Below are 143,463 nucleotides of genomic sequence, written 5' to 3' on the forward strand. Positions count from 1 at the left end.
GGAGACTAGATATCATGGTCCATTATGTGTTTTTCATGGCCATGAATTTGGTAGGACCCTAGTCATGGTGTAGTAATGTGGGGATACTTCCTAGCTGAACTCTCTTGATGTAATAATTGTGTATATTTCCCATATTGTTTTCTACGCTGCTCTGGTTGGTACATGCTTGATACCCACTTCAGTATTGCCAATCCCAAATGTTCAAAAATCATGAGTCAGGCTCACCAATATCATGAAATTGGCTTTAAAAATTATACGATTATGTAAAAATAATAGATTTGGTGGTCTTTTTATTTGCCTTCTATTTTTTGAGCCTTTAGGGTGTACTAGAGTCACATTTTGAAGCCTTCTCCACAGCCACAAGGGCTAGAATCTTACTTTTTCTTTAAGAATGAAGGCTGAAATCATCACATACCCACTTGACTCTAGGAGCTGGGGCTTTAAGGAAAACAATAATTATCATGAAACTCATGACAAAATCATGAGAGTTGGCAACACAGTGCCACCTGTCCTGTTTTTAACAGGATACCCCTTAATAGGTGCCTAGTATTCATAGAATCATAGAATATTAGGGTTGAAAGAGACCTCAGGAGGTCATCTAGTCCAATCCCCTGCTCAAAGCAAGACCAACACCAACTAAATCATCCCAGCCAAGGATTTGTCAAGCCGGGCCTTAAAAACCTCTAAGGTTGGAGATTCCACCACCTCCCTAGGTAACCCATTCCAGTGCTTCACCACCCTCCTAGTGAAATAGTGTTTCCTAATATCCAGCCTAGACCTCCCCCACTGCAACTTGAGACCATTGCTTCTTGTTCTGTCATCTGCTACCACTGAGAACAGCCTAGCTCCATCCTCTTTTGAACAGCCCTTCAGGTTGTTGAAGGCTGCTATCAAATCCCCCCTCACTTTTCTCTTCTGCAGACTAAATAACCCCAGTTCCCAAAGCCTCTCCTCGTAAGTCATGTGCGCCAGCCCCCTAATAATTTTCATTGCCCTCCGCTGGACTATCTCCAATTTGTCCACATCCCTTCTGTAGTGGGGGGACCAAAACTGGACACAATACTCCAGGTGTGGCCTCACCAGTGTTGAATAGAGGGGAATAATCACTTCCCTCGATCTGCTGGCAATGCTCCTACTAATGCAGCCCAATATGCCGTTGTCCTTCTTGGCAACAAGGGCACACTACTGACTCATATCCAGCTTCTCATCCTCTGTAATCCCCAGGTCCTTTTCTGCAGAACTGCTGCTTAGCCAGTCGGTCCCCACCCTGTAGTGGTGCATGGGATTCTTTCTTCCTGAGTGCAGGACTCTTCACTTGTCCTTGTTGAACCTCATCAGATTTCTTTCGGACCAATCCTCCAATTTGTCTAGGTCACTCTGGACCCTATCCCTACCCTCTAGCGCAGGGGTGGCCAACCTGAGCCTGAGAAGGAGCCAGAATTTACCAATGTACATTGCCAACGAGTCACAGTAATATGTTAGCAGCCCCGCATCAGCTCCCCCCTTAGTCCCCCAGGCTCCCAGCGCCTCCCACCCACGGGCAGCTCCACCAATCAACACCTCCCCCTCTCTCCCTTCCCTCCCCGTACCTCCCGATCAGCTGCTTTGTGGTGTGCAGAAGGCTCGGCGGGGGGGGGGGGGACTACGAAGGCATGGCAAACTCAGGGGAGGGGATGGGAAGGGGTGGAGTGGGGGCAGGGCCTGTGGCAGAGCCAGGGTTTGAGTAGTGAGCACACACACACACACACACGGCACATTGGAAAGTTGGCACCTGTAGCTCCATCCCCAGAGTCGATGCCTATACAAGGAGCTGCATATTAACTTCTGAAGAGCCGCATGTGGCTCCGGAGCCACAGGTTGGCCACCCCTGCTCTAGCGTATCTACCTCTCCTCCAAGCTTAGTGTCATCTGCGAACTTGCTAAGGGTGCAATTAATCCCATCATCCAGATCATTAATAAAGATGATGAACAAAACCAGCCCCAGGACCAACCCCTGGAGCACTCCGCTTGATACTGGCTGCCAACTAGACATCGAGCAGTTGATCACTACCCGTTGAGACCGACAATCTAGCCTGCTTTCTATCCACCTTATAGTCCATTCATCCCATCCATACTTTTTTAACTTGCTGGCAAGAATACTGTGGGAGACCGTATCAAAAGCTTTGCTAAAGTCAAGATATATCACATCCGCCACTTTCCCCGTATCCACAGAGCCAGTTATCTCATCATAGAAGGCAATCAGGTTGGTCAGACATGATTTGCCCTTGGTGAATCCATGTTGACTGTTCCTGATCACCTTCCTCTCCTCCAAGTGCTTCAAAATGGATTCCTTGAGTACCTGCTCCATGATTTTGCCGGGTACTGAAGAGAGGCTGACCAGTCTGTAGTTCCCTGGGTTCTCTTTCTTCCCTTTTTAAAATATGGGCACTATATTTGCCTTTTTCCAATCGTCTGGGGCCTTCCCCAATCACCACGAATTTTCAAAGATAATGGCCAATGGCTCTGCAATCACATCAGCCAACTCCCTCAGCACGCTTGGATACATTAGATCTGGACCCATGGACTTGTGCACGTCCAGCTTTTCTAAATAGTCCTAAACCTGTTCTTTCACTACTGAGGGCTGCTCATCTCCTCCCCATACTGTGTTGCCCAGTGCAGTGGTCTTGGAGCTGACCTTGTCTGTGAAGACCGAGGCAAAAAAAGCATTGAGTACTTCAACTTTTTCCACATCATCTGTCACTATGTTGCCTCCCCCATTCAGTAAGGGTCCCACACTTTCCCTGACCTTCTTCTTGTTGCTAACATACCTGTAGAAACCCTTCTTGTTACCCTTCACATCCCTTGCTAGCTGCAACTCCAATTGTGCCTTGGCCTTCCTGATTACACCCCTGCATGCTCTAGCAATATTTTTATACTCCTCCTTAGTCATCTGTCCAAATTTCCACTTCTTGTAAGCTTCCTTTTTGAGTTTAAGCTCACCGAAGATTTCACTGTTAAGCCAAGCTGGTCGCCTGCCATATTTGCTATTCTTTCTGCACTTTGGGATGGTTTGTTCCTGCACCCTCAATAAGGCTTCTTTAAAATACAGCCAGCTCTCCTGGACTCCTTGCCCCCCTCATATTAGCTTCCCAGGGGATCCTGCCCATCAGTTCCCTAAGGGAGTCAATGTCTGCTTTTCTGAAGTCCAGGGTCCGTATTTTGCTACTCTTCTTTCTTCCTTTTGTCAGGATCCTGAACTCAACCATCTCATGGTCACTGCTGCCTAGGTTGCCACCATAGGCGCCAACTTTCTCCGGCCCTATCCCCATTCCATCCCATCCCCAAAGTCCCTGCCTTAACTCCGCCCCCTCCCTGCCCCTATCGGATCCCTTCCTCAAATCCCCGCCCTGGCCCCGCCTCTTCCCCCAGCGCACCACGTTCCCCCTCCCTCCCTGCCCCGTGAATCAGCTGTTTCGCAGCGCAAATGCAGGGAAGGAGGGGGGAGAAGCAGGACCCGGCAGCACCCTCATGGAGGAGGCAGAGGCGGAGGGGGAGGTGAGCTGGAGCAGGGGGGCGGGGCCAATTTTTTTCCATGGGTGCTCCAGCCCCGGAGCACCCACAGAGTCGGTGCCTATGGTTGCCACCCACTTCTACTTCCCCTACCAATTCTTCCCTGTTTGTAAGCAGCAGGTCAAGAGGAGCACAGCCCTAGTCGGTTCCTCCAGCACTTGTACCAGGAAGTTGTCCCCAACACTCTCCAAAAACTTCCTGGATTGTCTGTGCATTGCTGTATTGCTCTCCCAGCAGATGTCAGGTTGGTATGTCAAGTATTGTCATGTCAAGTATTCCAAGACTTGAGTCTAATAAGCAGTAGTAGTAAGGAAAGTGGAAGGAGGGAAGATACTGTTGTGGTTGGTTGAGGCAATAGACTGTAGTTTTGGGTTTCATTTTCTGTATGCCTTCAGGCAAGTCACTTTATCCCTCAGTTTCATGTATGTAAATAGGGATAATAATACTACCTCGTATATCTTGTTTATTTAGAGAATAAGCTCTTCAGAGTGCCCTTTTAAACAAGCTTTATGCTTGTATTTTGCATATACTTGCCCTTTATTTTCTTTGCTTGTAGATGGTCATCCTGCTGCTTCTCATGGTGCAGTAATTTGTGGATGATCCCTACCTCTGTGTCCCACTTCCCCCTCCCTCCAGCCAGCTCATATACTGCAGTGGATCGTGCTGTCCACACTAATAAGCAGCCTTTCTTCTCTTAAAGGGCCAGCTTCACCTTTCTTGTTCCACAAAGATCCGTCAGGATGACAAGAGTTGTGCGGGGGGGGGGGGGGGTGTGTGACATAATCTCTCTGAGAACGCAGTGTATCTCCAGATATTCCCACCCCCCAAAGGGATTGTCACTCACAACTTCCCTGTCTGGGAGTCGCTGTCTCCTAGGTTGAGGCTGCTGCAGGTTCATTTTAGTCCCTTCTAGCGCTCACAGAATGAAACAATCTCCCTTCAAGCTCCCGCATCTCAGGCCAGAGGGGAATTTGCTGGGGAAGTTAGTAGGGAGTCACTGGAGCCAGATCCAATTTAAATGGATGTGGAGACATTAATGGAATTTTTTTTTACTTCTAACCCACCCTCTGTCTGAACCCCTCCACCCCCCCCCCCCAAGGAACTAACTCTCCTGATTCCCCTCCTGCCTAAAACTGACCCAAACTCACTCTCTGCTCTCACCATGAGCTCTTCCACCACTTTCCTGAAATCCCCCTTCCCATCTCCCACTCTGCCCACTCTGCCCAATATGCACTCCCACATCCTCCTGCCTCCTCACAGTCCTCTTGCTTGCTTGGAAACTTCCAAGTAGCCTAAAGAGCATATGTTTGGAGGCAGTGTACTTAGGAGAGCAAGGGAGTCTCTACACAGGTAACCTAGGTTTAAGTCCTTGCTTCAAATCAGACTAGAGTTAGGACTAGAACTGGGGTTTCCCACATTCTAGATGAGTACCCTAACCATTAGGCTCTTCTGGAAAGGGATTAGATAGCTCTCATTTTTCACAAAAAAAGTATGAAAGGTTTCAGTTTTGTCCCAGTGCAGAATGGGGAAAAAATTGAATCTCACAGGACAAGAAAAAAGTTTCCCACCCAGCTCTACTGGCTCTGCCCTTGACTCATTGGGTGATCCTGAGTGGGTTGATTAACCTCTCTGTGCCAGTTTTCCCATCTGTAGAATGGGGATAATAACAGAGACCAACCTCAGTAAAAAATGTTGATGTTTTTAGTTGAAAAGTGCCAAGTAAGTATATAATGCATTATAATCGATATAGTACCAAATGTGTGCCAGAGTCTTTACAGACAGATATGAAGACAAGGGCCCTGCCCTAATGAGTTTATGGTCTAAACAGATGATACAAAGATCTAAAATGAAGGATAGGAGCAATGATTTTATTATACAGGTTATGATTAATACAAGATATCAAATCATTCACAGGATATATGCTGTATGGGTCTCATTTTCAGACTTGGATGCCTAAAGTTAGGCACCTACATCTGTATTTAGGCACATGATGGAGTCTCCCATTGAGTTCAATGGAGGAGCTACAGTCACTTATGTGGGTCCTGAGATGAGACCAAAAAACAATTTCTGACCTGCAGCCCTGTCTGCATGTATGACAGGTGATGACAATTGTAGATGAATGTGAACTGCTTTTAGCTTTACATCTCGCACGACTCTCCTTGATTGCAGGAATCCTCAAACTCTCACAACCTTTCAGCCTGAGGTAGCAGAGGTGCCGCTATCTGATTTTGTCACTCACGGCTAAGAGATCCCAGGTGTTGAGGTCAACATTGCAAATTTGGAGGTAAGCTTTGAGAGTGTCCTTTGGTTTGTCCCAAAAACAACTTCCAGTCTGAAATTCTCAGTAAAAGACCGCCTTTGATATTCTACTGTCAGACCTTCAGACCACATAATCGCACCATCTTGCCTGTGCTGTCATTGTAAAAGCGTCAATGCCTGTGATGTTGCAGCACTCATGGACCCTTGGTGTTTGGAACCAAACCTTGCCATTTATTTCCCATTATCTACGGTATCAAATTCCAAATAAATTTACATTCCCAATAACACATTTGAAAAATTAGCTCCTGTTTAATTAACTTCCTTGTCCAGACTACAATGGCTGGTGACATCCAAAGCTGCACACAGGAAGTCCAGAGCCAAGCCAGGGTGGAGTAGAAAGTAATCTGCACCAGATGTGGGATTGGCACACACATTACTTCTTCCTTGGAGCAAGGAGGAAACCAGGAACTAGACTGTGGCTCAGAGTCACACGTTGGTCCGTCCTCTGTTCCTGGGGCACTGCCACAACTATACATTGCCCCAAATATGCATCCAGAGCGATGTGTCCCCTCTCCAAGAGTTTAGGCAGCCCAGAATGCTCCAAGACAAATGAACTGTGGCAGTAACAAGAGTATCTCTCCTCAATAGCTACGAAGACCAGTTTGGGATCATGTACCATGGGAGCATCATATGTGTTCAGTAGGTATGTTCTCTGTTTCTGGATGCCCACACAGGATGCCAAGCACCAAAAGAAATGGTGCTACGGCATACAATTCCTGCACCATTTCAAGCTGAGTTGGCTTGTCCATGCAGTAGCTGACACACTGTGTTACACTGCTGTACATAGCAGTAAGAATTCTTCAAGTCACATAGAGGCCACTGTTTGGTTGATGCCAAATATATCATCAACGGAGTACTTAAAAGAATCCAGTGGCTAAAGAGCCTAATGCAATGGTGACTCTGAGTGCCACAAAGAGGGCCTTGCTCCTGTGAGTAGGCCTCTCCATCTTATCACAGAGATGCTGGATAGTTCAGAGGTGAGCTTGTTCCTCTGGGTAACTCCGTGACTCACAGATCAGGTGTCTCCACTTCTGATTCTAAGGCTCACTTGTCCAATTGCCTCTTCCTTTCTCTGAGCTGAATCAAGTCGCAAGCCCAGCATGGTTGCTTTTCAACCCAGTATCTGAAAACTTGCATTGCCAGCTCTCATGATTTTATTGTGAGTCTCACCAAAATCAGGGTTTTCTTAAAGCCTCAGCTCCTGGAGTCATGTGATTATGTGAGACTTTCTTTCTTTCTGTGAGTTTCTAGCTCTCATAGTTGTGAAGAAAATCTTGAAAATTTGACCCCCTAAAGGCTCAAAAAAGAGAAATCAAATAAAAAGAGTTATAATGTATTTTTTTTAAATCTCATGAATTTTTTGGGCCTGACTCCTGATTTGTACTTAGCCCTGGTCTACACTACGAGTTTAGGTCGAATTTAGCGGCATTATATCGATTTAACCCTGCACCCGTCCACACGGCGAAGCCATTTTTGTCGACTTAAAGGGCTCTTAAAATCGACTTCTGTACTCCTCCCCGATGAGGGGATTACTGCTGAAATCGACATCGCCAGGTCGAATTTGGGGTCGTGTGGACGCATTTCGATGGTATTGGCCTCCGGGAGCTATCCCAGAGTGCTCCATTGTGAACGCTCTGGACAGCACTTTCAACTCAGATGCACTAGCCAAGTACACAGCAAAAGCCCCGGGAATTTTTGCATTGCATTTCCTGTTTGGCCAGCGTAGCAACCTCATCAGCACAGGTGACCATGCAGTCCCAGAATCGCAAAAGAGCTCCAGCATGGACCGAATGGGAGGTACTGGATCTGATCGTTGTTTGGCGAGACGAATCCATGCTATCAGAACTCCATTCCAAGAGACAAAATGCCAAAATATTTGAAAAAATCTCCAAGGGCATGATGGACAGAGGCTACAACAGGGACCCACAGCACTGCTGTGTGAAAATTAAGGAGCTCAGGCAAGGCTACCAAAAAATCAAAGAGGCAAACGGCCGCTCCGGGTCACAGCCCCAGACATGCCGCTTCTATGATGAGCTGCATGCAATTCTAGGGGGGACCCTACCACTACCCCACCCCTGTCCGTGGAGACTTGCAAGCGGGGAGTCTCATGCAACAGGGATGGGGATTTTGGGGACGAGGAAGATGAGGAGGAGGAGGAGGAGGAGGAGGAGGATAGTGCACAGCATGCAAGCGGAGAAACCATTCTCCCCGACAGCCAGGAACTGTTTATCACCCTGAAGCCAATACCCTCCCAAGGCGGGCTCACGGAACATGAAGGCACCTCTGGTGAGTGTACCTTTGTAAATATAATGCATGGTTTAAAAGTAAGCGTGTTTAATGATTAATTTGCCCTGAAGACTTGGGATGCATTCACAGCCAGTACAGCCCCTCCTTTTAAATGGCCAACCCAACGGATGCTTGGTATGGGAAAGGAGGGCGCTGCTGTTTGAAACCCTTCCCACATGTTATGAAGGTTGAAGAAGCCGAAAGACTGTGGCTTACCATGGCTGCCTGCAAGCCGAATTCTGTTGCCCGGCCCTGCCTGTGTGATCTCTCACACCAAACCAGCAGGCCTTCAATATAAGAGGCAAAATGCGACCTTGTACCAAAAGCACATGTGCTATGTAATGTTAACAGCTTGGTTCACCGTGAAAGAGTCTACCCATTGTTCTCTAAAATGTGTCTTTTTAAATACTACTCTCCCTTTTTTTCCTCCCGCAGCTGCAAATGTTTCAACGCTCCCCCTATCATCTCCATCCCAGAGGCTAGCGCAGATAAGAAGGCCAAAAAAACGCACTCGCGATGAAATATTCTCTGAGCTCATGCAGTCCTCCCGCACTGAAAGAGCTCAGCAGAATGCATGGAGGCAAACAATGTCAGAGTCCAGGAAAGCAGAAAATGAACACGAGGACAGGAGGGACGAGCGAGATGAGAGGTGGAAGGAGCAAGATGAGAGGTGGCGGCAGCGCAATGAGAGGAGGCAGGATGCAGTGCTGAGGCTACTGGGGGATCAAGCTGATATGCTCCGGCATCTGGTGGAGCTGCAGGAAAGGCAGCAGGAGCACAGACCGCCGCTGCAGCCCCTGTGTAACCAACCGCTCTCCTCCCCAAGTTCCATAGCCTCCTCACCCAGACGCCCAAGAACATGGGGAGGGGAGCCCTCTGGGCACCCAACTACTCCACCCCAGAGGACTGCCCAAGCAACAGAAGGCTGGCATTCAATAAGTTTTGAAGTGCAGTGTGGCCTTGTCCTTCCCTCCTCACCTCATCCACCACCCCACCCGGTGCTTCCCTCCTCCCCAACCCCTCCCAGGCTACCTTGGCAGTTATCCCCCTATTTGTGTGATGAATTAATAAAGAATGCATGATTTTGAAACAATAATGACTTTATTGCGTCTGCAAGCGGTGATTGAAGGGGGAGGGCGGTTGGCTTACTTGGAAGTAAAGTGAAGCAAGGGGGAGGGTTTTCATCAAGGAGAAACAAACAGAACTGTCACACCTTAGCCTGGCCAGTCATGAAACTGGTTTTCAAAGCTTCTCTGATGCGCAGTGCACCCTGCTGCGCTCTTCTAACCGCCCTGGTATCTGGCTGCACGTAATCAGTGGCCAGATGATTTGCCTCAACCTCCCACAGATATTGTGGAGCACACAGCAAGCAGCAATAACAATTGGAATAATGGTTTCACTGAGGTCTAACTGAGTCAGTAAACTGCACCAGCGTGCTTTTAAACGTCCAAATGCACATTCTACCACCATTCTGCACTTGCTCAGCCTATAGTTGAACAGCTCCTTACTACTGTCCAGGGTGCCTGTATATGGCTTCATGAGCCAGGGCATTAAGGGGTAGGCTGGGTCCCCAAGGATAACTATAGGCATTTCAACATCCCCAGCAGTTTATTTTTTGGTCTGGGAAGTAAGTCCCTTCCTGCAGCCGTTCAAACAGACCAGAGTTCCTGAAGATGTGAGTGTCATGTACCTTTCCCAGCCATCCCACATTGATGTTGGTGAAATGTCCCTTGTGATCCACCAGTGCTTGCAGCACCATTGAAAAGTACCCCTTGCCGTTTATGTACTGGCTGCCAACGTGGTCCGGTCCCAAGATAGGGATATGTGTTCTGTCTATTGCCCCACCACAGTTAGGGAATCCCATTGCAGCAAAGCCATCCACTATGACCTGCACATTTCCCAGAGTCACTACCCTTGATAGCAGCAGCTCAGTGATCGCGTTGGCTACTTGGATCACAGCAGCCCCCACAGTAGATTTACTCACTCCAAATTGATTCCCAACTGAGCTGTCTGGCATTGCAAGCTTCCAGAGGGCTTATCACCACTCGCTTCTCAACTGTGAGGGCTGCTCTCATCTTGATATTCTTGTGCTTCAGGGCAGGGGAACGCAAGTCACAAAGTTCCATGAAAGTGCCCTTACACATATGAAAGTTTCACAGTCACTGGGAATCATCCCAGACCTGCAACATTATGCGGTCCCATCAGTCTGTGCTTGTTTCCCGGACCCAGAATCGGTGTTCCAAAGCATGAACCTGCTCTATTACCACCATGATGTCCAAATTGCCAGGGCCTGTGCTTTGAGAGAAGTCTGTGTCCGTGTCCTCATCACTATCGTGATCGAGCTGTCGTCACCTCCTCGCCTTCTTTTGCAGGTTCTGCACATACTGCAGGATAATGTGCGAGGTGTTTACAATGCTCACAACAGCAGCGGTGAGCTGAGCAGGCTCCATGCTTGCCGTGGTATGGCGCCTGCGGGAGAGCAGGAGAGCAGAGTTGCAGCGGAAGTAGTGGATGACGACAGATGCCACGAGAATAGATATTTATACCGAACAATGAAAGGACCTGCGAGGTGGATTCATGGCACCAGGAAAGCAGACTTGCAGTGGAAGCGGTAGATGACTGAGCTCATTTACTCTATTGAGCTCAAACATCATTTACTCAATTGAGACTGAGCTCATTTACAACAGCAGGAGAGCAGAGTTGCAGCGGAAGCAGTGGATGACAATGGTTTGCAGACCTACTGCACCATCTGCTGCCAGCAGCACCCAGGACACAACAGCAGCGGTGACAGTGAGCTGAGCTGGGCAGGCTCCATGCTTGCCATGGTATGGCGTCTGCATGGAAAAAAGGCACGAAACGATTGTCTGCTGTTGTTTTCATGGAGGGAGGGGCGACTGACGACATCTATCCAAAACCACCCGCAACAATGTTTTTGCCCCATCAGGCATTGGGAGCTTAACCCAGAATTCCAATGGGCGGCAGAGACTGCGGGAACTGTGGGATAGCTACTGTGACGTTATTGATATAATCTGGGACCATATAGATCATTGTTGCAACCAAGGTCCTGTAGTGGCACCCAAATCTTGTATAAAGGGGGTCAAATGGGGTGTCTAAGACAAGGTTATGGATTACTGGTTATAATTATGCTGTCTATATGTGTGTATCAGTGTTATAGTTGAAGTTATGAATATTGGCTCTATACTGTCTGTGTTGCAAACTTATGCTATGCTGCTGGGTGACATCCCAGACAAGCTGGTGTTAGCTCTGCCTAGCCTGCTTAATGGCCCATTAAGAACCATCACCTATACAATGGACTCATTGAGAGAAGGCAAATATGCCTTGAGACTCAGCAAAGTATGCAGGGACTGGCCCATGTGACTCCAGACTCCATTTTGCTGTAATTTTCCACAGTAAGAACAAAGGGGTGTTCTTACACCTGGAAAAGACTATATAAGGCTAATGCCTCATCTCCATTGGTTCTTCAATCCTGCTTCACACCTCTGGAGGAACTTTGCTACAAGCTGAAGCTTTGAACAAAGGACTGAGGACCCATCCCAGCGGGGGATGTACTCCAGAGACTTGATTGGAACCTGCAGTTTATTCTATCGCGGCTGCAAGCCTGAACCAAGAACTTTGCCATTACTGTATGTAATTGATTCCATTTAACCAATCCTAACTCCCATCCCTATCTTTTTCCTTTTATGAATAAAGCTTTAGATTTTAGATTCTAAAGGATTGGCAACAGCGTGATTTGTGGGTAAGATCTGATTTGTATATTGACCTGGGTCTGGGGCTTGGTCCTTTGGGATCAGGAGAACCTTTTTCTTTTACTGGGGTCTTGGTTTTCATAACCATTTGTCCCCATAACGAGTGGCACTGGTGGTAATCTGGGAAACTGGAGTGTCCAAGGAGATTGCTTATGAGACTTGCGATTAGCCAGTGGGGTGAGACCGAAGTCCTCTTAGTCTGGTTGGTTTGGTTTGCCTTAGAGGTGGGAAAACCCCAGCCTTGGGCTGTAACTGCCCTGTTTGAGCAATTTGTCCTGAGTTGGCACTCTCAGTTGGGTTCCGCCAGAACCGCATCGTCACAGTGGCGTAGTCGTGCTTGGATCCACAGAACCAGGTCAATTAAGCTTTGGGTCAGAACCCCACGCTATCCAAATTTGAATTTGGGGATTGAGAGTTTGGTTGGTTAAAGAGCTGCTGCAATGGCTGAGCAAAGAGCATATGAGGGACTTGGCAAAAAAGCCCTGGAAAATTTGTGTTCAGAAAAGAGGATAACCTTTAGAAAGAAAGCTACAAATCAAGAACTGAGAAATCTGTTAATAGCCAGTGATCAGGGGGCAAGAGCACAGCCCTTACCTGAGGCTACAGAAGATGCAGAAAAAATTAGAATGCAAAAGGTGACAAGTAAACTGCAATTTGAGCATGAACAGAAGCTAGCAGATCTTCGATTGCTGGAGAAGCAAAAAATAGCACAATTAGAGAAGGAGGCAGATGAGAGAGAAGAGAGAGCTCGTAAGGGGCGTCTAGAGCTGCTCGCTGCTGAACAGGAGACTCACAAGATGGAACAGGAGACGGCCAGACTTCAGCTCCAAGTAATGGAAGAGCGGAGAAAGTCATCCCCACCTGGTACTCCACTTCCCCCCCGCCATGAGAAAAACTGGGAAAGGATGTGTCCCATTTACAACGATACTGAGGATATAGAGGAGTTTTTATCTACCTTTGAACGCCTCTGCAATCTGTACCAGATCCCCGAGGGTCAGCGAATGCCTGTCCTGCTGACCAGACTGACTGGAAAAGCCAGGGAGGTATTTAATGACTTGGGGGAACAAGAAGCCTTAGATTATGAGCGGTTTAAGGATTCTGTGTTAAGGCGGTTCAAGGTTACTCCTGAATCTTACAGAGTTAAGTTTAGAGAGTTTAAAATGTCTAAGGATTGTACTTTTGTAGAATGTGCTCATAAGCTGATGGGTTTTGTTAAAAAGTGGGTTGTGGGAGCCAAGGCGCATGGGAGTTTTGAAAAACTGCTGGATTTAATAACTTTGGAACAGTTCTTAGACATTGTGCCTGACAATGTGAGAGCAGCTGTGTGTGATAGGGACCCTGAGTCAGTCCTACGGGCAGCAGAGATTGCGGATGCCCATACCCAAAACAGGGCTCGAGAAGGGTGTAAAACCCCGGGGAAAACTAATCACCATTCTCCCCAGTTCAAGAGGAGGGAAGGATTTAAAAGTAAACCTGACTCTTCTAAAGGAGTTCAAGGGGGCCCGGAGGGTAGGAACTCACATCCCAGGATGGAACAGGTTACATGCTATCACTGTGGTATGCTGGGCCACGTGAGACCAGACTGCCCAACACTGAAGGGCAGCCCAAAACCAGCAACCCCAAATGCCACGGCAAATGCTAACCCTGTTGTTATAAACTCACAGGCAAGCTACACAGAGCCCAGCATTGGTGCCCTGTGTGCAAATGCTGTTTCTGTGGTCTCTGAAGAATTTGAGCTTAAAACTCACATTAAAGCTAAATATGGGGGAAATAATGCAGAGTTTATTAGCAGTGCAGAAGTGAATGGAGTAAGGTGTATGGCATGGAGGGACACCGCAGCAGATATCACTTTGGTTAAAGCAAGTCTTGTCAGGAAGAAAGATTATTTGCCAGGTGAAGATGTGACTGTTGTAGCCTTTTCTGAGTATTTTGTCAGGGTGCCTTTGGCTAAAATACACCTGAAATGGAAGGGATTTGAGGGCACCATGGTTGTGGGAGTAAAAGACACACTCCCTAAGGATATTATGATTGGAAATGATATTAAAGCTATGGTCAGTCAAGTTAACACAAACCAGGCACAGGAGAGGATTGATCCTAAGGTTGTGCCTATGGAGGGTTTCTCTAAAAGTTTGTCTTTGGAAAGTAGCTGTTTGGCTGTGAATAAAGTTTCTGAATGTCTATCTAATGTCTCAAAAGTAAATCTGGAATTAGATCAAGCGAAGGGAGAGGAGATTTTGGATGAGCCTAGGCAGTCTTGTGAGCTGATGGCTTTATCTAGTCAGCAGTTTGGGAAGGCAAGGAGAGTGGAAGATGAGTGTCCCCATACCTTACCTGTTTCCTGTGTAAAGAATAGTGACAGTGAAGGAAATGTGCCTGTGTCTGTCAGGGGTATTGACTTGCCTATGGAGGAAGCTACCCCAGTCTCCAAGCAGTTGTCTGTGAACAGCCCGGTGTGCTGGGACAAGGGAAATGAAATCCCAAACTGTGTGTCTAGTAAAGGAAAATGTGTCTCCAACTCTTTTTTGTCTGTGGAGCAGACAGAAGGTGCCTTTCAGCCTGTGATGGTTGAGAGTAATTCAGTTGTCTCAGATTTGGTTCTGGATTCAACTAAAGCCCAGGAAGGGAATGGTCCTAAGTTTGTGTCTGCTGGGGAGAATGGCACTGTAACTAGGTTGCATCCAGTTAGTGTCTTAGCAAAATCTCAGAGACCAGACAATTCTAGTGCTTGTATCTTGCCTGTTGCTCATGTGTGGTTGGAGAAGGGGGTAACAACTCTGTCTAATCAGAGTGATACCCTAGCCAGGGCACAAGGAGAGCAGAAAGGTAATTTGGTTGTGGTACCTACGGACAGTTTAACAACTTGTAGCAAAAAGGACAAAATTCCTAAGCTTGTGTGTGGCAAAGGAAAGGAGAATGCTTCTGACCTTTCATCTAATGAGTCTATGGGTTTGCCTGAAAGGGGATTGTGTAGAAATCTGCCTGATGGGCCAAAGGTGATCCTAAATGTAAGTAAGACCCAGACAGAGTCTGTTGTTGCTCAGGAAAGTGTTCCTTTAGAGCAAGCCCTAGGTGAAGAGGGTAAGGGCAAAATTTCTGTGAGGGGAAATTTGCTGCTTAGAAAAGCTCCTGGGGAAAGGAATCCTCATGGTAATCTGTGCAAGCAGTTCACTGCAACTGAAGGGTGTGAGAGTGATTTAATCAAGGAAGTTTCAGTTCCTAACCGCCAGAAATTTTCTGTTGTGAATGGATCCCCTGACTTTCCTTTTGAAAGATCCAGTGTGGGTAGCTTTGAGAAGGTCTCAGATGAAGTAAGAGCTGTTAAGAAAGTTAAGCAGCCCTATAACCAGGTGGCTGTGTGTGGCCATCTTGTTGGGAAGACAATGGGGTTGGGACAGGACTGTCTCCATGCTAATTCGTTAAGTAAGCAGTTGGTGCTTCAGGGTCTGAGGACAGATTGGGTTACTGGTGTTTCAAAGCAGAACAGTTTTATGGCCAAATGCTTGAGGATGCAGGGGAGATCAAGCAAACTCTCACCCTCAGACTCTTTGGATTTGTGTGGTATCTCTTTAAGACAGAGTCCAGCCTTGGAAATGATAGCAGTTAAGAATATGAAAACTGGTGGACTGGCTCCTGTCTGTGGTAATGCAAATTACTTGCCTGGCTGGGAGAGGAAGGACTTGCTAATAGCTGTTAGCACAAAGAGCCCACCCCATTAGCCAGTGAATTCTGTTAAGCAAAAGAAATCAGGGTTTGATCCTGCAGGACAAGGAGGAAAGAGAAAACTAAATTTTGCAAAGGGAAGCCACAGGTTAACCCTAAATTGCCCAAACTCCAATGGTATTAAGCCAAAGGTGTGCCATGACAAACATGATTGTAAATGGACACTTGCAATGAATTTGTTATTATTGCTAATGGTAATTTTTGTAACAAATGTGTTGCTATTACCACAAACTGTAAAAATGTACAATGTGCCTAATCTTTTGGAAAATCCATTGAACAGGTTAAAAGGAATACATGAGAACACACTTTATGTTAAAAGGCCTTGTTATACTGGTGTTTCACAGTTAATGCCTGTAAACAGTATTGGAACTTTTTACAGGGGAAAAGACATTCCAGACCTAATGTGCTGTATAAAAAGGGAAACCGAGGCACACTACCATATTGCTTTCATGGCTAAAGGCCAAAATTCCTGTACTGTAAACAACCTTAATATCTACATTAACTTAATGTTAATTGGGTTCCAAATATTTTCCAAAGCTTGTATGAGTAAAGTAGCTGTTTTCTTTAGCTCGTGGCAAAATCACATGAGACATTCAGGAACCATGCTGCAAAAGCAGATCCAATCCACTATTGTTCTAACTAAGTTTTACCTTGAGTTTGTAAAGAGGTTCAATCATGTTATTGAACATGACTTTGATAAACCATTTCTGTTCTACATTGGTATAACTTCTAACCCAATGCTAGCTGTAGTGAGACAGACCCAAGGATGGGGAGCTCTTGGGATGCAGTCAGAGATGTTTGTGTCATCCCTTCCTGCATCAATTTTGCGTTGGGGGTGTGACGTTATTGATATAATCTGGGACCATATAGATCATTGTTGCAACCAAGGTCCTGTAGTGGCACCCAAATCTTGTATAAAGGGGGTCAAATGGGGTGTCTAAGACAAGGTTATGGATTACTGGTTATAATTATGCTGTCTATATGTGTGTATCAGTGTTATAGTTGAAGTTATGAATATTGGCTCTATACTGTCTGTGTTGCAAACTTATGCTATGCTGCTGGGTGACATCCCAGACAAGCTGGTGTTAGCTCTGCCTAGCCTGCTTAATGGCCCATTAAGAACCATCACCTATACAATGGACTCATTGAGAGAAGGCAAATATGCCTTGAGACTCAGCAAAGTATGCAGGGACTGGCCCATGTGACTCCAGACTCCATTTTGCTGTAATTTTCCACAGTAAGAACAAAGGGGTGTTCTTACACCTGGAAAAGACTATATAAGGCTAATGCCTCATCTCCATTGGTTCTTCAATCCTGCTTCACACCTCTGGAGGAACTTTGCTACAAGCTGAAGCTTTGAACAAAGGACTGAGGACCCATCCCAGCGGGGGATGTACTCCAGAGACTTGATTGGAACCTGCAGTTTATTCTATCGCGGCTGCAAGCCTGAACCAAGAACTTTGCCATTACTGTATGTAATTGATTCCATTTAACCAATCCTAACTCCCATCCCTATCTTTTTCCTTTTATGAATAAAGCTTTAGATTTTAGATTCTAAAGGATTGGCAACAGCGTGATTTGTGGGTAAGATCTGATTTGTATATTGACCTGGGTCTGGGGCTTGGTCCTTTGGGATCAGGAGAACCTTTTTCTTTTACTGGGGTCTTGGTTTTCATAACCATTTGTCCCCATAACGAGTGGCACTGGTGGTAATCTGGGAAACTGGAGTGTCCAAGGAGATTGCTTATGAGACTTGCGATTAGCCAGTGGGGTGAGACCGAAGTCCTCTTAGTCTGGTTGGTTTGGTTTGCCTTAGAGGTGGGAAAACCCCAGCCTTGGGCTGTAACTGCCCTGTTTGAGCAATTTGTCCTGAGTTGGCACTCTCAGTTGGGTTCCGCCAGAACCGCATCGTCACAGCTACCCACAGTGCACCACTCCATGAGTCGATGCTAGCCACGGTATTGAGGACGCACTCCGCTGACCTACTGCTTTTAGTGGGGACATACACGATCGACTTTCTAAAGATCGACTTCTATAAATTCGACCTAATTTCCTAGTGTAGACAGACATACCCTTAGGGTTGGCAATACTGAAAACCCCAATACTCTCTTCCTCTGCACCCTGTATGTGTGCCTGTGTCCTTGCCAACTTCCTGTCCCCTCCCCCAGCTCTCCCAAAACCAATTCCTAAATCTAACTAACTTATCTTTCCTAGTCTGATCATATCAAACTCTCTTTTTCTCTCTCCTGCTCATCCCCTATCAGTGAGTGTTGGTTGGGGCATAGGGGGATTATATGTTGCTGGGAGAATGGCTGCAGGAACCTAGTGCAGAGATGGTCCTTGAGTAACTGCAGTTCCTGGCTTAGTGACACCTCTGACCTGGCTGAATCTGGTGCTGCTATTGAACATCCCTGCTTGCCTGAAAAATCCTTACTGAGGACTCACCCAAAAATCACATCCTGACTTCACCCATCTGGAGCATAGGAGGCCCAGAACACTCAGAGCACATGGCCATGACCAAATCCAATCTTTAAAACCCCATGGAAACCTAACTCCAACTTGTATCCAGAGGTGAGCAATCAAATGGTGGTGTGCACATGCACAAGCTTTTGAAAAAGTTGACATTAATGAGATAGAAGGCCAGGGACTGGTCATCAGAGTCTTCTTTCTGACTCTGACTGTGCTTTACATTAGGCATAAAGTGCACCTTTCCTTTGAAAAGTGTCTCTCTATTAATTGCACTCTGGGGCTCCATGTTTATCATCTCTCAGCAATATGGGAACACATGTGCTGAGTTTACAAGTAAAAAGATGCTGTTTTCTAACTGCCAGTCCCACAATTCATCCTTGCCTATAAAATATGCAGGTGATACCAAACTGGGAGAGGTTGCAAGCAGTTTGGTGGACAAGATTAGAATTCAAAGTGGCCTTGACAAATTGGAGAATGGGTCTGAATTCGACAAGATGAAATTCAATAAAAATAAGTGCAAAATACTTCACTTAGGAAAGAAAAATCAAATGCACAAATACAAAATGGGGAATAACTGGCTACATGGTAATGCTGCTGACAAGGATCTGGGGATTACAGTGCATCATAAATTGAATATAAGTCAACAGTATGATGCAGCTGTGAAAAAAGCTAATATAATTGTGGAGTGTATTAACAAGAGCGTTGTATATAAGACTCTAAAGGTAATTGTCCTGCTCTACTCAGCATTGGTGAGGCCTCAGCTGGAGTACTATGTACAATTCTGGTCTCCATGCTTTAGGAAAGATGTGGACAAATTGGAGAGAGCCCAGAGGAGAACAATAAAGATGATAAAAGGTTTAGAAAACCTGATCTATGAGGAAAGGTTAAATTAACTGGGGATATTTAGTCTGGAGAAAAGAAGACTGAGGGGGAACCTGATAGGCTTAAAATATGTTAAGGGCTGTTATAAAGAGGATGGTGATCAGTTGTTTGCAGGGGCGGCTCTAGGCACCAGCAAAGCAAGCACGTGCTTGGGGCAGCCCATTTGCAGGGGCGGCAGGGATCCAGCATGGGAGCTGAGAACCAACAGGGGGCCCTGGGAGCTGTAGTTCCTTGGTTAGCTCCCTGTCTATAGAGCCAGCCCTGGAGCAGGGAAAGAACTACATTTCCCAGCATTCCCTTGGCCACTACCAACAGGAAAGGGGGAGGGAGTGAGGAAGCTGAGACCTCATGCTGCAGCCTGCTGTGAATGGAGAGCTGCGCTTTGAGTAGGGATTCCATATTTTAACATTCAAAAAATAGGACACTCCACAGGGAGGGAGGGTAGCCCCACCCTGCCCCCATCCACTCCCTCCGACTGCCCCCCACAGAAACCCCAACCCATCCAACCCCCTTGCTCCCTGTCCCCTGTGATGTCGTGGTCGGAGTCTGCTATAAACCACCAGACCAGGGGGATGAGGTGGACGAGGCTTTCTTCTGGCAACTAGCAGAAGTTGCTAGATCGCAGGCCCTGGTTCTCATGGGAGACTTTAATCACCCTGATATCTGCTGGGAGAGCAATACAGCGGTGCACAGACAATCCAGGAAGTTTTTGGAAAGTGTAGGGGACAATTTCCTGGTGCAAGTGCTGGAGGAACCAACTAGGGGCAGAGCTTTTCTTGACCTGCTGCTCACAAACAGGGAAAAATTAGTAGGGGAAGCAAAAGTGGATGGGAACCTGGGAGGCAGTGACCATGAGATGGTCGAGTTCAGGATCCTGACACAAGGAAGAAAGGAGAGCAGCAGAATATGGACCCTGGACTTCAGAAAAGCAGACTTTGAGTCCCTCAGGGAACAGATGGGCAGGATCCCCTGGGAGAATAACATGAAGGGCAAAGGGGTCCAGGAGAGCTGGGTGTATTTTAAAGAATCCTTATTGCAGTTGCAGGAACAAACCATCCTGATGTGTAGAAAGAATAGTAAATATGGCAGGTGACCAGCTTGGCTAAACAGTGAAATCCTTGCTGATCTTAAACGCAAAAAAGAAGCTTACAAGAAGTGGAAGATTGGACAAATGACCAGGGAGGAGTATAAAAATATTGCTCAGGCATGCAGGAGTGAAATCAGGAAGGCCAAATCACACTTGGAGTTGCAGCTAGCAAGAGATGTTAAGAGTAACAAGAAGGGTTTCTTCAGGTATGTTAGCAACAAGAAGAAAGTCAAGGAAAGTGTGGGCCCCTTACTGAATGAGGGAGGCAACCTTGTGACCGAGGATGTGGAAAAAGCTAATGTACTCAATGCTTTTTTTGCCTCTGTCTTCACGAACAAGGTCAGCTCCCAGACTGCTGCACTGGGCAGCACAGTATGGGGAGAAGGTGACCAGCCCTCTGTGGAGAAAGAAGTGGTTTGGGACTATTTAGAAAAACTGGACGTGCACAAGTCCATGGGGCCGGATGCGCTGCATCCGAGGGTGCTAAAGGAGTTGGCGGATGAGATTGCAGAGCCATTAGCCATTATTTTTTAAAACTCATGGCAATCGGGGGAGGTCCCGGATGACTAGAAAAAGGCTAATGTAGTGCCCATCTTTAAAAAAGGGAAGAAGGAGGATCCGGGGAACTACAGGCCAGTCAGCCTCACCTCAGTCCCTGGAAAAATCATGGAGCAGGTCCTCAAGGAATCAATTATGAAACACTTAGGGTATGTCTACACTACGAGGGTAGTTCGATTTCTCTTAAATCGAAAATGTAGAATCGATATTGCAAAGTCGAACGTGTGTGTCCACACTAAGGACAGTAATTCGACTTTGTGAGTCCACACTAACGGGGAAAGCGTCGACATTGGAAGCGGTGCACTGTGGGCAGCTATCCCACAGTTCCCGCAGTCCCCGCTGCCCATTGGAATTCTGGGTCGAGCCGCCAATGCCTTCTGGGTAAAAAAAAAAGGGTCGAGGGTGCTTTTGGGTAATTGTCGTCATCCGTCCGTCACTACCGCCCTCCCTCCCTCCCTGAAAGCGCCGGCGGGAAATCAGTTTGCGCACTTTTCCTGTCAGTGACAGCGCGGACGCCACAGCACTGCGAGCATGGATCCCGCTGCGACCATCGCTGCAGTTGTGGCCGTTGTCAACGCCTCGCAGGTTATCATCCACCTTTACCAGAGGCAGATGCAGATAAACCAGGCGAGGAGGCTACGGCACCGCGGTGAGGGCCTGAAGTCTGAGAGTAGGACAGGCCTGTCAGAAAGCACGGGACCCAGCGCCAAGGACATCACAGCGACAATGGGTCATGTGGATGTTGTGGAACAGCGATTCTGGGCACGGGAAACAAGCACGGACTGGTGGGACCGCATAGTGCTGCAGGTCTGGGATGAATCCCAGTGGCTGCGAAACTTTCGCATGCGGAAGGGGACTTTCCTTGAACTTTGTGAGTTGCTGTCCCCTGCCCTGAAGCGCAATGACACCCGGATGCGAGCAGCCCTGACTGTCCAGAAGCGAGTGGCCATAGCCCTCTGGAAGCTTGCAACGCCGGACAGCTACCGGTCTGTCGCGAACCAGTTTGGCGTGGGCAAATCTACCATGGGGGTTGTTGTGATGCAAGTAGCCAACGCAATCGTTAAGGTACTGCTCTCAAAGGTAGTGACCCTGGGAAACGTGGAGGTCATCATAGATGGCTTCGCCGCGATGGGATTCCCAAACTGCGGTGGGGCTATAGATGGAACTCACATCCCTATCCTGGGACCGGAGCACCAGGCCAGCCAGTACATTAACAGAAAGGGCTACTTTTCAATGGTGCTGCAAGCACTAGTGGACCATCGGGGACGTTTTACAAACATCAACGTCGGATGGCCGGGCAAGGTTCATGACGCTCACGTGTTCAGGAACTCTGGTCTATTTAGACGGCTGCAGGAAGGTATTTACTTCCCGGACCACAAAATAACTCTTGGGGATGTGGAGATGCCCACAGTGATCCTTGGGGACCCAGCCTACCCGCTAATGCCCTGGCTCATGAAGCCCTACACTGGCGCCCTGGACACTGAAAAAGAACTGTTCAACTACCGGCTGAGCAAGTGCAGAATGGTGGTGGAGTGTGCTTTTGGCCGTCTCAAGGGGAGATGGAGAAGCTTACTGACTCGCTGTGATCTCAGCGAAACCAATATCCCCATTGTTATAGCAGCTTGCTGTGTGCTCCACAATCTCTGTGAGAGCAAGGGGGAGACCTTTATGGCGGGGTGGGAAGTTGAGGCAAATAGCCTGGCATCTGATTACGCACAGCCAGACAGCCGGGCGATTAGAAGAGCCCAGCGGGACGCGCTGTGCATCCGGGAGGCTTTGAAAGCTAGGTTCCACAGTGAGCAGGGTAACCAGTGACTTTTAAGTTTCTGTAAAGAGAAGCTGAACCTGCGACCGTTTCTTTACCCAGTTAATGTTGACTATCCTCTCCAGTTACAGACCCCCTCCACCCCCTTCCAAAAAAATAAAATCAGTTTTATTTTGTTAATGATCACCGTTGTCTGTATTACTGTTTTCGCGGGAATGTTTGAAACCTGGGACGCAGACTGTGGTGGGGAGCGGGTGTAGTGTACTGATGCAAATGATCCTTCTAAACTCCAGGAATGACAGGATTCGCAGTGGCGGACTGGTTGTTTCAACGGAGCCTGCCAGCCCTCCTGAGCGGGACTGCGTGTATGTGGGGGCTATGTGACTTTATGGCAGGGGGAGGAGGGTTACAGATCCCCTGCTGCGTGGCTCTGTGATCCAGGACAAGGACCGCTGCATAAGATTTGTAACTGCCCTCCCCCGCAACAAAGTCACAGTGCAACACCCCCCCCCCCCCCCCGCACAGAACATGAAAACCACCTCCCAGACTGACCAGGGTAACTAGTCACTGCACTGTGTATGTGCCCTGCTGCTGGACCTGCCCCCGCCTCTGTACCCTGCTAAAGGTGACTGTCCTGTCCAATTACCAAGCCCCTTCCCCCCCTTCAGACAGACTCTCCCTCAAAAGAACATGACTGAAACAGTAATGAACAGAAACGTATTTTTTATTAACAACCACACATGAAACTGGGGGGTGAAACTTGGACGGGGGCTTGGGTGAGGCGGGCAGGAAAGGACTTTTCAAATTTTGGGGAATGACAGCCTTCTGGTGCTTGAGCAGTCTGCAGGGGTGGAGTGAGAGTTTTCACGGACTCTGCCGCCCCTCCTTTGGGCGAGGGGGGTATGGGACTTGGTGGCGGGGGAGTGCGGTTACTGATAGACTGCAGCGGGGCTCTGTCCTCCTGCCTCCGTTCCTGCAGAACATCAACAAGGCGCCGGAGCGTGTCCGTTTGCTCCCTCAGAAGTCCAAGCAGCGTTTGAGTCGCCTGCTGGTCTTCCTGCCGCCACCTCTCCTCACGTTCCATGTGTGTCCGGTGCATTTGGGACAAATTCTCCCTCCAATGGTTCTGCTGTGCTGCCTGGGCTCGGGAGCAGCCCATTAGTTCTGAGAACATGTCCTCTCGCATCTTCTTCTTCCTCCACCTAATGTGCGCTAGCCTCTGGGAGTGTGATGCCAGGCTGGGTTGGGAGACAGTCGCAGATGTGGCTGTGGGAATGAGAAAAAGGTAGTGAATTCCTCCGAAACACAAATGTAGTTGTGAACAAAGAACATAGTCTTTCTCTGTGAACAAGACCATGCACCGCACCTATCACATGCGCACTCAGGACAAGGTCGAATTTTCGGACCTCGCCTTCAGTGCCTGGGGTTTTGCACTGCCGATCTGGGAAGCGTGGCAGGACACCGTAATCTCTGTAGCAGGCAAACATGGTAAGCCGTAGACTTGTGGCTGCTTAAAACTTTAGTAGTACCACTGGCCTCCTTTCACATTGAAAGCAATGCCAGTCTCTGCTGCCAGCAATCGGCCAAGCATGAACTCTGGCCCCGTCCCACCCCCTCGCGGCTGTCCCAGGGAAAGATCCCTGTATGCTGCCCCTCTCCCGCCTCCACCGCGTGGCTGTAAACCAGCGGTTACAGTTCTGTAAAGGAACTTGCAAGCAGTCCCAATACTAACAGTCCCCTACCTAATTCAAAGCAGGTCATCATGAGCGACATAACTATCATGAGGATCTCGGACAGTGAGAAGGAAAGGATGCTTCGGGAAAGCCTGCAAAGACCAGGGCCCTATGCCGCCATGCTGTGCAAGGCAATGATCCCGGAGTACTTGCTTGTCTCCTGGCGCGGGAACGTCTCCTACTTCGGAGGACCCAGTAAGGCCGCTCTCCCCAGGAACCTGATGAACAGGCTTTCCCATTACCTGCAGGAGAGCTTCGTCGAGATGTCCGTGGAGGATTATTGCTCTATCCCCGGACATATAGACCGGATTTTCATATAGCTGCAGTGGCAGGGACTAAAGAGTGTAGTAGCTTGGGCAGCAGAATCATGCACAACCGGACACTGTTAGATTTTTTTTAAATAGTTGGAACTGAATACTTAAGCGCCCAGGGTAAAGAAATCATGAAGCACACATTGTTCTTATTCTTAATATTCCAGTTTTGTTAAAAATAAATGTTTAGATGTTTAAAGCACTTACCGCTTGATCCTTCCCCTGAATCTGTGTCCGGGTTACATGCTGGGGAGGGTTGGTAGGGGATCTCTGTAAGGGTGATGAAGAGCTCCTGGCTGTCGGGGAAATCAGCTTGGTAAGCGCTGTCGACTGCCTCGTCCTCCTCATCTCCTTCCTCATCTTCCCCGTCCGCTACCATGTCCGAGGAAGCGGCCGTGGACAATATCCCATCCTCAGAGTCCACGGTCAGTGGTGGGGTAGTGGTGGCGGCCGCACCTAGGATGGAATGCAGTGCCTCGTAGAAACGGGATGTGTGGGGCTGGGATCCGGATCGTCCGTTTGCCTCTTTGGTCTTCTGGTAGCCTTGTCTCAGCTCCTTGATTTTCACGCGGCACTGCGTTTCATCCCGGCTGTATCCTCTCTCTGCCATGGCTTTAGAGATCTTCTCATAGATCTTTGCGTTCCGTCTTTTGGAGCGCAGCTCGGAAAGCACGGACTCATCGCCCCACACAGCGATGAGATCCAAGACTTCCCGATCAGTCCATGCTGGGGCCCTCTTTCTATTCTGGGATTGCACGGCCATCTCTGCTGGAGAGCTCTGCATCGTTGCCAGTGCTGCTGAGCTCGCCACGATGTCCAAACAGGAAATGAGATTCAAACTGCCCAGACAGGAAAAGGAATTCAAATTTTCCCGGGGCTTTTCCTGTGTGGCTGGTCAGAGCATCCGAGCTCGGACTGCTGTCCAGAGCGTCAACAGAGTGGTGCACTGTGGGATAGCTCCCGGAGCTATTAGCGTCGATTTCCATCCACACCAAGCCTAATTCGATATGGCCATGTCGAATTTAGCGCTACTCCCCTCGTTGGGGAGGAGTACAGAAGTCGAATTTAAGAGACCTCTATGTCGAACTAAATAGCCTCGTGGTGTGGACGGGTGCAGGGTTAATTCGATGTAACGGCGCTAAATTCGACATAAACGCCTAGTGTAGACCAGGCCTTAGAGGAGAGGAAAGTGATCAGGAACAGTCAGCATGGATTCACCAAGGGGAAGTCGTGCCTGACTAACCTAATTGCCTTCTATGATGAGATAACTGGCTCTGTGGATGAGGGGAAAGCAGTGGATGTGTTATTCCTTGACTTTAGCAAAGCTTTTGATACGGTCTCCCACAGTATTCTTGCCGCCAAGTTAAAGAAGTATGGGCTGGATGAATGGACTGTAAGGTGGATAGAAAGCTGGCTAGATCGTCGGGCTCAACGGGTAATGATCAATGGCTCTAGACAGTTGGCAGCCGGTTTCAAGCGGAGTGCCCCAAGGGTCGGTCCTGGGGCCGGTTTTGTTTAATATCTTTATTAATGATCTGGAGGATGGTGTGGACTGCACTCTCAGCAAGTTTGCAGATGACACTAAACTGGGAGGCGTGGTAGATACACTAGAGGGTAGGGATCGGATACAGAGGGACCTAGACAAATCAGAGCATTGGGCCAAAAAAAACCTGATGAGGTTCAACAAGGACAAGTTCAGAGTCCTGCACTTAGGACAGAAGAATCCCATGCACTGCTACAGACTAGGTACCGAATGGCTAGGTAGCAGTTCTGCAGAAAAGGACCTAGGGGTCACAGTGGACGAGAAGCTGGATATGAGTCAACAGTGTGCTCTTGTTGCCAAGAGGGCTAACGGCATTTTGGGCTGTATAAGTAGGGGCATTGCCAGCAGATCGAGGAACGTGATCGTTCCCCTTTATTCGACATTGGTGAGGCCTCATCTGGAGTACTGTGTCCAGTTTTGGGCCCCACACTACAAGAAGGATGTGGAAAAATTGGAAAGAGTCCAGCGGAGGGCAACAAAAATGATTAGGGGTCTGGAGCACATGACTTATGAGGAGAGGCTGAGGGAACTGGGAATGTTTAGTCTGCAGAAGAGAAGAATGAGGGGGGATTTGATAGCTGCTTTCAACTACCTGAAGGGGGGTTCCAAAGACGATGGAGCTCGGCTGTTCTTAGTGGTGGCAGATGACAGAACAAGGAGCAATGGTCTCAAGTTGCAGTGGGGGAGGTCTAGGTTGGATATTAGGAAACACTATTTCACTAGGAGGGTGGTGAAGCACTGGAATGCGTTACCTAGGGAGGTGGTGGAGTCTCCTTCCTTGGAGGTTTTTAAGGCCCGACTTGACAAAGCCTTGGCTGGGATGATTTAGTTGGGAATTGGTCCTGCTTTGAGCAGGGGGTTGGACTAGATGACCTCCTGAGGTCCCTTCCAACCCTGATATTCTATGATTCTATGATCACCCCCTGCTGGGACCCCTGCCCCAACTGCCCCCCAGGATCCCACCCCCTATCTAAGCCCCAATGGTCCTTGTCCCCAATTGCCCCCTCCTGAGACCCCCCCAACTTCCCCCCTAGGACCCCACCCCCTACCTGTCCCCTGACAAACCCCTGGGACTCCCATGCCTATCCAACTGCTGCCTGTCCCCTGACTGCCCCCCTGAACCTCTGCCCCATCCAACCCCCCTTGCTCCCTGTCCCTTGACTGCCCCCCCCCCGGAACCTCCAACCCCTTCTCCAACCCCCCAGCCCCCTTACCGTGCTACTCAGACCAGCATGTCTGGCTTCGCGCAGCGCCAGACACGCTACTGCATACATGCTGCCGTGCTCCCCTGCGGAGCCACAGGCCCCCCGCCCCTCCCCCCCCCAGCACCTGCCTTCCAGATTTGAACACCTCAAAATTCAGGAGTGGTCAAGCTCAGTTTGGGCAGCTGTTACTTCATTTCTCCCAAATCAAATATACTGATCCACTGTAACTTGCTGTAGAAAAAGTAGGATAAAATTGAGCAAGAAATGCTTCCCAGTGGCTATTAGGACTGGAATTGCTATTTTCAACAGCCATTGCCTTTTTTGTTTGTTTGTTTGTTTAAAAGGAAGACAGTGATATTGCATTGGCAAATTCCCCATAGAAAGAAAGAGTGGAACAAAAGAATAATAAAGGCACCTCAACTTTTCCTCATTTATGTAGGACAGTCTTATAATATGCATCCAGATATCCTCCAATCACACAAGCTGAAAATTGTTCCACTTTACTGCAGTTCTGTAACCATATGGGAACCAATCCTGTCTGTGTTCTGTGCACATCTAAAATTCCTGCTGAATGACCTGCCCTGGGAGCGAGTTACCAGTGACCCAGGGCTGCGGCGGAAGGAGGGTGCAGGTGGGGGGGGTGAGCCCAGGGCTGGGGCGGCAGGAGGTGTGGGGGGGGGGCAATTGTGGGGGGGTAGGGGGAACCCAGAGCTGGGGCGGCAGGGGGTGTGTGTGTTTGTGGGGGAGAGCCCAGGGCTGGGGCGGCAGGGGGGTGTGGGTCAGGGGGTGAGAGCCCAGGGCTGGGGAGGCAGGGGGGTGCGGGTGGTGGAGAAGAGCCCAGGGCTGGGGCGGCAGGGGGGTGCGGCGAGGAGCCCAGGGCTGGGACAGGTGGCAGCCAACATTTTTTTTGCTTGGGGTGGCAAAAAACCTAGAGCCGGCCCTGGTTGTTCGCCATGTCCATTGAAGGAAGAACAAGAACTTAATGTGCTGCAAGGGAGATTTAGGTTAAATATTAGGAAAATTTTCTAACCATAAGGATAGTTAAGCTCTGGAACAGGCTTCCAAGGGAGGTTGTGAAATACCTGTCACTGGAGGTTTTTAAGAACAGTTGGGCAGACTGTCAGGGATGGTCTAGGTTTCCTTGGTCCTACCTCAGTGCAGGGGGCTGGACTTGAGGATCTCTTGTGGTCCCTGCCAGCCCTACATTTCTATGATTCTGGGCTTTGAGAATCAAGCTGGGCTCTTTGCTTCTCACACATAATCAACACCAGGAATAAAAGTTTTGCAGACTAATGCTGCCTTCATTAGATCCCTATATCTGAGTTCCAGATATTCTGTATCCTCTATTACAATGAACGATATCCCACTCACCATAAACACAGAGTCAACCCATCCCAGCTGACCCCCCTATTTTCGCTGCTTCATTAATGTTCTCCAAAATGGCCTTTTTGAGTCACATTTTCTCCAGCTTTTATCATAGCCCAAAAGGCAATTTGTATGGAAAGCTAAAATAAAATCACTTGAGTTGGGGTGTAAGAAGTATAATACACGTCTTTCCACATTCTGCTTCCTCTTCAATCTGCCTATATGCGTCTCAGCCCCCTGCTGCTGCCTGCCTCCATTCTACCCCTCATCCCCGATTTACTTTCTCCTGATCCAGTAATTGCTGGAATGAGAGTGATTGGAATCTGTCTCAAGCCCAGTGTGTGTGATTTGTGCCACGCTCACACCCAGTCTGTCATTTTCAGTGGAGATAGTAGGGTGGGATGGTTTGTAAGGAGAGGTTTTTTTTAACTGGCTGTATCCTGATCAAACCCCATTCGGTGAGCTTGAGCTCCAAGGCTCAGCTCCTCAGCTCCTCATTGTATGTGATGCCTCAGGTTCTGCTCTGAACACAGGAAGGCACACTAGCTAGCTTTCATCACTTGTTTTGTTCTCTCTTCTCTGTATGTTCCCAGCATTATGAGATGGGAGTTGGAATCAATGGGGTTTGGGCACCTAAATACCTTTGACGATCTGGGCCTTAGTGCCCTTCTAGACCAAGTTAAGTTACTCATTCAGTCTTTGATCAGAGCATGGAGGCTCCTCAAGGAGCACCCACCCCACTTACACAAATACTTGAGAGGAGGTATAGGGCTTCATTCTCTTCTGGCTCATGTTGTGGGACCAAGCCACATCTTTTAATCAGAGCTTAGCAATAACGGAATATCTCAGTCTAGACACTGAGGGCACCTTCTGACCTATACAGTGGGGTGTGAGATGAGATCTTAGTAAATCCAAATTACTTCAATGGGGAAAAGGTCAGGAGGACTGATTGGCTCATGGGAAGGGAATACAGAGCCTTTCCCCTTCACTGCAGTAGTTACAATCCAGCCCTATGATGGGGGGAAGTGGGGCTGGCTGTCTTAGATGGGGGAGTGAAATCAATGGGTACAGAGCTTTTCACCTATAGGGCACAAGTCCCACGATAGTATTAACTGTAAGTAGTTTAGTCTCTGTTCCTTGGCCACCACATGAAATGAGCTGGGTTTTCAGTCAATCTATGTACCAAATTCACTGCAATTGACACTAATCAGACTATGATTGAGTGGGCCACAGAGCGAAGCATTCCCCCCCCCCCAAAAAAAACAAAAACAAAAAAAACCCTGGGTCATTTCTGTAGGGCTGAGGTTATGGTGTTGGAAGGGGCCAGGGTGCCTGCGGGAGGGTACCACTGCCAGTGCTGTACCTGCCTTGTGAATGCCAGTCCCTGGTAGGTTTGCTAGTTTTGGTTGGACATATTCCTGGAGGTTCCATCACATGACATAATCTTTAAATACAGATTAATTCCTGGAGACTCCAGCACAATCCTGGAGGGTTTGCAAGGCCAGTCCCCAGGGAACTGCCAAGCTGACCCCTTTCCTTAGGATCCACGTTCCCGGTATAAGAGCACAGCGGGGCTCTTCCCCTGAAGGAGGATCTCTTTGGTGTGGAGTGTGACCGCTCTACTCCCTCTCTCCGCAGGTGGGGGCAGCGGAAGGGGAGGGCAAGGCAGAGAGAGCAAGAGGAAGAGGACACTGCAACCTACTTGAATAATTGATAGCTCGAGGAGGGGGGAGCGTATGCGGGAGCAGCTGGACTCCCTGTGTCTCCATCCGCTCACCAGCCGGGGATGAGAGAGCACAGCTCAGGTAGGGGAGCGCAGCTGCTTTTCATTCTCTCCTCTCCTGCAATGCCAATTAAATGTGTTTTGTGATCTGGAGGGGGGGGGACAGAGGCAGCTGGGCAGGGGGCTGACACGGGTCCCCCAGGCACGGTGCAGGGAACGGAGCTTGACTGAGGGAGTTTCAGTTACAAGGGGGAGGTGGCTCTGGGGTATTTTGTAAAGAAATTGTGCTGTAATGCAGTGCTCCGAGAGGCAGAGAACGTGGTAGGGTAGGCTACGTGGAGAGGGAGTGAGACAGAGACACTGGGCAGGGGGAGAGGGAGGGGGGGTTAAAGGGGTTTGTCTGAGGGATTTCACCTTTATCCTCCCAACCTCATGGCATCAAATCTTGAGCCCAGAATTGATGGACCATGGGAGGTGCCATCTGTGCACATCTGGCACTGGCACAGGGACTGTGTGTTGGTGTGTGTGTCTGCGTTTGTGTGGACATGCTTGTGAGCAACTGTGTGTGCAGATGTGGCTTGTGTGTCGTTGTGTGTGTGCGTGGCTGCACCTGTGAAGCTGTTTGCTGATTTATTAATGTTGCACAGTATTAATAAGTACAGAGGGAGACAGTTTCTGTGAGGACGAATTTACAGTCTGAAGGGTTATGTTTGTGTGATTGCCTGTGCCTGTGTGTTTCTGTGCATGCATTCCCTTCTGTGAGCTAATGTCTCACATCAGATGTGCTTACAGTGACACAATTAATAGATGCATCGTGCTGAGATCAATTTGTGTTAGAGTAAATCCAAACCTTTCCAGCTCAAACTTGCGCATATTCAGAATGAATGACCTAACACACTGACCCATACATCCTGAAACATACTCATTAACACAACTGGATGCATGTGCCCATACAGTCAGGTGGCATCATTGTATTTAGTGTGTACCCACAGGCAATCTTTGGCTTGAGTGCAAGTTGAGGGCAGCGGTTTTTGAGAGTGGTTGTGTATTAGTAGTATACTGAGGGGCAGCGAGTGCCAGGGAGTTGTGATTACATGTTGAAGTGAGGCTTGTTTGAGGAGGGAAGCTGTTTGTAACTAGATTGTGTGGTGGGGACCTGTGGGTGCTGAGTTGCTGAGGGAGCTGTTTTGCAGTTGTATATTGGGGTTGTGTACTTTGGTTCTATAAAGTTGTGATGCAGTGAAATGAAAGCCAGGCCTAACATACCTAGAGAACCAGTAATAAGAGAGCTCTAATCTCCACTCCCCATGAGGCAATTCTCTTCAGAGTACAAGACCCTTCACCTGTCCAAATTTCATTTTCCCATATGCTCCCTCTTTGTTCTAGTTTAGCTAATCTCCCCTTCCCACTCAGAAATTCCCACATTGTGAGTACACAGTTCCTCTCATTCCCCAGCAACAGAGATGGAGGGACAGAGACAGAGAGAATAGCCATGATCTGTTCTTGCCGGGTCCTAAAGCTTCCAGCCAGCTTCAGCTCCTCATTGTATGTGATGCCTCAGGTTCAGCTCTGAACACAGGAAGGCACACTAGCTAGCTTTCATCACTTGTTTTGTTCTCTCTTCTCTGCATGTTCCCAGCATTATGAGATTGGAGTTGCTTGTGGGGGGGATCTGTGCTTGACCTGGACAATGATGCACAGCCAGGTCACTTGCATTTCCATTGGCCTTTCATGACAAGAACATTTTGGAGGCAGTAGAACAACATTCCCACACTCGTGTCCCCAACAGGAGGCATTATACCACCCTCTCTCCTTTTCTTTCTTTCTACCCCATCTATATCTGGTATTTCCTGTATAGTACATGCAGCCATACTCTGTGTGTCTCTCCTACCCTCTCATTTCCTCTGCTCCTTCCTACCCCTCTGTGACTTTCTTTTCTTTACTGCTCCTCCTCCTACCTCCGTTTGTCTCCCTTTTTGTTCTCTTTCTCTCTGTCTCTCCTTTCACTCTTTGCCATTCTCTCTTTCTTTCTCTTTCTCCCCCAGTGATTAAAGTAGCTCAAGTTGAGTGCGGGAGCTCACCAGCTGTAGTGGCTGCTGTCACAGGGTCTTGATATTATGTGGTGATGGAGCATTACATCATTTTGTGGCATTGGGACTCACATAGCAAGGGGAAGAGATTGGGGGCAGAGAGTCCCAAGTCCCCAAGCAACAGGGCCACAGACAGGTAAACACAACCATGTGTGTATGTCTGTGGGGTGGGGGACAGTGCCCCCAACCACAGTCTCTACCAGGATGGAGAATCTATACTGATGTGAAAGCAAAGAAATGTGGGTAGGCCTGGGCGATTCTGACCCGCCAAAGGTGTGAAATGCCCGATACCATAGCTTGCGCACTCCAACGGCTAGACATTTCACAAGAGAGATTTTATGCCAAGTCTCCTCATTATGTATTATTTACTGCCTAGAGGGGGTGGAGCTAGAAGGGGTTGGTACAGCCTTTCCTTCCCTGTGTAGGGAATGGGAGGCAGTACGGGATTGCTCCTGTGACCCTCACTTACTGTAGGGTATGGCAAGCTGGCTGGGAGGGAAATACCCTACATTAGAGGAGGGGAGGGAAATAGGGGACTCTTCTTCCCCTCTCAGGTTCTGCTGCCACTTTACCCACTGGCAGAAAATTCTGGGAACCCCTGAAATTCCTCAGCCAATCATCAGGTCCCTCGGTTAATCCTACCTGAGATTCCCCTTCCTGGAGGTCCTCATCTCAACAGCCTGGCAGGAGAGGATGTGCGGGGAGAGCTGAGCTCTCCAAGCCATGGAAAAGGAACAGTCTCACATTAATTTCTGCTCTCTCCCTGCCTCCTGTTTCTCAGTCTCTCAGTCTCTCTCTGCGATGCTCTCACTCTCTGCTGCTCACAGGGTGTCCCGCAGCGTCTCCCTGGGAGCTTCCTGCCCTCATGTGGCTCATGCCCGGCCCTAGCTGTGAGCAGCTCTTTCCTTTCTCTCATTTGAAGTGTGTCTCGGGAAAGAGAAGCAGGTGGGGGTTGGGGCTTGGGGGGCAGAGGAGGGAGCCTGTGCCCTCCAGAGACGGGGAGGTGAGTCTATACCCTGCTGCATGCCGAGACGAGAGGAGAGGAAGCTGGCAAGCAGGAGAGCCAGGAATCCACCTTCAGCAGGGAGAAGAGTAGAGAATGTTTTCTCGGAAGCGCAGTTTCACCTTCGGAGCCTATGGAGGGTATGTACCTGTACCAGCCCCTGGCTCCCTCTCACAGACCTTGCATTATGCAGCCTCTTCCTGCCAGAACCCTGGCGAAGCTGTGGGAGTGGGTTAAAACTAGAGAGGGAAACCTTCAGGGAAATTCACATATGCATCTCTGCTCCATCACCCCAGCCTCATCTCCATCCTTCTGATATTGGGACAATCTCCTCTCCTTTCTCCAGCAGAGAGAAGGCTTTCCCTGGCCTGTGGGCTGGGGTGGGGGAGTGACTGATTGTTTTCTTCAGGATGAGCTCTTCTTCAAAGGCTGAGACTTCAATTTCTTCCCTCCTCCCTCCCTCCCCTTAGAAGGAGACGCAGTTCCCCAGTTCTGATGTTTCTGGAGATGGCGATGGGTGTTTGAGGACGGGTGCATTTTCCTCAGGACTTCTCCTTTCAGAACAAACAGTGTAACACCTGGTGTGCCTGCAGGGCATGGACCATAGCTGTGGACCAAATGACTGCTAGAGCTTGAAGTGAGAGCTTGGGCAGTTTGCCAGGTGACCCAATATGCCTGTTCCAGAGGCAAAAGGAGGCAGAGGCATTTAGAGGAAATCCTAAACAAAGAATGAGGACACAGTGGTTCTCAACCTGCGGACCATGGGTCGCTTGCGGGCCAATCAGCACAGAGCTGCGGCCCATGTGACATCCTCAGGGCCATACAGGTAGTACTGGATGCAGCCCACATAACACATTGTGGGCCACATATGTGGCCTACAGTGGTAAATAGGTTGAGAACCACTGAGCAAGAGTGTTAGCCTTATCAGTGGCAGCTGCTCACTCTCACTTCTCTACCTCTGTCTTGCTCTCTTTCCTTTGGACTTCAGGAATCAATCTGTGATGCAGTGGTGGGGAATGCAAAGCTCCAGCTACTACATGCTCTGGTGTTGTGATTAGGACGTGATCACCAAAACCCCAAAGAGCATGATTGGCAGAGCTGGGCACTGGAGAGAGGCCCAGGACTGGAATAGCAGGGGCTGCTGCAGGTCAAGACAAATGTTCCTCAGCATACATTTTATTTGATTTCTTCAGACCTATTTTCTAGCTGTGAATTACTTGCAGACAGATTCTAATTCTTATGAATTCGGTGATTCTTCTAAATGTTTCAGGGAACGGTTCCCATGAACATACTTCAGCTTAAGAGGGTCACTTGCCAACTATTGGCCATGGCTATTACATTGAGTTATCTGTAATTTGCTATTCATGGCCATTTGACTAGTCCCTGAAGTCACATAGTATTGTTTCTGCTCCTGGGCTGGACTCCTAAGCCCATGACGAGCCTTCAAGATAGCCACATGCACCCTTCAACCATGAGCCCCTATGAGAATAGTTTCATGAGGATTTGGACACTTTCCCTTCCAGAGAACAACAAATCACTCCTACGAATGCCTGTGGAAGGGGAATTAAAGGGCTTGTGACATCTGTCAAAGTGGATGTGCAGGTTTTATTTTCAGGATGGAGAAGCACTGGCAGAGTATATGTGGAGATGGATAGCTGAGAGGGTTGTAAAGGGTCTTCCACAGGATTTCAGGGCTGAGTGTGGAGATTGAAGGACTGGAATAGCAGTGCATGCTGCAGGTCAGGATTGCCTAGCTACTTTTCTATTTTAAAATGTAAGCAGTAGATAGTGAGAATAATTCCAGGGATGGGTTCCTGTTTTTCTGTTTAAAGGTAGTACAGCTGTATGGTTAAGAAACATTTCTGCATAAAGAAATATCTCTTTAAAAAGTGGCATGAATTTAAACAGTTCTCAGTAAGTTTTAATATAGCATTGAATGTCCTCCCCTGGCCCTCTGCTACTTCTCTTTCCAGCCCAGTTTCCTTTGTGATTTTGTTTGGCCTGGGACACTTTGTTCTTCCTTGATAGAAGAACGTGCGGCTTAGGCTAGGTCTACACTGGCAATTGAACGACAAAACTTTTGTCTTTCAGAGGTGTTAAAAAACCACCATCACCCCCAAAAGACAAAGTTTTGCCGACAACAAGCGCCAGTGTGAACAGCACTTTGTTGGCAGGAGAGCCACTCGTTGGGGGTAGAAGTTTTTTTATTCTCCTACAAACACATATGCAGAGAAATGGTCCTTCCTTGTGGGCCTGCAGTACTGCCAAGCCCCAAAGCTCAAAATTCATGAGTCAGTCTCCCAAAAATCATGAAATTTGTTTTAGAAGTTTAAGTCCCATTTTTGTCCTGTCTTCTGATTTTTTTGAATTCCTCCTGCCCACCCGCAATGTGTTTGTCTTGTTGCCAACCCTGGCAGATGTATAGTAAGGTAGGTGATTTTGCTGAAGGAACTCTTACTAGAGGATCCAACCAAAACTGGGGTCCGATTGTGCCATGCATTTTCCATTTGCACAGTAAGGGACAGTCCCTGGCCCCGAGAGCTTGCAATTGAGTGCAAAGCATGGTGGTGAGTTTGTGATGTGGTGAGTTTGGAACTGGGACTCAGCCAGACTCATCTCATAGAGGGGCCACTGAAGATCCATTAGATGGGAACAACTTTTAATCCTTGTTGAGCAGGGAAAGATTCAAACTGGTGATCTGCAGGTGGAAGATGCTGAGTCTATACGGCATTACAAATGACTGAGGCATTCAGTCCCGCAAAAGCAGTAATCTTGCACCTTTGAGAATGAGGCTTCTTTGTGGAGAGATGAGTTTATTAAATGAAATTCCGATCTCCTTTGGAGCTTACACAGGCAGAGTCATCCGCTCTCTGGACACACAATGTAAATCTGCCCCACTGTGCTGTCAGTCTCAGATGCACTCTGTTTGCCTGGCCCTGTTCTTAAACCCATTAACCAAGTGCAAAAAATAAAAAATAAAATGAATATTAGTACAACATTCAAATTAACTACAGTGGTTTGCATATAGACATGCCAACAATTACTCCAGGCTCCTTAGACTAACTTTTATACTGTTTTACTCCCATATGTGTCATTAGCAGGGTTTCAACCTTCAGATGCACAACACAGATCTCGTCTACTTCAACTGTAGGAGTAACTAATGGGGGAAACATGCCGTTACCCTCTATGTGGATCAGCCCACAGAGTCAGACACCAAATGCACATTGCCAATGGGTTGCACCAGTACTCATGAGACAGCAGTAGAATGTGGGGCATCAGGATTCTTGGCCCTCAAAGCTGCTTGTGCCCTGGTGGTTACAGACAGTGTAGAGAAATGTAACAACAAACACCACCCCTATTTGGGTCATCTGTGGGGTATGAACCTGGGACCACTGATGTTAAAGCATGAACCTTTTACAGAGCTCTTAGCTTGGAAATACCAGGAGAGTCCTAAACCTCTGTGTGGTTTGCCTACTAGAGGGGGACACGGAGCCACACTGTGTTAGCATGAGTTATAGAACTACTTACTTTTGCATGTCTTTTCTGCAAGGTTGTATGACAAAGTGGACCCTGTTACATTAGAGACCTGGCTTCTATTCCCAGCTCTGACTGTGCAGCCTCTGTTACCTATGAAATAATAGTTCTCTCCCTCTCCAACTTTGGTCTTTAATAAGTATTGTGAATGGCACAGAAATGCTAACAGCTGCTAGTAAGAGTGCTGGGGCTAAATCTTATGGATGCTGTCAGCTGAGCTTGCAGTTGTAAGCGGGGGAATGGTCCCGCTATTGTGGGGAACTTTCCTGGCTTCTGCACTACCCCGGTGAAGTGGGCTAACGAAAGGATCCGAGTCCTCGCTCCCACTTCCTTTACCCAGAGGCCTCCCTGCCCTTGAGGACTCCCCTTCCACTCTGCTGTCTGGCAGAGTCCTCGTAAACCCCGACAAGGCTGGGCCCAGGATTCCTGGGGGGCTTGACCCCCAACCCTGCTGTGGTCACCTAGGACAGGGGCTAGGGTGTCCCCACTCCGGGGTACTCTCTTTGCACTGGGCACCTTCCTGACCCACTGATCATTTTATACAATTTAAAGCAAATACAAGTTATTTAATTAACAATTACTTTTAAAAAAAATAAGGAAAAATGGAAAAGGTTAAAGGAAACACATCACCCTGCTCTGAGGCAGGGAATATCACAAGCAGTGTCTTTGGAACGTCAGGGCAGTTCACAGTCTGTTCCTTGTAGGTCCCGGGCCTCCATCTCAGGCCCTGGCTGTGCTGCAGGGACGCTGTGGGTTGGACACTTGCTCTGGCGGTGGCCACACGCTCTCAGGCTCTAGGTGGCAGGACCCTTCTTCCCAGCATCGCCCCCGCCCTGTCAGGGTTACGATCCCCCTCCAAGTCTGGCCTGCAAGGCCTCTTGGCTGAGGTATCTCCCTGCGCTGGGCCCACTGCCAGGGTCCCCCTCACTCTCCCCAGCTGCTCACCGCACCCAGCTCCGGACTGCTCCAGCCCCAGCTCCAGCTCCACTCTGCCTCAGCACGGCTGCTGCTGCTGCTCTGCCTCCAGCTCCCTGGGCTGCTTCTCTGGCCCCTCTGGCTCTGGTTGCTGCAGCTCTCCTCCCAGGGCAGGTCTGCTCTGCAGGCTGCTTCTGTAACTCTGCTTTGGGGCTGCAGCTCTGCTCCCAGCAACTTAGCTCAGGCCCCTGCTCTCTCCTGGCTGTGCTCTGGCTTTGGGGCTGCAGCTCTGCTCCCAGCAACTTAGCTCAGGCCCCTCTCTGTCCTGGCTGTGCTCTGGCTTTGGGGCTGCAGCTCTGCTCCCAGCAACTTAGCTCAGGCCCCTGCTCTCTCCTGGCTGTGCTCTGGCTTTGGGGCTGCAGCTCTGCTCCCAGCAACTTAGCTCAGGCCCCTGCTCTCTCCTGGCTGTGCTCTGGCTTTGGGGCTGCAGCTCTGCTCCCAGCAACTTAGCTCAGGCCCCTCTCTGTCCTGGCTGTGCTCTGGCTTTGGGGCTGCAGCTCTGCTCCCAGCTCAGGATCTGCTCTCCCTGGGCTTTGTCTCTGGCTCTGTGGCTGCGCCTCTGGCCCCTCTGGATCTGGCACGGTTCTGCTCTCCAGCTCAGCTTGGGCCCCTGCTTTCTCCTTAGCTCGGCCCCACTCAGTCTGACCCAGGCAATTCCAGCTCACACGGAGGACGGGACCTCCCTCGCCTTCTGACCCTCTGATTAGCCTGCCCGCCCTGTCAATCAGGCTGATCTGGAGCATTGGCCTCTCCCCATTGTTCCTGGGGACTGTCAGTCTCAGGCTCCTGATTTGCCATCGACCCTTCCCCTTTTAGTACTGGGAGCAAGCCAATCAAAACACCCCCACTGACTGTTAGTAAGGGGGCAACAGTCCCCTTACACAGTGTAATACAGCTTCCCCTAGACAGCTAGACATCGTTAGGGTTGCTGTTTGAGTTTTCTTCCCCCAGATTGCATGACAGCTGCAGCTTTTCACGTCATCACAAGATGGCCTGTAGCAGGGGCCAAAATTATGATAAATTTGTGACAGTTGGCAACTTTACAAGGCAGCAACCCCTCCTCTGCTCTGCTCACCCCCTTAGCAGTGATAGTTCTGACCCCTGCTTTTCTTCTTTCCTTGCCCTGGCTCGGGCATATTCCCATCCCTGGGTCTGGCAGCAAGGCTGTAGCAAGTGGGTCTGTCTTTAGGTTCTGGTTTCAGTGACTCCAAGGGCGTTTAGCTCTTCAGATACTGAGCAGTCTCAAGGTGGCTGATTCCTGGGAGCCTGACAGTTTTTAATAGTTCAGAGGCTAGTCCTGGGTCCTGTCCCCCCTGTTGAAAACCCTCCCCCCTTCCCGCTTCCCAGCATTTGTTCCATCTAGGACCTACCCGTCTTGTCGCTGCAACCCAGCCATTGAATCAGGAGCCGGGAGCAGAGAAGTGGTTTGGCCAAGCATCTATATCCACAGGGAAGGGAATTGTCAGGGAGCTGGTGCAGGTGGGCAGAGAGGGATCCAGTGGCAGGGAGAACCACTGGAGAGACTGTATATGAGTATTGGCATCCTGGATGCTATGAGGGTTAATGGCAATTGTCTCCCTTCAGGAGATCTGATGAAGTGGAGCGCTGCATCAGTAACATCCTAGACTCTCCTGTCCAGGACCCCCAGACTGCACTTACCCCTGCTGTTCACAACAAGGTAAGGAGCTGCATCCTCCCTGTCCAGAATGGGAATATACCTAGAGCATCTGAGAACAGGGGAGAGAGGCAGGCAATGTGCATTAGAACAGTGGGGGTGTGTGTATTGTGGGCACAGATATGTATTTCTCAGTGAGTGCCCTAAAAACTGGTCCATCTAGTTTAACTCCCATCTCTTGACATAACAGAGCAGGCCATTATCTTGGCCACTCAGATGCAACTAATGGTCCATCTAGTCCAGAATCCTGGCTCATCCAATACCAGATCCGGCTGCTATTCTGCCTTTAACAGTGCAAGGTGAAAACAATGCACCTGGCCAGTTGTTCAATACTGTGCCATCCATGTAGGGAGAGGGATTCCTTCCTGACTTCAGCAGATGAATAATTTCTGCCCTGAAGCATGAGGACCCTTATTATTTTTGTCATAGCTGGTGTTACTGCAGATGACATTCTCTCTCATAGAAATGTCAGATCTCTTTCTATGTCATCCTTTTCTCTTCACAGACTGTGGATTTGTTTGAAATGATTGAAAAAATGCAGGTGAGGAGCAGTTATTCAATCAAACTTTGGGATCCTTAATTTCTGGTAACTGATAATTGTCAGCTCCTATTCCTGTCCTGTCCCTGCACCTTCACAGCATCTTCACTTGTGCCCTTCAATCCTGACCAGCATGGTCTGCTCTCCCAGTCTTGGCTCTCCTGGCTCTACCCAGCCCCCTCTGACTCTCTGGTAGTGTGGCTTCACTGTCGCCTCCCTCAGGTTCAGGGGCTCAGACAATCTGGGGGTACACCCACAGTTAATTTAAATGCAAATATATGTCCCTTAGAGAACATTAAGGGTGCAGAGTTCAGCATTCAAATGTCAGAAAATGCCAAAGTTAATGTGAAACCTTAATTCTGCCCTTTATATATTTTTAAGGGTGATCACTGTACTTCATTGAGATAGTCTATCAGGGTGGCTGTGTTAGAAGGATGTCCCTTGGGAAACTGCTTTACTTGATGGTAGTGAATAGTAATGATTACTGCTTAGCTGGTGCAGCATTATCAGGGGGAGCAGGGGTTGCACTTCCAGTACACTCCCTGCAAGTAGGGGAGGGGAAGGGACTGGGTGGCTCCGCCTCCACATATGTTATTATTTGTGTTACCATGGTGTCTAGGAGCCCCAGTTGTAAACCACGACCCCAATGTGTTGGGTGCTGTACAAACACAGAACAAAAAGACAGACCCTGCCCGAAAGCACTTACAATCTAATTGCCTAGGCAGCAGAGCTGGCTAGGCCGTAAGGGAGAAGATGCTGTACCCTGAAACACAGTATAATAAATAACTCCCTGCTGCAACAGAAGAGAGGAATTCAGAGAAGAATTGTGCTTCTCTTCCCAGTGCTTCTCCTGCATCTATGTGCCACCCCATACTCAGGGCTGTAACTCAAGGTACATGCTAGCCCTTAGTGAGTGAGAAGTTGTGTGCAGTATTTATATGTATACACCTCCGAGCTGTAAGGGGCAGGTTCTGCCACCTTCGTGCATGATGAGTAGCACTTTACTCTGTGAACAGCGTTACTGGGATTATTTGCAGAGTAAGGAATGATTCAGTGTGAGTAAAGGTGGCAAAATCTGACCTTCAGCTATCAGCCCTTTTCTAAATGGAAAAGTACAAGTTAAATTGGAAACTAATTGTCCCATAAACTGACGTAATATTTATGATGTTTCCAGGTGCAAAGTATTGAGCTATATTAAGTAATAATAGTGTATTATGCAGCACTGTTGATAGTGGCCTGGATCCAAAAAGGGACATAGGCATTGTAACTCTAAGGGCTTGTCTACACTTGCAGCAGTGCAGCTGTGCCATTATATCATTTAGGCCTGGTCTACACTGAGAGGGGATCGATCTAAGTTACGCAACTTCAGCTATGTGAATAACGCAGCTGAAGTCGACGTACTTAGATCTACTTACCGCAGTGTCTTCAGTGTGGTAAGTCGACAGCTGACGCTCTCCCCATGACTCCGCCTGCGCCTCTCGCCCTGGTGGAGTACAGGAGAGCACTCGGCGGTCAATTTATCACGTCTAGACTAAATGCGATAAATCGACCCCTGCTGGATCGATCGTTGTCCGTCGATCTAGCGGGTAATGTAGACAAGCCCTTCGTGAAAATGCTACCTATGCTGATGGGAGAAGCTTTCCCATTGGCGTAGGTACTCCACCTCCCTGAGAGGCAGTAGCTATGTTGACAAGAGAAGCCCTCCCATCAACATAGCGCTGTCTACACTGGAAGTTCAGTTGGTATAACTACATCGCTCAGAGTTGTGGAAAATCTACATCCCTGAGCGACGTAGTTATACTGACATAAGTTTGTAGTGTAGACCAGGGCTAAGCGTTGTAACGCCTAACTTTTAGGCACTTAGAAAATCATAGGAACAACATTGTGATTCACAAAGCCTGAGTTAGGCTATGTCTACACAGCACACCTTATAACGGCGCAGTTGTGCCGCTGCAGCCGCGCCCTTGTAAGGTGCGCTGTGTGGCCACTCTTTAAATAAAAACACCCCCAATGAGGGGCAGTAGCTTTGTCGATGGGAGTGCAGCTCCTGCCGCCGAAGTGCTGTCCACACCGGTGCTTTTCATCGCTAAAACTTTTGTTGTTCGTGGGGTGTTTTTTCACAACCCTGAGCGACAAAAGTTTTAGTGACAAAAGTGCCTATGGCTATGTATACACTACAGTTTATGTCGGCATAATTTATGTCATAATTTATGTCACTCAGGGGTGTGAATAAGCTGCACCCCTGAGCGACATAAGTTGCACCGACATAAGCACTGGTGTGGACAGCACTATGTTGGCAGGAGAACTTCTTCTGCTGACATAGCTATCACCTTTGATGGAGATGGTTTTATTATGCCGACGAAAGAGAGTTCCCATTGGCATATGCCCGTCAGCGTTGAGCATCTTCACCAGACGCACTGCAGTGGTGCTGTATGTGTAGACAAGCCTTTAGGCACCTCTTCAATTCATGGAGAGAGAGAGGCACCTCAGAATGTGATTCACAAATGCCAGCGCCCTAGGCGGGGAACTGCCTAAGCTAGCCAAATGGAGGTGCCAAAGAGAAGGGTGTGTCCTAAGTCCCACCCCTCTCAAGTGCCTCCTGGCAGCCTGGATTTAGGAGCCTAGCTCTGTTAGTCCACAACTGGGCCTGCCTTCTGCCACACAAAGTGGCTGGAGGTGGAGGTGACAGCTCCCCACCTTATAACTTTTATCCCAGTGGTTAGAGCACTTGCCGGGGATATGGGAGAACAGCTTTAATTCCCCCTTCAGCCAGAGTGGGGAGAAAAGATTTGAAAATGGCACAGTACACTTTGCAGAAGATTTTCTCATAGCTATGGAAGGACATGCTGTACATGAGTGAAGGTCTTATGCAACTCTGTGTTGGAAGGACATGCAGAGCTCTTTGCCTAGCTCAAGTGCCTCCTAAACTCTGTAGGAGGAGAGCACCCTAGCACATTAATGGCTGCCTAGGGTGCAGCCCTTCTTATGAAGGGGATTTCATCCACTTATGTGCCAGAGGTTGTGCATAACCACACAGAAAGCTGGTGAGAATTTGCTTGCATATATAGGGCACCTGATTTTGCAGCTAAATTAGCTTCTTTGTTGCATGTAATGAAGACTACTGTGCATGTGTGTGTTTCTAAATTAGCATTGTAGCTAACTGCCTCATCCCCAGAATTGCATTAAGGAAGGATATGCTGCTGGATAGAGCTGGTCAAAATTTTTTGAATACACAGCTTTTTTAATAGAAAAATTACCTTTTTAAAATTAAAATATATAGCAAAATTGTTTTAATTTTTTGTGAGTTTTCACTATATCTTTTTTATGATTTAAAAAAAATATTTTTCATTTACTATTTTTCATTTTTTGTTTTTTCCCTTTCTTTTCTCTTTTCCTTTTTCCCCAATTAGTTTTTGAAAATTGAAGTTTGGATTTTCAAAAGCACCCAAGAGATTTAGGGAGCACAAGTGAGGGATGTAGGCACTGTTGAAAATCCCACAGTGAATTTAAAAAAAAAAAATTAACAGGGAAAGAAAGCAAAACAACAGAAGATAAACTTTAAAAAAAATGGAAAATGGGTTCATTTGAAACCCTTCAAAACAAAACTAATTTCAGCATTTTTTTTTTTTCAATTTAAAAAAATATTTCAAGCAGCTCTACTGGTGGTTGAAAAGGAAATTTATGGCTATGGCTGACTGTTATTACAATATACACAGTAGAGAGAAGGAAACTATCAATAAAAAGTGTAAAGACCAAAGTTTTTCTAGATGTAATTGGGCGCAGTGCCATTGAAATCAATGGAGCCAAGTCTGTGTCCATCAGCAGACAACTTGGGCCGAAGTTTATAAAGATAAATTGGACTGTTATGATAATTAAATTAGTGCAATTAAATAGGAAATCAAAATATTATAAATTGTACCTGAGACTGTACCAAAATAGTGTAGTATATGATATTATATGAAAAATAGCATGTGAATATGTAACTAAAGTGTGTAATGTAATATGTGGGCACTGGGGTAAGAGTGCATATTCCCAAGTGCTAAGAGTGCATGTCCAACCTCAACTTTGGCATTTCCTGATCATTGAGTGCAGTTACAGTCTTAATGTCATAGAATCATAGAATATCAGGGTTGGAAGGGACCTCAGGAGGTCATCTAGTCCAACCCCCTGCTCAAAGCAGGACCAATTCCCAACTAAATCATCCCAGCCAGGGCTTTGTCAAGCCTGACCTTAAAAACCTCTAAGGAAGGAGATTCCACCACAACCCATTCCAGTGCTTCACCACCCTGCTAGTGAAAAAGTTTTTCCTAATATCCAACCTAAACCTCCCTAAGTCATCTCGGTGTAATTCTCTGGATGGAAATTAATTTGGCCACACACCATTAGATCTGCTCAGTTTATAGGTAAAATGATGTTGTTTTAACTGAAAATTCCCTCTGGGATCTGAGAATGAAGCTAGGCTTTTTTCCATTTCAAACATCATCACTGCCAGAATACCCTGCCATGACTCCACTGTGTGACTCCACTGTCTTCAATGAGTTTGCACAGGTGGAACTTAGTAGCCAATTCCATGGCTAATGCACAGGTAGGATAAACTTCAGCTCATGGTCTCTGAGCTGTGCTGGCTCTGCAGGGCTAACAGGAGTAAAAATCAAGTAAATCTGATTTCAGTCACCAAAATGAGATGAGCCTTCCTTTCAAGAGCCTGCATAACCCTGCCCTCCCTTCTCATCTGCCACCTTCACCCCATCTGCAATGATGCCAACATCAGCATCCCATTTGTCTGCTTCTCCCACAACCATCTCAATGTCTTCTTCCACACAGCTCCTTGTACATGAGCACCCTCCTGGAGCTCATTCTCAAAGCCACTCTCTTGTCCATGGTCAAGTCCTTCCTAAAGTCCTTCTTCTGTGATGTCTAGAAGAAATTAGCCAGCTAATGATGGCTAGAGAGAAGGAAAATCAGGCCTATCCCAGAAACATCTACATTATCAAGTTGTGTTGTTCATCACCTTCGGCACTTTGGTGCACCCCTTCCTTTATTCTGTTTGCCTTTTTAGATTGTGGGAGTTTTGGGGCAGGGTCTGTGCTTTTCTATATGTCTGTACAGCACCAGAACTTTGGGGGTGCTACAAGAAACTATTTATGTATGTCTCTATTGGACATGAGCTGGAGAAATGTCATTCATTATCATTGCTGTTACTGATGTCTCTCTGGTGCTACTATGTGGCCATTCAATGCTACAGCAGACTTTCTTTTTTCTCCCCTGACTTCCAGTGTTATATTTTGTCTCACTCCTGAGAATTGTGTGAGCTTGATTTTATCTGCTACATCTTTCTTTATACAGGCAGCGAGGGGAAAACAGGGATAGTTGGAGATCCACTCTGAGGGCTTACTTTACTGTTTATGAGCCTGATTTAAATGTGAAGTTCACCTCCATGTTGGGATTGTCTACTTCTGGCTCCTTGTATGTGTGTGTGATATTCAACTAACAATTGTGTCTGTTATCTGTAGAACATGGATTAATTCCATGACCTGGAAGGGAGTAAGATGGACTGTCCATTTCATGAGGAAAAGACAGGTCTTGTCCCAGTGAGGGAGGGAGGTTCTCTGGCCTACGATGTGCAGGAGGTCAGACTAGATGATCACAATGGTCCCTTCTGACCTTAAAGTCTCTGAGCCTCAATCCCCAAAGCAAATTTTGGCTGCTTCTCTCAACTGAGAGAATCAGCATTTCAGGGCTCACTCTTCACTGCTGTAAAGTCTGAGGCAGTCTCTGCGTCAAAGGGATGCCAGCTTGGCAAAGTTTTGTGGGGAAGGGGGAAGTAAGAAAGGAATGTAAGTTTTGAACTCCATTCTTTGACTTTCTTTTCCCCCTTTCCCATTTGTTTGGAGTGGGCAGAAAGGCAGGTGGAGGGATTGGAGAGTTAGAGGTGAGAGATGCTGGCTGGGAGCACATCTCTCTGCTCTCTGACCAGAAGTGCTACATTCTGTGGGATGGAAGTTGGGGTTGTGTTAGTTTTAACCCCAAATTTCTGGCCTTTTGGCAGGCAAGTGTCAACTTTTTCTCCCCCATATCACCCTTCTCTCCACCTACAGTCTTCCCTGCGATCCTCCTGTAACTGTACCCCAGTGGGTCACAGCTGAGGATGCCAGATTCAGGACAAACTGCTGAGAAATAAGGCGTTCACCCCAAACTGGTGGTTATTCATCCATAAGATATACCAAGCCAGTAACAAAATTAAACTTCTGTTTCACCAAACTGGTTAACAAGAAGTCAGAAAGATCCCAAGAGATCAGCAACACAGCTTGGTCAATATCCAACTCAGATCTTACCCAATAATCACGCTATTGCCATTCCTTTAGTATCTAATATCTAAAGGTTTATTTATAAAAGAAAAGAAAGAGGAGAGAGTTAAAATGGTCAAAAGAATGAAATACATATAAGAACTTTGCAATGAGTGTATCAGCCCTGAAGCAGTGATGGAATAAACTGCTGTCTTGTACAGTCACCAGTAACTTCCAAAAGATTGGAAGGTCCTCAGTCCATTGCTTGTAATGCTCCTGTTAGGTTAAGTCCATAGTCCAGAGATCAGAGCAGGAAAGAGGCAAAATGGAGATTCTTCCAGGGCCTTTTATACTTTCTCCCAGGGGAGGGAAAAGCTCTCAGTCTTAGTTTGTGGAAAAGTACTGGTACAAGATTGGAAAAGAGGAGATCAGCTTGGAAAAGAGATCAGCTTGGAAAAGAGGAGACTAAGGGGGGATATGATAGAGGTATATAAAATCATGAGTGATGTGGAGAAAGTAGATAAGGAAAAGTTATTTACTTATTCCCATAATACAAGAACTAGGGGTCACCAAATGAAATTAATAGGCAGCAGGTTTAAAACAAATAAAAGGAAGTTCTTCTTCACACAGCGCAGTCAACTTGTGGAACTCCTTACCTGAGGAGGTTGTGAAGGCTAGGACTATATCACCGTGACTCTCAGCCAGCCAGTAAAACAGAAGGTTTATTAGACAACAGGAACACAGTCTAAAACAGAGCTTGTAGGTACAGAAAACAGGACCCCTCAGTCAGGTCCATCTTGGGGGGTGGGGAGCCCAGACCCAGGTTCTGGGCCTCCCCCGTCTCCCCAGCCAGCTCCAAACTAAAACTCCCTCCAGCAGTCTCACCCAGCCACACACCCCGGCTCCTCCTCCAGCCTTTGTTTAGTTTCCCAGGCAGAATGTGTCACCTGGCCCCAACCCCCTCCTGGGCTCAGGTAAGTGCTGGCCAAGAAGTATCATCCCTCAGTGAAGTCATTAATGCAGACAGTAAACTAGTAAAACTCCCATGCAACATTACCAGGTTAATATTCCCAACTCCTTACTCCGTCACAGCTGGCCAGACTGGATGCAAACTTCGCTGTTATCCCAGGAGTAAACACATTTGAAAGACTGGTACATAACTTCAGATACAAAAATGATGCACGCATACAAACAGGATAATCATATTCAGCGAACAATAACTTTTCCATTGACACCTTACACGGCATACTTTGTATAAGATTTGTTGCAATTGTATAATTGTGGTAGCATCAATGATCTACATGGTCATATTTTAATCATATAATGTCACACCTCCCCCACAACATCTCCAAAAGCAGTGGATTAGAGGGGAAGCATTGAAAGATCTCCTCAAATACACAACCTGGGGCATGGGGTGTGAGGCAGTGGGGAGAGAAAGCAGACATGCTGCTATGTGAGGTTTTACTATCTTTGTCTCTGTGTTTCCAGGGGAGTCGTCTGGATGAGCAAAGATGTTCTCTCCCAACTCCGCTCAAGGTCAGGTTAGGTCTTTGGTGCCTCATATATTATTGAGAATGACAAATAAAGTGTTTCTACTTGCAGCTTGCCCTTCCTCAGCCTTCTGGAGGGGTGAGGAGTCTAGTATTTGTAACTCAAGTCTTTGTGTTTTTATCAGGGTTCTCAAAATCCAAGCAGATTCAATCAGTCGCTTTCGTATTATTAATTATAGAGTAGCTCTGGTGAGATGTTTCCTTGCTTTTATTTTAGTTTAAGTTTTAATAACATTTATAAGAGAAACTTATACTGAGTCACATATCTTTCAGTAAGCATCGTGAGTCCAGAACCTGTAAGGGCTTAGGGTGAGTGCCAGCTGGTCAACATGAAATCTGACCAGCTCCTCCTAATAAGTCCATGACTCTCACCTAATTGGCCAACAAAGAACTGGGTCCCATTTTTTCAAATTCTGACCTTTCTCTCTCCCTTTTTCTATTGTCTCTGCTCTGGTGCTCTATCCTGGTGAGCTAACAAAATCACCCACAAGGAAGCAAGGTGGGCGGGATGTGTGTAGGACGGAGGGGCGTGTCAATGGCAAGCGTGATTAAAGGGAGGGGGCTAGAAGAACATTAAAGTGGATCGACATAGGGTTCTCCCCCAATCCTCTTACACAGCCTCAGCAGCCCCTGCAGTTGTGCATCAGCCACCCTCACTGTCAGAAAATGGAGCCTCACTGCACTCGGGCCCTGTTTTATGGTGTCGGAGGAAAGATGGGGAGAAAGTTCAGTGTGCCTAGCATTGTGAGAATGGGCTTCTGGCAGGCACCTACCTCTACTGTTCCATGGCACAGAGCCCCCTTAGTGTCAGCATAATCACTCATTTGGTAATAGTGCTGTTCAGAGAGCAGGGGTAGAGCTGCCCTATCTGGGAGCTGATCACCTCTTCTAATCAGGGATTACAGGCTCTCCAAATGGCTCTCCACCTCACAGAGCATCCTCGGAGCCTCAACTACACACTGGAGTGTAGCTTTGACCATCTGCAGGCTGGTTTAAGTGACACCCCTCCTGCTCCCAGGATGCAGGAATGATACCAGTGCACTGTGCTCTACCCTACTTGCATAAACACTGTCCCCCCATCCCTAGGTGTCCCTGCATGCTGTCCCTTTATGCAGCAATATGGCACCACTCCAACACTCTTCTTGGCATGGGACAAGGGATTAAGGCTGTCAGGCCACACATGGCTTAATTTGCCTCAATCTGGCTCACAATTTGGTTACTCTGTTTTTGCCTGACTGTGCCCTGTGCAGCTGGGGCGGGGGAGTGGAATCTGGCCCCTGGAGTTTATTTGCTGAAGTTTTTGTGTGTTATAATGCTGTGTGCTGTTAAATGCACCCTAACCTAGATACTCTAAAGAAGTAGGGTTGGACGGGGAGGAGTGGCAGTGGAGGACACGCAGCCTGGGTCACCAAGTGAAGATGGTACTATAAAGGCTCCCTCACGTCTCTGGTCCCTTGTGATTTCAGAGAGAAGAGGAGTATATCCCATACCCCAGCATCCATGAGGTGAGTCACAGCTGGCTCTGCTCTGCTCAGTCTCTTCCTCCACCTCAGTAATGTTATTGGTCTCACAAAGCAATGCCTCTGTCTCTCGGGACAGGTGTTACGGAAAGGGTGGCCATACCCCCTCATTATCCTACCCCAGTTTGGGGGCTATTGGATTGAAGGAACCTGCCATGGCCTCCCCAGCTCGACCTCAGCTCTGCATGACCTGCCTTCCCCCTGCAGCAGTAAAGTGAAGCTAGAGTGCGACCCCACGGCCAAGCTGTACCGCAAGCACTTCTTGGGGAAGGTAAGGGGGAACCCCATGGCCTCTCATTCCACTCCATGGCTAAACTGTATCCCAAGGGCCTCCTGAGGGATTTTGGGGTGACCTCACCTCCTCCCCCCCAGATCCCACACCTCCCCAGTGCCAAAAAAAATGAAATAAGATGTGTCCCACTACACACCCAGCAATGTGCTACTTAGAGTCAGAGCTATGTCAGGGGTGCCCCTTTGCGCCTTGTGTAGTGTCCAGTGTGCTAGAGAAGAGAGAGGTCTCAGATCTGATGAATATAAAGGGGATCTTTTGCTGAGACTTTTGGACACAGACAGACCTTGGGAGATGGAAGGGAAACAACTGTAATGAATCATGGTGGCCACCACATACAGACACTCAGCTGGACATGGGGATCAAACCCAGGCCCTTCAGCACAAAATGTAGAAGGCCTGCCAGCTGAGCTAAAGGACAAACTCTAGTAGCGCTCAGTAACAGGTTGTTATAGCGAGAGAGTGAGAGCGATAATCGCATGCACTAAGCCAATGTATTACACAGGATTGGGGCCAAGTACTCCTTGATCTTGCCATTTCCAGCTATGACAGGTATGGGAACACATGGAAGCAGAGACCAGCCTCCAGGTGAAGTTCAAAGCATGGGCATTTATTAGCTGTCCCACAGGATCTACCTGAACTGGCTCCTCTGGGGTGCTGGGCGTCACCAGGTGGATCTCACGATCATGCTGACCACCTCACAATCAGTTGTCAACAAAACCATGATCGGTTCTGGAGACCAGGTGCCTAAACCAGAGTTGGCTCAGCTTATTTCAACAGACTACCCTTTGCAATACAAGCCCACAGACAGGGGGGAAAATGTGTGCATCTGGTCTCCACTGCAGAAGAGGCCTCATTGAGGCAGAAGTCAAATTCATCTGGTGTGTGAGACCAGAGACAAGGCCAGTGTAGGAATGATATTAGTATACAGACCCCGCACCAGAGGCTTCTTGTCTGAATGAAAGGAGATGTTGTTCTGAATCTGATTCTGGAGACTGAAATTTATTATCTTGGGAGTCTTTCGAAGTGCTGGGTATGCCACCGTTAACCCCATGTCTGTTAAAGTAACCAGGGAGTTTTTCCAGAGCCACCCACATAGCCAGATACATGCTGGATCTGATCTTTGGCCTAGCTGTAGATGACACTGCTAGCCTGATATGACCCTTACCCCCCTCCAAGCAGCAGTAAGAGTTTTCCCCTCTTTTCATGTGGGATGACTGGTCTGGTATAGCAGAGATTCATAGTCCCAATGAGTTTGCAAAATGTGCAAGAGTGGAGTATTGCACAACTGTAGCAAGCATCTGAAGTGCAGTACTACTGAGTCACTGTACGCTAAGCACTCCCTTCTTCTGATCAGCCCAACAGATCTCCTTGGTTCACTGCTGAAACATGTATTAGTGAGCTTGGGTTCAAGAAATCTTCACAGTGACCATAACTCCTGTAGTGGATAGCACCAGCAACAGTAAGAGCTTGCAGCATACTCACAACGGAGTTACTCCTTCAGATCAAAGTGGTAGAGGCCTCTGCTTTTGGTGCTGTGCAGCCCAGGTTCTGTCCTCACAGGGGACCTGGGAAGGAGGAAGCTATGCTCCAGGAATAGCTATGCTCCAGGAATGTCCTGAAAATCTCTATCATGTTCACAGCCTATCCAGATCAACGTGTGAGCATGAGATGATGAGGATGGTGGGAAAGACACCCAATGGTGAAGGGGTATCTTCTCAGGGACTATGGGAGACTGACAATATCGTAGGTATTATCTGATGGTACCTTGGGAGAATGAGCTTCTCTGACTTCCTGTTTTTAGGAGCATCAGAACTTTTACTCCAATGACACAACCTTGGGCTACCTGGTCCTTTCTGTGAAGTATGAGCAGATTGAGAGGCAGGACAACTTGCACCTGCTGCTGAGGTAACAGCACCCAGCATGGAAACACATGTACCATGCTCTGTCTCCCACCTTACCAGGAAGTCTTTCTGTGTGGATTTTGTGACCTAATGTCATTGTCCCAGGGATGGTTGCAGGGAAACCCCTGACTGGGGAAGCCCCTTTTCCTTCTGGCTCATCTTTGAGCGTTCATATTTCTTTACTCCCAGCTTCTCCCAGCTGTCACCCTCAGGAAGCTGAGGGCTGCAGGGCAGCTAGGAGTGGGGAGGGGTCAGGAAGAAGAGGATTTCTGATGTGTCTGTCCCATTGTAGATAGGGAAACAGTGAAAGGATAAGCAGAAATCTTACATAAAAAGGGAGGAATCTAAAAGCCCTCTGAGCTGTACCAGGGAATATTTTCATTGAGCACAGACACACACACAGGAAAGTGCTGGTGGCTGGTTGGAAGAGACCCTGGTTCTATGCAGCACCCCTTCCTAATGGGACTCTGGCATGCTGTTGGCAGGCCAGCCAAAGCCAGATAGAAGGGAGTTATGCTGCCTGACCTATGAGGATGACCTTAGGGCTAGTGCAGTTAGTTTTGTGTATGGGAGTAATGGTTTTGAATCACATTGTTGTCCCAAAATATTCCCTTCTGTGTTGAAGCAGCACCTGGATTTCCTTTGCAATATACTTAACAGTTATTAAAGCAAAAAAGGTCTCTAAGGAGTGATGGAGATCCACGTAGCCACCTAACCAGCTCTGTTTTCTTTCTGCTCAATTAATACCAAGCACTGGTCTACAGGAACCCTAAACAGTGTCCATCTTCCTGTGACATTAGGCACTAGTTACATAGACTCTAGCGTAGCACATATACAACCCTTTTGGGATCTAATTAACCCTTTAGTCGCTGGACCAGAATGTTATGCAAGAACAATATTCCCTCCATAAGAAGAGATCTGGAGGTGCGACAGGAGTTGCCTTAAGCAGCCAGAGATGTTGTTTGCATTTCCCTTTATCATTTGTTCTCTTCTTTTTTTGGTTTGTGGCAGGACTCGAACTGGTACCAAACACGACCTGATCCCCATTTCTTGTCTGAATGAGTTCCCCAATGCAGTCCAGATGGCGAAGGTGAGACCCTAACTGAGTACATTTTCTTTCACACACTCATGGTACAGGAACTCCTCACTTAAAGTCGTCCCGGTTAACGTTGTTTCGATGTTAAGTTGCTGATCAATTAGGGAACATGCTCGTTTAAAGTTGTGAAATGCTCCCTTCTAGTCATTTGGCAGCCGCTGGTTTTGTCCACTGCTTGCAGGAAGAGCAGCCCATTGCAGCTAGCTGGTGGGTGGTTGGAACCAGGGTGGACCAGCAGCCCCCCTATCCGCTCCCCACTCCCCTAAGTTCCCTGTGCAGCAGCTGTCCCTTCCCCCACTGCCATGTGCTGCTCCTGCCCTCTGCCTTGGAGCTGCTCCCAGAGACTCCTGCTTGCTGTACCAGGCGGGGGGGGGGGGGGGGGAAATGGGGGCTAATGTCAGGGTGTCTCCCCCTCCCCCCTGCTCCTGCACCCCGCTTACCCCATCTTCCATAGAGCAGGGGGGACACAGATGGATGGAGGGAGCTTCTAGGCAGTAGTTGTGGGTCTCAGGTCTCAGCAAGCTGATTTAATTAACAAGGCAGTGTACTTAAGCCTGGGGTCAGCTACTTAAAGGGGAAATGCGCATTCTTTCTCTCACACACAGGGTGTGTGTCTCTGTCTGCCCTCCCTCCTTTCCTGCTGCCTTGTAGAGTGTTGTGAGAGTTAACCCTTGAGGGCTCAGTCAATTGCTAGTTCATTTAGCAGTAAGGTATTCCCTGGGAAATAGCCCACCCTCTGACTCCTCCACCTCAACCAAGCTTCACAATCATCATCACTGTGTACCAGTATTAAATTGTTTGTTTAAAACTTATACTGCGTGTGTGTGTGTGTGTGTGTGTGTGTATATATATAATATAGTCTTTTGTCTGGTGAAAAAAATTTCCCTGGAACCTAACCCCCTCATTTACATTAATTCTTATGGGGAAATTGGATTCGCTTAACAAATAAATAATAAATAAATACAACTATGACATTGTTGGCATCACTGAAACTTGGTGGGATAATACACATGATTGGAATGTTGGTGCGGATGGGTACAGCTTGCTCAGGAAGGATAGACAGGGGAAAAAGGGAGGAGGTGTTGCCTTATATATTAAAAATGTACACACTTGGACTGAGGTGGAGATGGACATAGGAGACGGAAGTGTTGAGAGTCTCTGGGTTAGGCTAAAAGGGGTAAAAAACAAGGGTGATGTCATGCTAGCAGTCTACTACAGGCCACCTAACCAGGTGGAAGAGGTAGATGAGGCTTTTTTTAAACAACTAACAAAATCATCCAAAGCCCAAGATTTGGTGGTGATGGGGGACTTCAACTATCCAAATATATGTTGGGAAAATAACACAGCGGGGCACAGACTATCAAACAAATTCTTGGACTGCATTGCAGACAACTTTTTATTTCAGAAGGTTGAAAAAGCTACTGGGGGGAAGCTGTTCTAGACTTGATTTTAACCAATAGGGAGGAACTCGTTGAGAATTTGAAAGTAGAAGGCAGCTTAGGTGAAAGTGATCATGAAATCATAGAGTTTGCAATTCTAAGGAAAGGTAGAAGGGAGTACAGCAAAATAGAGACAATGGATTTCAGGAAGGCAGATTTTGGTAAACTCAGAGAGCTGATAGGTAAGGTCCCATGGGAATCAAGACTGAGGGGAAAAACAACTGAGGAGAGTTGGCAGTTTTTCAAAGGGCCACTATTAAGGGCCCAAAATCAAGCTATTCCGCTGGTTAGGAAAGATAGAAAATGTGGCAAAAGACCACCTTGGCTTAATCATGAGATCTTGCATGATCTAAAAAATAAAAAGGAGTCATATAAAAAATGGAAACTAGGACAGATTACAAAGGATGAATATAGGCAAACATCACAGGAATGCAGGGGCAAGATTAAAAAGGCAAAGGCACAAAATGAGCTCAAACTAGCTACGGGAATAAAGGGAAACAAGAAGACTTTTTATCAATACATTAGAAGCAAGAGGAAGACCAAAGACAGGGTAGGCCCACTGCTCAGTGAAGAGGGAGAAACAGTAACAGGAAACTTGGAAATGGCAGAGATGCTTAATGACTTCTTTGTTTCAGTCTTCACCGAGAAGTCTGAAGGAATGCCTAACATAGTGAATGCTAATGGGAAGGGGTAGGTTTAGCAGATAAAATAAAAAAAGAAAAAGTTAAAAATCACTTAGAAAAATTAGATGCCTGCAAGTCACCACGGCCTGATGAAATGCATCCTAGAATACTCAAGGAGCTAATAGAGGAGGTATCTGAGCCTCTAGCTATGATCTTTGGAAAATCATGGGAGACGGGAGAGATTCCAGAAGACTGGAAAAGGGCAAATATAGTGCCCATCTATAAAAAGGGAAATAAAAACAACCCAGGAAACTACAGACCAGTTAGTTTAACTTCTGTGCCAGGGAAGATAATGGAGCAAGTAATTAAGGAAATCATCTGCAAACACTTGGGAGGTGGTAAGGTGATAGGGAACAGCCAGCATGGATTTGTAAAGAACAAATTGTGTCAAACCAATCTGATAGCTTTCTTTGATAGGATAACGAGTCTTGTGGATAAGGGGGAAGCTGTGGATGTGGTATACCTAGACTTTAGTACTGCAGAAAGGGATCTAGGGGTTATAGTGGACCACAAGCTAAATATGAGTCAACAGTGTGATGCTGTTGCAAAAAAAGCAAACATGATTCTGGGATGTATTAACAGGTGTGTTGTGAGCAAGACACGAGAAGTCATTCTTCCGCTCTACTCTGCGCTGGTTAGGCCTCAACTGGAGTATTGTGTCCAGTTCTGGGCACCGCATTTCAAGAAAGATGTGGAGAAATTGGAGAGAGTCCAGAGAAAAGCAATAAGAATGATTAAAGGTCTTGAGAACATGACCTATGAAGGAAGGCTGAAAGAATTGGGTTTGTTTAGTTTGGAAAAGAGAAGACTGAGAGGGGACATGATAGCAGTTTTCAGGTATCTAAAAGGGTGTCATAAGGAGGAGGGAGAAAACTTGTTCACCTTTGGACACAAATCGGACATCAGGAATGGTAACATACATAAGCCAGTAAGTGAACACTTCAATCTCCCTGGTCATTCTATTACAGATTTAAAAGTCACTATCATTGAACAAAAAAATTTCAGAAACAGACTTCAAAGAGAAACAGCAGAACTAAAATTCATTTGCAAATTTAACACCATTAATCTGGGCTTGAATAGGGACTGGGAGTGGCTGGCTCATTACAGAAGCAGCTTTTCCTCTCCTGGAATTGACACCTCCTCATCTATTATTGGGAGTGGACTACATCCACCCTGATTGAATTGGCCCTGTCAACACTGGTTCTCCACTTGCGAAGTAACTCCCTGCTCTCCATGTGTCAGTATATAATGCCTGCATCTGTAACTTTCACTCTATGCATCTGAAGAAGTGAAGTTTTTACCCATGAAAGCTTATGCCCAAATAAATCTGTTAGGGTATGTCTACACCCAGCCGCTAGTTCGGCGGCTGGCAATCGAAGTTCTGGGTTCGACTTATCGCGTCTTGTCTGGACGCGATAAGTCGAACCAGGAAGTGCTCGCCGTCGATTGCGGTACTCCAGCTAGACGAGAGGAGTACCGCGGAGTCGACGGGGGAGCCTGCCTGCCGCGTGTGGACCGAGGTAAGTTCGAACTAAGGTACTTCGAACTTCAGCTACGTTATTCACGTAGCTGAAGTTGCGTACCTTAGTTCGATTTGGGGGTTTAGTGTAGACCAAGCCTAAGTCTTTAAGGTGCCACCAGACTCCTTGTTGTTTTTGTTCACTTTAGTCTCTAAGGATAGAACAAGAAGCAACAGGCTTAAACTGCAGCAAGGGAGGTTTAGGTTGGACATTAGGAAAAAGTTCCTAACTGTCAGGGTGGTTAAACACTGGAATAAATTGCCTAAGGAGGTTGTGGAATCTCCATCTCTGGAGATATTTAAGAGTAGGTTAGATAAATGTCTATCAGGGATGGTCTAGACAGTATTTGGTCCTGCGATGAGGGCAGGGGACTGGACTCGATGACCTCTCGAGGTCCCTTCCCGTCCTTGAATCTATGAAACATCGTTTCGCTTAAAGTCGCATTTTTCAGGAACATAACTACGTTAAGTGAGGAGTTCCTGTATGTCTACACTGCAATCAGAGTGCAGCATCTGTAGACATATCCGAGCAGGCTTTGATCTAACTAGATTGAATAACAATAGCAGTGAAGCCACAGGCTATCCAAGCCCACCTGGAACCTACATATTTGAGTGGCTAACCTGTGCTGCCACAACTTCATTGCTGTTATATGATCTAGACAGATCACAGCTAGCTCAGGTATGTCTAGAGAGGCTGCCATCACACTTCTGTTTGCAGTGTAGACATACCTTTTGTCTAGCTCTGCTTAACTCTCACTCTTCAGCTTCCTTTCTCACTTCTCTCTCACCTTTCTTTTCCCTTCTTCTTCTCCAGTCTTTTGGCCCTTTCTCATATATCTTTTCTCCTCACTTTGCTTTAGATTTTCTTACCAAGAGACTCCTGCCAGATGATTATAAAGCAATACCCACCTCACCCTTCTGCCTGTAGCGAGTCAGGGTATAGGAAGGGGAGTCACAGCTCACAACAGTGGCAATCAATCACCACTTTTCCTTCTTTCTCTCTCTCGGCAGCTGCTGTGTGAGGACGTGAATGTTGACCGATTCTTCCCTGTCCTCTACCCCAAGGTATGTTTACAGTAGCTTCCCACCTGCCTGTCCCTCTGATGACAGGGGCTGCTGGTGGGATGTGACCGAGACTTTATGCTTTCCGCCCTCCCAGGCTTCCCAGCTCATTGTTGCCTTTGATGAACACGTCATAAGCAATAACTTCAAATTTGGGGTCATCTACCAGAAAGCTGGGCAGGTGAGCTCTCTGCACTCCACAACCAAGCACCCTCAGGCCCAAACACACCAGATCACATTTCTCAACCCCAACCCTATAGAAGGCAATTTAAGCCAACCTGGGGTCGAGGATTTTTTTTCATTCCCTGTCACTCTTGAGTCTTGGGGGCTTCTCTCCTCACATCCCCCTGTCAATATGGCCAAACCTAGTGCCTTCCTCTGGATCCAAGGGTTCATGCCCTGCAATTTCAGCCCTAGAGAATTCTAGTTTCTCTTTGCTGTTTATGAGCCCCAGTCCCACTCTAGTGAGAACAGCTCCTAGTGGTACCAAGCACTGGTACTATGTATCTTTTTCTGTCCTAATGTCTCCTCTCCTTGCTGTAACATTAGTGCACCTCAACTGGGAGATTGTGCCCCCTGCAGGCATTGGCCTTCTCTGTCATATTGGTTCTGGGGACCCCTCGGTGCTGTCTTGAGATCTTCTTCCTTGTGGACCCAAGGAAGCCCTCTAAGTCCTAGAGACTTCTCTCCCCTCTGCATTGTCCACAGGGAGAGAACCCCCTGTTGGCACCATTCTCCATGTTCTGAGTGCTGGAGGACAGGCCTTGTTTTATTTCAAGGAAAAGGAGACAATTTTCCATTATATATAGGGGGATAGGGCTCTGGACCCCACTGAGATGTGAGGATGTAGACTCTGTGTGTGAGAAGGGAAGTGAGCCTTCCCCATATCAGTTTTTCTCTTTTCCTCCTCTCCAGATCCCAGGAGAGGTGAGAGTGTGTATGGGGAATAATCTCTGCTTATCATCTCTCCTCTCCCCTTCTAGACCACAGAGGAAGAAGTCTTCAGTAACACTGAAGAGAGTCTGGCCTTCCTGGAGTTCCTCGAGTTCCTTGGAGACAGGATCCAGCTGCAGGATTTCCGTGGGTAAGCAGGGGACAGCATGGGAGTGACCAGTCAGCACAGCATGGGGGCTGCAGTCAGACACAATTAAGGTACGAAGCACAGACTTGGGGAGCCCAAAGTAGACCCATGTGTCTTCAGCTCCAAAAAATCACAAAGCAGGTCTCCTTCTGCTGGCAGGCCCATATCCTCTTTGTGAGTCCATCTGTTAGAGGGCCACATCCCTGACACTACATTATGGGTTGGATTTTCAAAAGAACTCAGCCCCCATTTAGGCTAAATAGAGCTCCAGCTGTGCATCCTGTGGGGTATTCCCAGAAAGGCTTGGCCTATCGTTTCCCCTGGGATCCTATTGGAGTCCCATTCCCTGCTGGTGCTGTGCATTTACATATCTCAGTATCCAGTCTGGTTTGCCAGCTCTGGCTCTCTCCAATAGGCAGTGTTTGGGGTTGTGTCTCATGACTGGGAGCTGGGCTGAATGGTTGGGGATTTCTCACGGGAGATTCTCGGGACTCTTTCCTGGGATGCTTTTCTCCCAAATGTTAAGCTGTGTGACTGACAGCAGCTGGGACTGGCCCACAAGGATCAACAGAGAATGACATAGCATTGACCATAGCCACACTATCCTGTGCTGCTTTGAGGTGCTAATGGGCATTGATAAGCCTTGGTCCTTACCATCTGCTTCTGTGTGGTACCCTGTGCTCTCCACATTTCTCAACTGGAGATGTTTCCTCTGAGAGTGGCAGGGATGATTGCTCCTCCAAAGCCGCCTGGTTTGGCAGGAATAGATGCCTCTCTAGTTCTCAGTGGAGAGAGGATGATGCCAATAGGAATTTTGTACATCTGTATTCTAGCTACTGCATTGATTTTTGGAGTGCGTGGTGCCCTTCAACCACTGAGCTCTTAAACCTGTCTCTGATGACAACCTTGAATAGCATTACTGGTGTCTACTTCCTTCCCCACACCACATGGTACCAATGCATTCAGGTTCCGAGGAGGCTTGGATGTCACGAGGGGTCAAACTGGCACCGAATCAGTCTATACCAATTTCCGGGGCAAGGAGATCATGTTCCATGTATCTACGAAGCTGCCATTCACAGAGGGAGATGCCCAGCAGGTACCATAAGGGGAGGCACCAAGTGATTCAGGAGGATGGGAGAGTGAACTGGTGGATGGGGCTAGGGACTGGGTGTGTGTTGGAGTAGGCAGTGGTTAGGGATGGGTGTAGATTAGTGGCTGGGGTTGGGTTTCCAGCTGGGGGTATGGGTTGGGAGTGCCGGATGGGGTGGTGGCTGGGGAAGGAATCTCCCCTCTTACTGGTTTCTCTCATTTCATTTGCTCCCTCCAGCTGCAGCGGAAGCGTCACATTGGGAACGACATTGTGGCCATTGTCTTCCAGGATGAAAACACTCCCTTTGTCCCTGACATGATAGCGTCTAATTTCCTGCATGCCTATGTGGTGGTACAGCTCGCTCATGGTGCCATTGGGGAGACCCTCTACAAGGTAAACACAGCCAATGGGCCCCCTGTTTGGTCAGGGATCCCCTTGCTGGTAGTTCGTTCAAACTTCTGCCCCTTGCCTGGAGTGCAAGACCCTTCCTCCAGCTTTTGGGGAGGCAGGAATTCACCTAATCATTCCAACTGCTTTATCAATAACAGTCACCATGCACACAGTCCCAGTGCCCCACATCAGCGATCCGGGCAGGGACGGATTTCCAATTAGGCACAGTAGGCATTCTAGGGGTGTACAGGGAGGGTTGCCAAGTATGTGATCTTCTAGCCCAATTGGGCTATTTTTAGTTGTCTGTTGCCAGGGTTTTTTAGCAGTTGCGAATTGTGGTATTTTGGGCTATTTTACTGCCCTACTGCTGCTGGCCGAATTGCTCTGGAGTCCTTGGGAGCCTCCAGATCTGCCCCGTCCCCTGATGAGACACCCCACAAGCCGCTTGTCTCACGTCGTGCCCCCCTCCTTAGGTGACGTTTGCAGCATGTGCAGAATTCTTTTCCAAGGGAGGCAGAATTTGTTTTCTGCAGAAAATGTGCTGCAGTTCTGCCTTTCGTCCACCAGAGGCCGCTGTGGCACCAGAACAGCCTGAGCTGGCTGAGGCCGACTGGTCTGGCGGGCAGCAGCAAACACCTAGCAGGCGGGTGTCATTTTTTCTTCAAGTGAAAAGTGACAGGCACAGCAGCCTTCTTGGAGCCAGGTTAGGAGGCAGAGCAGGCCACACAGGGCTGCTGGGGGCTCAGGGGGCCACATGGGGATGTGGGAGGGAGGCTCCAGGCAGGGCCACATAGGGATGTGGGAGGGGGGCTCCAGGCAGGGCCACATAGGGAGGCAGGGGGGGCACTGAAGATGCTGTGCCTAGGGGTGTGTAAGGTGTAAATCCAGCCCTGGATCCAGGACCACCACTCTGGGCTCTGGCTGACCGTCAGATGTTGCACAAGGTAGGCTCACAGTGGCCACGTTCTCAGGCTGCTTCCTGCCCCGCAGTCAAGCTCATACTCTTGGCCTGCACAGCCATTGCATGTACAGCCCATACAGTTCCTTCTCCAGTCTTTTATATGTGGTACCGGTGCAACTGCTGCTGGAATACTGTGTCTAGTGCTAGTGCCTACAATTCACAAAGGCTGTTGATAAATTGGAGAGGGCTCAGAGAAGAGCCATGAGAATAGTCAAAGGATTGGAAAACCTGCTTTATAGTGATGGATTGAGCTCCTCAAGTCTATTTAGTATAACAGAGAGAAGGTTAAGGGGTGATTTGATCACATTCTATAGGTACCTACATGGGGAACGGCAATTCAGTTAGAGAGTTCTTCAGTCTAGCAGAGAAAGGTCTAACGAGATCCAATGCCTAGAAGATAAAGCCAGACAAATTCATATTGGAAATAAGATGCAAATGTTGAACAATTATGGTAATTAACCATTGGAAGAACTTACTAGAGTTGTTGTGGATTCTCCATTACTGACAATTTTTGAAAAAACATCCAATATTGATTTAACAAGATATGCACTAGTCCAGGGATCTCAAACTCAAATCACCACGAGGGCCATATGAGGACTAGTACATTGGACCGAGGGCCGCATCACTGAAACCTTTTCATACAATGATACAAAAGTATAGTAAAAAATGAAGAGTAATATAGTATGCTATTAAAAGTCAATGTATTAACTTTTTAAAAACTGTAATGCGAAAAGTCAGTGCTAATTTAGACAGTCATTTCATTTTTGGCCACTTAGCTGGCAGCGTTTTGCATCAACAAAAGCATCAATATTAGGTTTGATATCCTGAGACGAAACCAGTCTCAGTGTTGTTTGCAAATTGTACCACATTCCATACAAAAAAATACACTATGAGACTGTAAAGACTGCACAGTTAAACACACGTGCCAAAATTAGAGTTGCACACACAACTTTTTCTCTGCACCTTTGAGACTGTGTTATCATGTAATCTTTTAATTACAGGGTCACGTACTGTTTCTCATATAATATATATCTTTTTTCAACACCCTTAAATTGTATAGCATCTTACAGTGATTTTTCTGCTGACTTTTATTGCGTTGTCACAGTAGCCCAATATATGCTTACTAGCAAAGGACTTGCCACGTAGCCACTCAAGTTTAAGGTAAGTATGAGTGAGGGTGGGCAAATGTGTGTTGTGATGGAAAGCTGTGTTGATTTGTGCCTGGGTTGTGTTGTGCTGGGAGATTTTGGTTGATTTGTGTTGGTGGCAAATAAGGGATGTGTATTGGGGTGAAGGGCTATCTGTATTTGGACTTGTTGGTTGTGTTGTTGTGTAGGTGGTTGTGCTGATATGTGAGGTGGCAGCTAGGCACAAGGGGGTGGCAGTCGGGCCAAGTAATCCACCATCTGTGAAGTTTCCCTCATACAACCAATGAAACTGTAGCATGCAAATTAGCTATTGAGTATGGGTGGTGATTGGTTGAGTTATCTCGGATATCACAATGGTCTAGTACTCTTGGCACAGCACAAATACACACCTTTCTGTAATTGTACACCAATTGTCAAGTAAAATAGCTGAGAACTTCAAAATTGGTTGGTAACAGACTGCAAAACCCCCACTACACCCCTTCCATGAGGCCCCCCCGCCCCGCCTCTTCCCACCCCTTCCCCACCCCCATTCCAACCCCTTCCCCAACGTCCCTGCCCCAGCTCCTCCCCCTCCCTGCCCCTATTCCAACCCCTTCCCCAAATCCCCACCCCAGCCTCCTCTCCTGAGTACGCCGCGTCCCTGCTCCTCCCCCCTCCCTCCTGGAAAGTCCTAAGCACTGCCAAACAGCTCTTTGTCAGCGGGAAGCGCTGGGAGGTAGGCGGAGGAGCAGGGACGCGGTGCGCTGTAGGAGGAGGAGGCGGAGGGGGTGGGGGGGAGGGGAGCTTGGCTGCCGGTGGGTGCAGAGCACCCACTAATTTTTCCCCGTGGGTGCTCCAGCCCCAGCACCTATGGTGGGCCGCAGGAAATAACTCTGCGGGCCGCATGCAGCCCACGTGCCGCATGTTTGAGAACCCTGCACTAGTTCAAACAGGAATTATTACAGAGAAGCTCTATGGCCTGTGTTATGTAGGTCAGACTAGATTATCACAGATAGCAATCTCTTCTATGAATCCCAGGAGAGTTGGCAGAAGGAAGTAGGGAGAGGATTTGGCTATCTAGCCAACCATGGCTCTGTGGGTGGACAGGCTGACTTCTCCTGTTTGCTCATCTCCCACCAGCCAGGGGCAAGGGCAGCCTTCACAGCACTGCTGCTCACTGTGGAGTGAGACTCCCCATTTGCTCCCCCAGTTCATTTTAGGGGCCACAGAAATTCACTGTGGGCCCTTATCAAAGTGAAAGCAGGGGTGGCATCTGCTGTGTCTCTTAGTCCATCCCTGCTGTTGAACCCTCCTAGCAGTCTCTGGTGGGATTGTTTTGGCCATCCTTTCCATCATTGGAGTTATAGATGGAAAAAAACTAAAAATACTCCAGGCCATTGCCCAGGAGCCACTGCAGAATCATTCCCTATAGGCTACAGTACATTTCCATTGGACCTTTCACCACTTCTCCTGGGAGATGATTCTGCAGCATAATAGATTTCACTGTGGGCAGGTTTTTCTGTCAATGCTTTCCCTATCTTAGGTCCACATTTGGGCACTGACACTATGTGCTTAATGTTAGACAATCATATTTGAAAATTTTGACCATAGTACTTGGTTATTTTAATCTTTCCTCAGAGTCAAGAAATCATAGAATATCAGTGTTGGAAGGGACCTCAGGAGGTCATCTAGTCCAACCCCCTGCCCAGAGCAGGACCAATCTCCAGACAGATTTTTGCCCCAGATCCCTAAATGGCCCCCTCAAGGATTGAGCTCACAACCCTGGGTTTAGCAGGTCAATGCTCAAACCTCCTCCCAAGGTAATGCAAGATTTTAACTAGCCAGGACTGTAGTGGGAGATGGTTTTATGGCTTAGGGAACTAGCCTGGGACAAGAGAGATCAGGCATTGAAGGGTGTGCCTATCCTCTGTTGCCCCCTTCTGGCCAAGCATGGCTCAGGGGGTCCGGCTCCATTTTCCCTCTTGGACTCCTTAAAACTCCACACAAGCTTTTCTCTTCCAGTAATACCCTGGTTTATTCTCATAAACTGTTCCAATCAAAATAAAGTCCCCAGAGTCCAAACTTTATCCGCTCCAGCTCCCAGCTTTAAACCAAATATAGAGCCTTAGCTAGCTTCTCCTCCAGCTCACCGTTTTTCCCAGTTAGTCATTTTACCAGACCTCCCCCGCTGGTTTCTCCCTTGTTCTGAGGGAAGAGACAATATATACAGTCTTCTTCCCAGAGCTTGTCCAGATTAGCTGGGAGAGACCTGTCCTGCTAGTCCCAGGCTTTTAAAGAAACAATAGCCTGGATTTCCCCCCATTCCTTAACTGTTCTCCTGGGACCATCCTCCTCTCTCCTAACACCAACTTTGCCTTCTCTAGGTCTTCATTTACTCTAAAAAGTCCCAGGAGTTAAGGGACATGAAAAAGAATAGGTGTTGATTGACCACTAGTCCTTATAATCCTTAAGGAGACAGACACCCTGCTATGTCTGTGTGTAATCCCTGGCTCTGCCACAGATTTCCTTTGTGATCTTGGGTGAGTCACTGCTGAATGTTCTCCATCAGTAATGGGAATAAGAATAATGCTGCTCTATATTTCAAGGATACATTAATTTAATGATTGTAAGGTACTCAGCTAATGTAATGCAGGCTCTGTGTGTGTGTGTGTAAGAAAAATGCTATATAAACTGGGTATATATTACGGTAGAACTATGTTAGAAACTAATTGGGGATTGAGGAATTCATTACATTGAATATCTCAATACTGCAGCAGATACAGTGCATAAATTTCAGTCTGGTGCACTGCATCACTTTCTTTTTGTCCTTCAAACCCCACAGTAAAGTGATTTCCATTGCATTGAAGGCATCAGGATGTGAAGGGATGTTGACTTGTTCTTCATCGACATCACTTTTGTTACATAATATTCTTTTCCCCTTATCAGGGAAAATGATTTGGATAAATGGTTGTTCAGAAGACTGGATTCATAAAATTGATGTTCTTCTGTGGTATAATAATATATTATTTGGATATACACTTGGGACTTAGCTGGCATAGAACCGTCTGCTGACTACACTACAGATTACATGCTGTGGAGAAGTATTGCCTTTGATTTATTTGAAATGTATTTACCCTTAATTAAATCAGGCGCCCCTTAGTTTTGTATTATGGGACTGATTCACATCACCGGATGTTTTCAGGGTCCATGACTTCTGTTTCCACTCTTATACAGGAACTCCTCACTTAAAGTCGTCCTGGTTAACGTTGTTTCAATGTTAAGTTGCTGATCAATTAGGGAACATGCTCATTTAAAGTTGTGAAATGGTCCCTTCTAGTCATTTGGCAGCCGCCTGTTTTGTCCACTGCTTACAGGAAGAGCAGCCCGTTGCAGCTAGCTGATGGGTGGTTGGAACCAGGGTGGACCAGCAGCCCCCCATCCACTCCACACTCCCCTAAGTTCCCTGTGCAGCAGCTGTCCCTCCCCCCACTGCCATGTGCTGCTCCTGCCCTCTGCCTTGGAGCTGCTTCCAGAGACTCCTGCTTGCTGTACGGGGGGGAGGAGGGAAGAGGGAGGCTAATGTCAGGGTGTCTCCCCCTCCCCCCTGCTCCTGCACCCCGCTTACCCCATCTTCCATAGAGCAGGGGGGACACAGACGGATGGAGGGAGCTTCTAGGCAGTAGCTGCGGGTCTCAGCAAGCTGATTTAATTAACAAGGCAGTGTACTTAAGCCTGGGTCAGCTACTTAAAGGGGAAATGTGCATTCTGTCTCTCACACACAGGGTGTGTGTCTCTGTCTGCCCTCCCTCCTTTCCTGCTGCCTTGTAGAGTGTTGTGAGAGTTAACCCTTGAGGGCTCAGTCAATTGCTAGTTCATTTAGCAGTAAGGTATTCCCTGGGAAATATCCCACCCTCTGACTCCTCCACCGCAACCAAGCTTCACAATCATCATCACTGTGTACCAGTATTAAATTGTTTGTTTAAAACTTAGTGTGTGTGTGTGTGTATGTGTGTGTGTGTGTGTGTGTGTATATATATATATATATATATATATATATATATATATATATATATATATATATATATATATATATATATATATATATATATATATAAATATAGTCTTTTGTCTGGTGAAAAAAATTTCCCTGGAACCTAACCCCCTCATTTACATTAATTCTTATGGGGAAATTGGATTTGCTTAACATCGTTTCGCTAAAAGTCGCATTTTTAAGGAACATAACTACAACGTTAAGTGAGGAGTTCCTGTACAAGCTCATCACTGTGAGAGGATGTGACATTCTGGTTCTTGTTATGATGTAGAAGTGGTTTCTTCTGTATTGTTTCAGGTTTCAGTAACAGCTCGAGATGACGTCCCCTTCTTTGGACCCCCTCTCCCAAATCCAGCCATATTTAAAAAGGTTTGTGTCTCTGATGAGTCCTGTAAGCAAGCGATGCAGGGATTAGTTGTGTGATTTACACACTCCTTCACCTGTAGGTTGCTGTTTCCAATCTGGCTTCAGGATGGGGCTGGATAACCCTGGGGGGTTAAGGAAATGTATACCCAGAGCCTTTCCTAGGTTACTATTTCCAATCTAGACTTCCTTTTTTTCCCCACAGGGTCCAGAGTTTCGTGAATTCCTCTTGGCTAAGCTAATCAATGCTGAGTACAGCTGCTACCAGGCTGAAAAGTTTGCCAAACTAGAGGTGGGTCTGTGTATGTGAGTGTTCGCATTAATATTTAATAAATGCAAAAAACTGTTTTAGTGCCAGGTTAAGGCTGCACAATTAATGAAAGATATAGAAACTCTTAGGAAATTAAAGTCCCTTAAAAATAAAATAAAGTAAATTAAATGTTAACTCAGCCTTGTGGTGTTTCTTGTATGTTTTATTATATATATCTATATTAAAGTACACATTTAACCCCTCCAAAACAAGAATAGAATATCTGGTGTATGTGCAAAGTGGCTGCTACTAGAACTCTAGTGGTTACATTACCTGACTTTGTACAGTGAAAGCCACCCAATCCTAATGTTGCATTAACTTAGATTTTTGCATTTGATTCAGGGTAGATTGATTTAAATTAGCAAGTACAAAATCTTGATTTAAATACCGTAATCAATTTTAATCTTGTTTTCCATTTATACTTTTTAGTTATTTTCCTAAAGAAAGGTTTATTTGCACTGGTTGATAACCATTAAAGCATATTGATTTGCAACCAAATATAATTTTTACACTAAATTTGATACTTGTTTTTGCTAGCCAGGAGGATTCACTATATCTATACACATTTATTTAAGCAATTATATTGCTTAACATGCATTTATTTAAATTCTTAATTTTTACATTTGTTTATTAAGTTAGAAGATGTGAATTATACATTTCTTCATTTACTAGATTTTTTTGTGTGTGATTTGTGTCAAGCTGTATTTGGATGGAAATTGGAATATAGTTTAAACTACTTAATAAATTAAAAAAGTAAGTTTATCAGAACATGTTTGCATTTAAAATCAACTGATTTACTAAACAAAGTAAGTATCCTCTGCAGTGAGTGAACTGTACTATTTTTTCTGGCAACATGTCCTTCAAGGCTTTAGAACTAGTAGGCCTCATCTTCACACCTAGTTTTTATTCATAGATTGGAAGAGGGAGACAAGCTTTCCTGCTTTTTAAACTCCCGGTCTATTTTTTAACTTTGAATGAACTAGTCATTGAACAGAACTAGTTGAATAAACTGAAATGAAGAAAATAGTCGTGCTGTGCCTGCAAAAGACTATCAATAGCTAGCACTTCAACAAACTCTGGTTCCAGGTGCTTAGCCAGTGTCTTCCACCAGTTCAGCAGTGTGACATTCTTTAAAACTTTGGCAGCAAACATGTACTGATTAAGATTATATTTTGTAAATTTAGTTTAAATTATTTTTAACATAGGTTGTCATAATTTCAAATAGGTTTATTTTTAAGAACAAAAATGTATTTAATTTAAAGAAAGAAAATCTGATTTAAATGAAGAAACTTATTTATTTATTTATTTATTTATTTTAAATAATCAGTTTTTATCCACCCTGATTTCATTTCCTAGGCTCTTCTAAGACGGGCTGAGGGAAATGGAAAACAGAAGAAATGAAGAAAAAGGGCACAAAAAATAGCTTAAGGCGGTATATCTGCCTTCAGAGTTGGGGGAGAATAAGGAAGTTAGAGAAGGGTCCACATTTGGAAGAAATCATATTCCTCTTAACACTAGAGAAAGTGGGATGTATCAATTATATCTGAAATATAGGAGAGTTCATTCTCTCTCTCCCCCTCTCTCAGTGCTCTGTCCTTTCTTTTTTCTGTTATTCTATTCTGTCCCTTTTCTCCCACTCTCTCTCTCTGCCCTGGTGTAGGAGCGGACTCGCAGTGCCCTCCTAGAGAGCCTTTTTGAGGAGCTGCAGCTCCATAGCCGCAGCATGATGGGCCTGGCCTCTGGGGACGATGACAAGATGGAGAATGGGGGTGGTGGCTTCTTTGAAAATTTCAAGGTGAGAAATCAAGAACTGCTGCAGCCTCTTAAACCAACCCCTCTTTCAGAGCGGCTGCCACCCAGCTCAGTCCCTGTTCAGGATACATCAGCCCTGTTGGGCACGTGTGCTTGGGGTGGCAGGGAGTGGGGGGAAATGTGGCTCCTTCTCAACAGCCACATTTTGCAATGTATTTTTATATACCTCACAAAGAGAAATGCAGCTTCTCCCTCCCCACTCAGGGGAGATGCAGCTTGGCACAGTACAGCATCCCATGCTGTTCCTAATGTGAAGCCTCTGGGTGGGATGAAATGAAGCCCTAGACCCCCTGGCCCTAGCCTTGGCCCTGGCTGGCATCTAGTGGCAGGGAGGACCCAATTCCCCGATGTATAGAAAAGAGATCAGGAGCTTGCGGAAGGAAGTATGATGGGCTCGGGGGGCAGAGCCTTTTGTCCCCCAGCAGCACACTGGCTCCAGCCTAGCTCCAGGACAGCAGCAGCAGCTGGGAAGGTCCCATCTCATGGTTGTTTCTAACACAACTGTTGCTGTGGTATCTAGATGCTTTGGAATACTGAGATACATCTTTTTCCCTCTAAAAGCACAAGCTCTTTTTTGTATGATGAGGTGGTATCAATGGCCAATCTCCAGGAGCGCAGGGTCAGGGTGATGTGAAGGAGGGAACGCATATACCAGTGATACTCAGATCTCAATGGTTCAGAAGCCAAATTAGTGATCAACATTACCCAAAAGAGCCACAGTAGTATGAATTCATTGTTTCATTTACTTTCTTTCTCTCTCTTTATATATACTATTCTCACAGCAAAATGACTGACTAAGTATTCTACAATAAAAGCATCCTGATTGATTAATAACTTAGCTTGGTTAATAAATAATTGAATCATGGTATTTTAATATCATGTGCTGCAAAGAGCTGCAGGAGACACATTGAAGAGCAACTTGCAGCTCCTGAGCCGCCTGTCTGAGTATCACTGGCCTACTCAAACAGGAGAGAATGAGTGTGCTGGTTCTCACTCCACTGCCTGCATCCAGGGCCGTCGTTACCCATACGCAAAGTACTCAGCTGCGTGCTGTTACAGCCCCTGCTCCAGCTCTTCCCCAGGGCCCCCGCCCCTGCTCCGCCCCCGCCTCTTCCCAGCCCTGCCTCTTCCCGCTCCCGCCCCACCCCAGCCCACCCCCACTCCTCTGAGGACTCCAGAAGCGGTCAGGCCTGCAGTCACCGGTAAATAGAGCGACCTGGCCCCAGCCTACTCCACTCCCCTGGCTCCCAGCTGCACCGCCGGCGAGTGCTGGGGGGCGGTTCCCCTCTGCCCCCCAAGCCTGGGAGCCAGAGGAGCAGAGCAGGCTGGGGCTGGGTCACTCCACTTCCCGCAGAAAGTGGCCAGTCCTCCTCCCCCCGTCCCCCACGGAGGCCTGGGGCCAGTCCCCCCCCGCTCCACCCCACGGACAGCCATATCACAGGTACCAGCATCTCACTCGGCACTGTCAGCCCCCTTGGTTGGCAGCCCTCATCAGAATTGCTGGGGACAAAATGGGCCAACTCCCCACTCACCTGTAGAGGTGGTTGGTGCAGGTCATGGCTGAGTCCCATTGGTAGGGTGTGTTTGAGTGATTAGCTTACTGCCCTTGCAGCATCTGTTCGGTGGATAAATAGAAAATTTCAGACTCTGTCCAGCGCCTGTCGGCATATACCCCAAAATCTGTTTTTCTGTCCTCTGGCAGCTGCTGCACATCGCTGTGTTCAGACAGCCTTTTAAGGAGCTGGAGAAGAGGGAGGGGGCCTGTGAAGTGGCTTTTTCAGAGTACTCTGGTTTCGGTGGGGCAGCTTCTCTCTCATGGCCATTGCATAGGCCTGCATGGGACTGAGCCCTCCAACCTTACATGGGGATTTGGTCCCTTTTCTTGCACTGGGTATGACTGTGTGAGGTAATGCTGGCTTTTTAGGAAAGTTGTACTGTTGGTGGGGAATCTCTTTATCGCCTGCAGGAGGATGGGGGACACTGAGAGCAGAGGGAACAATCTTTCACTGACCCGGGGGCAAATAGACAAGATGGGACCAAACAGGCCTTTCCCATGGGTAATTTTTGGTCTGCTGAGCTCTAGTGGGGAGAGAGGATATTTCTGGTACTGGTGTCTGTCCCCCCCTCTACTCCCCTCCGTGGTGTTCTTCATACTGTCCTTATGTGTGTCTGTGTGTGTGTCTGTGTCTCTTCGTCTGTCTCTCTGTCTCCCTTCTGTCCAGCGGGTGATCCGAGGCCGCAGCCAGAGCCTGGATACCATGGGGATAGCCATGAGGAAACAACAGCAGCCGGCAACCCCGCCCAGCCGCCCGGCTACTGCCGGCCTTGCTCTCAACCAGAGTGTCGCCGAGGGCACCAAGGCTATTGCTGCGGTAAGGTACCGGGAGGGAGTGCCATTGGAAAGGGCCAAGCATGTCTCTGATCCTCCATGATCCACCCACACATTTTGTCCCTCTATCCCTATTAGTGTGTCCCTCTGTGAATCTTTTCTGTTTATATCACTCCATTTCTGTCTCTGTGTGTCTGACTGGGTGTTTCTTTGTGCATCTCTCTCGTGCTGAGTCTGTGTCTCTGTTTTGTCTTCATTTATGTCTCTGGGTCCCGTTCATCTACACACTGGATCTGAGCTTGGCACAGGGCTTGAGAGGAAGGGCAGAGGTGGCTTGACATCACCCTTGTGCCTCCCTTATCCTGGACTAGCTGTGGATCTGCATGCTGCCCTAACTGAAAAAAGACCATACACCTTGATTTTGTCAAGACAGTCCTGGTTTTTTATATGATGAGAACTGAGAACTTCAGGATACTGGAACTGTTTCAGTGTTTCACTTCATCAATCAAATGTTCATGTTTTAATAACTACAAAATGTATGTTCCAGTCATATTGCTATGCTGAGTAGAATTCACTTGTCAGGAACAACAGTTCAGTGGAACAAGCACTCAGAGGGCTGAACAGTATTTGCAGTGAGAGAAAAGTTAGATGAGCACAGGCACTGCCAAAACCATTCTTTTACTTGATGTGACTGTTAAGGATACTTGGTTGGTGTTGCATGATAAACTCATTCAGAGCACTACATTCCAGGAGAAATGCTCCATTCTGAGAAATATGCTTGTGTCACTGACAGAAGTAACACCTAGTTGTATAAGAAAAAGTGCACTCATGTCTTCTGTATGAATATTTCATGACCCTCGAAAATGTTGCCACAAAAGTGTCCTGGTTTCTGATTCTGAAAATATGGTTACCCTAGCTAACTCGCACCTGGCTGCCTAAGGCTTCTGCACTGGGGCTCCAGCAGGGCTGGTGTAGTGCCAAAAACACCAGCTCTATGTCAACCAGGGAGGTCCCTTTCTTTGGGGAATTGCAGCCCAGGGGACAGATGTTGTAGCTTTACAGATCCTTTATGTCTGCACTAAGAAGCCATAGAGTAGTGATGAGCTGGGCCCTTCCTCTCTCTCTCTAAGTCTGTATGTCTGTTTGTTTCTTTGGGTTTGTCTACACTGCGACATTGTCGACAAAACTTTTGTCTTTTACGGGTACTTTAAAAAGCCCCCCCTGCGAAAGACAAAAATTTTGCTGACGCAAGTGGCAGTGTGAATGCAGCTTTGTCAGCAGGAGTGCTCTCCTGCCTACAAAGCTAACGCCGCTCACTGGGCTGGAAGTATTGCGTCGGCAAAAGTGCCGACAAAATACCGACAGAGAGCGTTCACACACGCTGACTTTTTAGCCACAGCCTTGTCGCTAAAAGCTGCATAGTGTAGACAAGCCCTTTGTGTCTCCTTTCAATCTGAGTTTATGCCTCTCTTCCAAACTCTTTCTGTGTCTCTCTTTATGACATTGTAACTCTCTGCCTGAGCCTCTGTCTCTCATTCCATTTCTCTCACTCTGTCTCTTGTCTTTCTGCGTCTCATTCTGCCTGTCTGTTTTTCTTCCTCTCTGTCTCTCTTAGCATCTGTGTTCAGGGCTGGATTAATGTGGGCCCGGGACTATTAGATTTTGTGTGGGCCCTGTATACAAGTCTTTTTCCTGGGAGGGAGTTTGGTGCAGGAGGGGGCTGGGGCAGGGGATTGGGGTGCAGGAGGGGGTGTGAGGTCTGGAATGGAGTTTGGGTTCAGGAGAGGGATTCTGATCTGGGGCAGGGGGTTGGGATGGAAGAAGGGGTGTGAGGTGCAGGCTCCGGCCGGGAGGCGCTTACCACAGGCAGCTCCCGGCCCGGCGGCGCAGCAGGCTGCCTGCATGCCGTGGTCCCACGCTGCTCCCAGAAGCGGCTGGCTGCTAGTACGTCTCTGCGGCCCCTGGGGGAGGGGGACAGTGTGTCTCCATGCACTGCCCGCGCCTGCAAGCACCATCCCCTTAGGGGGACGGTGCTGGGGGCGGTGGCAGCGCGCGGAACTGCCTCCCCACCCCTGCCAGGGACCGCAGAGACGTGCTAGCAGCAGGCCGCTTATGGGAGTGGTGTGGAGCCACGGCATGCAGGCAGCCTGCCTGAGCGCCCTGCTGCGCCGTGGGACTTTTAGTGGCCCGGAGTTGGAGATCGCTGCCTGTGATTTATTTTTGCGGGGCCCCCCTTGAGCCGGGGCCTTGGGCTGCAGCCCCTAAAGCCCCTGCCTGTGTTGAACCCTCACTTCCTCCCCTCTCTTCCTCACTGACAGCTTGTAGGAGTTCTTCCTTCACATTCTGGTTCCTTGGGGGCTCTGGGCAGCACTATTACATATCAGAGATGATGGAAGAAGAGGGTCTGGGATCCAGGTTGCACACTCCCTCTCCCCCTCCTCCAGTACTCCACTGCTTTGTCTCTCACACTCCCCTCCCTCCTTCCTATAACTTCCTTACTCGCCTTCTCTCTAGTCCTTTGCCCTGCCTGGGAGGAGCCCATCACGCACCCGAGGCAGCCACTTCCACGGGCGTCGCAGCAGTGCCATTGGCATTGAGAACATCCAGGAGGAGAAGAGGTAAGAGCTGTGGGAATGGATGGGATGGGGTGGGGTGGGATGAAGGGTGCTGGGGCAGCAGAAGAGAGAGGAGAGATGGAAGGAACTGGGACCAAGGGGAGATGGAGGATGGTGAAGGCTGGGGGAGGCAAGAAAAGGGGAGATGGAGAGGTGGGATCAAAGGAACAGGAATGGGAGCAGACTGCAGGAGAAAATAGGCCTGGGACCCAGGGGAACTGAGAGGAAGTAGGAAGGGAAAGAAGTAGGGGAGGGGTAGACAAGGGAAACGGGAGGGAGGCAAGACCAGAGTGAAGGGGAGGAGAGAGGGGAACAGGAATGTAGATGACAGGACCTTCATCAAACAGAGTAGAAGATGATCCAGGATTCCTGCCCGTCCTGTTCCATCCCTGCTGTGACAAAAACAGTTCTGCTGTGCGCATATGAGCGGAGAGTGGAGAAAAATATTTTTTTTTCCATTTTTTTAAAATAGTAACTAAATCTTGTGACTTTTAAAAGAAATACTTGGGCAACTTTTCTAAACATGCTATAATCAAAATGGCTGAATTTTGAGATTTGCCGACTATCACAGAAGTAGCCTTCACTGAGGAGCAGAGTACAGCCTTTTTCCAGGGCTTGATGTAGCTGAGTTATGAGCATTTGAAAATTGCACACTGAGCAGTACAGGTTATTTTGTTAAGCTCTTAATGGGCCCCTAAAGGGGTGCTGTGCATCAGGGGTTCAGTGTATACCAGATCCAAAGCCCAGTCCTTTGAACTGCTCTATACGCCACATGAAACCTTCCCAATTGTTCATGAAATCCAGGAATCTGTCAAAGGGCTCAGTGTAGAGGAGAAGAGAACCCCCTCTCCCAGAATGTAGACAGCTGTGACCATCACCATGGGTAAAAACTGTGCCTGTGAAGTCTCTCCGCATGTCTCTTTCTCTTGCCCTTTCTTAAGAGAGACACTGACAGACTCATTTTTATTTAAAATGATGTATTTTTTTAGAACAATAAATTATATGGAGGCAAGTTCCCATTAACAATGTATCTAAAATAAAAAACTGTCACAACACTCGCACTTTTTGTGGCTTACCTTTAACAACAATTTTACATCTTGTATAAATACATTCCTCAGCCCAGCCCTTTATATGTTACTCACCTCCCTATCCTCTTCAAAGATGTTTAAAGATTTCCTGCAAAGGTGGAAAAATGGGTCTGTGCCCTTATTTGCTTCTTTATAATACAGAAAGAAGGTGTTGGGTTTCTTTAGATTTTCTTCTGCTTGTTTTCACCTTAGATATATCAGGAATGCTAAGCCTGCTTTTCCCTGCATTTGCTGGTTGATTCATCAGATGACTTGAGATGAAGACTGGGAGTTTTCTCAGCTCCTAATTGAAGGGGCTGCACTGCAGAATAATTCACACAAAGAGATTTCCTCGCAAATATATTAGTTAAATAGGTGTCAGCAAAAACACAAGTTTGATACAGTCTGAAAGAAAAACCACTGCTGCTCTCAGTTAGTCAAATGTCACCTCCTTGGTATGTTTGACACTATAAAAATACTAAATCTCCAGTCAACTGTAGAGTCTTCCAGGTTAGATAAGATCTGAATTTCTAGTGGGATGGGGGTGGGGGGAGCAAGTTGAGAAGAAATTTTGAAATCTTAAACCCTTTCAGGTCTTTTATTTTTTATGATAAAGAAGCATAAAAAGGCCCAGTCCTGATATGTTCTTCTTTTGTAGACTATTTAAGAAGATTGCTGTGTTCCAAACTGCCCCAACCTGCACCTTGTACCTGTGTCCCCCATAGAAATCCCTCTCTGTATTTCCTCTTGTAGGAAGCATTAAGTAACCCAGTGGTAACTCATGTCTCATGTAGCTGGTTTTCCTTTCACCCCAGTAGGGATGTTGCTGACAGAATCCAGAAGGTGCTGGAGAGTCCAGGACCCTTTTTTGACCTGAAGTCTGATGGCTCCTCCAGTCCCAGTTCCCCAGAGTTCCCAAACAGAAAGAACAAGTGAGTTGAAAATGGTCTTTCTGTTCAGGAGAAACTCTTGGTGTCCCTGGGGAAGGCTTCAGCATGGCAGGTGTCTCACTTTTTATCCCCTCACATAGGTACCTTGAATGTGGTCGCTAGTTGTTAGAGCCAGGGATCGGGAGCCAGTTCTGCCAGGTTCTATTCCTGGCTCTGACACTGACCATGGATGAGTGAGTTCCCCTCTCTGGATGATCCCCCCATCAATATGGATGATTACAATAAAGCTGCCCCACAGCGACTTGTAAGGCTTTGTTACTGTCTGCAAAGCACTGGAAGGGTCTTGGGTGGATGGTGCAAAATGAGATCTGTGTATCGCAATGATGGTGATAACTTTGGACTTGGATTTCAGAACCCTCTCCAATCAAACCTTGGGATATTGTGTGATGCAGCCACTCTCACGCTCCTCATCCAACGTGAGCAGCTGCTGTAGTGGAGTGAGGGAAAATGAAACATCTGAGGAAGAGGAGAATGAGACGGTGAGTGTAGGATTTATGAGCCCTAAAATACAGAGATTCCCTCCCCCTCACCGGGTCCCCCCTTCTCCTGCTTACCCCTAACACCAGCTATGTCCTGTAATGATAATTGGGGCCTAGTAGGTCTACCCTGGTTGTGAGCCTCATTGTGGGCAAGTGGATAAAAGTTTGTAAAGTATTACAATAATCTATAACAATGAATGCTGATAGGAAAAGCTGGAAAAGGTACACAAACAGAGTGAATTAGTCCGAACGAAAAGACCCAGTGATATAACTCAAGGACTATGTTAAGTTCATGCCTGGAAAACAAAGTGTGGGACTGGAAGTCAATGGACCAAATTAGTGTATCAGAAATTAGGCCTAATTGGTGGGCAAAATAATCATAGAATAGAAGTATAGAAGTGTAGGACTGGAAGGGACCTCAGTGGGTCATCTAGTCCATTCCCCTGCACTCAAGTCAGGACTGAGTAATAACTAGACCATTCCTGACAGATGTTTGTCTAATGTGTTCTGAAAAACCTCCAGTGACGGTGTGACGTTCCCCTGGTGTTATCTGGACTCTGGGAGCCAGCCTTACCCTGTTCTGCTGTGAGAACCCCCACTCCCAGGCTGTTCACACACAGCCTCTAGCATGTAAGCTGCTCCCATCTATGTGAGTGAGCACTTTTGGCCAGCCGCTGCTTGGATTGTGCAACCGAATGACGCTAGCCAATATCTCCGGTCCCAGACACAACACTAGGAACCTCCGTCTTGCAGTGTCCAGTTATGCCCGCTGGACACTGCAAGTTTATATGAATTCGTCAATTTAACAAAGAAATTGATATGTACCAGCTTGTCATCCCAAGGGGAGTCTCTGACACGCTTCAAACCAAATGCACTGGTTCAGGTAGAATAAACTAACATATTTATTAACTACAAAAGGTAGATTTTAATTGATTATAAGTCAAAGCACAAGTCAGATTTGGTCAAATGAAATAAAAACAAAACGCATTCTAAGCTGATCTTAACACTTTCAGTGCCCTTACAAACTTAGATGCTTCTCACCACAGGCTGGCTGGTTGCCGTTCAGCCAGGCTCTCCCCTTTGATCAGCGCTTCAGTCACTTGGTGATAGTGTCTGTAGATGGAGGTGGAAGAGAGAGAGAGCATGGCAAGCGTCTCTCCCTTTTATCATGTCTTTTCTTCCCTCTTGGCTTTGCCGCCTCCCCCGCCCCCCCGCCACTTCAGAGTCAGGTAATCCTCATCGTAGTCCCAAACTGACCAAGGGAAGGGGGATGACTCACTCAAGAGTCCAACAGATCCATTGTTGCTGCCTAGGCCAGTGTTCTTTGTTCCTGTGAGGCTGGGCTGGGTTTGTCTCATATATGCCCTGATGAGGTGTGAACTGCCCCTCTGCTCCTGGAGAGTTTTGCCTGGGCTTGTTTTAAGCCATGAGGTCACATTTTCAGCCTCATAACTATATACATGAAATAACAACAATGCTCAGTGCATCATGAGCCTTCCGAAGACACCCAACATGACAAACTTTGCATTGGATACCACACAATCTATTATAAGGATGAACATGGGGGTGCAGGGTGTCCCCCCGAGGTACAGAGCGTCACAGATGGAGATTCCACAACTTCCCCAGGCAATTTATTCCAGTGCTTTACTACCCTGACAGTTAGGAAGTTTTTCCTAATGTCCAACCTAAACCTCCCTTGCTGCAATTTAAGCCCATTGCTTCTTGTCCTATCCTCAGAGGTTAAGAACAATTTTTTCACCCATCTCCTTTTAACAACCTTTTATGTACTTGAAAACTGTTCCCCCCCTCAGTCTTCTTCAGAGTAAACAAACCCAATTTTTTCAGTCTTCCCTCATAGGTCATGTTTTCTAGACCTTTAATAATTTTTGTTGCTCTCCTCTGGACTTTCTCCAATTTGTCCACATCTTTCCTGAAATGTGGCTCCCAGAACTGGACACAGTAATCCAGCTGAGGCTTTATCAGCGCGGAGTAGAGCGGAAGAATTACTTCTCATGTCTTGCTTACAACACTCTTGCTGATACCTCCCAGAATGATGTTTGCTTTTTTTGCAACAGTGTTACATTCCTGACTCATATTTAGCTTGTGATCCACTGTGACCCCCCAGATCCCTTTCTACAGTATTCCTTCCTAGGCAGTCATTTCCCATTTTGTATGTGTGCAACTGATTGTTCCTTCCTAAATGGAGTACTTTGCATTTGTCCTTATTGAATTTCATTCTATTTACTTCAGACCATTTGTCCAGATCATTTTGAATTTGAATCCTATCCTCCAAAGCACTTGCAACCCCTCTCAGCTTGGTATCACCTGCAAAGTTTATAAGTGTACTCTCTATGCCTTTATCTAAATAATTGATGAAGATATTGAATGGGCCAGGACTAAGCCCTGCAGGACCCCAACTCAATATGCCATTACAGCTTGATTGTGAACCACTGATAACTACTCTCTGGGAATGTTTTCCAACCAGTTATGCACCCACCTTATAGTAGCTCCATCTAGGTTGTATTTCCCTAGTTTGTTTATGAAAGGTCATGTGAGACAGTATTAAATGCCTTACTAAAGTCAAGATATACCAGATCTGCCACTTCCTCCCATTCACCAAGGCTTGTTACTCTGTCAAAGAAAGCTAGTCAGTTGGTCTGTGATCCACTGTGACCCCCCAGATCCCTTTCTACAGTATTCCTTCCTAGGCAGTCATTTCCCATTTTGTATGTGTGCAACTGATTGTTCCTTCCTAAGTGGAGTACTTTGCATTTGTCCTTATTGAATTTCATTCTATTTACTTCAGACCATTTGTCCAGATCATTGTCTGACATGATTTGTTCGTGACAAATCAGTGTTGACTGTTACTTATTACCTTCTTATATTCTAGGTGTTTGCAATTGATTGGTTGACTATTTGCTCCATTGTCTTTCCCGGTACTGAAGTTAAGCTGACTGCTCTGTCATTCCCTGGGTTGTCCTTATTCCCCTTTTTATAGATTGGCACTATATTTGCCCTTTTCCAGTCCTCTGGAATCTCTCCAGTCTTCCATGAGTTTTCAAAGATAATTGCTAATGGCTCAGATATCTCCTCAGTCAGCTCCTTGAGCATTCTAGGTTGTATTTCATCAGGCCCTGTCGACTTGAAGACATCTAACTTGTCTAAGTAATTTTTAACTTGTTCTATCCCTATTTTACATAAGAACATAAAAACAGCCATACTGGGTCAGACTAGCCCAGTATCCTGTCTTCCACCAGTGGCCAATGCCAGGTGGGATTCAGAGGGAGTGAACAGAACAGGAAGTCACTGAGTGATCCATCCCCTATTACCCACTCCCAGCTTCTGGCAAACAGAAGCTAGGGACTCAGAGGCTAGCTGCAGATCCTACCTCATTTTCACTGGCATTCATTGTGTTAGACATCCGATCACTACTAACCTTTTTGGTGAAAACTGAAACAAAAATGTCATTTAGTACTTCTGCCAGTTCCACATTTTCTGTTATTGTCTATTGAATCAGCCTACCCTGTCCTTGGTCTTCCTCTTGCTTCTAATGTATTTGAAGGACACTTAATGAGGGGATGAGCAATTCCACTTATCAATCCCTCTTGGGGTCCTCCAAAAGACTTTTTGGGGAAAGTTAGAAGATGGTGGCTGAATGAAAGACCGGAGTACAAGAAGAAGCAAGCTTCACCATCATGGCTGCCACCGCCACTGTCTCTTGGGACCCTGGGAATCACCATGACACTGCTGGGCCTTTGTCATTCAGATCCTGAGAGATGTCCTGATGAGACTACGCCAGAGAGAAGGACCCAGATGACCCTGCCACCTCCATCAGCTAAATGCCAACCACCACCTGGGATGGGAGACTTTATGTCTCCCTCTCTCCCGCCGCCCGGCAACATCCTTTTCCTTCCCTACCTTATTTCTTTTCTTTCTATCTCTCTCCTTCTGTTTAATAACAGTCTGGCTTATCTGGCCAAGACTGCATTTTTATTTATTTATTTATTTTTGCAACACTGCTGTAGGCCTGCCACCAGGAAGGTAGCAAAAAGCAATATCTTAAACGGCCCAGTGCTGGTACAAGTTTGCCAGGTCTCAGATTGGGTGATCAGACCATGTGCTGTGTTTCTCCAGCAGCAAGATTGCAAATGAGAGTCAGCACCAGAAATAGAAGCTGCATTTTCTATCTTTTCTGTTCCCTTTTATGTGTGTCTGTGTTGTTTTGTTTTCAAGAAAACTGGATCAGATTTCAGAGGCAGCTCCAGCTCCCCTCAGCTAACTTCTTTTTTCCCCATAAAGGACAGTTATTATCCTTTTTAATACCATCTAAGATTGCTAGGTGGGGGATTTCCTTCTAAAAACTCTCTCCAGCTAAAGGGAAAGGGAACAAAAGATGTTATTAAAATGAAAGCCTTATGTAAAACTTTATATTTCAAATGCTTTGACTATTTTTCCTTCTTTTCTGTATCTTTAATAAAAGGTAAAAGATTTGTAATGGTGTGTTTGCCATGTTACTAAGTAGGCTGAGGTCTCTGTATACCAAACCCTGAACTGTTTAATGTTGGACAGTGGCACATTAACAGTGACTTTTTGGGCCCATTTATTCCATCAAAATTAATACAACAGTTCCCCAAGAGATTCCCCTCCCCCCACACTCCGGGTCCCCCCATCCAGTTATGTCCTCCCGAGAGATCCCCCTTTCTTTAAATTCTACTTTCTTCTGGGTCCACTGGGTTTGTCCATGTTTACAAAGTGCCTTCCTAAAATATCCCTTCTTTCCCCTCTCCAGGAGCTGATGTGCTCTCTTGAGGTTCCTCAGAAGCGGGATTCCCTGGTTCAGAGTGTGTGGCTGGATGACAGTGTGGGCACACCCAGTAGTGCTAGCTCACCAGGTAAACTGTGCTCCTACCTCCCTCTCTAGAACATGTGAGGGAGTGGAGAGGTAAAGAGACAGCAGTAGCACCTGTTCTCAATACCCAGAATGGGAGGAGTGCAGGGAGGTGAAGTGGAGCAGCAAAGGGCTGGAGAGGAACACAAACTAGTGAGGGAGCGTAGAGAAGGGGGACAGGGAAATGTGCAGAGAGAGTTTAGGATGGGGGCACTTAGGATGTGCACTGTATAAATGCTTTGATACATATGGGAGTGGGGAGATCGGGGGGGAGGATGGACTTTAGGTAAATCCTGTGGACAGAATATATATACACCTCTACCCCGATATAACGCTGTCCTCGGGAGCCAAAAAATCTTACCACGTTAGAGGTGAAACTGTGTTATGTCGAACTTGCTTTGATCCGCCAGCGTGCGCAGCCCCGCCCACCCGGAGCGCTGCTTTACCGCGTTATATCTGAATTCATGTTATATCGGGGTAGAGGTGTATATGTATGTGTATACAGAGAGAGATTATAGACAGGGCTAGCAGACCTGTCTGCTATTATGGTTGCCTGACACTTCCCATTATAAAACCCTGTTTTCATTTGCTTATAACTTTGCCAGACTTTAACTGTTTCTGCTGAAATTGCCAATGCTGGGTGTTTGCCTCAGGCTGATTGTGGGGTGGGGTGGGATTCAGTGAAATTGGTTCAGCTGTTTCTAACAATTAGATTACCTTGTTTTTCCCATGTTAAAAAAAAATCGTGAGACTTTTTCTCAGAACAGCTCTTGTGCCCCCATGGTTTGGAGCAGGCAGGGATTAAAATTTGGAGCAGGAGGGTGTCAGGTTTTCGCTATCCCTGTGAGAATCCAACCAAACTTGGCCAGATTAAAAGCCTTTGAAAAAATCACAGTTTGCACATGCTCAGCACAGACTTGCTAGAGCTTAACAACTAAAATCTCTGAAGAGTCCATTGTCACTGAGCATACTGCATCCCCTCCTAGCACTGACCTGCAAGTGCATGTGCCATCCCCACAGAGTGACTGAGCATGTTCCGTCCCCTCTCATCTTCTGCACGTGACAGGACTGCACTGTGCCACCTCCATGGAGCAATTCCGCATATTCCAACCCAGGGCTACAGGAGCTCAGACTGACTTCCCCTGTCGTTGATGCTTCCAGCTGCTCTAGACTGGGTTGGGGCTGGGCAGGAGCACTGGAACTGAGAGCAGGGAGCCTGTTTCTCCTGTTCTGTCAGTGACATTGCCCCCCTCCCTGACAGACACCCAGGCTGCGTGGAGAAGGAAGCCATTTTATTAGAATGCAGAGGGGCCAAGAGCTGGATGGGGAGATGGAAAAGAGAATATTGGGACAAGGAGTCTAGAGAGACTGGGACTGCAGGGGGAAGGAAACTGTGACTGTGAGTGGAAGGGGGCAGGTTGGGACTGGTTGGGCATAGAGACTGGGACAAGGAGCTAGGGAGGGCCTGGGTGGGGAACATGAGATGGGATAAGTAGCTTAGGGAGGGAGACTAGGACTGGAAGCCAGTTTGCAGGGGGGATAGGGGAAGGAGGAGAGGGACAAATTGTATGAGGAGTTGGGAGAGGAAGACTAGGACTGGCTGAGCAAGGTGACTGGGATGAGAAGCCTGAAGAATGGAGACTGGGCCTGGGGAATGGAACCAGATATCAGAGTCTCTGCAGTAACAGTAGTTTTCCTCCCTGCAGGGCTATATATCAGGCTAACACTGATATTAAGTTAGGGGATGGAGCCAGGCCTCAAGGTTTCCATAGCAGCAGCAGTGTGTCCCTTTCATCATATCCCTTGTAGTGCCCTGGCAATGGTGGGTGGCACTCAGGTCCCTGCCTCGAGTGGTCTGGTGTTATTGGGAGTAGTGGGGAAGAGGAGATGGTGTGAGGTGTGTGGCAGGAAAACAGACTTGTACAGGGGCTGGTGTTCCGGAACGTGGAGGCGCAGGAGAACCTGAGAAATTAGAGCTATTAGTGATCTATTACAACTACTCCAATTTGTGATGTAGGTCAGCAATTCAGTGTGTAAAACTCTGAAACTCCATGGTGTCAGCTCATACTGGGATGGTGTGGACCAGTTTTTGTAGGATTTGGTTCATGTAAAGCCCCAGAGAATACTAATTCTGCCCTCTAGTGATGCCATGCAGCAACCATACAATTAAGATGGATGCCTAGCAGAGTTTGTGATCCCACATTAGACTAAACTGACTTTTGGAGACAGTTTTTTCCATATTGTTTCCTCTGGTGTCTCTATAGGGCAGAATTAAAGTTGTTTGGGAGTCCTAATTTAGCATTCTCAGATCTTAACATGTTTGCATGTCTTTGAAGTTTAACTTGAACTCTGAACCTGCTAGGGACATAATGCTTGTTTTGGAGATAATTATATCATCTCTATAATATTTTTTCACCCTAAAATGCTTCTCTGCAACCCTTACTCCATTGTAATTCAGTGATTGTCTGGGAAATATACAACACAAGCTAGGGACTTCCACCCCATCCCAGTCAGTGCAGAGTCCTTAAGAGGGAAAAGGAAGTAACATTTTACTGAAAAACAAGGCAGAGATTTCCAGTGCAATAACAAACAAGCAGATTGGTGCCCCAAAGGGATGAAGTGGGGAGCAGCTCCAAATGCCAATTTCATGGTAGGGTGTTTTTTGTTTTGTTTGTTTAATTCTTCTCCTCTGCCCTGAAGTTCAACAGATAGGAGGGATGGTGGGTAGTTCCAGCAGCAACATGGGGACTAGGAGTAATTAGCAGCTACCACAACAGCACATTCCCCTCAGCAGCCAGCTAGGAACCCACATATCATTTTCAGTGATGGAGTCAGGCTGCAGGGTCTCCAGAGCATCCCGCCCTACAGGACTATGTAAGGAGCCCAGGAATTAGGTCAATTCCATGTGTACAGAGCCAGGCCTCAAGGAATCAACAGCAGGAAAATATCCCTTCCTGGAGGGGCATAGAGGAGTCTGGCCCTAATGTTAATACTGGGGTAGAATGGGGCTTCAAGTGCTCTGTGACAGAGGTGGCAGCACTCCACTAACCTAGTGCATCATGGCAATGAATGAATTCTGGATTTGGATCCCAGACTCTTCCCGGTAGTCGAGCATTTCTCTCTGCCAGGATATTCGGGACTAGAAAGGTTAGAACCAGGTGTTATGTTTGCTGAAGCAGTAGTTCATCCCTTCATGCAAGTCTATGTAGGAGCCCAGCACCAATATCAACAGAGGTTGGAACCAGGACCCACACAGCATGCCACCATACAGGGCTACATGGGATCTCAGAAATTAGGTCAATGCCATGTGTAGGGTCAGGCCTGAAGGACAGAACAGCAGGCAAACATCCCTCCTTGCAGGGCTATATAGGAGCTCTCTGTGGCTTGGGAAGGCCACCAGGAAGCCAAGCCCTAACCCCATGGAGAGATGGGGTGGCTGCCCTCAGACTTGGTATCAGGCACCGCAGAAGTGTGAACCCTCTTGGTACCTGATGGAGGCAGGGCTTTCACTGTGCCTCCATGGCAGTTGTACAGGGGCAGGTCTCTAAAGCATCCAAACTGGCCCAGGTGACAGGAGGCCTCTCCCTGCCACACCTTAAGTACATCAACACTGCCTCTGCACAAGTGGCAGGGAGTAGGGGCCCGCCCGGTGTTTGCTCCCCATGAGGAAGGTTTGGAAACTGGTGGGATTTCTGCTCCCACAGGGGGAGACAGACACACATGGGGACTGAGGAACCAGGGTAAGAGCTGATTAACCCACTTCACTTTTGTAGTGAATTTTGTTGTGTGAGCAGTAGGTGTATTGTGTAGGCAGTAAAAGCACCAGCACCCTGGGGTTAGATGTGATCCCCTCTTCCCTGGGCCTTGTGGTATCTGTGGACAGTCCAGGACTCCTGGACAGTGCAGAAGAAATGATTTTACTAACCCCACTCCTCCTTGCTTCCAGAAGGGGAGTGAATAGGATCAACCATTTCATCCAGCCAGGTCACCTCCCCCCAGCCGGCCTCTATCGTTGCCTCGCAGAACTTGTTCCATCTAACCATGCAGCCTTTTTATTAAACTGCTGCAGACTCCTCATTTCTCTCCCCTTCTCTCCTTTATACCCTGCTGCCTCATCATATTCACTTTGGTCCCATCCTAGAGCTTAGCCAGAGCCCTGAAGTTCAGATCCAAACCACACCTGAATATGGGGCTGTCCAGGCCCATCTCTGTCTGATCCTCCCACTTGGGGAAGCCTCTGTCACCCAATATCTCCTTCCGCCAACAAGAGCCAGGCTGTCTTGCTTACCTGCTCCTCTCTCAGACCGTATAGCAGGGGAGTGGAAGCAGAGATTTTTTCAGTGGTCTCTGCTTCTATGGACAGGTAGGTCCCCTGCCAGTTGACTCACTGGCCATCTCTGTTTGTGTAACAGACCCTGGAGATAAATCTCTCAGAAGCTGGTGGATCATGCCCCAACATTTGCAGTCAGGATTAGACACTCCATGGTTAATGGTTAATGGTAATGTTCAGCTCAAGACTTTCTTTGAGATTTCCCGCCTGCTGGCTGGGGATGGGTGGCCATACCTAGCAACTGCATGCTAAGGGGCCAGTGATCTAGTACCACTTCAGAACTCATCCTTGGACTTAAAGGCAGCTCCTGACCTTGCTCCCTTATTTAGTGACAGTTTGGCAAAAAGATAGAGAACAGGAAAGCCAGTGTGAAAGTGCAGAAGGGAATGCAGATTTGTACCTCAGTCGTTGCCTTGCACCATGAGAGATCCAAGGTTAAAATGGGGAAACCCTGCAGACCTTATCACAGCCAAATGATAATAAAAATGATAGCTCCAGAAGCAGGAGAGAAATGGTCCCTGGGGGCAGACTGTTGATTGCAGACTCCATTAAAACAGAAAAGGATCTGTGATGTCATCACCCCAACAGTCTGAGTCTTGTCACAGCAATAGAGGATGGTGCAGAAAGGAAGGAAAGGAAGGGTCTGTGGGATGGGTTGAACCTTTTGGGGATGGATGGGGCCTTTCCTAGAGATGCTGGAGGGGTTTGAGATGGAATGTAATGAGATTGGGAGTAAACAAAAGTGGGGGAAGGGCTTTTCCTAGGGAGTGTGGGGAGAAAACTGGGGCAGGGTTATTTAGATTTATGCAAGTGATTAAAAACAGCACATGGTGCTCTTGACAGAACATAAAAAATACATCACAAAAATACCCTGAGTGCATCAGTACAATTTAATATTCCCAGACAAAATGACATTAAAATAAAGATAAGGTTGAGAGCACATATTAGTAATTCAGCATATTCCATGTTACAGGCGTGATGTACTTATACCAAAACTGAGCACTATGTTACTGAAATGTGGTGGGATGATTCCCATAATTGGAATGTTAAAAATCAATGGTTATAACCTATTTAGGAATGATCAAGTGGGCAAAAGGGGAGGGGGGAGTGGCATTCTGTCAAAAATGGCACTTGTTTCCAATTCACTGATACCTCAAAAGAAAGTGATCTTGAGTGCTTATGGATGAATGTCCTAACTGGTAAAGCATGAGATGGAGTATTAGTTGGTGTCTGCAACAGACCACCAAATCACAATAAGGAACAGGAAGATTGGTTCCTTATACACCAATGTATAATGTGTAGGAGGAAAAAAGTCTGTGTGATAATGGGGGATTTCAATTTGAGTGACATATGCTATGGGTCTCATACTGCCAGTACTAAAATATCCCTGGAATTTCTAGATATTATAGATGACAATTTCCTAACTTAAAAAGTGTTGCATCCAACACTGGGGAGTTCTATATTAGACCTCCTTTTGAGAGATAATGAAGAATTGATCACAAAACTAAAAAATGAATGGTAACTTAGGTACAAGTGATCATGACTTGATCATATTTAGAATATGCAAACAGAGTAAAGTCCAATATATATTTGGTGCTTTTAGACGGCCAATTTCACAAAGCAGAAAACGATTATGAGAGAAACAGCTGGGAGAAATAGTTTAATCAGAAATATGAATTATAATTGGGAATTGTTTAAGAACACCTTACTAGATGCGCAAAAAGCCACAATCCAACAAACAAGGAAGACCATATTGGTTAAAAAACTGACATGGTTTAGAGGGGAAATGAAGGCAGCTATTAATAATGAAAGAAAGGGGACATTCACAGTAATGAATATAAATCAGAATCTAGCAAATATAGAAAATTGATAAGGGAAGCAAAGGGACACAAAGAGAAATCTATGGCCAGCAGAATTAAGGACAATAACTTATCATGATTATTATCAATAATAATGCAGAAAAGGCAGACGTGTTCAAAAATATTTCTTCTCTATTTGGGGGGGTGTAGTCAGTCATATCATATGATAACACACTTCACAGTCCATTAGTATCTCAGGAGGATTTTAAACAAAGGCTACTAAAGTTGAACATTTTTAAATCAACAGGCCCAGATAACTTTCATCCAAGAGTTTTAAAAGAGCTGGCTGAGGAGCTTGCTGGACTGTTAATGTTTATTTTCAATACGTCTTGGAACACTGGGAAAGTTCCAGAAGACTGGAAGAAAACTAACGTGCCATTAAATAAAAAGGGTAAACGGGATGACTTGGGTGATTATAGTCTGACAGTGATCCTAGGCAAGATAATGGAGTGGCCGATAGAGGCCTCATAAAGAATTAAAGGAGGGTAATGTAATTAATGCCAATCAACATGGGTTATGGAAAACAGATCCTGTCAAACTAACTAACTTGATATCTTTTATTTATAAGATTACAAGTTTGGTTGATAAATGTAATAGTGTTGATGTAACAGACTTCTGTAAGGCATTTGACTTGGTACCACATGACATTTTGATTAAAAAACTGGAAAAATATAAAATTAAACTGGTGCACGTTAAATGGAGTAAAAGCTGGCTAACTGATAGGTCTCAAAACGTAATTGTAAATGGGGAATCATCACTGAACCGATGTGTTTCTAGTGGAGTCCCACAGGTATTAGTTCTTGGCCCTATGCTATTTAACATTTTTATTAATGACTTGGAAGAAAACATAAAATAATCACTGATAAAGTTTTCAGACAACACAAAAATTGGGGGAATGGAAAATAATGAAGGGAATAATGAAGGTCACTGATAGAGCGTGGTCTGGATCACTTAGTAAGCTGGGTGCAAGCAAACAGTATGTGTTTTAATATGGCTGAATGTAAATGTATACATCTAATAACAAAGAATGTAGGCCATATGTATAGGATGGGTGACTCTATCCTGGGAAGCAGTGACTCTGAAAAAGATTTGGAGGTGGGGTGGATAATCAGCTGAACGTGAGCTCCCAGTGCAATGCTGTGGCCAAAAAGAGCTAATGCGATCCTGGGGATGTATAAACAGGGGACAAATTGGAGAGAGTCCAGCGGAGGGCAATGAAAATGATTAGGGGGCTGGAGCACATGACTTATGAGGAGAGGCTGAGGGAATTGGGGTTATTTAGTCTGCAGAAGAGAAGAGTGAGGGGGGATTTGATAGCAACCTTCAACTACCTGAAGCGTGGTTCCAAAGAGGATGGGGCTAAGCTGTTCTCAGTGGTGGCAGATGACAGAACAAGGAGTAATGGTCTCAAGTTGCAGTGGGGGAGGTCTAGGTTGGCTATTAGGAAAAACTATTTCACTAGGAGGGCAGTGAAGCACTGGAACGGGTTACCTGGGGAGGTGGTGGAATCTCCATCCTTAGAGGTTTTTAAGGCCCGGCTTGACAAAGGCCTGGCTGGGGTTGGTCCTACTTTGAGCAGGGGGTTGGACTAGATGATCTCCTGAGGTCTTGTCCAACCCTCATCTTCTATGATTCTTCTATGGATCTCGAGTAGGGGTAGAGAGGTTGTTTTACCTCTGTATTTGGCACAGGTGCTACTGCTGTTGGAATACTGTGTCCTGTTCTGGTGTCCACAATTCAAGAAGGATGCTGATAAATTGGAGATGGTTCAGAGAAGTGCCACTTGAATGATATTAGAAAACATCCCATATAGTGATAGACTTAAGGAGCTCAATTTATTTAACTTAACAAAGATAAGATTAATGGATGACTTGATCACAATCTATACGTATCTACTTGGGATACAAATATTTAATTAAAAACCGTGAGGAGTTCTTGTGGCACCTTAGCGACTAACAAATTTATTCATCAGATGCATGGAGTGAAAAAAACAATAAGCAGAATATATATTATAGTACATGAAAAGATGGGAGTTGCCTTACCAAGTCGGGGGCCAGTGCTAACGAGCCAATTCAGTTAAGGTGGAAGTGGCCTATTCTCAACAGTTGACAAGAAGGGGTGAATAACAAGGGAGGAGAAATTATTTTTGTAGTGCTAACAAGGCCAATGCAATCAAGGTGGCCCATTTCCAACCGTTGACAAGAAGGTGTGAATATCAGCAGAGGGAAAATTACTTTTTGTATATTTAATAATAAGCTCTTCAATCTAGCAGACACAGGTATAATATGCTCCAATGCCTGGATGTTTTAGCTAGACAAATTCAGACTGGAAATAAGGCATAAATCTTTAACATTAACCATGGGAACAATTTACCAAAGGTTGTAGTAGAGTCTCCATCACTGGCAATCTTTAAACCAAGATTGGATTTTTTTTTTTTTAAAGCTATGCTATAGGAATTATTGTCCTATTTCATACTGGTGTCGTGGAAAAAGTCACCCACACATTGATTTTAGTTCACAGACTCAAGCCTGAGGCCAGTTTATTGCAATACATACCAACGCGTTGGGGGTTGCAGTTGGAAACTACACCCCTGAGCAGAGCTCGCAGGCTCCTTTTTATTCTTACAAACCGCAAACATATTACAAGTTACACGTCATTTACGAAAAATAAAGAGTTAGGGTTTGCTCCCTTTCCCGGCACCTTTCTTATTATTTTCCGAGAATTGGGTGCATATTAGGTGGAGGGCTTTTGGTGGTTTCCGATTCTGGTCAGGACTTGGCATTCATTCGGGGTATATTCTCGGCAGGGTGCATAGTACCTTCCGGGGTGTTACGGTCAGTGTACCGGGGAAGGGTTGACAGGACGCTCAAAGAAGGTATCTAATTGGCTAGTTTTGCATTTAGCTGGAATTACAGGGTGCTCACAGGAGAAGTTTGCATTTAGCTAGAAATTCAGGGGGGGGTTACAGAGCACCCAAAGGAGAAGCTGCATTTAGTCAGTTTGCATTCAGCTAAAGTTACCTATTGCTTCACACAAGCGGTTATTATATTTCATCAGCCATGAACATATTTCATTAGTGCTGCTGCTGGGGCTTTTTATTCTTTCCCTCCTTGCCCCCCCCCCCCCCCCCCCCCCGGTCATGACCCTTGACCGAGTTTGGCAGGAGGCTGTGTCACTTAGCCTAGTTCAGGCTTGTGGCCTGCAGGGCGGGCCTATATGATGAGTCTTCGCCGATGTTCTGATCGGTGCAAGGGAGGCCAGCCAGGCCTATTCCCCCACACTGGGCAAGTCACTTAAATCAAACTTTTCCCAGGTGGTCACTGATTGTGTGTTCCTCATTTTCTAGGTGCCCAGTGTGAGATCCTGGGGTCTGATTTGCAGAAGGGCTAAAATCTATAAGAGCTGTGCTTTGAACATATGAACTGCTATATAATGCTAAGAGTCTCAAATTGGGCTGCCAAAATTAATGGACAATTCTGACTATTCTCTTTGTGCCTCAGTTCCCAGTATCTAAAATGGGGCTAATATCACCCCACAACCTCACGGGGTGTCATGAAGATAAATTGATTAAAGTCTGTGAAGCACTCAGGTACTGTAGTGAAGAGCACCATAGAAAAGCCCCTGAAGAAATTAATAATTTTGAATTCAGAACAGTGTTTGAGTAGTGTGCAGTAAATAAGCCCTTGGGCCACACACTGAACAACACAGAAAAAAACAAAACATTAACTGAGCACTGTCCGTCCTGTGTACTGAAAGAGGCAAGGGTCCTGTGGAAAAAATAATATGTAATTAAATAATTATGCAGATGCGCTAGGAGGCTGAACTAAGGCTGCACAGGCAACCTTAATTCTAGCATTTCCTCACTTTCAAGTGCTTGACTTTACAACTTTAACAATGTTCTTTTAAAATAGTTTTCTGTGTGTAATAGTAGACAGAGACACAGGAGTAGTGGGGTTGAAATGAGGGGACAGAACTATGCACATTTGGCGTAGTTGGAGACAGTGCTTAATTTGTAATGAAAGGTGCCAGGGCTCAAGCAATGTTTATACTTTCATAACTGACGCAGCAACCCCACAGTTGCTGGGGATATGAACTGTCAAGCTTAGAGGTGCCGGAGTTCAACCCTAGCAAGCCCTGGATCAAATTAAGAACTGTTGGAGAGCAGCTTTGCCACATGCGGGCAAACTTACCAGACAATGCAAGAGGTTGTAGGGATCAGACAGCTGGGGGTGATGGCTAAGGGGTTGAGACAGATTATGGATCTCAGATTGGGGTGACAGAACTGCTTTTCCCATTCCTGGAAGAGCTCATTTTCTTGTGTGCTTGGCTCTCTTCTAGTAACCCGACTGCTCCCTTCTAGCAACACTGCAGGCTCCATGGAGAAGGGGAAAGGCAGCAAGGCAGATGCTCAGCGTTACAGCCCGGTATGTGCCAGGCCTCCATGTGCTTCCATCCTCACCAACACCCAGATGATGATGGGGCAGGGAGGAGATGGGCTTGGTGCAGGGGGCTTTGTATGCTCAGGATGCCAGGGTGCATGGGGACAATGCTTCAGGGAAGGTTTAAGAACTGCCATTTCCTTGTTCTACAGGCCTCCATTTTGTGTTGTGTGTGATGTCATCGCTGGAGGGGTGTCACGGTGCATGCTGGGTAATGCACAGGTAACTGACACACTAGGAGCCTTCATGCCCCTGGATGGAGGGTTGGAGGCAGGTGGCTGAACTGTGAAGGATGAGAAGGGGCCTTTTCCCCATCCCCACCCCTCCATGAGGCAGATTCACAGTGAAGCAACATCCTAGTGGTTCCCACCCCTTCCATGGCCAACTCCCTGTGCCCCTACACATCTAGCTGAGCCCCCTTTTCTGGGAACTTCTTTGCACCCCACTCAACAACATAACCTTCCCCAGCCATCTCTCCCTGCCTCATCGGACTCTGGCCCCTTCTTAGCGCTGTCCCCTTTCCCCCCAAATGCTCTTTAAGTTTCCCACTTTGCTCAGACATGCCCCGTGGTTCCCAGGGTTTTCTTATTTTGCTGAACCATCTCTTGCTCACCGGCTAGTTTTGTGTCTGTTTCCATGTCTGTCCATTGGTGGAATGTGCTTCTGTGTGGCAGTGTTACAGCTTATTCAGATAGGCATAATGTGACTATGAGCTACTAGACAAAGTTATAATGGGGTGAGTGGTGGCAGGGCTAGAGGGAGCACTCTGAGCAGCAGGGTCCCTAGGGGTTCTGAGATGCAGTGGGAGCAGTTTCTCTGGTTTTGTTAATGTCTTGGTGAGTGAGTTATCCAGGTGACAAACTTCCTCTCTCTGACCTGACAGCGAAGTAGCACAGTGCCCCATGGGGGATGTGGATGTCAGACTGTGACACACTCCCCCCAGGGACTGCAGACTTAGCAATAGAAACATGGGGGAGATGGGGCGGCAGAGGAAACACCCATAAGGAAGGAAGTACAGTGCATTTAGAGCAAATACCTGATTTTCAGTTTGCTGGCCCTTCTGAAAAGTCAGAAAAAAAATTGTTTCGTGTTCAACAAACCATTTTATTTGGCTTTTGAGTTTTTTTAATGTTTGTCAATTTTTAAAAATAAAGTTGAAGTATACGTCAGCACAAAGTCATTTAGAATTGAAATATCTAAATATTTCATTTTGAAAATGTCTAAACGAAACATTACTTAGACAAAGATCTTTAGGGCAGGGATCAGCTCTGGGGTGGAGGGAGGTGGTCAGGTTGAGGAGTAGACAGAGCAAGTGAGGCCAGATGGTCCCTTCAGAAGAGTGGTAGCTGTAAGATTTGGGTGAGGGGAACTTGCTTTTACTGTGTGTCTGGTTGTCTCTCTCTCAGGATTTGCTGCTGAAGTGAAGGGCCTGGCTACTCCTTACCTTAGAGATTCAGAGGAGAAAAGCTGGATTCCCAAGACTGCTGGCCCTTCTGCTTCCTCCAGTGATGGTTGTGTCAAAAGCAACCAGAAAACCAACCACGAAACCAAATGTGGCATTAATTCATTCAAGTATATCATTCCAGCTCAGCCACCTCTGGGGCCAGGAACAAGCTATTCCACTAGGGGATTTCCATCCACCAGTGGAGGAGAGAGCGTGAAAAGGGAGCACTTTCAGTTTGTTTTTATTCCTGGTATAAAACTTTCCCCATTGAGTCCAGTGCAGAAGGGTTCAGATAGCCTGTTCATGGTCTTCTCTTCTTGGGAAGGCAGCACTTAAGAGTCCATTCTTGAGGAGGCAGAGAAATCCAGTTCACGATTGCTGCCCCATGAATTGACATGGAATTTGCCATTGACCTCCAAGGTCATTACTGTAACCCTGTCATTAAAGAGAGGCCCAGGCCCTGAACCCATTGAGGGCTATGCCTGTCCCCTCAGAATGTGTGTACATGAAGGTCTCTCCTTCCCCCATCTTTCATCACACTGCAAACTTAGTGTAGGAAACACTGTCCCGTTAGGTGTCATTCTTTTTACAGTAACTGATGAGTTCCCCAGCCTTGTCCTTGAGGATTTCATTTTCCCTCTGTATCGTCTCCCTTTTCTCTCTCTGCCCTCCGCTCTCTGTACCCTGCAGTAGAAGGATGTGTAAATGTGAATCTCTGACCCTCGCTCCATGCTTGTGGTGTCTGTGTGGCATCTTGGCTTGCAATAAAAGGAGATTGTGACCAACCGACCCTGGGTGCTGTGAGGCTGTTGCGCTCATCTTCACGCTACAGTCCTCTAGAAATGCTCATGATGCTAGGCCAGTGTTTATTTTGTTGTCAATGCGGGGGGGAGGGGGGAAGACAGGTGTGAAAGGAGGAGAGAACGAGAGCTTGCTCTACCCACGGAAGGTGACTTCTCACAGTGCTAGTCCCCAATTCCAAAGCAACAGTCTTTCCCCAACCCTGGTATGTGTCCCGTCCCCCAGATTGCCCAGGAGATAGAAAAATCAGTCACCCAGGCTGTTCTGGCTCCCAGCCAAGTCACACTCATGCCAGGGAGAACTGTCTCCTAGCCCAAACATGTTCAGCCAAGGAGGTGGTGACTCCTAGAGTTGAGATACTTAACATATCTCCCTAACCAAGCTGCTAGGAGTTCTCTCTGCCAGCCAAGACACTAGCACAGCTCTTACTTCAGCACAAGCACAGCCCCACCCATCAAGGCTTCTTCCAGCTTAGCCCCTACTGGGGGTGACTGTGTTACCTGGGAAAGTAATAGAAATAATCATGTCAGTCTTCAGTCCCTGCTTTTCTCTTCCCCTCACACACAGAGGTACAACATGGGACAATAGGCCAGCGTTGTGTTCGTTTATACCAGCTACTGGGGTACTGTTCAGGCAGAATTCCAAGTTAAATGGCCCAAGAGTCTGACCTGATATGGCAGACAGACAAGTCCCTGTGCCACTTGAGCTATCGGTCTGTTCTGATATAGAGACCTAGATATTGCTGTATTTGTTTCTTATTTTGTGAGGCTCCTACTTATTTTGTGCATTGTACGGGCACCTAACTCGGGGCTGAGAATTCCACTAGGCTGCAGGGATCTAGCTCAAATGTCATTTTTCAGAGTAGAATAAACTGCACTTTGGGGGGGGGGGGGCGGGAAATAATCAGCCAGTGTGTCCCCACAATGCAAAATGTCCAGGCTAACAGTCAGATGAAATTTATTCCAAGTGCAGGATTCAGATAATATGAGAGAGAGAATTACATTATACGACAACCAAAGAGGCATTCAAAGTGCAGGGCAATGCAGGGATAATGAGGGGACTGGCAATATGGGCTGAGCTGCAAGGCACTGACACAGACAGGACTCAGACCCTGCTCTGAGCTCTCAGCCTGAAAACAATTTCCTGTAGCCAGGTCAGGAGTTTTTGCATATATAAAAAACTTACAGCTGTAGTTCCCTTAGCAGTTCCCACTGATCACCAAATACTGCCCACTTTGGGTAGATTGAGACAAAAAACCTGACAAGCATTTACACTTCACAGGGTGAAACAAATTCAGTCATTCTCAGCAGCGCGCTTCCAGACTGCAGACCACAAGTGAGACAAGATTTCAATCACCCTTATCAGCCAGCTAGAGCTCTGCCATTGCCCATGACCCTGTATTAACATTTCACTCACCAAAGTGTCACCACGTCCCCATCCTGCCTGGAAAAAATCTATCTGTATTGTGAAAAAAGTGAAAAATCAGTCTCAGTCTATCACGGGGACTGGAGTAGAACTGGAATCCTGACAGAGGATTCCAGGGGAACATCACTGCTCTCCTCGCAGCCCCTCTGGGACCCTAGATGCCACTTCTCAGGCATGGACGTTACTGCTTCATTCAAATTTTAGTGACTTATTTTCTTCTTGTTTCATATTGCAGCTGAATTTCTCACATCCTGGGTTTTGAAGCTGCAGGAACTGGTCCCAGCCATTTCTCTCCTGTAAGAAAAGCTAACAAATTAAATCCTGATACTGGGGGTGGGTTGCAGGGTAAGGCTGCCCTTCCCCCTCATGGAATGGGTATTTGTGCTGAAATGGGAATATAATTAATGGGACACAGAGCTTTTCACATCTAGGCTACTGGACTCTGCTAGCTGAGATGTACTGCTCAGCACCAAAGATTAGCTTGAATTTTAAAATCTGCTCACAGATCTGGGGGTTAAGGATGAGCTATGGAGTCTGTAATCAAGCCTGGCATCCCTTAGCCAGTTTCCTCACAGGGCTAGGTCAAAAAGGGATCATGAACTCATTTCCCATGACTGACACGCCACTCCCCAAACACTGCCAAATCTGAGGTTGAAATTCAGTTTCCTTTTTTCTGGCTCATCCAACAGTGGGTAATGTTGTTTTTAACAGTCACCACAACCTAAGCCAGTACTCTTAATTAAAATCAAAGTTATTTTAGAACAAAAATTTAAAAAGAAATCACAAAACTATAAGCTAAGCAGAATACACATCCAGCTGGACTGTCTGCTATGGAAATGTAACTAGAACCCCTCTCAGCTTAGTTATAGTAGGATTATGAAGTCCTGGTAGTAGTAGGTCTCCATTGTAATCCTGAATTTGTTCTCTTTCTCCTTGCTAAAATCCATAAACAAGTTTTAGGCTGATTTCCCTTTACTAGGGTAGGTCTAGGATTGAGGTATGTTTTTCTGTCAGATTTGAAATGAGTTGGACAGCTATTACACCCAATAAATACAGGGTCTCTCCTGAGCTCAATTTTTTCCCTACTTCATACCAAAAAATAAACTTTGCTTGACTTAGTTAGTTGCAATTTACTGTCCAGCACCTACAATTAGTTTTCAAAATTCCGCATTAATCAGCTACAGTAGTGTGAGAATGGCACCTCTGAGATTCCAACAGTCTTAAAACAGGACATCAGGTGACTGGGAAGGCTTCAATTTATTTATTTATTTATTTTTAATAAAAGGCTGGATCTTTAGCTGGGGATTTACCCCATAGTGTGTAGCTGCACCATTTACAGCAGCTGGTTGTCAGTCTCCAGACATTCTGCCAGCAGAGAGAGAGCTCAACATGTAACCTCATCACTGGGGAGGGGGCTGGCGAGGGGAAAAGGAGCATTTGCCACCGAAGTGGAGTTAATCAGACAAGCATGCCTTCTTTTACAGTGGTAACTAAGGAGGATGTTACACAACTTCTACTAATGTGAAACATTGTAAAATCAGCTGATCTGGATGATTTGCAACCAAGAGTTTTATAAGAGCTTATCAATGCGCTCTTTGGTCCACTGACGTTAATTTTTAAGAACCCTAGGAAAACTAGAAAGGGACAGAAGTGGAAGAAAGCCACTGTCAGACCAATACTTAAATGGGGTAAATAGGATGACCTGGATAATTAAGGGCTACTCAGCCTAACAAAGCCCAGGCAAAAATAATGGAGCATCCTGTCAAACAAATTTTATATAATTCTTTGAAATGATTTCATGTCTGGTAGATAAAGGTAACTGTGGAGACGTGGAGACGCAAGACATTTGAATTAATACCGCCTGATATTCTGATTCAAACATGAGTGCTATTCAAAATCAATATGGCTCAATGGGTTAAAAGCTGGGTAACTGACAGGTTTCAACATGTAGTTACTAACTGAGACTTAAGTACTTGGGGTGCCTTCACTGGGCTCCTTCAGGGATCAGTTCTTGGTCTAATATGATTTAATATTTTGATCAATGATCTGGAAGAAAGTGTAAAATAATTGGTAATGTGCAGATGATACAAAGATATAGCTCTCCCTTCCCCTGGCCCAAGAGGGAAGGAGATTCTGAGTCTTTGAGTATGTCTACACTGCAATTAGACATTCACGGCTGACCTATGCCACCTGACTAGGGTTCAGGTTAAGCACTGTTTAATTGTGGTGCAGACATTTGGGCTTGGGCTACAGCCCAAGGTCTGGGACCTCCCCCTTTGCAGGTTCCTAGAGCCTGGGCTCCAGTCCGAGCCCGAATGTCTACACTGTAATTAAACTGCCCCTTAGCCTGAGCCAGCTGGCACATGCCAGCCACGGGTTTTTAACTGTAGTGTAGATATACCCCCAGAGTGTTAATTTGTTTGTCACATTACACATCCCATTAGAGCAGATGGATAATTACCAGGGAGAAAAAATAGAAGGAAACCTTACTAGAAACACTCACCTATAACATTGCCCAGTAGCTCTAAACGATCAGAGCCAAAGAAGAGGTGAGCTTCACCATTAACATGGGCCACAACTGCTGGCATTCCAAATGCCTAATGCCCCCAGGGAGACAAAACAGGGAGAGTCACAAAGAGATGAATAAGCACAAGACCAGTTCTAAGAGAAACTTTTACAAAGAACAACTGTATCACTTTTCTTCCTCCCTCGCACTCTCACTTTCTTTTTCCCTTTACCTTTTCTTCTTTCTCTATCTCAAATCTGGGTCCCATGCACCAAGCCTGGATTCTGCAGAACTCTTATGACCCTGTCATCCCATGGGACTGAGCGAAAAGGAATCAGAATCGAACCAGGGCTTCATGCATGGTAGTGGAGAGCAGTGACCCCAGGCACTAGCTCTGGTCTCTGGCACACCGGTCCCCTGACACCTCCCTTGGAATGTGCCAGGAATCAAACCTGGGTTTCCCAAAAGATAGTTTCCTGCACTAATACTCAGGGTATTGAGCTGGCTTGCAAGATGTGTTTAAAATACAAAAAAGTCTGAGAGCAATGGGATCCTTGTGTATACTGATCTACCCTTTCATCCTGCCTTGACCCACAATATCACTGCTGGGAAAGGAACACACAGATCTAACCCCACGTGGCAATGGGAGCGTCTCACCCCATATTTCAGTGCCTCCTCTGTTGTCTCCTTCAGACGATTCTTCACCTCAGGGGTCAAGGTCATTGCCAGTAGCTTCTGGGCCAGCGCTGAGGGTAGCCCAGCCTCCTCAGCAGCCTGAGGAGACAGACAGACAGAAAATAAGAACAGCCACTGTTATCATGATAGTTACATAATAATTACATGCAGCTTCATTGCTTGAAGGTCTGTTGTCAAACGATAACAAAATACTCCTCCTAGGACATTTCTCTGGCAGGACAGTCTGGCCTACTTTCTCCCATTGCCTGGTTATATCACCTATTCTGAGTGACTTCTGAATATGAAGCTGAAGGGATATCACCTCCCAGGCTCAAAATATGCAGCTCTTGTTAGGTGGGCTTTCAATTAGCTAGCAAAAGGGGGAAAGGGAGTTTATGCTTAGTTCAAGTTAACTCTTTCAACATATGAACTAAGACAGATGAAGTGCTGTAGTGGAAAAGAAGATGAAGAGTATTAATGTATTAAAGTGTCTAAACAGTATTGGAAGGAGCCTGCCAAACACAGCAATAGAGGAACAAGGAGTGACACTGCATGACAGAGACCAAACTCAGTAAGCCTAACTGGAAGTTGGTGGGTGATCTTCAGAACTGGAATGTTGGTACAGAAGGGCAGCGCGTGTTCTACTTCATTGGAGATAAAAAGAGGCTCTTCATCCCTTGTTGAACTTCTCAACCTTCAAATCTGCCACTGTGTGATGCCAACAATCAAAATGTGAGACATAGGGCCCAAATGTGGGACACACGTATCTTACTGTGTCACACCATAATGTACAGATTATAAAGATCTTTACTATAAAATCTCCCTGTGTCAATGAAAGAACCCCATTTTAAAAAAAAGAAAAGAACAAATTCTCACATGTAACCAAAAAGTCCACAAAATGGACCATCAGCAGGGTTGAACCTGGACATTCAGGTCTTGTCTATACAAATAAGCTGCACCAGGTGAATGTAAATTGGTTTGTAAACCAATGTAGTAAAACTGGTGCAACTCCTCGCTCTGGGGACACTTATTTCATTCTGAGAGTCGCTTGTTTCCGTTTAGCTTAAACCTGTTCCCAATCAATTAATGCTAAACCAAAAAAAAAAAAAAACCTGCTCCCAAACCAAAATAAGTGTCTAGACAGGGGTTTGCTCCAATTTAGCTACTTTATTTTAAATTCACACCTTATATTTAACTGGTGCAACTTTCTCACATAGTTAAAGCCTCAGTTCAACAGCACATAGCTTTACCGCTTGAGCTACAGGAGTAACTGCTAACTACTATGTGGACCAGCCACTGAGGGTACGTCTACACTACCTGCTGGATCGGCGGGTAGCGATCGATCTATCGGGGATTGATTTATTGCGTGTAGTGGAGACACGATAAATCGATCCCTGATCGCTCTCCCGTCGACTGCTGAACTCCAGCAGTGCGAGAGGCAGAAGCAAAGTCAACGGGGGAGCCGCGGCCGTCGATCCAGCGCCACGAGGGCGCGAAGTAAGTAATTTTAATTCGCTCTAAGATATGTCGACTTCAGCTACTCTATTCTCATAGCTGAAGTTGCATATCTTAGATCGACACCCCTCCCCCCCCAGTGTAGACCAGGCCTAAGAGGGGCCTTGACACATCTTTTCCCAGTGGATTCACATTTGCTAGGAAGTAGACTATGCGAGAGCTGAGGTTCTGAGTTCTAGCTCAGGTCTAAGAGGGGAGGAGGGTCAGAGGGATTACAGACAGGACAAGCCAAAGAACATATACCTAGAATATTTATTTTGAAAGGTAGTGTGACTGCGTGGCTAAGGGCTGGTCTACATTGCCAAGTTTTTTGACCAAAAGGCAGCTTTTGGCGATGAAACAACAGAGGTGTACATACTGCAAAGCCACTTTTTGAGACAAAACTCAGTTGCAGCACTTCAATAAAACCACCTAGATGAGAGTGATGAGGCTTTTTGCGCAAAGGTTTTATCGCCGAAGTGCCAGTGTAAACACCTTGCTTGCTTTTATCGCTGTAATTGGCCTCCGGAGGTGTCCCACAATGCCTGAAGTAACTGCTCTGCTCATTGTTTTGAACTCAGTAGCCCTGCAGGCATGCACCCCGCCCCTTTCAAAGCTCCGTTCTGACAACCAGCACGCTGTGCTGCTCTGCTCCAGGGAAACAAAGAGCAAATCATTAACATGGAATGCTCCTGCTGTCTCCCACACTAAACACAGAGGCAGGCAGGCAGGGTTGGGTGTGTCTCTGTGTGTCCCAGAGCGGGAGGCGGGGCTGATGTTGGGTTTCCCCCTCCCCCAGGACTGGTTGCTTCTGGCGGCTGTCTGAATTTACGAGACAGCATGCGGATACACTCACTCTGCCCCAACACACACACACACACACACACACCCCACCTTCCACACTTCAGTTGAAAAGTGACTGGCAACCTATTAGGATGCCTATGGAATAATGGGCTTGAGAAACCTGCATCATGTGACACTGTACCTGCCCCATGAGGCACTGCAAACCCTTCCCAAAGCACCCAGCCATTTGCACAGTGGGATAGCTACCCACAGTGCACTGCTCTCGTCTTTGCAAGAGCTGCTAGTTTGGATGCGCTCCAGCGACACAAGGAGCACAGTGTGGACATGCAACAGCGGTTTAATGAAAGCGCTTAAATAAAAGTGGCATAACTTTTGGTGAAAAAACTTGGCAGTGTAGACATAGCTTAAGACTTTCAGAGATATGGATTCTCATGCTAACACTGCCTAAAATAATCTTGTGCAACCTCTCTGCTTTGCGATATACTGATGAAAAGTGCTATATAAAATTAGTAGTAGTAGTAATAATAGTATTTGTAAAATTAAGGTGGGGGCTAATACTTGGCTACCATCTAGGGCTAGAATATGAGATCCTAGTTTGGGATCAAATTGGAACTGTGGCCTTGATTTGGCCTCAAACACAAACCCCAAAACTAATCGTGGTTCAAATCTGAACACTGTCTTCTGCCTATCTCTGCATTATAGCCAGAGATCTAACAAGCAGAAGAGGCAGGATGCAGACAGTGGAACTGAGGAAAAGAAGAACGGACACTATTCCAAAGCAACTTCAAAGAAAGGCACACCATCACTGTCCCCTCCACAATCTGCCTTCAGAATCAAATTTTAACTCAAGTTAAAAGCCTTTTATAGAAGCAAACCCATCCCCTTCCCTGAGCTCACTCTTGAACATTGCTCCTGGCTTTATTACTGTTAATTAAAATATAATTAATAGTGTATCCACTGCCTATTCTGGGGCATCCTGCTAGGGAAGGCACCGTGACCTAAATATCCACCATAGGCCTGGCAATAAAATGCACCAAAGTTACTTGGGAAATTACCCCCACATTTCCACAGACTTGGGGGATTGGAGTCACTGACATGGGAGTCATATTTTCCCTAAGGGAATTTCCTGATAACTCCAAATGATCCCTTAAAAAATCCACAGCCAGTGAAAATTATTTAAGTTGCCTCCTTAGACGGTAACCCTAAGACCCACATCCAATAAATCACAGCAAATGAATATAGAAGCAGTAGTAACAGGGAGAAACTTACTACCAATATACTCTCTGGTTGGGTGATATCTTCATCCTGGTGAGAGGAGGAGGAGGAAATCAAATGGTTAAATGTTTATGAACAAGATGCTGAATCTACAAAGAGAAGTTCTCACAGTGACCCTGTCTTCCTGCAGGGACGTAGTCAGAAAAGCTCAGCTGAGGACCGGGATCCCATTGGAGAATTTCCCACAGGAAAGAGGAAAAGATCCCATTCACCCAAACTGGAACTGGATTATGTGGACTCTGGAATTAACTATTGGTGCAGCAGCCAAACAATGAAAGGAACAGAAGAAGCTGAAATTGACTTGGAATGTAGTGCTTTCCTTGGATTGGACCCTGAACCACAGATTTCAATCCTCCTACTACATGTTTGACTGAGGGCAGAGGAGGGGCAGGAAGATGGGGACAGGAGCTGGATGGGGGATATGCATAAGTACTCACCCGGAACCAGATGCGCATCCAGAGCTCTCTGGACACAGGCTCCAGGAACTGTGGCTGTATCATATCCACGGCTGTGATAAAGCGCATGGCAGAAAGGCTGCCTGGGTTTGGTGTGAAAGACAGAAAGACACATTGAGGAGGCATAGGAACAGCATCAACCAATGAAGTCTGCACTAATGTCACACCAGGACAGGGCTTTTAGTCTGCCACTGCTCTGGGAATATCCCCAAGGTGTAGAGGTCATTAATGAAACTCTTGCCAATGTTCATAAGAAGACTACTTCTGTATGGGATTTCCTTGGGACTGTCCCAGGGAGTTAGCTACTTAAGCCTGCAGCAGGGTCTAAACAGGGAGAGGGTTCTCTAGGAAAGGGACTTAGTTGGGATTCACCTATGGGAATGGCTTGCTAAACAGTCTGCACTGGTCTCAGATGGAGAGTGGACTCTAAGTTTGTTATGGCCAAAAACATCATGGGCCAAACTTTCAAGAGTTGCTTCTAGTTCTGGGGCCTCCAACATTGGAAGCCCAACTAGAGACAAGTAGGACCTGATATTCAGAGGTGCTCAAAACCCTCAATTCCACTGATTTTAACCAGAATTGTGGGTGCTCAGCTTCTCTGCACATTAGGCACTAGCTCACTAATAACTTGAAATCTGCTATGTGCAGTTCATACAAGTGCTAAGAAGTAGCAGTATTAATATCTTGAACACTAGTTATATTTGTGGATGTCCAATGTTCAGTGGCACCAGTCCTTGGGGTCTTAACCCTATTAGTGCAGGTCAAACTATTCATTGCCAGTAATACTTGTTTTGAATTCAGCCCCATTTCTGTTGCGTGACTCATTCAAGAACCCATCCTGATTCCCACTGATCTATTCATTATTTCTAAATAATCAATAAACTTGATGAAGAATGTTCAGCCTATGGAGGGTTGTTGTGAACTGTTCACTTCAGTCAATTGCAATTTGTTTCTGTGTGGTTGGTCACCTAAGTCACATGGAATTGGTTCTGCACTCTGTTTTGATGGAAACTTTTTTTAAAGCAGCAGTATAATAAATAGCCAGGGTGGATAAAAATCAATGACTTTTATTGGGGGGGGAGGAAATCGGATTTTTTATTTAAATCAGATTTTCCTCAAAAAGCATTTTATCTAAATATAGTTTTAAGATATATCTTTGAGCTATAATGTCTCACCATGGAATAGGGATTATAAATTCTATACTTTGAGATAATATATTCATGTAATGTTTAAGAAAAGGTTTGTAAATGAGTTCCAATAGTTCATGGATTAGGGACCCAATTTTATGAGGTTCCAGGGGCTTCTGTATAGATTATTTAGGTTAATCTGTCTATCTACCCAATGGGATTCAGTGCTCAGTCTAGAAGATACCATCAGAGATGCTTCCTTTTGCAGTTCTCAAACTGTGGATTTGTGTTTCCAGAGATAACATGCTTGTTAACAGCAAAAATGTTTTTAAATAATATATAGAGATGAGAAATAAAAGCCCTCAACCCTACTGTCCCTCTGCAAATTTGTGTACACGGAGTCAATCCCTTACCTCTCTCTAAAAGTGCAAAGTTTCAAAAAGTTCAATGGATAGAAGATTGTTGGGGGCGGAATAGATCTGGACAAGGAGAATAAGGCTAGGTCTACACTACCCGTCTGAATCGGCAGGTAGAAATCGATCTCTCGGGGATCGAATTATCGCGTCTTGTCGGGACGCGACAATCGATCCCCGAATCGACGCTCTTACTCCACCAGCGGAGGTAGGAGTAAGCGCCGTCGACGGGGAGCCGCGGAGGTCGATTTTGCCGCCGTCCTCACAGCGGGGTAAGTCGGCTCCGATACGTCGCATTCAGCTACGCTATTCGTGTATCTTAAATTGACCCTCCCCCCCGTAGTGAAGACCTGCCCTAAGTTTAGAGATAAATGTGAGAAGGGAGGGACAGGCAGTAGAAACAAAAGTGAAACTGTTTGAGCAGCATATTCCAGAAGTCTTGAGGTCTTTCTGAGTGTAGCTTTCATTGATTTGAAATCTACCATACCGTTCTCTCACTAGAAGGGAAAACCTATAATGGCAGCAGGCCGTAAAAGAGAGCCAGTTTGGGAATATTTATTTTAATGAAGTTCCTCTACCTGTGGGTAAGACAGGCATGTGTGCAAAATGCAAACAGTGCAACAAATAAATGCAAGACCTAGTTGCTTGAATGAAACAACATCATGAGAAGTGTTCCTTCTCAGGAGGAAGCTGCGTTGAAGAGGATGAAAGGAACATGTCTGAACATGCAGGATCTTCAGGTTGGTAAACTTTTTTATTTCATACTTCTTTCTTAAGAACAGCCTGCCTTCCTTCTGGACTATTCTTGAATTTCCACGTTTGAACAAAAAAATATAGTTGTTACTCTATGGTACTATCATTTTAGATGCAGTTGTGATAAAAAATATATATATATCTGAAATAGGCAGATCTTCCTTTTACAATTTCACCTTTAAAGTAGTACTGAGTGTCAGTGAATGCAATGAGTAATACTAGATGAGCAGTATGGTAATAATTAAATAACTGCGTTGACTTATTTTGTTTAGGAGAATCCATCCTCAACATACAGGATTCTGAAGACTATCCACCTTCAAGATCACCATCATTTTCTATAGTTTCAGAGGTATCTGCCAATGATAATAACAGGAGTACTTGTGGCACCTTAGAGACTAACAAATTTATTAGAGCATAAGCTTTTGTGGGCTACAACCCACTTCTTCGGATGCATATAGAGTGAAAACTCTAATGCCAATGATAGTGTTTCAGTCACATCACGTATATCACATAGCCACAATATATCACCTGTAGCAAAAAGGAAAAAAAAATCCATCATCCAGAAACAACCATAGATAAGTTTGTGATAAGAACCAGCAGATTACAAAAAGAGGTAATTGATGAAAAAATTGCCCAGTTTGTTTATGCAACAAACTCTTATTTCCGTATGATTGAGAACCCACCCTTCATTAACATGGTTCAGTCACTAAGACCAGGATACAGTCCACCCAACAGAGCAGATGTCGCAGGCAAATTGCTGGATAAAGTGTATGAAAGAAATTGAGCAGTGCGCAAAAGGTCTAGAGGGTAAAATTGTTAACCTGAGTCTTGATGGGTGAAGCAATGTCCACAGTTATCCTGTTGTATGTGCTTGTGTGACAACAGAAGAAGGGAATGTCTTCCTTACAGAAACAATTGATACATCAGGAAATGCACACACAGCAGAATACTTACAAGAAGTAGCAGTAAAAGCTATAAGAAACAGCAGGGAGGGAGCGGGGGGGGGGGGGGGGGAAACGTCTAGTACGCAGCTTGGTCACAGACAATGCTGCAAATGTATCCAAAATGATAAGAGATTATTTAGAAGAGAGTCCCAAGCTAATAACATACGGTTGCAGTGCTCATTTGATGCACCTCCTAGCCAAAGACTTCAGTGTTCCAGAAATGAAGGCTAATGTTGTTGAAATTGCAAAATACTTCTGTAACAACCACTTTGCAGCAGCTGCTCTGAAAAAAAAGTGGGAGAGTTAGCTTGGTTCCTCCCACAAGATGTGGGATGGAACTCAGTAGTAGACTGTTTTGAGCACTATATCAAGAACTGGCCTAATTTGATGACAGTTTGTGAACAAAATCGTGAAAAAATAGATGGCACTGTCACAGCCAAAATTCAACACTGGGCTTAAGAGAAATGAACATATGCTGAGTACCCTGAAGCCTATTTCTGCAGCCTTGAACAAAATGCAGGGAAATAGCTGTTTTATTGCTGACGCTGTTGAAATTTAGAAGGAACTGAGTGAGATCTTAAAAAGAGAAATATGCAATGATCGAGTTAAATTACAAGCATTTAAAAAAAAAAAAAAAAAATCTGGACAACCACTATCTCCAGCTCATTTTCTTGCAAATATTCTCAATACTCAGTCCCAGGGTCAAACCTTAAACTGCTGAAGAAGAGGAGTTGGCTATGACATGGACATCCAGCAATCATCCCTCCATAATGCCAACTATAATAAACTTCAGAGCTAAGGGTGAACCATTCAAGAAATATATGTTTTATGATGATGTTTTAAAGAAAGTCACACCGGTGAACTGGTGGAAGTCACTTAAGCACTTGGATTCTGAGACTGTTGAAGGGATAATCTCACTTTTAACAGCAGTAGCTGCTTCTGCCAGTGTAGAAAGAATATTTTCTTCCTTTGGACCAATTCATTCCAAATTGAGAAAACATTCTGGACCTGAAAAAGCAGGAAAGCTTCTTTTTCTGTTCCAGATTATGAACAAACAGGAAAATGAAGGTGAAGACAACCAAGTTAGCTTCAGAAGCCAATATTTTAAGTTTCTCATGTTGACCTGGCTGACATAGTCTAATTTTTGTGTGTTTTTTTTTTTAAATATTTCATTTAACTAAAATAGTTAAAAACAATTTTAACAAAAACAAACCTGATGTTAAAAAACTTGAATGTTCAACTAAATTCAAAAATTCATATGCTTGTTTTGTCAAAATATTATGTGTTTGCTGTTGAAGAAAAAAAAACAACCCAGAAGACATAATGTTGTTTTAGTTAAATAAAACAATGTAAATGTCTGGTGATGTTCTCCTCCTAGTACAGCATGACAAGAAAATCCTCCAAATATTAATGATTAACCTGTTGAATTGGAGATAGTTCACCTCCCAATGACTTCATAAATATCTGCTTCATTTACCAAAGGTAAATGAAATAACCAAACAATCATTCATTTTCTGATATAGCTGTAAAACTAATCTGAAATTTTTTCAAAATAAATCACTTTAAAAATGTATAGTGAGTACCTTCTAAAATTGAAACCTACATCAATCTCTGAGTTGTGAAGAATATGTATCAAGGTTATAACAACCAACAAGAATGCACTTTTATGTAAAAATTCATGATTAAATCAAGTCTTCCTGACTAGTGATTTAAATCAAATCCACCCTGTAAATAACGAAGAACACACTTTCCTGTAATAACTTGTTTGTGTGAATATTTGAGATTTTCAGCATTTGTGAACATTGTCATGAATTTCTGGCAGTCGTCTGAACAGTCACAAATAACATGACCCTGTGAATAGGACTGATCTGAACCCAATGCTTTTATTTGCAAAACGATTTGCTATTTTTAAACACAATCTGTGCCTCATGTAATTCAGTGATGAAAAATATTACAGTGTCAGAGCTTGTGGGCTTGCCTCCTACCTCCTTGCCTCCTACTCTGAGCTGTTCCCCCTCCCAGCTCTGCCAAAGCACCTCAATCACGATCTGCAGAAACTCCTATGCTATCCCACTCTCAGCCCTTTCCCGAGTAGGAATTTCCACTCGTGAAGCTATGCACGGACTTCATACAAATCACAAATGGAGGAAGAAGCAGAGAACATCTAATCTCATTTTCCCCCCTTCAATGTCATGTAAGATTTGGACCCAGATCTCCTTAAGGTGAAAGGTCAACTCACTGACCAAGCAGCCTCCTCTACTTACCTTTTCTGATAATACTCCCAAGGAAATCCTTGGGGATCTGCATTGGGACCTGGTAATATTTTGCCATCCTCTTTATATCCTTCATCATGTATTCCCCACGTTTTGGCACCATCGCTGGGGGCTGGTTACCTTACAGAAAAGGTGAAATTACAAGATGAAGATTCCAGTTATAAGGTAGGCCTGGTCTACACACAAATTTAAACTAGTCTAACTAAAAGTGTAATTTTATATTGATTTAGTAAAACAGTTGCAACTTTGTGTGAGGACACTCTTATATCAGTTTAAACCTGGCTTACTTCAGTTTCACTTGCATCAGTAAATTTGCAGGTGATAAAACGGACATAACCAGTTTTAAACCAATAAGAATGTCCACAAAGGGGTTTGCACCAGCTAAATCAGTTTTTAAAGATAAATAAACTTTTGGGTACAGATAAAGTGCTGTTCCTCACCCTCCTTAATAAAGTGCTTTATGATAATCATTATTCCTATTTTAAAAGTGAGAAACTGAGGCACACCAAGATGAAGTGCTTTGCAATTTCAGTCAAATCAAGTCTCCAACAGAGCCAGAACAGAACTCATAACAGAGCTCTCCTACTAGCGTAATTAAACCACCCCTAACGACCGGCAGTAGCTATGTCTGTGGGAGAGCCGCTCCCGCCAACATAGCACTGTCCACACCAATGCTGTTGTCGGTGAAACTTGTCAGGCAGGGGGGTGTTTTTTTCCTGACCAACAAAAGTGCTAGTGTAGACAAAGCCTTAGATCTCTGAGTAGAATGGCAGGGCTTCAGCAATGCCTGGCTAATGACAGCAGGGAGTCTCAGTGGTCTGTGATATTCCCCATAGCATCCATTTTGGCTCCCCATAGCTCCCTCACAGCAGTGCCCTGCCAGAACCCGAGTGCAAGCCACACTCATAGCCACACTCTGCAGCGGGTTCCAGATGTTCTCTGTTGGGGGTTAGGAGCAGTGGAACACCTACCAGTCTCCTTCATTATGCCTCCAAGGAAAGCAGGACGAAAACGTAACTCAATGCTCCAGTGTTGCCGGTACCGGCAAAGCACCTGCAATGGGACAAATAATAATGGATAAACAACGCCTAAGACCCGCAATGAGGACCAGAGGCCCAGTGCCTGACAGAACCAGGATCTAGGCACTAAAATACATCTATCAGATAAAGCCTGATCTGTCTGAGACCATTAGAAATCAACCCTGGGATCAGCAGGGCAGCTCAGGTCTTCATGCCAGCGATACTGTGGGGAAGGTTTGTAAATTACTACAGAGCGACCAGGGATTAAAATATCAAGCAGCCCTAAGCCCCTGTGAAATGCACTCCAATGATAGCCATGGAGATAAATGTGCCGCTGCACCCAGGTTTCTCTCTGGAGCAGGAAGAAGAAATGACACATCAGATTTATTTATTTCTTTTAAATCAGGAAAATAATAGCATCTCCCCTTTCTTTAAGCACTTCATGAGTATAAATGAGATCTATTTCCTCTGGGCCTGTCTCCCAGAACAACTCTGTCTATTGCTGCTCTAATCTATTTCATCCAGGACAAGATGAGGATATAGATGCTATAGGATCCAGCTATGGAGTCATGTGATAAAATGAGAATCTCAATTTTTATTTTAAAAAGTGTGTAATGTGATGCCCCAGGTATGTCACTGGCAGTGGAGACTGAACCCAGGCTAGTTGGATCTATTGCTTGAGACATAACTAATAGCTCAAAAGCTGTAAACAATATATAAACTTATCAGTGGTCCAGCCACTAGAGAGAGAGCGCAACACTTAGGCCATGTCTACACTACCACTTTTATCAGTATAACTTATGTCGCTCAGGGTTGTGAAAAAAACAACCACCATGACCCCTGAGCAACATAAGTTACACTGACAGAACTGCCAGTGTGGACAAGCGCTATGTCGGCGGGAGAGCCGACATTACTACTGCTGCTCATGGAAGTGATTTTATTATGGTGACAGGAGAGCTCTCTCCCGCCAGCATAGAGCAGCTACACAACTGATCTTACTGTAGTGCAGTTGCATTGGTACAGCTTTGCCACTGTAAGCTTGCTAATGTAGGCGTGGTCTAACTGTGGGTTACAAATTGGTCTCTCCCTCATAGACACATGTAATGCAATGATAACAGCATACAGAGAGTTTGAAATAATAGCTTCAAAAGGTGTGAACTGCCGTTGCATCTTAAATATGAAGCTTGCTCCCACCTCTAGGGGGGATGGGGCACGGAAATAAGGGTGGGGCCATGGCATAAGGGTAGAACCACGAAGGACCACTTGTGAAGTCTATCTGCAGCCTCAGATTGATATTAAAACCAAGGCAAAATTAAGGCATTTTCATGGTAGCAACATACATGCCACCCAAAGCACACGAATAAAAAAAAAAAATCCTGAGATTTTTGGAAACACCACCATTGGTCTTGAGAAATTCCTGAAAAACCAGAGGTTAGTCAGGTATGATGTCAATGTGTGTATCCCTAAAGTCAAATAGAGTGGGTTGAAATTTTCCATTTGAAATGTTGACAAAAAAGGCCATTTAAAAAAAATGAAAGTTACTGCAATTTTTTTTTGTTGCAATTTTCAATTTTTGACAAAAGTGAGACTTTTTTGGCTTTGTTGTTAACATTTGTTTCCTTGCCCCTTTCTCCTCTCCTTTCCTCCCACTTTCATTGGCCAAAATGGAAACAGGAAATAGTTGAGAGAAATGGGGGAAAACACAAACTAAAAAGTTTGTTTACAACATTTTCAACCAACCAAAAACAACAAAGACAACCCCCTCCCAAAACCTGGTTCCTCTTCAAAATGTGTGGAATGAAAATTGTTTCAAATTAAAAAAAATATTAGCATGTTCCAGCTAGCTTTAGGCATAAGGCCCAGGCTCCTCATGTTCCTGAAACGATATTGATTTCACTGGGATTCCATGGGGCAGAATTTAGTCCAAAGGCCATGTGTAATTAAGATTAAGATCAGGCTCATAACCTATACTCCAGTTTCAGAGTAGCAGCCGTGTTAGTCTGTATCCGCAAAAATAACAGGAGTACTTGTGGCACCTTAGAGACTAACAAATTTATTAGAGCATAAGCTTTCGTGGGCTACAACCCACTTCTTCGGATGCTAAGGTGCCACAAGTACTCCTGTTATTTTTGCCTATACTCCAGTAATAACTGTAGAACAGGGGAGGGGATAGCTCAGTGGTTTGAGCATTGGCCTGCTAAACCCAGGGTTATAAACTCAATCCTTGAGGGGGCTATTTAGGCATCTGGGGCAAAAATCTGTCTGGGGATTAGTCCTGCTTTGAGCAGGGGGTTGGACTAGATGACCTCCTGAGGTCCCTTCCAACCCTGAAAGTCTATGATTCTATGAATCTTCTCTAAAGCATAATGACTAACTTTCTCCACTGAATAGTCAGCACCTTTCACTGGCTTTTATCCAATTGTACTAACTTCAGTTGTTCCAGGCAAGGCAACACAGTCAGTATGAGAACACAAACATACCTCTATAAAAGAAAATAGATGTAATCCTGTATGAAACAAACTAAGCGAGAGCTGGCCAACAGAGGCCCTTTAAATGACCAGCTGCAAGTACCCACAGGTAGGAGCTGTGACCTTGCAAACTATTCTTACTATAAACACTTCTGGCTGAAGAGGAGCACGGGGGTGGGGGAGAAATGATCTCCCATTTCTACAGCCTGCTGCCAGCCAGGGAAAAATTCAGCAATGACATGGAGGGGAAGCACCTGACATAAGGCAGGTCCTGGGGGCTCGGAGACTCAGGAAACACCGGGGATTTCCTAGGACTTCCACAGGCCTAAAGTCTATTCCTCCCAGCCCCTACTGCCCTCATCCCCCTTCCTGCATTTCTCTCTGTCTGTGCCTCTCCCCCCCTCACCTCGAATCCAAGCCAGGAATACGGAGACACCACGTCATAGAAGATTTCCACCAGTTTCTTGCTGCCACCGAAGCCTCCCCCTGCTGCTGCCATTGCCCTCTCTCTGCCCTTACTTCTACTTACGATTTGCTGCCTCCTCTTTGGAGGGGTTTAAAAGGATTAAGGGGGGCAAATCGCAACGGGGGGGCTGTCAGGGTCTGAACAGAGGGCAGAAATTTACTAGCCTGGGGGGATCAAGCTACTGTAGGTAGCGGCAGAAGAGGGGCTGAAGGGGAAAAATCGGGGGTGGGGGGTAGGAGCCGGGGTTAAGCCTGGGGGGAAGACGCTGCCAGACCCCGTGCGGGGACAAAACCCCCGTTTAGGGAGGGGAAGAGGGGGGAACAGTGACCCCGTGGGATGAGCCGCTCGCTGGTGTAGGGGGTGCAGAGGCTGTTTTCGTTCTGCTCACAGGGACGCTGCATGTCAGCCCCGGAGCAGAGGGCGGTTTCCTGGGACTGGGGTCTTAAAGGCACAGGCCTTTAATTCCTAGCCTGTCAAGCTCCTCTCTATCATATACAAGTGCTGCGGGGCTACGTTACTGCTCCAGCCAGGAGACTGAATGCGGTGAAATATTGTACTCCCTCCCTCCCTCAAACTCTGCATCTCACATTTTGAGTATGTAAAAGAGTCTTTTATCAGTTTCTATGTCTATATGAAATCACTGCAGCTCCTTTCTCTTATACAACGTGCTGAGTTGCTAACTCCCTCCCAGAGCCCACATGGCTGCACCCCCTCCTGTACTCCAAGCCCCTGCTCCAGGGCAGAGCCTGCACCCCTCACTCAAACTCCCCATAGCCTGCAACCCTCCTGCACCCCAACTCCATCCCAGAGCCTGCACCCCAAAAAGGGCTGGATAAACCTTTTGTGGGCCCGGTGCTAAACATATTTGTGGGGTCCCATGGGGGAAATGGGGACATGGGGCAGGGAGGCAGAGTCCTCAGAGCGAGGGGCTGGCTGGGGGCAATGGGAGATGGGTCATGGCACGGCAGGGACAGCCCCGCTCCACCCAGCCCAGTATAAGGGCGCTGTTTACAAACCGGGAGCTGCCAGACCCACACTGTCCAGCCCGGCCCTGCGCTGCCATCGTGCTTCTTCCCCTTGGGGGTGGGCCCATGCTGTACCATGCTACCCCCCTGCCCAGCACCCCTCTGACTCCCTACGCCCAGTGCCACACCACCCAAAGACCCCCTCAAACCCCCATGCCCAGTGCCCTCCCAGACCACTCCCCCACCCACTCAGAACCCCCCCACAGATCCTCTCACTGCCCAGTGCCCCCTAGCTGAAGACCCCCCACAGCCCTCCCACAACTGCACAGTGCCCTGCACCTCCCCACCCAGAGCCCCCCCACAGATCCCCTCACTGCCCAGTGCCCACCACCGCTCCACCGCCACAACTGCACAGTGCCCCGCACAGACCCCCCACACTTCCCAGTGCCCCAACACGCACAGATCTCCCCCACTGCACAGCCCCCCAACACACACAGATCTCCCCACCCCCCACTGCCCAGCACCCCCCCAGACCCACTAGAGACCTACTCTCCCACACCCTAACCCCCAGCCACAATAGCTGGCCCTGATGGGAGGTGACTGTGTCTGCCAGGCTGAGCCAGCAGCACAGCCAGAGCTGATCCTGGGGCAGGATAACTCCGGCCCCTTGGGAGTGGTGCAATCAGCCAGGCTGGAGCAGAAGCAGAGCCAAGCCGGGCCAGGCTCCCTCAGGACCCAGCTAAGCCTCCCCCCTCCGCCCCCACACTGTCCCCTGTGACTGTCTGAGACTGGCCTAGCCTCTGCACCAGTGCCAGGTGGCTCTTCCCCCGGGGAGGCAGGTGGGGCCCCATAAGTCCCAGGCAGGGGAGACAGCTCAGAGCTGGAGCAGTGCTGGGGAGCGGGGCAGATCCCTGAGACATGACTCCCGAGATCCCACCCAGCCCACCCACACCCATTGGCCCTGTGGCCAGCAGCCCTGCCGAGCCCGCATGGTGGCCCCCAGCTGCTGGGTGATGAGCCCCCTACAGCAGCGGCGGCATAGCCAGGTTCTAACATCAGGGGAGCAAACACATAAAACAAGGCACCACCCAACATATCAAATTACTAATTACATACTTTTAAATTTGTTATACATATTTATTTTGTACTTAAAATAAAAACACAAGAACGATCCAGCCACAGAAGGGTTTGCACAGCCGCCATTTTGCAGGAGAACTTTAGATTATACTTAGATATACTTTCGATTCTAGAAAGTAAATGACAGAATACAGTAGTTTATAATTGTCACAGGTTTAAAAAAAATACTGGCCATTTTTTCCAGTTACTAATTTCATTTTAAAATCAATCAATGAAATGCACTTTATTTATAATAGATTGTAATACTAAAGTCACCAAAAAGGCATAACAAATAAAAGTTTTATGAGAATTGGTGAGCAAAGATCTCATAGCTCTTTGGGGACAAAGCAGTAATTTCCCTTAAAGTAGCTTTATTCATGGGTTTTTTTAAAAACAGAAGACATCTCTACGACACAGGTTGGCAGTCTAACATTTTTGAAACACTGAGTACTGAAAGTTAGGCTATTTAACCAATTTAAGACACACACAGGGTACGTCTTCACTACCCGCCGTATCGGCGGGTAGCAATCGATTTATCCGGGATCGATATATCGCGTCTGGTTAAGACGCGATATATCAATCCCGGAACGCGCTCACCGTCGACTCCGGAACTCCACCAGAGCGAGCGGCGGTAGCACAGTCGACAGGGGAGCCGCAGCCGTCGATCCCGCGCCATGTGGACCCCAGGTAATTCGATCCAAGATACTTCGACTTCAGCTACGCGAAGCTGAAGTTGCGTATCTTGGATCAATCCCCCCCCCCCAGTGTAGACCAGCCCTTAGACACCCCTCTCTCTCTCTTCCTGATTTCCTATCACCAGTTCTGTTACTACAGGAATGAAATCTAGACATCCTTTAAAAAGGACAGTTACCTGTTCCGTAACTGGCATTCTTCGAGATGTGTTGCTCCTGTCTATTCCACAGTAGGTGTGCGTGCTCACCACGTGCACCGGTGCTGGAAGTTTTTCCCTTAGCAGTACCCGTAGTGGGGGAGCACCGCTGCGACTCCTGGAGTGGCACCTTTATAGCGCTATAAGGGGAGCTGCGCACTCCCCCCACCCTCAGTTCCTTCTTGCCAGACAACTCCGACAGAGGGGAAGGAGGGCGGGACGTGGAATAGATAGGAGCAACACATCTTGAAGAACGCCAGTTACAGAACAGGTAACTGTCCTTTCTTCTTCAAGTGATTGCTCCTGTGTATTCCACAGTAGGTGACTCCAAGCTATATCTGATGGAGGTGGGTAGGAGTTTAAGGGTTATCGGGACAGAGTACCACCCTACCAAACCCGGCGTCATCCCGTGCTTGGGAGACGATCACATAGTGCAAGGAAAAGGTGTGGACAGAGGACCACGTGGCAGCCCTACATATGTACTGGATAGAGACGTGGGCTACATAGGCGGCCGACGAGACTTGCACTCTGGTAGAATGCACCTTCACTATACGTGGCGGGGGAACCCCTGCCAAGTCGTAACATGTGCGTATGCACGAGGTGATCCAGAGGGAAATGCGCTTGGTGGAAACTGGTTGCCCCCTCATCCGCTCGGCCGATGCAAGGAATAGTTGCAAGGACTTCCTGAACGGCCTGGTTCGGTCCAGGTAGAAGGCCAGCGCTCTACGTACATTGGAGGAATGGGGCTTAGGACAGAGTACCGGTAGGAAAATGTCTTGATCCATATGGAAGGCAGAGACCACCTTCGGGAGAAAAGCGGGGTGTGGGCGAAGCTGGACCTTATCTTTGTGGAAAACCGTATATGGGGGTTCCGAGGTCAAGGCCCTAAGCTCCGAGACCCGACGGGCTGAGGTGAAAGCCACCAAGAAAGCCACTTTCCAGGATAGGTGGGACCAGGAACACGTGGCCAAGGGTTCAAAGGGAGGACCCGTGAGGCGGGATAATACCAGGTTCAGATCCCATTGCGGGACCGGAGCCCTGGCATATGGGAATGCACGATCTAGTCCTTTTAAAAAATGGGAGGTCATCTGGTGGGAGAACACCGATTGACCTTGCACCGGAGGATGGAAGGCTGAAATGGCCGCTAAATGAACCCTGACAGAGGCAGGAGCTAGCCCTTGGGTCCTAAGGGACATGAGGTAATCGAGAATAAGCTGGAGGGATGTGGATGACGGGGAGGTGCCCCGCTCCCCCGTCCACCTGGAGAACCTAGACCATTTGGCAAGGTACGTCCGCCGTGTGGACGGCTTTCTGCTCTCCAGCAGGATTCGTCGCACATCCTCCGAACACCTTCCCTCCTCCTGGTTTAACCATGGAGCAGCCACGCTGTCAGGTGGAGCGCGGCCAGGTTGGGATGGAGAAGGTATCCCCTGTCCTGGGAAAGGAGGTCCGGACGAAGCGGCAGCCTTCGCGGGGGGGGGCGGGGCGCTAAAAGCTGCAGAAGGGTCCCATACCAATGTTGACGGACCCAATCCGGGGCTATGAGGATAACCCTCGACCTGTCTGCCCTTACTTTCTACAGAACCTTGCCTATCCGGGGGAAGGGTGGAAAGGCACAGAACAGTTGTCCTGACCACCAGAGGAGGAATGCGTCCGAGATCGCCTCCCTTTCTGCCCCTGCCCTGGAGCAGAACTGGGGGCAGCGCCTGTGCTGAGTGGTAGCGAAGAGGTCGATTCCGGGAACTTCCCACTCTTGGAAGAGCTGATGGGCGACCTCCCAGTGGAGTGACCACTCGTATTGGTGGGAAAACACCCTGCTGAGGTGATCGGCTCGCACATTGCATGCACCGGGTAGGTGGAAGGCCCGTAGGGAGATATCGTGGGCTATACAAAACTCCCAGAGGTCCAGGGCTTCCTGGCACAGGGCCGAGGAGCACGTGTCCCCCTGCCTGTTGATGTAATACATCACGGACGTGTTGTCCATGAGGACTCTGACCGCCTTCCCGTGAAGGTGCAAACTGAACGCTATGCACGCCAGGCGTACTGCCCTGAGCTCCCTGACGTTTATGTGCAGAGACAATTCCAAGGTCTACCACCTGCCTTGGGTTTGAATGTCCCCTATATGGGCTCCCCAGCCCAGGTCCGAGGCATCCGACACCAAGTCTAGTGAGGGAGGGGTGTCCCGGAAGGGGATCCCGTTTAGCATATTGCTCGGGAGGGACCACCATTGCAGCGCGGCCGCCACGTTGGGTGGCATCGTGACTACCTTGTCCAGGCTGTCCCTGGACTGGGAATACTGGGAGGCCAGCCAGAGTTGGAGGGGCCTCATTCTGAGTCTGGCATGTCGCACAACGGACGTGCATGCTGCCATGTGACCCAGGAGTTGAAGGCACACCCTTGCTGTCATCACGGGAAAGGTCGTGACTGAGGCTACGAGACTTCTGAGTGTCTTGAATCTGTCCCGGGGAAGAGAGGCTGTGGCCTCTACGGAGTCTAGCAGAGCCCCTATGAAGTGTAAGCGCTGGGCCGGTACCAACATGGACTTGGCCTCGTTCACCAAAAGGCCCAGACCCGCGCACATGGACAGCAGGAATTGCATCTGGGCCTGCACCTGGGACTGAGAGCTGCCCTTGAGGAGCCAATCGTCCAGGTAAGGGAAAATTTGCAGCCTGTTCCTCCGGAGGTGGGCTGCCACCACTGCCATGCATTTGGTAAAAACCCTGGGGGCCGTGGAAAGGCCGAAGGGGAGGACCGCAAACTGGTAATGGTCCCACCCTACCAGGAAGCAGAGGAAGTGCCTGTGACCCTCGAAAATATGGATGTGGAAATACGCATCCTCGAGGTCCAGGGACCCGAACCAATCCCCCTGGTCTAGGGAGGGGATGATGGAGGTCAGGGATACCATGCGGAACTTATAGCGAACCATAAACCTGTTGAGGTTCCGCAGGTCGAGGATGGGCCGGAGCCTGCCTTTTACCTTTGGGATCAGGAAGTACCAGGAGTAAAACCCCTTGCCCTGAAATTCCGCCGGTACCCTCTCCACTGCACCCAGGTTGAGAAGGCGCGCCACCTCTTGGTTTAGGAGGGCAGCATGTTCCCGTCCCCGAGGTCCTCCCGGGGCGGGGGGTAGTGGAGGGAGGGTGAGGTGAACTGCAACGTGTAGCCCCTGGAAATTGTGCTGAGGACCCACTGGTCTGACGTTATACTGGACCACTGCACTCGGAACGCAGATAAACGGTTGCAGAACACAAACTTTATTAACTGGGGGGGCATCCGTGGCAACAGGCCCGGTGGCACCCTGCAAAGAGTCAAAACCGCCTCTTCCCCTGCCTCTTGCCCTTCGAGGGGCCTGGTCACGGGGCTGAGCGCAACTGACACTGAGACCTGCGTCTCTGCTCCCTCAGTCGCTTAGGAAGGGGTTCATATCTACCCCTAGCGGGGAAAGCAGAGGTCTGCGGCCTAGGTTTGTCCTTCGCTGGAGGGACATATAGGCCCAGAGTTTGCAGGGTGGTACGGGAGTCTTTCATCCCATGCAGGCGAACATCAGTTTGGTCCCCAAACAGTGCTTTCCCATCGAAGGGAAGGTCCTGCATCAGAGACTGAGACTCTGCAGACAGACCAGACAGGAGAAGCCACGATGCCCTTCGCATGGATACGGTAGACGCCATAGAACGGGCTGCCGCGTCCGAGGCGGCTTGGAGGGCTGCTTTCGCCGCTGCTGCCCCTTCCTCCACCAGAGCCTTGAACTCTTTTTTGTCCCGCTCCGGGAGAAGAGGCTCGACCTTCGGTAGCGACCCCCACAAGTTAAAATCATAGCGGCTCAACAGGGCTTGGTGATTGGCCACCCGAAGTTGAAAGCTCACAGAAGAATAAACTTTCCTGCCAAAAGAATCAAGTCTCTTGGCATCTTTGTCCTTGGGGGTGGGTGCAGGCTGGCCGTGGTGTTCCCGATGGTTGACTGACTCCACCACCAGGGAGTTAGGTGCCGGGTGGGAGTACAGGTACTCATGTCCCTTAGCTGGAACAAAGTACTTTTTTTCTGCTTTCTTGGCGATGGGCACCAAGGAAGCTGGGGGTCTGTCACAGGGCAGTCGATATGTTGGCCACACCTTGTTGAAGGGGTAAGGCCACAAGGCCCGGTGCCGAGGAGGACAGAACATTGAAAAGGGTGTCCAACGGCTCCTCCATCTCCTCAGCCTGGAATTGGAGATTCGGGGCTACCCTTTTCAGGAGCTCCTGGTGAGCTTTAAAGTCCTCTTGTACAACGGACGGAGGTGCCGCTATGGTCTCCTCCGGTGCCGGCGAGGGGGCTGGTCCGGCTACCAGGGCGTCGGGAGGTGCCGCTGGTTCGACTCCCAAGACCAAGTCCAGGCCGGTGCCACCAGTTCGGTGCCCGTCGACTTCTGACTCTGTCGAGGGGGGGGGACACCGAATGGGTCTGGGACGTCCCGGCTACCGAGCGGGGTCTCGCCTGGGCAGGCAATTGCGGGCATGGTGCCCATTGACACCATTGGCCCTGCCATGGCGCCCCTTGCCACAGACTGGCTTGGGTGCCGAGTGGTGCAGGCTGCTCTTGGGGCCTGGAGCGGCTCGGGGACGGGCGGCTGGGTGCCAAGGCCGAGGTCGCCGTTGACCGCACGGTGCCATAGGAGCGACGGGAGCATCTACAGTCGTGCCGGTGCCGACCTCGAGATCTGGACCTCGACGAGGAGGAGGAACGGTACTCGACCGAAGTGCTGCTCTCATAGTCGTCCCAGCGATCGTAACTTCGACGCTTCGGTGCTGGTAACGCCTTAGGAGAGCTCCGTCTATGGTGTCTAGCGGAGCGGGCACTTGAGCCCGAGCGTCCATAACGATGGCGTCGGGATCTGCTCCTGTAGCTCCTATCTGAAGAGGAGCGTCGACGCCGCTTGTCTCGGTGCCTGTGCTCCCGATGGGGAGTGGAGGACCTTCGAGGCTCCCGCGCAGGCGAGTCAGCCAGTCTGATCAGAGTGGAGGACTGACGCGAGCTATGTGAGGACCTCGGCAAATGGGGCACATGGTCCTCGGAGCGCAGGCTGTCTCTTGCTGGGGAGGGCTGGTGTGCTCCCAATGGCGGCTTCCCTCAGGACTGGGGGCCCATCTCGGGTGGCGCACCTGGCACCAGGAGGGAAAGGATGTCACGTGCGGCCTATGCAGCCTCCGGCATCGACGGCATTCTTACTGCGGGCGATGCACGCGCGGACGGGACCGGACTACTCCGCTCGGTGCGAGTCGGAGGTCTGGGTCCCGAGGAGGGGATCGTGGGCTGCCCAACTCGGGTCCGGCCTCACCCCTGTCCTTTTGTCGGCGCCGCTGAGTCTTCCCTTGCTTCTTAGCAGGTGAGCAGTGCCGACTGGTGGAGGGCGCCTTGCTCCGCAGCGAGGATGAGGAACCCGGTGCCGAGTCTGATCGGCGGCTGGGGCCAACACAGATTCCATCAGCAGGGCCCGAAGCCGGATATCTCTCTCACATTTCATTTGAGGCTTGAACGACTCACAGATCTTACAGCGATCGGTTACGTGAGTCTCGCCCAAGCAGCGAAGACAGAGAGTGCGGGTCGCTTCTTGGCATAGAACTGTGACAGGAGTCGCACGACTTGAAACATGGGGCACGGGGCATGCCCCGCACCAGGCAATAAACTAAAGAAGTTATCCAACTAAGGAGAAGATGAGTACTACTAAGGCTACTAGAAGGGCTACAGCAAGGCTGGAGCACAAAATTCCAACTACCGTCACTGGTGGCAAGAAGGAACTGAGGGTGGGGGAGTGCACAGCTCCCCTTATAGCGTGCTATAGAGGCGCCACTCCAGGGGTCGCAGAAGTGCTCCCCCACTACGGGTACTGCTAAGGGAAAAACTTCTGGCACCGGAGCACGTGGCGAGCATGCACACCTACTGTGGAATACACAGGAGCAATCACTTGAAGAAGAATAGCTAATTCCACATTGTTCTTCAAACCTCAGATCATTGAAATGCAGCTTTGCATTTGAGATACTATATGACTGTTGTACATTTTGCACTGCCTGCATCTACACTGACACCAGGAGAGGAGAAGAGGACAAGACTGTCCCTAGCATATAATTAAAAAAAAAGGCGAGACACAGCCACCCACTATCAATGCAACAAGAAGGGAGAACAGTAGCTGGGGCCAAGAGAGAAGATGCAATGAAACCCTTCTGTACCCACAACTGATGTCTGAAAAGCATCAGTCACTCTGCAGAGCAAAGAAAGAAAGAGCAGCCAATATTCAGACAGATAGGATCCTTATGACCTATATAGGAGAAGTGCACTTTCTTAGTAAATTGTAGCAGTTTCCCAACAGAGTTTTCTTATGGACTTATTTATTAAGCAAAAATTAAGATTTAGGAGTCAGATTTAAGTTATGTAAATTTTCAGTTTTAGTTAACTGTGGAACTATTGCAGATACTTTTATTTTACTCCTACCTTCATAAAAAGCTACAGAGTTATAACAGATAATTACAGAGACTAAAGTACATGCTTTAATATAATTAGGACTGGGCCACCCAAGATGAAAACTACACCATGGAAGAGTCCTACAACTAGGTATTTGAGTCCAATCCCTTTATCAATAAGAAGACCAAGAAGACCAGCACCATTCATATTCTGGTTTTGGATAAAACACCTGATCTTGCCTACATCATAGAAACCTTCCTCCCTCCAAGCCTACACCCCACTACACCCCTTAGCAATAAAGTAACCATTAAACAAGTTCTGAATCAGTAGTCTTTCTTCCCAATTTAGTTTTAACAAAAAATGCTGCAATGTAAGTAGCTATGGGTGATATCGGTGAGGGGAAAGTGTGCTAGTAATGTCCTGGATATGCTGGTCTGTTAAGTGTTATTGCTTTTAATATGCTAATGCAAACACTGTAATAGAGTATTAATGTCCCAATGTACTGTAGCTTGTTTTAACTTACCGTAATACTAGAAGTGGTACATGTGAAGCTCTCTTAAAAGCTGACACTACAGCAGTGATATTCCCAAGCCAGCATGCGTAGGGCTGGGGGTGGAAAGGGTAGTGCATCTAGGTATAAGTAACATTTCTCACACCAAACAGGAACTTTTCCACAGTTCATTGCAATTTGAATGACAAATCCTTGTCTTACAAACACCAAACACCATTACATATGCACAAGGTCAATAATTCCCCCCATATATACAGAGTTGTGCTTCTGCATATAGTAGCTATCTGAGATGAATATTGAGGTCCCAGCTCTTCAGGAAGCAGTAAAGGGCTGGTCTACAGTGGGGGGGATCGATCCAAGATACGCAACTTCAGCTGAAGTCGAAGTATCTTGGATCAAATTACCTGGGGTCCAGACCGCGCGGGATCGACGGCCGTGGCTCCCCCGTCGACTGCAGTACCGCCGCTCGCTCTGATGGCGTTCCGGAGTCGATGGTGAGCGCGTTCGGGGATCGATATATCGCATCTTAGGGCTGGTCCACACTAAGCCCCCAGTTCGAACTAAGATACGCAACTTCAGCTACGTGAATAACGTAGCTGAAGTCGAAGCATCTTAGTTCTAACTTAAAGGTACTTACCGCGGGTCCACACGCGGCAGGCTCCCCCATCGACTCCGCCTACTCCTCTCGCAGAGCAGGATTACCGGCGTCGACAGCGAGCACTTCTGGGATCAATTTATCGCGTCTAGACAAGACGCGATAAATCGATCCCAGAAGATCGATTGCTTGCCGCCGAACCAGCGGGTAAGTATAGACGTACCCTTAACGAGACACGATATATCGATCCCGGATAAATCGATTGCTACCCGCTGATACGGCGGGTAGTGAAGACGTACCCACAGAGTCATCAGTCAAGCCACAGGTTGAATCCTACTGCAAACAGTATGGGTCAGACATGAGGCATTCTGAAGCAAGAGGAGATTACTGGAAAACTTTAAATAAGACATAGAAAGAATAAACTTTCATAGGTTTTGTTTCTTTCGGATTTATTGTATTATGTATAGTAAGTGTTTAATATAAAAATCAGGTAGTAAGGTTTACAATGTTATAACAAGAGATTATGCTATTACCATTATCCAGTCAACTTGCACACTACTATTTTGAATTAGTGATAATTCACAGAGAGAGAAAGAAGAAAGCTGAATTTAGAGAAAATTATTAACCAGGTTCGTGGTTATTCACAGCCACTTTGCTCCAGTCCATAGCACAAAGCACCATAAACCCAGTAGAATCTGGCTAAGAGAATATTCACCTCAAATTGGCATCTGCTACACTCCCTGCCCCACCCTCCCCCCCGCCATTCCCAGTCACCACTATTCAGGATATAGCTAAGTGAAAAGGTGGCATGGCTGAAGCATTTAGCAGGCAATTGAAAACTAGTATAGAGTACAGTAGCCCTGAGAACATTGCTTAATGCTGAGCACTGGGTCTACAGCTAGTCAGCAGTGAGACGCAGGAGACATAACTGGCACCTTAAAGCACCTTTACCCCTCTTTCCTTCACAAACTGCACTAAGCACACTTTAGATACAGCCCTGTATCTGATCCACAGTATCTGGCACACGTCTGGGTCTCATGGAAATGAGTACACTTTGTATATAAAAGAGTGCACTAAAGTATTTCTCCCGTTAAAAAAAAAAAGTCTTTAACATTCTATCCTAAATTTTTGCACAAAACCAGTGATGTCCATGAGAGTTCTGCACATAGATCAATGGCAGCCTCCAACTTTTTTACAGCTTTCCAGTGTTTTATAGTGAGACATTCTCTCGCCTAGACCAGTTTCATAATTCTCTACAGATTTGTCACCAAGATCAAGGACTGCAGTGAAAAGACAGCAAGGCCTGTGTGCTGGACTGCCCCAGGCGAGGGGCCAGACCCGGCTATGTGAATGGGTAGAGGGGTCTGTAATGGGCCCCTTCCCAGGGTGGGCCTGGTGCCACGGCACCATTGGCACCATTGTAAACCCGGTACTGACCCCAAGCCCCCTCCCACAGCAAAACTCCCTTGGACCTTTTCTGGATGCCACCAAAAAATATAAAAACCTGCTGCCCCGGTGCTACTTTACTGCTACAGGAGGTCTAGATGCAGTGAAATAATTTCCCTACATTCCATCAAACTCTGCGTCACACATTTTGAGTATTTAAAAGAGTCTCTCATAAGTATTTGTCTATGTGAAGTCTCATAACAGTTCACAAATTTTAGGATTGCCTTTTGCTGCATTTATCTTGCCTGTGAATCCATCCCTTACAGTCCCATGTTCACACATCATTACTTGTGTGTAGTAGAAGCTGATTCACAAATATTCAGTAAGTGTATTATATGGTGTCATCTTACATCCTTCCCAAGGGCAAAAATCTTCTGCAACAATGAAGGCTTGGGCTCATGACCAGTGGCTGCAGAACTTTTGGATGTCCAAGTCCACATTTCTGCATCTTTGTGCAAAACTCACCAAAATAAAAGCTGCACTGACAATAGAGAAGAAAAAATAATTGCACTATGGGGACCTACAACACCAGATTCTTATTGGTCAAGTCAGTGGTCTCTCTCCTAAACCAAGGTGGAATGGATTTCTATAATGTAAGTAGTCACAACATATTGTTAAAGGTCATTTCATCCCCGTTAAGACCTCTGCAGTCACAGATAATACCTGTCTTCTCGGGGAACCAGAGCACAGTATCCAGTCTGTCTGACTCATGAAAGGACCCCTCCCCCTCCTCCTACCCCCCCGCTTGAACCAAAACTGATCAGAGAAAAAACTTGCATAGAGCAGTGAATGGCGGTGTGAGATACACCTAGATCCCTGGTGACAAGTTTCAGGTCTTGGCTACACTTGGCAATTCACAGCGCTGCCGCGGCAGCGCTGTGAAGCGTGAGTGTAGTCGCGCCGCCAGCGCTGTGAGAGCTCTCTCGCAGCGCTGCAAGTACTCCACCTCTCCAAGGGGAGTAGCTTGCAGCGCTGCGAGCGAGCGTGCAGCGCTGCAGGTGCTGATTACACTGGCGCTTTACAGCGCTGCACTCGCTGCGCTCGGGGGGGGGGGCGTTTTCACACCCCTGAGCGCAGCAATTTGCAGCGCTGTACAGGCCTCAGGCAACTCCCCTATCCTCATCTGCATTAAAGATGTGACAGACTCATCTCAATTAGCATACAGAATGGAGAACGGAGGCCACTCCCCTATCCTCATCTGCATGAAAGATGGGACAACCAGACATCGCATTAGCATATAGAATGGGGAAAAAGTGAACCGCACAGAACTCTGGGACCAAAAAAGCAGGGAACAACGGCATCATGGGAGATCTGTGCTCCAAATGTTAATGAACCTATGGCTGCACACACCCAACTCAGCAGTTAGACCAATTCTAGTAGTGAAACTTTGATTGATATCCAAAATACTGAAGCAGACGAATTTCATTGCCCCCTGAAGGAACACCAGCCATAGTTAGAAGTGATCAGCTCCTATTGTCTAACCTAACGAAATTCCTTGAGTCATCAGTTTACCCATAAACAAATCTAGTGTCCTCCCTTCAACCATTGTATTTTCTCTACAAAACCATCTACTGACTCTCCAGTAAGATTTCTGCTGTGTGCACAGACCCAAATTCGGCCTGAGTTCCACTGGGTTTTCATCTACTCCTGACTGATCCAAGACTCTGAGCTACAATCATCACCTGGGAAGCCTCACGAGTTCAAGCTTCCTGGAGTGGGTGAGATAGGGTGACCAGATCACAAGAGTGAAATATCAGGACAGATTGGGTGAGCGGGAGGGAAGGGGGGATCGGGGGGTAGGGGGGAGACGACAACGATGATAGACACAGGTGCACAGCCCCGACCAGAGACATGAGAGGGGGCACACAGCCCTAGGAAGCTGCAAGAGGGTTGTACGGCCCCTGTTGCAGCCCGCACCACAAGCCACAGGGCAAGGACTCATGGCCCCAGCTCCAGACCCCAGTAGAAGCCACGGGGCCAGGGGCACAGGGCTCCGGCTCCAGCCCCCGGCTGAAGCTGCAGGACAGGGGCGCAAGATCCTGGTTGCAAAGTCAGATCCAGTTGCAGGGCAGGGGAGCAAAGTGTCTCTGTTCTAGCTCTGGCTCCAGCCACAGTCACAGAGGGGAGGCCCCCCAGTCCTTCCTTCAGCCACTGACAGCTGAAGCAAACTACATCACAGAGGTCTAGAATCAGTGAGTCTAAATTATAGACTTAGTCGTAATACATATTTAAACATACAGATTTATTTGTACACTAAACAAATAACAGGGGTAAAGGGCCGGGTTTTTTATTCAGTCAATAAATCAACTTCCCAATTTGCATACCTCTCAGATATGCCAGAAGTCTAGTACTTCTTGGATGACTTTGCCATAGTCATGACTTGCTTCTGGGCAATCACAAAGCTGTAGAAGTCCTTACAACTCATCCGGAAATTCATCCGCACCAAGTCTAAGCTGCTTCAATTCCGGACATCAGTCCATGCACCTTTCGTGATTGAAAATACACACTCTGAGTATGCATTGCTTATGGGTATACTGAGCATGTATGACACCAGCTTTGCCATGTTCAGGAATTCAGTGCTACTGTCCTTGTTTCTCAGCACTTGAGACCAGAGTTCCCCAACTGAATAGTTTCCAGGCTCCAACTTGGAGTTGATGTCTTTGATGATAGAGTATTCATCACAGAGCTGATCAAGATCCACTGTTTTCTGAAGGTTTACAGCTGTCACGGCCACAGACAGATCCTTGTACTCGAATACCCAATTAACTTTGATGTTCAAGCACTGGGTATTGAACAAGTAGCCAGTTGTTGCAAATATAGGATCGACACATCGTAAAATTTCATGAAGTCTTTCGGGAGACATGCAGCAGTGACAGGCAGCAGCTTAGTGAATGCACTTTCAACTTTAGAGCCAAAGAATATGTCATTTTTCCGTTGCTGAAGTTTAATTCTTAGAGTATTCATTATGGCATATACTTCACATGCTGTCATACTCTCATTTTCCAAAGAGAGCACAGTATCATTGAAGATTTTCAGGACATTCTGGAGGAAAAACAGATGAACCTCAACTTTGCTAGGCCCCTCACCTTGTTCACCGTTTTCCCTGTCCGAGAACAGCATCCATAGAAATTTTGGGCACTTCTCACTGCCCAGAGAAACAAAGGAGCACTTAACAGCCTGCCACATATTTACAATTCTGTTTACAGCTGGGAGAAGACTCAACCAGCGCGTCAGAACATGGCACAGTAAAGTGGCATACTCCATATTCACAAAGTCAAACATATCCTTCAATGCTGCTACTGTCTTAGCAGAACTGCTGAAATGATTGAACATCTTAATCACCAGAGTCTCAATGTCAACTTGTAGGGTATTGCTAGCATGTTTCACGGCGTTGTGCACAACATGGGCAGGGCAGTTTGCTGGCAAGATATTTTCTTTTCTTTTTTTAAATTCTTGTACACTGATTGTCACTTTCCATAATTCATGTTTGCATTATCAGCACAGTAGGAAGATACTTTGTTTAGGTCTAGTTTGTGTGTCGCAAGTTTTTCACATAATGTGTTGCTTATTGCCTCTGCAGTCTCTTCGCTTTGCTCTCAGTTTATCTTGGACCCCATGTTCAGGTGTCCAGTATCTCAGTGATAAGGGGAAAGTTTTTACATTGCCCTTGTTAGATGCATCTGTGGCAAATGAGAAATAGGGACCATCTGGCTTGCTGAGGTCTTTTAAAAATTCTGTTGAGATTGGTAATAGCACATTTTTGATCAATGCCTCCGCTTTAGTCCGGCCACAGCTGACGTGCTTCGCAATCATTGAATCTGGATACAAGGTAGGCGACATTTTAAGTTCACAGTCACATGAGCGATAGGCGTGTTGATGGACTACTGTGTGGTAAACTTGAGTTAGCTCAGTAGCGATAACCTTGTTATTGAAGGATTCATTTGGCTTGCTGAAAAAATGTGAGACCAGGGTATTGCTCTTGTGAGTCTGGGTGTTTTGTCCATGATTTTTTGATTCAGCATGATGCTTAACATCAGACTCACGGCCATGGCAAATGCTAAATTCCTTCCTGCATGCTTTACAAAGGGCTTTTGACTCACACTCATGGGATTTCCGAATCCAGATGTAAGTGGCTTCCCATTCTGTCCTGTATCTGCATTGTCTTTCTTGTTTTTCGGTAGTTGGCTCCTCCCTTGCCGTTGCCATTTCAGGTGGAGTTTTTGGCTGAAGACCGTTAGCTAGATAGCTAGCCACTGAAAAGAACTCGCAGTCTCTGTGCTTCTTACGTGTTATTACGTGCCCACTGTAGTTTGTCCTACGGTATGCACTGTGGTTCAGAACTGTAAACTACATATTCCTACCGTAAATTTGCGTTACACTGGAAAACAACCTGAAAAACCAAAATTGCCAGTAGATAACCGATCACAATCGGGTTTAATGGGACATTCCCAATCAACTAATTTTCAATTTCACTACCAAATGTAAAATTTTACCTGAATATTGGGACAAATGGTGTCCCGACTGTACATCAAGGAGATGTACGCTGCCAGGTGCAATCCCTGCTTGCTAATGTGGGTAAGTGAACTGGGCAGCAGCTTAGCAGTGCTCAGCCCCGGCCTGCCCTGCGTAGAATCAGCATGTTCAGAGGCAGGTGCCTCCTTTCCTTGGCTCTGCCATGAGCAAGCTGGACCAGTCTGCACACACTCTGCTGGGGAGGAGGATGCAGCCTCTGACACTTACCTCAGGGACCTGCCAGCCGCTTCCTGGGAGCCACCTCAAATAAGCACTGCTGGGACCCATCCCTGCATTCCCTACCCCCGCCTTCAGTTGAGGAGGTGAGCAGCAGGAAGGGCGGGGCTGGCCAGGGGAAATGGGGCATGACTGGCATGGGCAGAGGCACACTGGTCTGGCTGGCCCTGTGCTACCAGCATGCCCCTGCCTTTTGGGGGTGGGCCCATGCTGCTCCACACAGCTCCCCTGCCCAGTGCCCCCTGGATCCATTATGCCTTGCACCCCCTGAACCAACTATGCCCAGAGCTCCCCCACAACAAATGCACAGTGTTGTATACACCACCACCCCTACCCAGCGCCCACCCACCTACAGCCCCACCACAGCTGTCCAGCACCCCACACAGAACACCCCCACTCGCTAGTTTCCCAATACACACAGATTTCCTCTCCCTCCCTGTGCCCTTCCCCACAGCCCCACCACCACAACTACACAATGCCCCACACAGACCCCCCCGCCCAGTGCCCTGACACACACAGATCTCCCCCACTTCCCAGCACCCCCCCCCAACAGGCCCCCACTGCCTAGCACCCCAAAACACACAAATCTCCCTCCACACCCTCACAGCCCAGCACTCCCCCACACACACCTCCCAGACACTCACCATCACACCCTGCCCCCTTCCCTGGCTGCACTCACCAGCCCTGCTGGGAAGTCTCTGGCTCCTCGGGTGAGAGCAGCGAGGGGGCTCTCCACGTGCTGCGCCCACCACAAGCACGATCTCCGTGGCAGGTGGCTCCCGTTGGCTGGGAAAGCCGCCAATGGGAGTGGCCGGAGCCGCGGAGCGGGGCTTGCAGGCACCGGCAGCACGCAGAGCCCCTCTCCCCCCCCACCAGAGGGACCTGCCAAGGGGCGAGATGAGTCCCAGTGGTGCTTACCTGGAGCGGCCCCCGGGAAGCATCTGGCAGGCAGGTCCCTCTGACTTCTAGGGTCGTGGGTCAGGTCGGGTCGGGTCGAGGGGGGGAGGAGGGGCGGGGGAGGGGGCTCTCTGCCTGCTGCCCACTGCCGGCACCTGCAAGCCCCGCCCCTGCAGCACGCCGCGGAGACCTCCTCGCCGCCTCTGTGCCTGGGGCTGCACTGCAGGCTCCTGCCGGCGGGCAGGCGCTGGGAGCTGCGCTGCCCCAGGAAGAAGAGGTGAGGGGGCGCCGGCGGCAGCTTGCAGTCCTTCTCCACCAGACGGTCCCGATAGTGGTCGGGACGCGGGACAAGTCCCCTAAAATCGGGACTGTCCCGATAATATTGGGACGTCGGGTCACCCTAGGGTGAGATCCCTCATTTTCCCTCTCTTTTTCCTTTTCGACCTCAGGTATTAACCTTTAATAATGTAACTTATTTTGTTTAGGCTCTCCTTGAGTAGTTATCACTATTAGTCCATAAATAACTTTACTCTTGTTTGTATCTTCCACATTTATTCTGCAGCAATGCTTCTTTTACCTAAGCTACAGATCCCTGTAGCGCCCAAAAATACTCTGGGGTTTGCTCATCAAGTGGCTTACTACCAGTACAATTATGATGTAAGAGTGGGGATAGGGACATGCTAAATCTGGGACAAATAAGGGTGTCAGCTTGAAAGTGCTGTTTGACTCATTCCATTGATAGAATTACACAACCCCCCCTCCAGAAGAGTAACCCTACATTGTATGTAGGTTTGGGAAGAACTATATGGCAACAAAACTTTCAGATGTGAAAGGCCACATTCCTGGATCTATGTGCTGAACTCATCTCAGCCCTCCAGATCAGGGACACCAGAATGAGAGCTACACCAACAGTGGCGAAGCGAGTGGCAATTGCACTCTGGAAACTTCCAATGCCAGATTTTTGAAATTGGAAAATCCACACCAGGGGCCATTGTCATGCAAGTGTGCAGGGCCATTTAATCATCTCCTGCTACATAGGACTGTGACTCTTGGCAATGTGCAAGGACATAGTGGATGAATTTGTTGCAAACTGCAGTTCTTTATTTTGGCACCAGCCCACCTTGTCACGGAGTACATCAACAAAAAATGCCCTTTTCTATGGTTAAACAAGCATTGGTGGCTCACCAGGGAAAATTTACTGTCATCAGTTTGGGCTGGTCAGAAAAGGTGTATGAAGTATATTTAAGAACACAGGCCTGTTCAGAAAGTTCAAGCAGAGTCCTTCTTTCCCAACAGATTACCATTCGTGAGAAGGAAATGCCAGTAGTAATTCTGCAGGACCCAGCCAACCCCTTGTTCCCTTGGCTCATGAAACTGGACACTGGACAGCTCAACAGCACCAAAGATACATTCAACTATCAGTTCAGCAGGTGCCGAATTACAGTTGAATGTGCTTTTGATACATTGGTTATGTTTACTCACTAGATTGGAGCTCAGTGAGAAAAACTTCCGAAAGGTTATAACTGCTTGCTATGTCCTGCATAATATCTGTGAGGCAAAGGGGGAAAAGCTGCTATCAGGGTGACGGACGGAGGCTGTGCAGCTATTGCCTGACTTTTAACAGCTAGACATTACAAAAATTCAGTTTGGAGCTATGTGGCTGAGCAGAGCTTTGAAAGGGCACGTTAATGATTAGCCACAGTAGTATTCTGTACTGGACTGTTCTTTAGGCCTGAAGCTTTGGGTACGGTTAGGAATTGTGTAGTGCTTACTGAACACAGAAATAAAATGGGTGTGTTTCTGATCTTATGATTTCTGTGTGGCTCTCCATTTACAACATAAGAATGGACTATGATCCAGCTGGCCCAGTATCCTGCCTCCGACAGTGGCTGGTGCCAGATGCTTCAGAAGGAAACAGGGCAATTATTGAGTGATTCATCCTATGTCATCCACTCCTATCTTCTGGTATTCAGAGCTTTAGGGACACCCAGAATGTGGGGTTGCATCCATGACCAACTTGGTTAATAACCATTGCTGGACCTATCCTCTATGAACTTATCTATTTTTTTAATCCACTTATACTTCTGTCATTCGGAACATCCCCAGGCAAGGAGTTCCACAAGTTGATTCTCTATTGCGTGAAAAAGCACTTCTTTTGGTTTGTTTTAAACCTGCTGCCTATTAATTTCATTAGGTGACCTCCTCATTCTTGTGTTATGTGAAGGGGTAAATAGCACTTCCTTATTCACGTTCTCCACATCATTCATGATTTTATAGACCTTTATCATATCCCCTCATCTCTTTTCCAGGCTGAACAGTCCCAGTCTCAATCTATTCTCATATGGAAGCTGGTCCATAACCCTAATAATTTTTGTTGTCTTTCGCTGTACCTTTTTACATGCTACTATCTCTTTTTTTGAGCTGGGGCGACCAGAACTGAACAATGTATTTGAGATGTGGGCATACCGTGGAATTATCTCGAGGCATTATTATATTTTCTGTTTTACCTATCCCTTTTCCTAATGGTTCCTAATGTTCTAGTAGCATTTTTGACTGCTGTTGCACATTGAGCAGATGTTTTCAGAGAACTATCCATGATTATTTCAAAATCTCTTTTTTTTTGAGTGATAACAACTAACTTAGACTCCCATAATTTTGTATGTATAGTTGGAATTATTTTGTCCAATATTGCGTTTATCGACATTGAATTTTGTCTGCCATTTTGTTGCCCAATGACCCACTTTTGTGAGATACCTTTGTGCAGGTCTATATTGCAATTAGACACCTGCGGCTGGCCTGTGGTTTAGGCTAAGGCTGTATAATTGTGGTGTATCCATTTGGAACCACCTCTCAGGGTCTTAAAGTCCAGGCTCTGGCCTGTAATTGTTAGGATTGCCTCTGGAGTCTTTTTTAAAAATCAGTGTTACATCGGGTACAGAGGCTAATTTAAACAATAGTTATGTAGTTAGTAGTACTGTGTACTTTGAGTATGGCTATGCTTTCTGCAATATGTCTTGTGAACTAATAAAGATAATTTTGTTTTAAAAAAATAGAACTTTATTGAGCGGCAAAAACATTGCAGAAAAACAATGTGCAAAAAACAACAGACAATGCAATACAAACGTTTAACATAAATTAACGGAACAAAACTTTAAAATTGGAAAGTCGGCAAACTGTTTCAGTGCACAAATGTAGTCTCTTGTGGCTACACATACACTGACCTGTGAGAACCACAGCTGATGTATTTCAGAGTAGCAGCCGTGTTACTCTGTATCAGCAAAACGAATAGGAGTACTAGTGGCACCTTAGGGCTTGTCTACACTACAAAATTAGGTCGGATTTATAGAAGCCGGTTTTATAGAAACCGGTTTTATGCAGCCGACTGTGTGTGTCCCCACATAAAATGCTCTAAGTGCATGAAGTCGGCGGACCGCGTCCACAGTACCGAGGCTAGCGTCGACTTCCGGCGCATTGCACTATGGGTGCCTATGGGTACCTATCCCACAGTTCCCGGAGTCTCCGGCGCCCATTGGAATTATGGGTTGAGATCGCAATGCCCGAATGATGCAAAGCAGTGCCGCGTGGGGTTCTGGGTACATTGCGTCACGCCCCTCCCCCGCCGTCACATCAACGGCAGACAATAGATTCGCGCCTTTTTACCTGGGTTACCTGTGCAGACAACATACCACGCCAAGCATGGAGCCCGCTCAGCTCAGCTCACCGTCACCATATGTCTTCCGGGTGCCAGCAAACGTGGGACTGCATTGCTAAACAGCAGCAGCAGCTTACTGCCTTTTGGCGGTAGACGGTGCAGCATGAGTAGTAGCCTTCATCGGCGCTCGGGATGCTGGTAGCTGTGGGGCTGGCAGCCGTAGGGCTGCATTGCACCAGCCCCTTGCCTTTTGGCAGTAGATGGTTTATTACGACTGGTAACCGTCCTGTCAGTATTGTCTGCTGAGCATCCAGAAGAGGCCGAGGGCGATCTGGGTGCTCAGCAGATCTGCAAGAAGAGCTTTCCTCAGGTCTGAAAGCAAGTAAATTTACAGGTTGCCTGAAATGCTCATAGATGTCCTCGTTGGACAATGATGGTTACCAGTCGTAGTATACTATTTGCTGCCAAGTATTGTCTGCTAAGCACCCAGAAAAGGCCGAGGGCGATCTGGGTGCTGGCAGACATGTGGCTGGCACACGTGGGGCTACATTGCTACACAGCAGCAACCCCTTGCCTTTAACCGTCCTCGTTGGACAATGATGGTTACCAGTCGTAGTATACTATTTGCTGCCAAGTATTTGCTGCCAAGCACCCAGAAAATGCCGAGGGCTATCAGTCATGCTGCACTGTCGTCTTAAGATGTAAAAAATAGATTTGTTCTGTATTCATTTCCTTCCCCCCTCCCTCCGTCAAATCAACGGCCCGCTAAACCCAGGCTTAGGAGTTCAATCTCGGGGGGGGGGGCATTCTGTGTGACAGTTGTTTGTATTTCTCCCTGATGCACAGCCACCTTTCTTGATTTTAATTCCCTGTACCTGTACGCCATGTCGTCAGTCGCCCGCCCCTCCCTCCCTCCCTCCCTTCTTCCCCTGGTCTTTAGATACTAGTTTCGTGCCTTTTTTCAGACCAGACGCCATAGCTAGCACTGGGATCATGGAGCCCGCTCAGATCACCGCGGCAATTATGAGCACTATGAACACCACGCGCATTGTCCTGGAGTATATGCAGAGCCTGGACATGCCAAAGCAAAACCAGGAGGACCAGCTGAGGAGGAGGAGGCGATTGCAGCGCGGCGACGATAGTGATGAGGAAATTGACATGGACCTCTCACAAGGCACAGGCCCCAGCAATGTGGAAATCATGGTGTTACTGGGGCAGGTTCATGCCATGGAACGCCGATTCTGGGCCCGGGAAACAAGCACAGACTGGTGGGACCGCATCGTGTTGCAGGTCTGGGACGATGCCCAGTGGCTGCGAAACTTTCGCATGCGTAAGGGCACTTTCATGGAACTTTGTGACTTGCTTTCCCCTGCCCTGAAGCGCCAGAATACCAGGATGAGAGCAGCCCTCACAGTTGAGAAGCGAGTGGCGATAGCCCTGTGGAAGCTTGCAACGCCAGACAGCTACCGGTCAGTCGGGAATCAATTTGGAGTGGGCAAATCTACTGTGGGGGCTGCTGTGATCCAAGTTGCCAGGGCAATGAGAGACCTGGTGATATCAAGGGTAGTGACTCTGGGAAACGTGCAGGACATAGTGGATGGCTTTGCTGCAATGGGATTCCCAAACTGTGGTGGGGCGATAGACGGAACCCATATCCCTATCTTGGCACCGGCGCACCAAGCCACCGAGTACATAAACCGCAAGGGGTACTTTTCAATGCTGCTGCAAGCCCTGGTGGATCACAAGGGACGTTTCACCGACATCAACGTGGGCTGGCCGGGAAGGGTACATGATGCTCGCGTCTTCAGGCACTCTCTTCTGTTTCGAAAGCTGGAGGAAGGGACTTTCTTCCCGGACCAGAAAATAACCATTGGGGATGTTGAAATGCCTATCGTGATCCTTGGGGACCCAGCCTACCCCTTAATGCCATGGCTCATGAAGCCATACATAGGCAGCCTGGACAGGAGTCAGGACCTGTTCAACTACAGGCTGAGCAAGTGCCGAATGGTGGTGGAATGTGCATTTGGGCGTTTAAAAGCGCGCTGGCGCAGCTTACTGACTCGCTGTGACCTCAGCGAAAAGAATATCCCCATTGTTATTGCTGCTTGCTGTGCGCTCCACAATATCTGTGAGAGTAAGGGGGAGACATTTATGGCGGGGTGGGAGGTAGAGGCAAATCGCCTGGCCGCTGATTATGCGCAGCCAGACACCAGGTCGGTTAGAGCAGCACAGCAGGGCGCGATGCGCATCAGAGAGGCTTTGAAAACTAGTTTTGTGACTGGCCAGGATACGGTGTGAAACTTCTGTTTGTTTCTCCTTGATGAAATCACAGAACCCCCACCCACCCGGTTAACTCTACTACCCTGTAAACCAAGCACCCCAACCTCCCCTACCCTCCCCTCTTCAAGCACCACTTGCAGAGGCAATAAAGTCATTGTTACCTCACATTCATGCATTCTTTATTAATTCAGCACACAACTAGGGGGATAATTGCAAAGGTAGCCCGGGATGGGTGGGGGAGGAGGGAAGCAGCACACAACTAGGGGGATAATTGCAAAGGTAGCCCGGGATGGGTGGGGGACAAGGGAAGGAAAAGGACACACTGCACTTTAAAAAACTTTAAAACTTTAAAACTTATTGCTGTGGAAATCATCTAGGGTGGAGTGATTGGGTGGCCGGAGGCCCCCCCACCGTGTTCTTGGGCGTCTGGGTGAGGAGGCAATGGGACTTGGGGAGGAGGGCTGGTGGTTACAGAGGGGCTGTAGCGGCGGTCTCTGCTCCTGCTGTTGGTTACAGAGGGGCTGTAGCGGCGGTCTCTGCTCCTGCTGTTGGTTACAGAGGGGCTGTAGCGGCGGTCTCTGCTCCTGCTGCCTTTCCTGCAGCTCAACCATACGCAGGAGCATATCACTTTGATGCTCCAGCAGCCGGAGCATCGACTCTTGCTTTATGAGTACAAGTTGACGCCACTTCTGCTCTTCAGCCCGCGTTTCAGCACGCAACTTCTCCTCTTGAGCACGCGACTTCTCCTCTTCAGCCCGCGATTCAGCACGCCACCTCTCCTCTCGCTCATATTGGGCTTTTTTAAAATCAGTCATTGACTGCCTCCACGCATTCTGCTGTGCTCTGTCAGCATTGGAGGCAGTCTGTAGTTCAGTGAACATTTCGTCACGCGTCCTTCGCTTCCTTCTTCGAATATTCACTAGCCTCTGTGAAGGTGAAACATTTGCAGCTGGTGGAGGAGAAGGGAGAGTTGTTTAAAAAAGATACATTTTGGAGAACAATGGGTACACTCTTTCACGTTAGATTTTGCTGTTCACATCACACAGCACATGTGCTTTCGTTACAAGGTCGCATTTTTACTCTTATATTGAGGGCCTGCCGGTTTGGTGTGAGAGATCACTCACGCAGTGCCAGGCCACAGATTTCAGCTTGTAAGCAGCCATGGTAAGACACAGTCTTTTGGCTTTTTTAACCTTGTTAACAAGTGGGGATGGTTTAAAACAGTACTGCTCTCATTAACCATACCAAGCACCCATTGGGTTGGCCATTTAAAATGGGTTTGCAATGTAAAAGGAGGGGCTGCGGTTTCAGGTTTAACATGCAGCACAAACCCAACTAACTCCCCTCCCCCACACACCCAATTCTCTGGGATGGTCACTTCACCCCTCCCCCCCACCGCGTGGTTAACAGCGGGGAATATTTCTGTTCAGCAGAGCAGGAAGGGGCACCTCTGAATGTCCCCTTAATAAAATCGCCCCATTTCAACCAGGTGACCGTGAATGATATCACTCTCCTGAGGATAACAAAGAGCGATAAGGAATGGATGTTGTCTGCATGCCAGCAAACACCGGGACCATACGCTGCCATGCTTTGTTATGCAATGATTCCAGACTACGTGCTACTGGCCTGGCATGGTAAAGTGTCCTACCATGGCGGACGGGATAAGGCAGCCCTCCCCAGAAACCTTTTGCAAAGGCTTTGGGAGTACATGAAGGAGAGCTTTCTGGAGATGTCCCTGGAGGATTTCCGCTCCATCCCCATACACGTTAACAGACTTTTCCAGTAGCTGTACTGGCCGCGATTGCCAGGGCAAATTAATCATTAATCATTAAACACGCTTGTTTTTAAACCATGTGTAATATTTACAAAGGTACACTCACCAGAGGTCCCCTGTGTGCCCACAGGGTCTTGGGTGAGTTCGGGGGTTACTGGTTCCAGGTCCAGGGTGACAAACATATCCTGGCTGTTGGGGAAACTGGTTTCTCCGCTTCCTTGCTGCTGTGAGCTATGATGTTCTCTCCATCCTCATCTTCCTCGTCCGCCGAACCCGCTTCCCTGACTCCAGCGAGGGACTGATAGCACACGCTTGGGCTACTGGTGGCTGCACCCACTAGAATGGCATGCAGCTCCTCGTAGTAGCGGCATGTTTGCGGCTCAGCCCCGGACCTTCCGTTTGCGTCTCTGGCTTTGTGGTAGGCTTGCCTTAGCTCCTTAATTTTCACGCGGCACTGCTGTGCGTCCCTGTTATGGCCTCTGTCCTTCATGGCCTTGGAGATCTTTTCTAATGTTTTGCCATTTCTTTTACTGTTTCGGAGTTCGGCCAGCACTGCTTCATCTCCCCAGATGGCGATCAGATCCCGTACCTCACGTTCGGTCCAGGCTGGAGCTCTTTTGCGATCCTGGGACTGGGACTCCATCACGGTTACCTGTGCTGATGAGCTCTGCATGGTCACCTGTGCTCTCCACGCTGAGCAAACAGGAAATGAAATTCAAACGTTCGCGGGGCTTTTCCGGTCTACCTGGCCAGTGCATCTGAGATGAGAGTGCTGTCCAGAGCCGTCACAATGAAGCACTGTGGGATAGCTCCCGGAGGCCACTAATGTCGAATTCCGTCCTCACTACCCAATTCCGACCCCCATAAGGCCGATTTTATCGCTAATCCCCTCGTCGAGGTGGTGTAAAGAAACCGGTTTAAAGGGCCCTTTAAGTCGAAAGAAAGGGCTTCGTCGTGTAAACGTGTCCAGGCTTAAGTCGACTTAAGGCAGCTAAAGTCGACCTAAACTCGTAGTGTAGACCAGGCCTTAGAGAGTAACAAATTTATTTGAGCATAAGCGTTCATGGGCTGAAACCCACTTCATCGGATGCATGCAGTGGAAAAATACAGTAGGAAGATATATATCACACACACAAAGAACATAAAACAATGGGTGTTACCATACACACTATAACGAGAGTGATCTGTTAAGGTGAGCTCACATCACATCAACCCTGAGACCAACCACTGTGTCCTGGTGCATTTCCCGATCCGTTCCCTGCTATTCTTTCCAGCTCTGCCATGTTTGCCCTCCAGGCCCTTTGTTTACATTCCGATGGAGCACTGGCTTGCAGGACTTGCTGAATATCTCCTCCCTAGTTCTCTTGTTTCTCCTCCTGATCAGGGTTAGGCATTCTGCAGGAAGGAGGGGCCGAGGGGGCACCCCCCAAGGCTGTGATGGCCGCAGCTTCTGATAAAAACAGACAGGTGTATCACTGGATTGCCTGTCATACAACACAAAGGGAAAGATAACATTCAAAACTCCCTTCCCTTATTCCCATGAAAACTTTAAGCCATGCTTATTGACACTTCAGCTTTGGAGCACCTCTACACAGCACTGCTCTCCAGCACCAGGCCTACTGGGGGTGAGCGTGAAGAAAAGGGATTTTGGTTGCATGAAACAATGACATTTTGGTCCCTATTCCATGGGTATGTGTAGTAAAGTGAGTCGGGGCTCTACCCTGCCGGAGGCGGAGGGGAGCCACGCCAACTCACTGCGGCCAAAATCAACAGCCGGTTAGCTCAGGGCTCAGGCCCTCTGGTGTGGGGGCTGAGGAAAAACAACAGTTAAAGGAGCCTAGGCCCTCTGTAGCAGGGGCTAGGCAAACAGCAGTTAAAGCTCAAGCCCCTTTGGAGCAGGGGCTGATCAGGCAAGTAGGCAAAGGGGGCCCAGGTTCCTACCTGAGCGTTGGGTGAGGGGGAAGCCTGCCACCCGTGTGTAGGGGTGGCAGGGGGGGACGCAGGCCCACCCACTCCACTGCGTCCCAGCCCGGGGCCCTAGCAGCGATGACTCTCGCTGCCGGTCAGTGGGGTATCCTGACCGAAACACACTGACATCGGCTCACAGGCCTCTGCAGCCTGACCGGGGTCGGCTACCCCCGGGCTACTTCCAAGATCCCCCTCGGGGCCTACCTCGTCCGTGGGGCTGGGTTCAGGCCAGTCCACCAGCATCGGCTCCTCGGTGGCGGGGCTGGGGGGCTGGTTCGGTAGCTCCTCCCCGGGATAGCTGGCACGGGGCAGACTTGACTCCTCCTCGGGGCCGCTGGTCCGGGGCAGGCTGGGCCAGTCCTCCTCGGTGTAACGGGTCCGGGGCAGGCTGGGCCAGTCCTCCTCGGGGTACCGGGCGAGAGGGAGGCTAGACCGGCGCGGGGCGTTAGCAGGCGGTTCGCGGTCTGCCGGTGTCTCCCAGGCGGGAGCTTGGTCCGGGACGTCTGCTCTCTCCGGCCGGCTGGCTACTACTGAGCTTTGGTGGCGGGCTTTTATGCTTCCGGGTCGGGGCCGTGACCTCGGAGGGGCGGGCCCCGGACCCGGAAGCTCCGCCCACGCTGGGGATGGAAGCAGCTCTACCCTGCCGGAGGCGGAGGGGAGCCACGCCTCACTACATACCCGCCCCCTCAAGGCCGGTTCCCGAGCTTCAGGGCCGGAACCGTCCAACTCTCCCAGGCGGGACATAAAGTCGGCGTTGGCGTGGTCCTTACCGGCCCTATGGCGGACGGTATATGCATAGGGCTGTAACGCCAGGTACCACCTCGTCAGCCGCATGTTGTTGCTCTTCATCCGGGCCAACCAGCGAAGCGCGGCATGGTCCGTGACCAACGTGAAGGGGGCCACCAATACGTAATAACGCAGGGCATCACAGGCCCATTTCACCGCCAGGGCCTCCTTTTCTATTACGGCATAGTGTCTTTCCCGCGGAAACAGTTTTCGGCTGAGGTAGACGACGGGGTGTTCCTCCCCGTCTACCTCTTGGGACAGGACGGCCCCTAACCCTACCTCCGAGGCGTCCGTCTGGAGGATAAATCCGCGGTCAAAGTCGGGGCTGTACAGGACCGGTTTCCTACAGAGACAGTCCTTGAGGGCCCGGAAGGCCCTGTCACAGTCCGGGGTCCATTCTACCCGTTTGGGGCTGGTCTTGGTGAGCAGCTCCGTCAAAGGGGCCGCAATGGAGGCAAAGTTGGGGATAAACCTCCGATAATAGCCCGCCAGGCCCAGAAATTGGCGCACCTGTCGCTTCGTCGTGGGTGGCCGGCACGCGGCCAAGGCTTGCACCTTCCCGACAAGCGGCTTCACTTGTCCTCCCCCAATCGTGTAGCCCAAGTAGGTGGTCTCCTGCCATCCGATGCGGCATTTTTTTGGGTTGGCAGTTAAGCCTGCCGCTCGCAGGGACCTTAGGACCGCTGCTACCCGCTCCAGATGGTTCTCCCAGCGGTCACTATAGATGATTACATCGTTTAAGTAAGCGGCCGCGTAGTCCCCGTGGGGAAGCAGGAGGCGGTCCATGAGTCGCTGGAACGTCGCAGGGGCCCCGTGGAGGCCAAAAGGCATCCGAGTGAACTGGTAGAGGCCGGAGGTGGTGGCAAACGCAGTTTTCTCCTGTAACGTGGGGTCAAGCGGGATCTGCCAATACCCTTTACACAGATCCAAGGTCGTGAGGTAGCGGGCTTTGCCTAACCGGTCCAGCAGCTCATCGACGCGGGGCATGGGGTAGGCATCGAACTTCGAGATGGCATTGACGCGGCGGAAGTCTATGCAGAAGCGCTGGCTGCCGTCCGGTTTGGGGACCAGGACTACTGGGCTGCGCCACTCGCTCTGGGAGGCTTCAATGACGCCCAGCTTCAGCATCGCTTGGACTTCGTCCTCGACGACTCGACGCATGCGGTAGGGAAGAGGCCTCGTCAATTCGCGAATTACTATCCCCGGCTCCGTGTGAATACTATGGTACACGAGGGTCGTGTACCCCGGCTGGTCGGTGAAGGTCCTGTGGAACGCCTGCAGGAGGCACTCCGTCTGTTTCAGTTGCTCCGCGGTCAAGGATTCCCCAAGCTGCGGAGTGCTGACGTTCTCGACTGGCGTAACCCGGGGCCCCAACTCCGGGTCGGGTGGACAAGGGTTGATCAAGAAGCCCTCCCGCTCCTTCCAGGGCTTCAAGAGGTTAATGTGGTATTTCTGGAGCTTTTTCCGGCAGTCGGGCTGGTTGATTTCGTAGGTGACCGGCCCAACCTTCCGGACCACCGCATACGGCCCCTGCCACCGCGCCAGTAGCTTGGACTCACTGGAAGGTAGGAGCAGGAGAACCTGGTCGCCGGGCTGGAACTCGCGGACTTGGGCCGCCCGGTTGTAGGTGTGAGCTTGAGCCTCTTGTGCAGCCTTCAGGTTCTCTCGCGCAAGCGTCCCCGCTCGGGCCAGGCGCCCCTGTAATTGGAGGACATACTGGAGAAGGCCCTGTGTAGGCGACGGGGTTTGCTCCCAAGTCTCTCTCATGAGGTCCAGGAGTCCTCTCGGACGACGGCCATATAACAGCTCAAATGGAGAGAACTTGGTGGAGGTTTGGGGTACCTCACGGATGGCCAGGAGTAATGGCGGGATCAGCTGGTCCCAGCGGCGCAGGTCCTCCGGGGAGAACTTGCGCAGCATGTCCTTCATGGTCCGGTTAAACCGTTCGACTAGGCCGTCGGTTTGTGGGTGGTATACCGAAGTGCGCAGCTGTTTAATACCGAGAAGCCTGCAGACCTGTCGGAGTAATCGGGATGTAAAATTGGTGCCCTGGTCAGTTAGGATCTCCCGGGGCAGGCCCACGCGGGCGAAGACTTTGACGAGCTCGTCGGCGATAGCCTTGGCCGTAATACTCCGGAGTGGGACGGCCTCCGGAAAACGGGTCGCGTAGTCTACGATGGCTAGAATATATAAAAATCCGGCCCGGCTTCTCGGGAGAGGTCCCACCAAGTCCATCACCACCCGTTCAAACGGGGTCTCTATAACGGGCATGGGGACTAGTGGGGCAGGGGCTGTTCGTGTGGGAGCCGCCAGCTGGCATTCGGGACAGGCGGTGCAATAGTTCCGCACGTCTTGGTGTACTCCTGGCCAGAAGAACCGGGAGAGGATCCGCGCTAGGGTCTTCTCTTGACCCAGGTGTCCGGCGGCGGGGACATCGTGGGCGAGCCTCATCACCGCCCGATGGTGGCAGCGGGGTACCATCAGCTGTCTCTGGATTAGCCCGGTGCGGGCATCATGGTCGACGCGATAGAGGCGATCCCGCTGTAGTTCGAAGCGGGGCCACGTTTTGGCCCGGGCGGGATCAATCAGCGCGTCGTCCACTGCGGCCAACTGTTCATAGGCCCGGCTCAGGGTGGAATCTTCCCTCTGGTCCCTGCAGAAATCGGTAGTGACCTGAGGGTCGTCGGCCGGTTCTGGGGGGGCCTCTTCCGCCTCCCTTTCCGGGGTCTGAGGTTCCACCTCGTCAGTCTCCTCCGGGGGAGCCTCGCGGCAGTCTCCCTCCAAGGCCAGGGTGATGTCGGGCGTCTCCTGTACCCGGGTGGCTATGAGGCTCGGGAATTCCGGCCAGTCCCGCCCCAAAATCACGGGGTAGGCCAGCCGCGGGGCCAGGCCCACCACCATGGTCCGCGTGACCCCGTCCACGGTCAGTGGGACTCGGGCACTGGCATACGGGCGGACATCCCCGTGGATGCACTGCAGGAGGATGTGTCCCAGCTGGGGGTCTTCGGGGAACCCCAGGCTTTGGCGGACTAAGGTTTGTCCGCAGCCGGAGTCAACCAGGGCTCGGGTTTGGGAACCTCCCACCGTGACGGGTACGGTGACTTTAGCAGCCTGCGGGGGTCGAGCCCGGTTCTCCCCGGCACACACGTGCCCAAAGCTGCAGTCCATTTCTGTGCAGTCCCGTTGGAAATGCCCCCTCTTCCCGCAGGAGAAGCAGGGTCCGATTTCGGGCCGCCCGGATCGGGCCGGGCCGCGTGCGGGGTTCCTCGGGGGACTCCGTGGGCCCCGGCCAGTCCCGCTCTCAGGTCCCATGGGGGTAGGCCGAGGCGCACCCTCGTGCCGGCGGTGCTGCGGCTCCTGACTCCCCGGGGAGATCCGTCCCTCGCCTCGGGGTTTCGTCCGTCTCTCAGGGTTGGGGTGCTCGAGCCCCGAAGGATGCCCCCGTGTACTCGGTCCCGCCGTGGTTTCGGCCGC

At 47.8% G+C, this 143,463-nt stretch overlaps 2 protein-coding genes across 2 annotated transcripts; one reads left to right on the forward strand and one right to left on the reverse strand.

The window, feature by feature from the left end:
* Positions 1–33,471: 33,471 nt before the first annotated feature.
* LOC135889995 (rap1 GTPase-activating protein 1-like) lies at positions 33,472–91,762 on the forward strand. The gene is made up of 23 exons (XM_065417754.1): positions 33,472–33,515; positions 39,469–39,562; positions 40,065–40,100; positions 47,873–47,920; positions 49,401–49,439; positions 49,534–49,725; positions 51,547–51,650; positions 52,658–52,736; positions 57,395–57,448; positions 57,543–57,626; positions 58,429–58,529; positions 59,493–59,622; positions 59,854–60,009; positions 66,443–66,514; positions 66,714–66,800; positions 68,479–68,613; positions 70,853–71,002; positions 73,474–73,577; positions 75,457–75,573; positions 75,944–76,070; positions 80,860–80,962; positions 91,486–91,571; positions 91,739–91,762. The coding sequence occupies exons 1-23, from the start codon at positions 33,472–33,474 to the stop codon at positions 91,760–91,762; spliced, it is 2,166 nt and encodes a 721-aa protein (XP_065273826.1).
* A 3,012-nt stretch (positions 91,763–94,774) lies between these two features.
* GSTK1 (glutathione S-transferase kappa 1) lies at positions 94,775–112,065 on the reverse strand. The gene is made up of 8 exons (XM_065401798.1): positions 111,869–112,065; positions 108,947–109,028; positions 107,967–108,095; positions 102,448–102,548; positions 102,005–102,040; positions 98,420–98,536; positions 97,760–97,853; positions 94,775–95,550 (listed from the first exon to the last, which is right to left on the reverse strand). The coding sequence occupies exons 1-8, from the start codon at positions 111,959–111,961 to the stop codon at positions 95,501–95,503; spliced, it is 702 nt and encodes a 233-aa protein (XP_065257870.1). The 5' UTR covers positions 111,962–112,065; the 3' UTR covers positions 94,775–95,500.
* Positions 112,066–143,463: the final 31,398 nt, after the last annotated feature.

This window comes from Emys orbicularis, chromosome 1 (assembly GCF_028017835.1).
Source record: "Emys orbicularis isolate rEmyOrb1 chromosome 1, rEmyOrb1.hap1, whole genome shotgun sequence".
Classification (NCBI taxonomy): domain Eukaryota; kingdom Metazoa; phylum Chordata; order Testudines; family Emydidae; genus Emys; species Emys orbicularis.

What these genes read in the sequence shown, in the direction of transcription:
- GSTK1 (XM_065401798.1), bottom strand. Translation starts at nt 111,961, where the DNA reads ATGGCAGCAGCAGGGGGAGGCTTCGGTGGCAGCAAGAAACTGGTGGAA. An exon ending in AGGCATAATGAAGGAGACTG is followed by an intron (nt 108,096 to 108,946) that starts GTAGGTGTTCCA and finishes CTTTTCTGTAAG; the next exon opens with GTAACCAGCCCCCAGCGATG. An exon ending in AGGAGGCACTGAAATATGGG is followed by an intron (nt 97,854 to 98,419) that starts GTGAGACGCTCC and finishes TGGGGGCATTAG; the next exon opens with GCATTTGGAATGCCAGCAGT.
- LOC135889995 (XM_065417754.1), top strand. Translation starts at nt 33,472, where the DNA reads ATGTTTTCTCGGAAGCGCAGTTTCACCTTCGGAGCCTATGGAGG. An exon ending in CCCCTGCTGTTCACAACAAG is followed by an intron (nt 39,563 to 40,064) that starts GTAAGGAGCTGC and finishes TTCTCTTCACAG; the next exon opens with ACTGTGGATTTGTTTGAAAT. An exon ending in GCAAGCACTTCTTGGGGAAG is followed by an intron (nt 49,726 to 51,546) that starts GTAAGGGGGAAC and finishes TCCTGTTTTTAG; the next exon opens with GAGCATCAGAACTTTTACTC.